Source organism: Dipodomys spectabilis, unplaced genomic scaffold, assembly GCF_019054845.1.
Source record: "Dipodomys spectabilis isolate Male_0828 unplaced genomic scaffold, ASM1905484v1 ptg000210l, whole genome shotgun sequence".
Taxonomy (NCBI): domain Eukaryota; kingdom Metazoa; phylum Chordata; class Mammalia; order Rodentia; family Heteromyidae; genus Dipodomys; species Dipodomys spectabilis.
In genome coordinates this window covers 3,796,008-3,938,453 of record NW_024870887.1, presented here as the reverse complement: position 1 = coordinate 3,938,453, position 142,446 = coordinate 3,796,008, and the positions used below count along the sequence as shown (strand labels likewise).

Here is a 142,446-nt window from a genome sequence, read left to right as displayed (position 1 = left end):
CACAAATGTTTCTGGCTAATGTAAAGCATCCCCAAGTCTTGGGCTAGGAAAGACATTGGGGGTAAACTGAATCTGCATGCTGTCCCTGTCTCCTTCAGAATCCTGGGATTTGATTCTTTCTCTTCTGCTTTGGAACATTTCTCTCAGCCCCATGTTGGATTTGGCTGCATGGTGGTGGGTCTTTACTGCCCTCATGTGGCCACTCCTGGCAAGGCTACATGCACTTCTGAAGGAGTGTGCGTGACCAAGGCAGACCTGAGGCAGCCAGGGCCTCAAGATCAGGATTTTCCACAGCTAGCAGATCTGAAATCCAAATTAAAGCCAGCTGCCAGAATCCAGAGCTCCTTGATGGAAGGGGTGGGAAAGTATCACTGTGGTGGGGATTACTGACAATCTCTCACATGTATGGGCAGGGATAAATGGAAAAATCTCTAAACCTTCTGCCCAGTTTTGCTATGAAAACTACTGTAAAAAAATATTTAACTACTCAAAAAGGAAAACCACTGTATGATCTCCCAATGAAAGAACAATTTTATTAACTCCAATTTGAAGAAGGCAGTATCAATTAGCAATCTTCTGCTAATAAATAAACCTCTAGGTTCTCATCCCTTTTTATCTACAGGGATGGTTCCAGGACCCTTTACAGATAACCAAATCTAGAAATGTCTAAGTCCCTTATACAGAATAATACAGCATTTACATATAATTTCTCTACAGAAATAAGGTCTATTAAAAAAGTTTGGGACTGCCTAATAAACATGAATAAGGAAGATCATAAGGATTCTATTAGCAACACATCTCAGGAAAGACATTACATGTTTAGAATAACCAACATATTTTGTTGTTATTGTTGGTTGTGGGGCTTGAACTTGGCCTGGGCACTGTCCCTGAGCTTCTTTGTCCTCAAGGCTAGTACTTTACCACTTGATCTACAGTGCCGCTTCCAGCTTCTAAGTTAATTGGGGATAAGAGTCTCACAGGGACTTTTCTGGGCTGGCTTTGAACCACAATCCTCAGGCATGAGCCACAAGTGTCCAGTTTTGTTTTTGTTTTTCCCAGTTGAGGAGCTTGATCTCTGGGCCTGGGCACTGTCCCTGAGCTCTTCAGCTCAAGGCAAGTGCTCTACCACTTGAGCCACAGCACCTCTTCCGGTTTTCTGGTGGTTAATTGGAGAGTCTCATGGTCTTTCCGGGCTGGAGAGTCTTCCCTGGCTGGCTTTGAACTGGATCCTCAGATCTCAGCCTCCTGAGTAGCTAGGATTACAGGAAAGAATCTCCAGTGCCCAGTTTGTTTGTTTGTTTTAGATAGATATTTCAGTTAATCTTCACAGCAATACCACTTGGTAAGTGTTAAATACTTAACAGTCAAGAAAGCTGGGTCAAGGCTTACAGAGCAAAGCTGGATAGGAATATAGGTAGAACCATGGGCATGATGACACATTTGTATTCCCAGTACTTGGAAGGCAGAGGCAGGAGGATCATGAGTTTGAGGCCAGCCTGGGCTACAAAGTGAGATCCAGGAGGAGAAGGAAGAGGAAGAGGAGTAAAAGGAGGAGTAAGAGAAAAAGAAAGAAGAGAAAAAGCAGGAAGAGGAGGACTGGGAAGGTGGCTCAGTGGTAGAGTGCTTGCCTTGCACGCATGAGGCCCTGGGTTCAATTCCTCAGCACCACATAAGCAGAAAAAGCTGGAAGTGGTGCTGTGGCTTAAGTGGTAGAGCACTAGCCTTGAGCTGAAGAGCTGAGGGACAGAGTCCAGGCCCAGAGTTCAGGCCCCATGACTGACCCCCCTTATCCCCCCCCAAAAAAAAGGAGGAAGAGGAGCCAGGCACCGGCGGCTCAACCTATAATCCTAGCTACCCAGGAGGCTGAGATCTGAGGAGAGTGGTTCAAAGCTAGTTCAGGCAGCAAAATCTGTGACTTTTATCTCCAATAAACCACTCAGGATACCAGAAGTGATGTTGTGGCTCAAGCGGTAGAGCGCGCTAGCCTTGAGCTGAAGAGCGCAGGGACAGCGCCAGGCCGAGTTCAAGCCCCACGACTGACAAATAAAAAAAAAAAAAGGAAGAAAGCATAGGCAGAATGAAAAGCAAAAGGTGTGTTTAGAGCAAGCTGTTAGGTACACCTCATCGGGTAGCATAAAGGAGATTTCAGAGCAAGATGTCCTTGCTGTTCAGGGATATATTGGAAACCTGTGGAGGAAAGCTGATAAGGAAGAAACAAGGAAGAGAGACCCATGGAGAGTTATTAGATGAGGGATGTTTGGGTTAGGAAAGTGGCCGATGGAGAGGGATAAATTCTAAAACCTCTCTGTTGAGAAATTAAGATAGACTAGCTGGGTGTCGTGGCTCACACCTATAATCCTAGCTACTCAAGAGGCTGAGATCTAAGGATTATGGTTCAAAGCCAACTCAGGCATGAAAGTCCATGAGACTCTTAGCTCCAATTAACCACCAGAAAACCAGAACTGGAGCTGTAGCTCAAAGTGGTAGAGCATTCACCTTGAGCTGAAGAGCTCAGGGACAGCACCCAGGCCCAGAGTTCAAGCCCCATGACTGACAAAAAAAAAGTTAGGTAGAGCTACCCTTATGAGAAGCACTGCTGTCTCCTCCATCCCCAGCTGAGTCTCAGACCTTCCTTCCTTATTCTAGGTACTACGAGGGAGAAACTCCCATGTAATATAATTCTCAGTTCCACTCTGGATTATAGTTTGCCAAATCTCTAAATCCAAACCAAGGCAAGGTCTGCTCAGAGACCAGAGAAGTCTTGAAAATTGTTCTCAGTGCCCCTATCAAGTGAAGGATTCTTAAATTCAAAATGGCCAGTTATAAAAAGAGACCAGATCTGTGACCCCTGCCTAAAAGGACAAAGTGTTTTATGTCATTTCCCAGCAGTCCAGCATCTGGTTGGACCAAATCCTGTATGGGAACTCAGCCCCTTCCCCCCAGCCAAGGCTCTGATTCCTGCCTTTGATTGCCACAGTGTTGGCAGGATTCCCTCTGGCTCCCACTTTCTCCGGAAGCCATCCACAGCTGCTGGTTACTTGTCACACCCTATCCGGGAGGTGGCAGTATTTCAGTGGTAAAGCAACAGACTTTCAGGCTGTGGCTAAGGGCTTCAGTTAGTCAGGAATTGTGTCCTATTTCCAAATGGAGGTAACTCCTTCCAGTTCAGTGAAGATACAGTATAAAGGAAAGGCTTGGACTTCCAAAGCTGGGTTTTGTATTTCCTATGCTGGTTTGGGACAATTCCAGAGAAAATATTTATAGCAAGCAGTCAACAAATAGTAATTATGTCCTAAACATTGTGCATAGCAAGAATAGTCTCTAGTCTCAGGGACTTTTGATTCTAGGAAGAGAAACAAGAGTCTTTTCTCTGTGTTTTCCTCCTCAAAGTTTTGGCAATGCCCACCTGTTTCATTAATTGGTTGTTTTTTGCTATTGGCTACTACTGCCCTGAAGTCATTCAACCACTCCACCTGATGAGAATGTCTGTGTCCAAGAAAAAACAAAACGTAGGCATAAACTTTTTTTTGCCCAAAGTACATAATAGTATTGCTTTTTAGGAAATAGATATTTGAATATACTCCCAAAAGAATGACATGGAAGAATACATCTTCTATCCTGAAGAAACTTTGAAAGTCTGATCAGGAGTCATTCCATGCGGTAGAAATCTAGTACCAATTATGGTACTTGGAGCATTTTTTTAATATAGCATTTGATCCTCTCCAGTATCCTTGGGGATAAGTACAGCACTTTATTTTATTTATTTTTCCAGCTGTTTCCAGTTGAGGAAAAGATGACAGTGTACCAGCACTAACTGTGCTAAGTTTTCAAAGACAGGAGGTAGTGACTGCAATTGTAAGTGAGCCACAAAGCCTTAGTGTCTTCACCTGCAAAGCCAGAGGATTTGCCGGAGAGATCCTGAAGATCTCCTCCTTGGTGGCAAGCTGTTAGCATGCCCTGCTCATAACTACTACAAGACTCCAGTGGCCAAACCATACAGAGCAGGCATCTGACTTAGAGAGGATGTTCTTTCCTCTCAAAGTGTGGTGCTTATAAAGGATATCAGATATGAGTGATACATTTCCAAAATGAAGTCCTATACTCAACTAAAATAAACAGGATTTCTGGTTTATTTTCTGAGACAGGGTCTTGCTATGTAGCCTATATGTATATAGGCTATATGTGGATATAGCCTATATGTATGTAGCAATTATGTTGCTATATATAAGGTGGTGGTGAGCTCATCATCTTCCTACCTCAGTCTCTCAAATGCAAGGATTACCTGCATTTGAACTACTATATTCAGTAGACCAGGTCTTCACAGTGGTCATGTTGTAGTGATGCTAAGATCTTTATGGTTTAGTTGTTCCTTACTCATGCTTTATTTATTCCCTTTTCAGTAAATATCTTTAAAATACTATAGTTCTAATACTTAATAGGCAAAACTATGAAAGCAATAAACAGAACCTTGTTTGCAGGGTCTGGAGGAGAAAGATGAGTAGGTCGAACACACAGGATTGTTAGGCAATGAAACTATCCTTCATGGTATTATAGTGGTGGGTACATATCACTATACATTTGCCAAAACTCATCAAGAGGGACTTCTAATGTCTACTAGGAAGTCTGACAATATGTCAGCATAGGTGTGAATGTAGCAGACAGACCACTCTAGTGTGGGAGGGTCAGTGGGATGTTGGGGATGGGGGAGCAGGAGGTGTATGGGAGCACTGTACTTTCTGCTTACCTAAAACTGCTCTAAAAGTCTTCTGAAGCTAGCTGTGGTGATGCTCACACCTGTAATCTCAGTAACTTGGGAGGTGAAGGCAGGAGAATGAGGAATTCAAGGCCATCCTGGGTCAAATAAAAAATTCTAGGCCAGCCTGATCTACATAGCAAGACTCCCTCAAAACAAACAAAATGTCACTCAGGCTAACTTGAGTCTGGGTTCCCCAGTCAGTCACTTCATAGTTGGGTCAGAGTAAACTCTTTTCCTATTTCTTAAAGCAGGTTTGGTATTTTACATGGACAGTGACAAGAGATGTAAATTGAATAATAAAATATTTAGGTAAATATTTCTCAAGAAATGTGAGATTATTTAACAATAAGAGGCTGTTTAGTATAAAATATTTTTGATGTTTATCACTCAGGTTATAAAACTTTCAATTTGAGAAATAAACACAGAAGATGAAAATAAAGTATATTAAAGATACTGTAGTCAGTGCTGGTGGTTCAAGTTTACAATCCTAGCTGCTCTGGAGTCTGAGATCTGAGAATCATGGTTCAAGGCCAGCCCAGGCAGACAAATCTGGAGACTCTAACCTCCAGTTAACCAGCATAGCCAGGTAGCATAGCAAGGTAGACTGCCAGCTTGTAGCAATAAAGCCAAGTGAGAATTCCTGAGTTCAAGCCTCAGTATAGTATATACTTGCACACACTCACACCACACACACACACACACACACACACACACACAAAGGGATTGGATTGGTGGGTTCAAATTCTTACCACTGGAATTTTAATAAAAGATAAGAGTTTTGGTTTTACTACTGAAGTTTTAATCTCCTAATGTGGCAAGGAGACTTGTTTTAATATTAGCGTATACTGGTAAGTTTTCTCTCCTGGGATATCCTTCAGTAAATTGAGTACTTACAATCAGAAAAAGTTTGTTCCCTATACTAAAGGAAGGGAGAGCCATACAAGACAGTACGTTGTGCAATTCCTGTCTGTTGCCTGGTATTTATTTATTTTTAATTCTTTTGCCAGTCCTGGGGTTTGAACTGAGGGCCTGGGCACTGTACCTAAGCTTCTTTTGCTCAAGGTTACTATTTGAGCCACAGCACCACTTCCTGCTTTTTCTGCTTATGTGCTATTGAGGAACCGAACCCAGGGCTTCATGCATGCTAGGTAAGCACTCTCCCACTAAGCCACCTTCCCAGCCCTCACTTGGTATTTAAGTGGTACTACCTCCCCACCTGACTCTGAGGTTCATTTGGTAGATGATTGCAATTGTTTTCCAGCTCTTTCTGAGATCCAGGCCTACATATTTGGCTTTACTCTTGACATCTTTCCTTAGGCAAGTAAAAGGACATCAAATTTAATTTGTTCAAAGTTAGGACTAAGCGTGTGGATCAAGTAGCAAGGCACATGCCATTCAAATGTGAAGTCCTGAATTCAATCCCCAGTACCACCAAAGTTGAACTTACAACTCTCTATTTCTAGCCCATTCCTACTCTAATTTCCCTGACTTGAGGAAAGAATAGAAACTCTTTAAGTATCCATGAAACTAGGATAACTAGGATATCTTTTTTGTTTTTGTTTTGCTTTTGTATTTTGTCAGTCATGGGGCTTGAACTCTGGGCCTGGGTACTGTCCCTCAGCTTTTCAGCACAAGGCTAATACTCTACCACTTGAGCCACAGGGCTACTTCCGGTTTTCTGGAGATAAGAATCTCATGGACTTTCCTTCCTGGGCTGGCTTTGAACCTCGATCCTCAGATCTAAGTCTCCTGAGTAGCTAGGATTACAGGCATGAGCCCCAGGTGCCCAGCAAACTAAGAAATCTATTGTCTAGAACAGAGGTTGGCCAACTACAACCTGACTCTTTGTTTTTTGTTTTTTTTGTTGATCATGGGGCTTGAACTCTGAGCCTAGGTGCTGTCCCTGAGCTCTTCAGCTCAAGAAGAGGCCTATTGAGCCATAGTGCCACTTCTGGTTTTCTAGTGATTAATTGAAGATAAGAGTCTCACAGACTTTCCTGCCTGGACTGGGTTTGAAGCTCAATCCTCAGATCTCAGCCTCCTGAGTAGCTAGGATTATGGGTGTAAGGCACCAGCGCTTGGCTGCCATTTGTTTTTATAAAAACAAAAAACTGCCTGGTGCAGGTGGCTCATGCCTGTAATCCTAGTTATTCGGAGGCTGAGATCTGAGGATCATGGTTCAAAGCCAGCATGGGCTAGAAAGTCCATGAGACTCTTTTCTCCAATAAACCACCAGAAAACTGGAAGTGGTGCTGTGTGGCTCAAGTGGTAGGTAGAGTGTTCACCTTGAACTGAAGAGCTGAGGGACAGCGCCCATGCCCAGAATTCAAGCCCCACGACTACAAAAACAAACAAACCAACAAAAACTCATTAGAACAAAGTACATCCATTTGTTAACTGTTAATGCCATTTGCACAACAGCAGAGCTGAGTAGTTGGGACTGATGGTATGACTTGCAAAGCCGAAACATCTGGTTCCTACCAGAAAAGGTTGGCAGAAGAAAAGTGTACAGATTCCTACCCTGGGCAGTACGTCAGAGCCGGGGGTGTGCAGGAGGGGGTCACCCCAGGCATTCTGCTTATGTTAGTCTGGAATGGAATCCTAATTTCTTCAGATGCGCGGGGGGGGGGGGGGGGGGGGGGGGGGGGGGGGGGTAAAGCTCAGTGTACAGCATTTGTCCACTATGTATGAGGCTTTGGGTTTGATCCCCAGCTGTAGAGGTGGGGAAAAGGGTGGAGAGGAGAGTTAAATTTCACAGCTGAAAAGGAAAGGAGTTAATTCATAGTTTGAAATTACTGATCTACTCCAGTTTCCATTTTTACAGAAAATTAAGTCATGTTGGGTTCTGTTCCTTTTTTTTTTTCTGAATTGTGGGGCTCGAACTCTGGGTCTGGGCGCTGTCCCCGAGCTCTTCAGCTCGAGGTTAGTGTCCTACCACTTGAGCCAAGCGCCACTTCCAGTTTTCTGGTGGTTTACAGGGGATAAGAGTCTCACGGACTTCCTTGCCTGGGCTGGCTTTGAACCATGATCCTCAGATCTCAGCCTCTTGAGTAACTAGGATGACAGGTGTGAGCCACCAGCTCCTGGCTCTGTTCCCTTTTTTTGCAATAACAACAATTACTATCTCTAACTCCACCTCCACTGTCTCATTTGATCCTTAGAATACCTGAGGTCAAATACCTGCTGCCTCTACTTTAGAGGAAAGAACTGAGACTCAGAATTTAGTCCTTTCTCCTACTTCGTAGAAAGAGCTAAGATTTTTGGGTCTTTTAATTCAAGTCCATTGGCTGACTTATGTTAACTGTAAAAACTAAAAGACTCAGATTTTACTTTGGGGTATGGAATCCTGTATGCTTTCAGTGTCTCTAGATATGTGACTAGACCTACTGTCCCTAGGGAAGATGCGGCAATGCGGCTGTGCTCTGGGAGGGCATATCCCTCCGGGTCATTGTAAGAGCAGAGTGAGGACAAAGCCTGTAAGCTATCTCTAACCCCTGTGCCTTCACTTCGTCCACAGTAAGTGTACGTTTACCTGTCCAAATATGAGGATGACACATGCAACTGTAAAAGTTTCATCTTGAAAGACCACTGACCTAGCTCAGACATTTGCCCATTGTATTGATCCAAGATGTCATTGTCACCCCACCCCCAAATTCCTTTCATTTCTTATGCTATCTGCCAGTTCTTCCCTACTGGCTTAAATGAACTTCAAAATAATCTCTTAGAGCATCCTTTTTGAGAAATGAAAGAATTACTTTTAGCAAGCCAGAATTCCTACATCAGCCAGAGTCAATGAGTTGCTCATGACCACCTCCTATCTGCCTTGTGCATGCTGCATAAGCCATTCCAGGAAAGCAACAGTCTTGTCCACTCTCTAGCTGAGACACAGCACTTCTCCCACTGAGGATGTCTGCCTTTAGCCCAACTCAAATGCTCTTAATCTTTCTGTGCTCTTACACTTGCCTCTGGACAGAAGTGAAGCATTAGTAATGGGCAAGGGAGGTCAGAGAATACAACACTGTTGCATTTCTTCCTTCTTTCAGAGATGAATGAACTTTAATTCCTCTCTCCTGTCAGAACATACTCAGCTTTTCATTCCATGATCTTATCTGCACCTTTTACAAGAAGAGGAATGGCCAACTGACTAGTGAGGGTGCAGAACATTCAACAGATTAAGCCCAAGCAGAAGAGGTGGTACTGTAGTTAATAATGTCTTCCCTAGTAAGTCAGGGTCTGTTCCCAAAGCTAGCAGGAAACTGCAAGTGAAGGCAGCAGGAAGACTCCACTGTGAGTCTGTTTTCAGTTCCAAGAATGACAGGGACACAGAGTCACACCCATGGCATGTCAACACAATTCAACAGTTATTTGTGGTAGCAATAGTGACTCCCATAGCCTAACCACCAGAAGTGGCCCAGTGCTTCAGAAAAGCAGTCCCCCAACTGCTATTGTTTTTTTAAGGGGTAGCCAAGCACTCTGCCACTGAGCTACATCCCCAACCCAGTTTCTAAATCTTAACCTAAGAGGCTATGACTTTAAATCAACATTAGAGATATTTTCATTTTCTGATTTTATCGCATATCACATAGCACACTTTACTAATTTTCAAAGCATCTGATTCTCTTTTTACATATATATATTCACAAAAGCTTTTAAACATAAATATCAAGTTGGGAAAATCAGATAAGCAGATAAACGTAGGAAGCCAAGAACACAGATGAAAAGTCCAGTCGCCAGAATTTACAAATGATCATCTGGACTCCGTCTGCCCTTCAACTGGACATACCATCCCCAACAGCCTGCATCACATGGGCCGTAGTTCTTCCTTCAAGTTCTGGGGCAATCAATAGCCATACTTATCATTAAGATGGGTTCTGCCATCTCCACTTTGACCTAGATCACAGTATTTAAAAAGAAAGATAGTTACTCTCTCAAAGTCTAGAGGGAATAGATATCTACACATCAGTAAGCCAAAGTAAAACAAGTAAGGAAGTTTCTTCCTGTGACAGAATTTTTACTTTTCGTGTATACTTTCAGAACCTAGTTCATGTCACATCAACACTAACATTTATGAGCAGATTATAGAGGGGCTGGGAAAGAGAAACAGGCTCTGTGGGGTGGTAGGTTCTAGAGGGAGGGGGCTAGCAAGGAGGATGGAAGAGGATGAAGATGGTGAAAGTAGATGGTTTGCATCTATGAAAACAGAACAAGGAAGTCCATTTTGGGGGGAGGAATAAAGCAACATGTGAAGAACATGGAGATAACAAGTATCTTGTGCACGGACATTAAATGTGTCTGTATGCCCAGCTCATACTTAGCTACTGAGGAGGCTAAGATCAGAGGATCTAGGTTCAAAGCCAGCATAGGTAAAAAAGTCTGTGGGCATAAAGTGGGGCTGGAGGTGGAGCTGAGCAACCAAAGCCAAGCAAGCACAAGGCCATGAGTTCAAGCCCCTACCAGCAAAAAAACAAAAAAAACAGGGTATGTATGAACACAAAACCTGTGCAATCTTTATAGAAAGCAATTTAGACTATCTTAAAATGATCATAGATTTGATCTAGCATATTAACTTCTATTAGTTCTTTTCTACAGATGCACCTCAATGCTTCATACATACATACATACATATAACTATATATATTACTATACATAGTACACACATTTATAGTATATAGTATAGATATATTATATATTACAGCATATAATATATCCACATATATATGTATACTTTCTCTATATATAGTATAAAATTAAGGTTAAGAGGTTGTTTATTATAATATTGTTTGCAATGACAAAAGACTGGGAACCAACCAGGCACTGGTGGCTCAAGCCTGTAATCCTACCTACTCAGAGAACTGAGATCTGAGGATCACAGTTCAAAGCCAGACCAGACAGTAAAAGTCAAGTCTGTGAGATTCTTATCTCCAATTAACTACTAAATAACTAGAAAAGGAGCTGTAGCTTAAAGTGGTAGCCTTGAGCAAAAAACTGCTCAGGGATAGTACGTAGGTTCTGAATTCAAGCCCCACAACTGACAAAAAAGCAAAGAAAGAAAAGAAAACACAGGCTGGGAATGTGGCTTAGTGGTAGAGTGCTTGCCTAGCATTCATGAAGCTCTGAGTTCAGTTTCCCAATACCACATTCACAGAAAAAACCAGAAATGGTGCTGAGGTAGACCTTGAGCATAAAAAGCTCAGGGACAGTTCCCAGGCTCTGAGTTCAAGCCTCAGGACTGGCAAAAAGAAAAGGAAAGAAAAGAAAACACAGCTGTCTAAATCTATTTAGGTAGCTAAAGTGTATACCATGAAAAAAGCCTATACTGCCACTTTGTTGAGCATGATGGTATACCCCTTATTATCCCAGCACTTTGTTGGGTATGATGGTATATCCTTTATAATACCAGCACTTAGGACCTGAGGCAGAGTATTATGATTTTTTTTTTAATTGTGAAAATACTGTACAGAGGGGTTACAATTACATGGGCAAGTTAATGAGTACATTTCTTATCAAGCATTGTAGCCTCCTCCTTTGTTTCCCCATCCCATCCTCCCTCGGCCTTCCCCCCCCCCACCCCCCACCCCCCCCCCGTACCAAAGTTGTAAAGTTCGTTTTCAACATAACAACTTGTACATCTCATTGCAATGGGTATCCCTATTTAAACGATTTGTTTTTCCCCTTCCCCTCCACAAATTATACCGACATCAAATACAGTTAAAGCAGGGGTTATACCATGGGGGAGGGACATACAAAGCAACAAAGAAATAATCTTTTTTTTTTTTTTTTTTTTGGGGGGGGGTCTGGTTGTGGGGCCTGAACTCTGGGCCTGGGTGCTGTCCCTCAGCTCTTCACCTCAAGGCTAGCGCTCTACCACTTGAGCCACAGCACCACTTCCGGCTTTTTTCTTTTCGAACCCAGGGCCTCATGCATTGCAAGGCAAGCCCTCTCCAACTGAGCCACCTTCCCAGCCCCAAGAAATAATCTTATAAATGTGTTAGAAATAATCGCATGAAAGGAAAAAGAAAATTTGAATACATATCTTAGGGTTCATTTCTCTAACTTCAACTTATCTGACCTTTTCTGCTTGACTCAGACATATACTAGATATCGCAAATAAGGGAAACCATGGGACCTATGTTTCTTTGGGCCTGGCTTACTTCACTTAATATAATTTTTTCCAAGTCTTTCCATTTCCTAACAAATGGGGCAATGTCATTCTTTCTAATGGAGGCATAGAATTCCATTGTGTATATATACCACATTTTCTTGATCCATTCATCTACTGAAGGGCATCTGGGTTGGTTCCATATCTTAGCTATGGTAAATAATGCTGCAATAAACATAGTTGTGCTGGTAGCTTTAGTATGGTCTTGTTTGTGAACACTTGGGTAAATGCCCAAAAGTGGGATTGCTGGGTCATAAGGGAGCTCTATGTGGAGTCTTTTTGAGGAACCTCCATACTGCTTTCCAAAGTGGTTGAACGAGTTTACACTCCCACCAACAATGCAGTAAGGTTCCCTTCTGTCCACATCCCCTCCAGCATCTGTTGTTATTAGAGTTCTTGATTATAGCCATTCTAACTGGGGTGAGGTGGTATCTCAATGTTGTTTTGATTTGTATTTCTTTTATGGCTAGAGAGGTTGAGCAAAAAAACTGGGCACTAGTGGCTCACACCTGTAATCCCTGTAATCCTAGCTACTCAGGAGGCTGAGATCTGAGGATTACGGTTCAAAGCCAGGCCAGGAAGGAAAGTCTGTAAGACTCTTATCTCCAATTAACCACTAGAAAACTAGAGGTGACTCAGTGGCTTGAATTGCTACCCTTGAGCAATAAGAGGACTCAAGGACAGTGCCCAGTCTCTTGAGTTTAAGCTTCATTACAGAAAAAAAACAAAAAAATAAAATAAAGAAAGAAAACAACATTTGGTTATCTGTAGAGAAAAGATTAGCAGAGGCATAGCTGAAGAGTTTTTCCTTCTGTTAAAGAAAATATAAAATCCATGGAAAAATGGAAAAATATATTGGACCCTCATCCAGCTTTAATAACCAGCCATATATCACCAACCCTGTGGCAACTATTTCCTGCACCCTAGCCTCTCTTATCCTCTACTACTGGATTACTTCAAGGTAATCTAATAAGCCATTCTATCTGCATCCATAAAGACTTTATTTGCTACATATTCTTGTAACATTTTTGTTGCTGTTTTTTTGTTGGTCATGGGGCTTGAACTTAGGGCCTGGGCACTGTCCCTGAGCTCTTCTGCTCAAGGCTAGCACTCTACCATTTTCAGCCACAGTGCCACTTCTGGTTCTCAAGTAGTTAGTTGGAGATAAGAGTCTCACAGGGACTTTTCTGCCTGGGCTGGCTTCAAACTGCCATTCTCAGAGCTCAGCTTCCTGAGCAAATAGGATTACAGGCAGGAGCCACCAGTGTCTGGCTTTGTTTTGTTTTTTGAAACAGGGTCTCCTTTATAGTCAAGCCTATCCTTGAACTCTCAATCCAAAGTAAGATGCTGCCTCAGCCTTCCAAGTGCTGGAATTATAGCACTGGGCCCAGCTTCTCTTGTAACTTTCTTAATTTGAACATTAATATTTATTACTTATTCCAAAATATAAAGAAATCTTAGAGGAAAAGAAAAGTCAAAACAATATATACATACCTTCTGGTGGCATCCACACACAGTAGTCTGGATCATCTTCAGGATATTTGGAAGAAAGTACAGGCGGAAACTGCAAAGAAGAGATGGATTATTTCTCTCTCTCTCTCTACATATATGTAATAAATATAATATATAATTATATAACCATATGTCTATATATATCTGTCATATAATCATATGTCTATTACATAGATATATTTACATATAACCATATACATCTATTATATGTATGGTTACTGCTATCCTGATAATGGTAGCTCAGTGTGTCTCTACTGCACCAACAAGGCAGTTTATTTTGAATAGCTGGTTTTTGGAATATGGAATTTGTGTACATGTATGGAATGCTTATCTGATCGACCCTCAGTAAAATTCTTTGGCACTGAGACTCTTAATGAGCTGCTCCAGGCAGCAACACTTCATACTTGTCATGGAACTTAAGCATATCCTGTGTGTCTCAAATGCAAAAGGATCTTTCAAGTTTGCAACTAGTTTTCACTAAATTGTGCCCCAGGGGCCTCTTCTGGTTGTGCCTGGTATCCTTTTGCTGTAGTGAATCACAGCCATAGTTCAATCCTGAGTACTGTGAGTTCTCCTCTGAATTACCTCGTGATGGTCTTGGGGGCCTCCTGACACACCCGAGCACTCCCACTTCTGGGAACTTGCCATATCCACACAAAATCATGTACACATAAGTTTTCATTACAGCACTGATCTAATGAACGACTAGAAGCAATCCAAGTGTCTAGCTATACATATGTGGTTAAACAGGGTATATCTGTGCAATAAAGAGCACCTTATAGATTGATATAAAATGGTTTCCATGCAAGGGTAAAAAAATAGGATGCACGATGGAGTACATTAATTATACCTTTTGTGTAACAAGAGAAGGAAAATAAGAATAAAATGTTAAAATTTATTTTTATAATATACTAGATAGAAAAAATTGCATATTAAGAGGTTTTTGTAGCCAGGCACTGGTGGCTTATACCTGTAATTCTAGCTACTCAGGAGGCTGAGTTCTGAGAATCATGGTTTGAAGGCATTCCAGGCAGGAAAGTCTGTGAGACTATTATCAGTATTAAACAACCAGAAAAGCCAGAAATGGAGCTGTGACTCAAGTAGAGTGCTAGCCTTAAGCAAAAGATGATCAGGGATAGTGCTTGGGCTCTCAGTTCAAGACACACACACACACACGAGCAACTATAAGGAATAGGGTGAATGGGATAATAGAAATTTTAAAAATAAAAATCAGAGTGCAGATTTCTAGAAGATTAGGCTAAAGTTGCTGAGAACTCTAAGTCTCCAAAGACTCATTCTTCAGGATATGGTTTATAATAAGTGGATTCATTTTTACTTTCCGAGAAGTGAAGTACTTACTTTGTATGAACCTGGCACTTTCTTTTTCTTCAATTCATCTCTGCTTTTCTCATATTCTTTTTCTGATGCTAATTTAAGAAGAAGAAAAAAAGGAATGAAGATAGCTATTTTCAGAAAAAGTAATATGAAAGGAAAAAGTTCCCCTTAAAGTGGACTTCTGTGCCCAGGCTGGCTTTGAATGGTGATCCTTAGATCTCAGCCTCCTGAGTAGCTAAGATTAGTCATGAGCCACCAGCATCCAGCTTTCAATCAATTTATTTTAATAGGTTTAGGATAACTTCCATGGTAGGACACAATGCTTTCTGGGAGATAGAGAATTAAGGAAGGTTTTGTATGACCAGAGGCACATTAGGACATTAAGTGCTTTGTAGAGCAGAGAGAAGGAACTCTAGAAGGTAGAAAAGTATAAGAAAGGCAAACAGTGGCACCAAATACAAACTTCTTATACTTCCCAAATTGACTCTATTGACTGCTCTATTGACTGCTTCTACCTGGTGTCCGCATGGCCCTTTGTTGTACTCCCTTATGGGACAGAAGCCAACGACTCCATATGAAACCAAGTGGCACCCACATGAAGAGCAGCAGCACAGTCTGCTCCCCAGCTTACCAGAGGGTTCCTCATGTGATGAAGTTATTTCACTAGTCTCTTGATCATTTTCATTCTGTTCCACTTGGCTGAATTGAGAGCTGTGCTCTATAAAAAGCAGCACCAAAGCATGTTGTTACTTATTTCATGATAGAATCCATGAATACAAAAACAGAAGAGAAGCTATGTACATATATAATCATCAGTTTCAGCTAATCTTCAACTAATCTTAGTAGGTTTCCAATAAATGTGCCTTAATAAAAGTCTCTTAGAGAGCCACTTAAAAATTTTCTGAACTTACTGAAAGCCTTAAAAGTATACATACTTCTTGGTGTAAAAATTCTTTTTCCAGGAATATATTTTTAAATACTCAGACCTAAGCACTGAGATTTATTATTTACACAATGTGTTTTCACAATATGCTTTCATAATAGCAATGTGTTTTCACAATACCAAAAATTATCTAACTTACATGATTAGTTTCACAATACCAAAAATTATTTAACTTACATGGTTAGCAAATGAAAGCTAAATAATGGCACATGCATGCAATGGCTCACTATATTCCTTAGTTAAAAATTTTCCTTTTTAATGTAAGACAACAAAAGCTAAAAAACGGCCTGTGTAATATAATCCTCATGCTGTTAAAAAGAAAAGGAAGGAGGGGGGCAAGTTCAGAATTCCTTATCAGCTTAAGATTATTTTTTGGTAGTTCTAGGACTTGAACTCAGAGCCTGTGCTTGTTAGGCAGGTCCCCACTTCAGCTATAGACTGATTATTTAATCTTATAAGCCAAGTTTTAAAACCTCTGTTATTTTTGCACACATATATTTTGTTCCCTAAACATATAAACAAATACAATACTTATTGCCCCCCTTCTGCTGATTATAACCAAAAACCAGATCAGAAAAAAAAGTATGAATAAAATACCTTTGTGAAAGGCATTTTGCCAGTAAGTAAACAAAAAAACAAAATGGCAAATACGAAAGGTGGACCTCTCGTAGATGTGGGAAAAGTTAACTTCTCTGTTCCTGTGAGACCTGAAGGTGATTCAAGAGAAAGTTATAGCCCAGGCTCATTTTTAAATAGACAATCCTGCAAGACACCAGTGACTCACACCTGTAATCCTAGCTACTCAGGAGGCTGAGATGTGAGAACTGCAGTTCAAAGCCAGCTTGGGCAGGAAAGTCCATAAGACTAAACCAAAAAAAAAACTACAAAAAGGGCTAAGAAGGTGGCTCAGTGGTAGAGTGCTTGCCTTGCGTGCCTAAGGCCCTGGGTTTGATTCCTCAGTACCACATAAGCAAAAAGAAAAAAGCCGGAAGTGGCACTGGGGCTCAAGTGGTAGAGCGCTAGCCTTGAACTGAAGAGCTGAGGGACAGCGCCTAGGTCCAGAGTTCAGGCCCCACGACCAGACCAAAAAAAAAAAAGCCAGAAGTAGAGCTGTGGCTCAAGGGGTAGAGAACTAGCCTTGCGCACAAAACCTCACAGATAGCACCCAAGCCCAGAGTTCAAGCTCCAGGGTGGGTAACAAACAAACAAACAAATAAATAATAGGCAAGCCTGATTTGTTTGGAATCAGATATGGATTCATTCCTATACACACTGAATGCAGTTTTAATTTTTTCCTAATACTTCCTATTTTTTGTAAAATCTTAAATTTGCTAAGCAGTTCAGCAAGCTGCAGAAAAATAACTTCTGACGTTGACAAAGGAGAAGAGGGTATTAAAAGGTAAAGCTGGGTATTGATGGCTTACATCTGTAATCCTAGCTACTTAGGAGGCTGAGAACTGAGGATCACAGTTCAAAGCCAACCTAGGCAGGAAAGTCTGTGAGATTCTTATTTCCAATTAACCACCAAAAACTGGAAGTGGTGCTGTGGCTTGAAGTGGTAGAGTGCTAGACTTGAGTAAAAGGAGCTCAAGGACAGCACACAGGCCCTAAGTTTAAGCCCATGACCACCACCACCACTAACAACAAAAAGATAATTTCTAGGGATGAGATTCTGAGAGTTTTCTCTTTTATTCTTTGGACTTTTATGCATGGTCTAAAATTTCTAAAATGAATATATATGTATTCCTTTCTCAATCAGAAAAAAATAAAATAAAATCAGTCAATCCTCTCTTTCAGCATTTTTCATCAAATCTTTTCAGAGGTAGCTATATGCTAGGCTCTCTGCTAGGTACTATAGACAAAACAAGGAATGATCTTTCTTAAGAACATCAGTTCAAGAAAACCATCTCTGCTTTAAGGATAGGGAGTAAAGTAAGGGGAGGCTCATACTGAGACCATCGATCAAGCCCCACCATCCACATTACTCCATTGTCTTCCAATTTATTCACACAGTGACAGCAGCAGGATTATAACTCAGCAGCTATGGCTTCAGATTCCACAGATTTCAATCTTAATTTGCAATGGCATAAATAATGGCAAAGAAGATCAAGAAAATATGTCTCTTTACTATACAGCATACCGTATATATACAGGGTTAAAATACACAGGCAAAATTGCTTTTGCCTTTTTTTGTTGTTGGTCATGGGGCTTGAACTCAGGGCCTGGACACTGACCCTAAGCTCTTTTTGCTCTACCACTTTGAGCCACAGTTCTCACTTCTGGGTTTTGAGTGGTTAACTGGAGATAAAAGTCTCACAGAGACCTTTTCTGCCTGGGCTGGCTTCAAACCATGATCCTCAGATCTCAGCCTCCTGAGCAGCAAGGATTACAGGCATAAGCTAGTGGCAACAGATGATTCATAGTTAATGCAAATGTCCCAATGAACAGTAGAGTGAGGGGAAGATAGACATTACCATGGCTTTTTGTTTCCTCAGAACATGGGAGATCTGTGGGAGCACTCATTCCCTGCACTGCTGTTTCTGGTTCTGTCTCCTCAGGCAGCCTACTGCTTCCATCCTCCATTTTCTTTTCATGCTCCTCCTTTTCTTTCTCTTCCTCCTCTTCTTCCTCTTCTTCTTCTACTTCAGGCTCATCCTTGGTTTTCATAAGGGCAGGGGGGAGGTCTGGACGCCTCGGGGGCAGCTTCTATAAAAGAAACAAAACTACAACTAGAGTGTCCACACAATAAAATGTCTAATCTTTTCCAGGGGGTTAAAATGTGTAGAATTTAACCTCTCTAGGTTAATAACCCCTGCAAAAGTTTGTTGCAAGTTGAACTATCACATGGAATTTTGTCCACCTATGGACCTTTAGCAAATGTCCAAGGTATTGAGACTGTTAGGCTGGAGCTGTATCTAAGTTGTAGAACACTTGCCTAGCATGTACAAGGCCCAGAGTCTGACCCCTAGCTTGTAGGGAACTAATTTATTCCATGTAAGTAACAGTAGGAATTGTGTCCTGTTGTATCTCTTGATACTAATGGACCTTATCTAAGAAGTAACATATATATTCCCCAAAAAGAAATCATTCATATTGTGTTCTCTTTTTCTGTGTGTGGGTGAGGCTTGAACTTTAGGCCTGGGCACTATCCCTCAGTTCTTCAGTTCAAGATGAGTGCTCTACCACTTGAGCCACAGGGCCACTTCCCATTTTCTGGTGGTTAATTGGAAATAAGAGTCTCACAGACTTTTCCTGCCTGGGCTGGCTTTGAACTTCAATCCTCAGATCTCAGCCTCCTGAGTAGCTAGGATTACAGGTGTGAGCCACTGGTGCCCGCGAATTTCTACGTTTTAAGCCACCCAATCTGTGGTACTTTGTTAAAGTAACTCAGGCAAACATATACAGGGTTCAGTTCTTTGGAGTGACAAAAATCTGTACAAAAAACAAAAACACGAATCAGTGGGGCATTATAGAAAAGTAGAAAAATCATGAAACTCAGGAGACCAAAGACCCACATCTGATTGTCATCTTAAATGCATGACTGTACAAGCTGGTATTTTCCTAACTAGCTTCTCATTTGTAAGGCATAGTATTTCCCACACATGAAAGATATTGGACAGGCTAAACCAAGTATGGAAAAAATATATATATGGCAGAGGCGAATGCATTAGCTATAGTACTCCATTCCTAAATTCAACATTCATTAAAAATTAATAAAAAGATTTTCCAATTTACAAATCAATTACTTGTAAATTTTCATGAATCACTCTGTCAATTCTTGATAACTCTAAACTGAAAAAAAAAAATCTAATAGCCCAATTCTGGGGAAGATATGATATGACCATACCAAGCTCACAAGAACCTTTCATATCACTATGGAATGAGTCATTTGTACTTTTTTTTTTTTTTTTTTGGGTCCAGTCATGGGGCCTGAACTGGGCCTGGGCACTGTCCCTCAGCTCTTCAGCTCAAGGCTAGCGCTCTACCACTTGAGCCACAGCACCACTTCTGGCTTTTTTTTTCTTTTTGCATATGTGGTGCTGAAGAATCGAGCCCAGGGCCTCATGCATGCAAGGAAAGAGCTCTACCACTGAGCCACCTTCCCAGCCCCACATTTGTACTTTTTAAAAAAATATTACCCCATCACTGAGGAAAAAAAAAAGGAAGGAAGGGGAAAGAGGGAGTAAGAATGACTAGCTCGGGGACAACTCAGCATCTTGATTCACAACTTACCCCTACTGTTCCAGTTTTTAATTTGAATTTGCTTCCTCCTTTCATAGCACCAAAGAGAGGCAATGTAAGCTTCTTAGCTTTGTTTTCCAAACCTGAATTATGTGGTTCAGTCCTAGAATGAAAGAACAATTATACTCATCTCTTCCAGTGAGTCTAAGGTTTTCCCTAAAAATACCAAAAGTAACTTTTGACAAAACCAAAACAAAATACCACAAATTAAGCACCAATGCTTCACCCCAGTAATCTTAGCTACTCAGGATGCTAAGATCTGAAGATTCTGGTTCAAAGCCAGCCAGGGCAGGAAAACTTTGTGAGACTCTTATTTCTAATTAACTACAAAAAAAAAAAAAAATAGAAATGGAGCTGTGGCTCAAATGATAGAATGCTGGCCTTGAACAAGAAAGCTCAGGTACAGCACAGGCCCTGAGTTTAAGCCCAAGGATTTGCAGTTCAGTTGACAAGATGCAACTTTTTAGATTAGGCTAAAGTGACAACTACAAGTAGGTAGTGGTGACAATGAAACAGAGCCATGCTGAGACAGAGGAAAGCTTAGAAGATTCAGAACGGGGGCTGGGAATGTGACCTAGTGGTAGAGTGCTTGCCTAGCATGCATGAAGCCCCGGGTTTGATTCCTTAGTACCACATACACAGAAAAAGCTAGAAGTGGCACTGTGGCTCAAGTGTTAGAGCATTAGCCTTGAGCTGAAGAGCTCACGGACAGTACCCAGGCCCCGAGTTCAAACCCTATGACCCACAAACAAACAAAAAAGATTAGGAATGGTCTGGGGGGTGGGGAGAACCCTATGCTTCCTCCACATGGACAGACTGACCATTCCAACTCATAGTGACCTGTATCAGATACTGACCACCAAGCCAGGGGCTGAGTGGCTCATGACTCTAATTCTGGTTCCTCAGGAGGCTGGGGTCTGAGATTTGTAGTTCAAAGCCAGCCCACGCAGGAAAAGTCTATGAGACCTTTATCTCTACTTAACCACACAAAAGGCTGTAAGCAGAACTATGGTTCAAGTAGTAGAGCACTAGCCTTGAGTGAAAAAGCTCAGGGACAGAACCCAGGTCCTGAATTGAAGCCTCAGAACTGTCATATTTTAAAAAGGAAGAAAGAAAAGAAGGAAAGAAGGGAAGAAGGGAAGGAGGGAGGGAGGAAAGTGACTTTCTTGGTCCACCCTGAAGCCACCTTTTACCCAAGTTTATCCTTGATGGTGTTCTAGGGCCCCACCTCCCTGCCTTTTCTCCTGTCAGAAACCACTACTTTGTTGTTGTTGTTGTTTTGCCAGTCGTGAAGCTTGAACTCTGGGCTTGGATGCTGTCCCTCAGCTCTTCAGCTCAAGGTGAGTGCTCTACTGCTTGAGCCATAGCGCCTCTTCCGGTTTTCTAGTGGTTCTCACGGATTTTCTTGCCCAGGCTTTGATCTCAGATCTCAACCTCCTGAGGAACTAGGATTACAGGCGTGAGCCACCGGCACCTGGCAGAAACTTTGTTAAGGCTACCAAAATACCCTCCTCTAAATCATGAACCTTCACACCAATCCTCAGGCCTCAGGAAGGCTTTGGCACCACCACAGATGTTTTTCAGCTGTACTAAATTCTGATATTTAACAGCAACATTAAACAGATGGGGGTGGCCTAGAGGATATGCAAAAATTTGCCCAAAGGAGGTGACGATTCTTAACAAGAAAAGAAAAAACCATGTGTTGAGGGTACCATAATCCATGATAAGAATCAATCCTGTTCATAAATTGTGAAGAAAGCAAAATTTATACTAGTTTTATGATTGTACTTCAAACTGCAAATGCTATAGCTACAGTGCATATAAAACCTATGGCACAGGTTTTATATACGGCATATAAAAGCTGTGGCATAGATTTTATAGACAGGATGCAGGGCAAATACATGCTTGCTGACAATCTAGAGGGCAGCCTAACCAAATTTTCTGCAACAATGGAGATTCTTTTTAAAATTTTCTACGTTGCACTATCCAATGTAATAGACACCAGCCCCATGCGGCTGTTGAGCACTTGAAATGTGGCTATTGCAACTAAAGATGCAAATTTTTAATTTCACTGAAAGAAGCTTTCATTGTAATAGCACATAGATACTGAGTGCAGTATATACTAGGCAGTGCAGACCAAAAGAGAACAAGAAACATCCTGCAGCTAACCACCTTTGTAAGTGAATAAATCCATTTTTCTCTTGGTTCTATTAGTCTTTATATATTGGAAAAATTGGGCTTGGTACAGTTACTCTTTTTTTGTTGTGTTTTTTTGTTTTGTTTTGCTCAAGGATAGCACTCTACCACTTGAGCCACAGTGCCACTTCTGGCTTTTTCTGAGGAATGAAATCCAGGGCTTCATGCATCCTAGGCAAGCACTCTACCACTAAGCCACATTCCCAGCCCCACATTTGCTTTTCAAGAAGTTTATTATACACTAAAAGATTAAGTTAAAAGAAAAAGTCATAGTCTTGCAATGCACCATAGCTTCCTCTAAAAACACTCCAGGCAATTTACATTCACAAATGAAAGCAGTTTTCAGTGTTTCTATGAAAGTGGCTTCTGTGCTTTTAAGAATTTCTGTGCTGGGGAAGGAAATGGCTCAGTGATAAAGTGCTGGACTATTATGTCTGAGGCCCTGGGTTTGATCCCTATTACTGCAAAAAAACAAAACAAAACAAAAAAATACCTGTTGTTTATATTTCTATTTTATAATTGTTATCCAAGTAGATTAAAGGATAAGTCAAAGTATTACATCTGTTATTATGCTTATTTTAAATTACAAATTAACTACTTACTTCTTTAGCTCTGGAATCTCTGCTGGCTTTACAATTTTTATTAATCCTTTAAGTCTCTGTTGTTCTTTTCTTAGTTCAAAAGTTCTCAGGTGAAGTTTCTTCCGGGACACACCATCTAACGCACTACCTGATTTCATTTCTGACATGAATGCATCTAAAGAATCTTGAGATGGTGACTCTGACAAAGCTGTTGAAGGAAAGGAAAACAAGACTTGTTTAAAAAGATGGCCCCAGGGTTGGGACTATGGCTTAGTGGTAAGAGTGCTTGCCTAGCATGCATGAAGCCTTGGGTTCGGTTCCTCAGTACCACATAAACAGGAAATGGCGCTGTGGCTCAAGTGGTAGAGCACTATCCTTGAGCAAAAGAAACTCAGAGACAGTGCCCAGGCCCTGAGTTCAAGACCCAAAGCTGGCAAATAAATAAATAAAATGTTGAAATTTCAGCCAAAGTTTCCACAGAGAAGTCACTAACAGAAAGCTGGATATCTCTGGTATTGAGCGTAAAAAAACAAAACAAAACAAAACAAAAAGAAAACCATCATGTTATAGTCGTGAAACCTGGAGAAGGATTTTGTCTGACTGGGTTCATTCCCTTCAACTATTATGGGATGAGGTTAAACCATATGATATAGAATGTTCTTTCTAGCTCTAAAATTCAACAGCAAATGTAGCCCCAGGACTAAGCACATTATCATTACAAGAGTTCAAGAAATATTTTATGACAGCCTTACCTTTGCTTGAGGCCTTGAGTCTCTCAGAAATTTCAGAGAGCTCCTTTTCAGCATCATTTAACTTTGCAACCTATAAAAGCAAAATTGACAATGTTAGTTTTTCTTCTTCCAAATTATGTTTATCATCTTCCTATTTTTATTTATTATTGTGAATTTTGAGAGAATTGAAAAATCCAGCTAAATCTGATCATTATGTAGTTAATAAATATTTATGTTTATTCCAGCTGAATTTCTAAATTACAGAACTGAGATTAAACAGAATAAGTAACTCAACATTTTACTCAAAAGAAGGTGTTCAAGATATTTTTTTCATTGACGATAAATAAATGAATACTGTATAATGGTTTAATCTCTCAACATGATTAGTGTTAAATGCATGCAATCTTAGGATAATTCTAGGAAGGCTATACCATTGCAGATTAATATCAAACTATTCTAAAATTCCTTTGATTCCTCTTGACTGTCAAAGTCCTAAACTCAATTTCACCTGTGATGCCCTAACTCGGAGCCTTTTCTTTTCCTTTTTAGGAGTATGTTTATTTATTTATTTTAATTTTTTTGTCGGCTGTGAGGCTTGAACTATGGGCTTGGGTGCTGTCCCTGTGCTCTTCGGCTCAAGGCGAGTGCTCTACCACTAGAGCCACAGAACCATTTCCGGTTTTCTAGTGGTTTATTGGAGATAAGAGTCTCTCACCTACTTTCCTGCCTGGGCTGGCTTTGAACTGTGAGCCTCAGATCTCAGCCTCCTTAGTAGCTGGGATTACAAGCATGAGCCACCAGCGCCTGGCAAGAGTATGTTTATTAATGAGTCAATACCAACCTGGAGGAACATTTCTAGCAGAAAGACAATTTTTTTCCCCAATAACTTGGATAAAACTGGTTGTTCGTTAGCGTTACATTTACACTTCACAAAAATTATATGTCAGGACCAGATTTCCATCCTTTAAAAACTGGAACTATCAGCCGGGCACCAAGGACTCATACTTGTAATCCTAGCTACTCAGAAGGCCGAGATCTGAAGATCTGGGTTTGAAACAAGCCCAGGCTGAAAAATCTGTGGACTCTTATCTCCAAATAACTAACACAAAGCCAAGAGTCTAGGCTTGGCTCAAGTAACAGAGTGCTAGACATAAATGAAAAACCAAGCAAGAGCACAAGGCCCAGAGTTCAACTCCCAGTTAATGGCATCAAAAACAAGTTAACTATCATAAAATACAGTTAAATAATAAACTGTGGTGTTTTTTTTTTTTAATAAACGACCACAAGTACTTCTATAAACTTGCCAGTGATTCGAAGGTCTCTGGCTTCTCATCGATCTTCCCAGCCTTCTTCATTCGGTTCAGACGCTTCTTCTCCACCAGGCCAGTTCTATCAAGGAATGTGTCATCATCACTATCATAAAAATCTTCATCTTCCCAGTTCTTGGCTTTCCTTTTCCGAGATACTAGATATAAGGCAGATTGATAATTAGACTTTTTTAAAAGTGAAAAGAAGGAAGGAAATTAAGCAAGCAGCTTAATAAGGTATTCCACAAGCTGCCAACCCACATATGAAAACAAAGTAATCCCAGCACTCAGGAAAATGAGGCAGGAAGACCCAAAGTTCAAGGCCAGCCTGGGCTATATAACAAGATTCTGGCTCAAATAAATAAAACAAAACCCAGACAGCTAAACCTTGAAAGCATTATACAAAGTGAAGAAAAGTCAGACATAAAAGGATATGTATCTCATTATTCTATTTATATGAAGCATCTAGTCAAATTTGTAGATAGAAAAGTAGAATGGCAGTTGGTTCAGCTGCAGTATGGAATAATGGATAGTTCTGAGATGGACAGTGATGATGGCTGTACAGCAATGTGAATATACGCAATAAACACTTCAAATGGTACAACAAAAAAATGAATAGTTAAGTGAGCAAAAGGCTCTTAAAAACCAATGAGTAGGGCTGGAATGTGGCTTAGTGGTAGAGTGCTTGCCTAGCATACATGAAGCCCTGGGTTCAATTCCTTAGTATCACATAATCAGAAAAGGTCACAAGTGGCACTGTGGCTCAAGTGGTAGAGTGTTATCCTTGAGCAAAAGCTCAGGGACAGTACCTAGGCCCTGAGTTCAAGCCCCAGGATTGGCAGAAAAAAAAAAATCAATGAGTGGCTGGGTGTCAGTAGCTCATGCTTGTACTCCTCCTCAGAAGGCTGAGATCTAAGGATCATGGTTCAAAGCTAGTCAGAGCAGAAAAGTTCAGAAGACTCTTTTGTTGTTGTTGCTGTTGGTGGTGGTGGTAGTGATGGTGGTGAGAGGGCTGGAACTCAGGGGCTTGACTTTGTCCCTGAGCATTTAGTTCAAAGCTAGTGCTCTACCACTCAGAGACACAGCATCACTTCCCATTTTCTGTGGTTAATTGGAGATAAGAGTCTCACATACTTTCCTGCCCAGACTGGCTTTGAACTGTGATTCTCAGCTCTCAGTCTCTTGATTAGCTAGGATTACAGGTGTGAACCACTAGCACCTAGCCCATGAGACTCTTATCTCCAATTAAGCATTAAAAAAATCCAAAAACCAAAAGTGGTGCTGTGGCTCGTGTGGTAGAGCATTAGCCTTGAACAAAGCTCAGGACCCAGGCTCTGAGTTCAAGCCCTAGGACCATCACAAAGACAAAATAAAACTAAAATTATAATAGTAAATAGCTCAAGCTGGCTTCAAACTTGCAATCTTTCTGCCTCAACCTCTTAAGTTCTGGGATTGCTAAGTGTATGCTACCACACCTAGCTAGAATTTATAATTTTATAAGATTCATATTGTTCAAAAAAATGGACAAGGGGCTGGGAAGGTGGCTCAGTGGTAGAGCGCTTGCCTTGCACGCATGAGGCCCTGGGTTCGATTCCTCAGTACCACATAAGCAAAAAGAAAAAAAAAAAAAACGGAAGTGGCGCTGTGGCTCAAGTGGTAGAGTGCTAGCCTTGAGCTGAAGAGTTCAGGCCCCACGACCGGACCCAAAAAAAAAAAGGACAAATCTTAGTAGTAGTTAGCAGCATTAAGTAAAAGGAATATGGTATAAGCCTGTGATCTCAGCAACAATGGGAAGCCTAAAAATAGGCTGATCATAGCTAAGGCACATGCATGGGCAAGATGAGTGATTCTATCTTTAACTAGCGTGAAACAGGTCCTAGATGCAAAGCTTAGTAGTAATGTCCAGGCCTAGCAAGCATAGGGTCCAGAGTACTCTCAGTACTGGGGGGGGTGGGGGGAAGGGAATCACTAGATTCGAAATAAACTAAGATTTATAATTTAAAAGCCCATACAAACATAAGCATATCATATAATAATATATACTAATAGCGTTAATGGGTGTATAAAACAAGACCCTGAGTCAAATCTCAGTACCACAAGTTGGACCCAGTGGTTCACTCATGTAATCCTAGTACTTGGAAAATGTGGCAGGAGGACCACAAGCTCAAGGTCAGCATTGATTATATACTGAGTTTCAGGCCAGCCTGAGCTCATAGCAAGACCTCTCTAAAAGGAGAGGAAGAGGGGAGGGAAGGGAAGGAATGGTTGGCCTAGGAGTATAGCTCAAGTGGTAGAGTATTTATGTAGCATACACAAATTCAATCATCAGTACTGACAAAAATAAAAAAGACTCACAAAAAAGCCTAAGTAGGGGCTGGGAAGGTGGCTCAGTGGTAGAGCGCTTGCCTTGCATGCTCGAGGCCCTGGGTTCGATTCCTCAGCACCACATAAGCAAAAAGAAAAAATCCAGAAGTGGCACTGTGGCTCAAGTGGTAGAGTGCTAGCCTTGAGCTGAAGAGCTGAGGGACAGCGCCCAGGCCCAGAGTTCAGGCCCCACGACTGGACCCAAAAAAAAAAAAAAAAGCCTAAGTAATATGACTGCATTTGTGTATCTTTTAAAATATATAGATAGATAGATAGATATACAGATATCTATATGTAGATATCTATATATATATCTTTTTTTTTTTCAGTACTAGGAATTGAACTCAGGGCTTCAGGCATGCTACGTAAGTACTTTATCACTAAGTTACACCTCCTGATCCTTAGAATCTGGTTCTAAACACACATACATACATATATAGAGAGAGAGCAAGGCACTAGTGGCTCATGCCTATAATCTAACTACTCAGGAGGCTGAGATTTGAGGATTTAAAGCCAGCCTGAGCAAGAAAGTCCATGACCTTTACCTCCAATAAACTACCAAAAAAGCCAGAAGTGGAGCTGTGGTTAGACTTGTGGAAGAGTAGTAGAGTGGTGAGTGCTAGCCTTGAACAAAAGCAGCTTAGCAGAGGCAGTATCCAAGCCCTGAGTTCAACACACACACACACACACACACACCATATATATTATATATATATAATATATATACACATATGTATATCATACACAAATACACACACACATATGTATATTTATGCAGGTGTGTGTGTGTGTATAGAGAATGTTTGGGAAAATATAAACAGCAGCTACTTTGGGTTTTGAAATAGAGAACTTTGATTTTCACTTTAAAAAATTCTATAGCAGGGCTGGGAAGGTGGCTCAGTGGTAGAGCGCTTGCCTTGCATGCCTGAGGCCCTGGGTTCGACTCCTCAGCACCACATAAGCAAAAAGAAAAAAGCCGGAAGTGGCGCTGTGGCTCAAGTGGTAGAGCACTAGCCTTGAGCTGAAGAGCTGAGGGACAGCGCCCAGGCCCAGAGTTCAGGCCCCACAACCGGACCCAAAAAATAAAAAATTCTATAAAGCTCATATAATCCCCCCTGTAAAGATACTATATTACTACTTCTTTTTTTCCCCCCCCAGTCCTGGGGATTGAACTCTGGGCCTGGGCACTGTCTCTGAGCTTCTTTTGCTCAAGACAAGCACTCTACCATTAAGCCACATTCCCAGTCATTTTATTACTTCCTGTATTGTTTTCCTTCCTTCTTGACTCTCATACACAGACCTGCTTCCTGCCGCAGCAATCCCAGAGTATCGAGGATCCGACAAGCCTCCAGTGAGCACTGGATCATCGCTTCTTTTTTCTTTCCTGAGTGAATGGCCTCAGCCACCAGCTGCTTCCCCGTTGAATCATCCACAGGTAATCTGCATAGTTAGAAGGAATTATAGCACAGCAGTAAGTTCCAACTAATATGCTGTGATGAAGTTCATGGTTTCCTAGATGGCTTTTCAATCTCTCAATTTACTCAATTCTATCTTACCAAGGCTGTTCTTCATTTCCTTTCACCTCGAACACTGTGTTATTAAACCATCAAGGTCCAAGTCTAGGAACAGCCTAAAACTAAGACTAAAGTTACTCTGTAGACTGTTGTCTTCAACCATAAGTTAATCTGAAATTGGTCACTTTGCTGATAAGAACATTAATAAGAAAAGCACATACCTCACTCTACAGAGCCAAGTACTATGTCCCTGTTCATCAAATTCATATTCTAATTCTTCTCCTGTGGGAAGAAGACAAAAAACAGTTTTAATAGGATCTGAAAATTATTAATTGGTTACGTGAGAAAAGAGCAAAAGTTCAATAAGGACATCACATTTCCATACCACAATAAATACTAAATTCCAATATAAATACTGCATTTCACTTACTCCTAGGGATTATCATCTGAAATAAGAGTAGGGGGCTGGGAAGGTGGCTCAGTGGTAGAGCACTTGCCTTGCATGCTCGAGGCCCTGGGCTTGATTCCTCAGCACCACATAAGCAAAAAAGGAAAAACCGGAAGTGGCGCTGTGGCTCAGGTGGTAGTGTGCTAGCCTTGAGCTGAAGTGCTGAGGGACAGTGCCCAGGCCCAGAGTTCAGGCCCCACCACCGGAGCAAAAAAAAAAAAAAAAGAGTAGGATGGGGCTGGGAAGGTGGCTCAGTGGTAGAGTGCTTGCCCTCATGCCTGAGGCCCTGGGTTTGATTCCTCAGCATCACATAAACAAAAAGAAAAAAGCCGGAAGTGGCGCTGTGACTCAAGTGGTAGAGCACTAGCCTTGAGCTGAAGAGCTGAGGGACAGCGCCCAGGCCCAGAGTTCAGGCCCCACAACCGGACACCCCCCCCAAAAAAAAAAAGTAGGAGACTTTGACACAAAGAAAATCTCAGATCATGAGCAGGGCGCCGGTGCCTCATGCCTGTAATCCTAGCTACTGAGGAGGCTGAGATCTGAGGATCACGGTTCAAAGCCAGCCCAGGCAAGGAAACTCTGTGAGACTCTTATCTCCAATAAACCACTAGAAAACCAGAAGTGGTACTGTGGCTCAAGAGGTAGAGCACTCGCCTTGAGCTGAAGAGTGCAGGGACAGCGCCCAAGCCCAGAGTTCAAGCCCCATAACTGACAAAAAAAAAAAGAAAAAAGAAAAAGAAAATCTCAGATCAAAGCAACCAACTTCTGAGGGAAGAGTGCAGCTCAGAGGGAGAAGGCATACTTAGCACACATAAGGCCTTTGATGTGGCTTAGCACTGCAAAAACTAAAAGCAACAAACCACATGGGCAAAAACTGAGCAAGGAAGATAGAAGATACAATACGGTATTTCTCAGCATGAAGCTTAACCTAAAGCTCTATAAACAACTCCACTATGGGTACATTTTACCATAAGATTGGAAACTTACATACCTTCCCGATCAAAGAAACCTTGGAGAGCCTTCTTTGGATCTTTTATATAGAAAGCCTCCCTTTCCTGCTGAAACTCTAAGACAATCGGGTTCTCTTCAGCCTCATCCTCTACAGCATCTTCTCCTGCAGGATATAAGAAAGGATGAAGAGGACATCTGAATGATACCATCTTTTAGGTTGCGTATAGACATCCGAGCTATACACAGTAGTGCTGCATCCCTGTAATCCTTGAACTACAGAGGTAGAGGCAGTAGGATTGTGAGTTAAAGGTCAGTTTGGGCTACATAGATAGATGCTGTCTCAAAAATAGACAAATAAATAAAGCCAGGTACCAGTGGTTCACACCTGTAATCCTAGCTGCTAAGGAGATGGAGATCTGAGGATCACAGTTCAAAGCTAGCCTGGGTAGAAAAGTCTGTGAAATGCTTACCTTCAATTGATCACCAGAAAACTAAAAGTGATGCTGTGGCTCAAAGTGGTAGAGTGCTAGCTTTGACCTAAAAAGCTCAGGGACAGTGCCCGGAACTTGAGTTCAAGCTTCACAACTGATAAAAAAAAATGGGAATATATGATATATAAATTGTTTTTTGGTTTTTTTTTTGCCGGTCATGGGGCCTGAACTCTGGGCCTGGGCGCTGTCCCTCAGCTCTTCAGCTCAAGGCTAGCGTTCTACCACTGGAGCCGCAGCGCCACTTCTGGCTTTTTCTGTTTATGTGGTGCTGAGGAATTGAACCCAGGGCCTCATGCTTGCAAGGCATGCACTCTACCGCTGAGCTACCTTCCCAGCCCTATAAATTGTTATTATATAGATATAATAGTGAGAAAAAAATTCCTTTTTGTGCCAGTCCTGGGGCCTGAACTCAGAGCCTGAGTACTATGCCTGACCTTTTTTGCTCAAGGCTACCATTCTACCACTTCTGGCTTTTCCTGATGTTTAATTTGAGATAAGAGTCTCATAGACTTTTCTGTCATAGCTGGCTTTGAACTGCAACCCTCAAATCTCAGCCTTCTGAGTAGCTAAGATTATAGGCATGAGCCACCAGCGCCATTCCCTGAGTACATATTTTTAAGGGATATAGTTTTATGTGATGAAAAGGAAGATAGTTGGGGGTAGAGGATGAAACAGCCATAAAACCACCACTATGAGCACCTTCAAGTTTTATACATTATATACAAATCAAAACCAGTTTCCATGGCTTGCTCTCTCTCTCTCTCACTCTCTGTCTCTCATCATTTTAAGGCTTGAACTCAGGGCCAATCTGCAGCATGCCATCCCTGAGCTCTTTTGCTCAAGGTTAGTGCTCTACCACTTTGAGCCACAGCTCTACTTCTGCTTTTGAGTGGTTAATTGGAGATAATAGTCTCTAGGGTACTTTTCTGCCTTGGCTGGCTTTGAACTTCAATCCTCAGATCTCAGCGTCCTGAGTAGCTAGGATTACAGGTGTGAGGACTGGCAATAGACTCCATGGCATTCTTTTCTCATAACTTATTCCAAAGGCAGAATTCACCTAGTACATTCTGAAAAAAGAAAAAAGAAATCAGCTCTTCTACCTGGAGTTCTCTCTCTCTCTCTCTCTGTCAGTCATGGGGCTTAAACTTTAAACTCTGGGCCTAGGCGCTGTCCCTCAGCTTTTCAGCTCAGGCTAGCGCTCTACCACTTAAGCCACAGTGCCACTTCCGGTTTTCTGGTGGTGTATTGGAGATGAGTCTCACAGACTTTCTTGCCCAAATTGGTTTTGAACAACTATCCTCAGATCTCAGCCTCTTGAGTAGTTAGGATTACAGGTGTGAGCCACCAGTGCCAGCAGGATTCTCTCTTACACTCAAACTCACCTCTAATACCTTTTCATCAATATAATATCCTAGAACTGCTCCTAACTGCCAAACAGAATGGTAAACTCATTACTACCTTAAAACCATCAGTCCCTACCCAGAACACCAATTCCAATATGCAGCTTTATCAGGGCTACTTTTCTTTTCCTTCAAGTTCCAGTTCAAAATTCTTCTGCTTATAAACTTATAAAGTGTCCCAAAGATCTAAGCCAGTGCTTTCCAAGAGAAATATAATGAAGGCCATACATAGGACTGGAGGTGTGGCTCAAATGGTAGAACACCTGCCTAGAAAGCATGAGATCCAGAGTTTAAACTCCAGTATAGAAAGAAAGAAGGGGAGAGGAGGGGAGAAAAGGGAGGAAGAAAGGGAGGAGGGAAGGAGGAAAGAGGGGGGAGGGGAGTAAAGGAGAAGGCAGGGGAGGGGCGGGGAGAAAGGAAGGGCAAACATTCAAGCTTAACTTTTTTTTTTTTGTCAGTTGTGGGGCCTGAACTCTGGGCCTCATGCATGCAAGGCAAGCACTCCACCACTGAACCATCTTTCCAGCCCACCAAGCTTAAATTTCTATAAGTTACATTAAAAAAAGTTAAAAAAACAAGTGAAATTATTGTCATTTAAACTTAAGTGTAACCAATACAAAGAATATAAGAGAATACCCTGGATTGAATAACATTTCATTTTACTTGACTGAATGTCATTTCATTCCCTTTAATGATAATTATAAAGCATGAGATTGGTACTTAATAAATATTAGTTAAATCGTAAAAACTAAATAAACTGTATTCTTAAGAAAAGACTTAAATAATAAACTGTATTCAAAATGTATTTAAAATACCCATCATAAGGGCTGGGAAGGTGGCTCAGTGGTAGAGCGCTTGCCTTGCATGCATGAAGCCCTAGGTTCGATTCCTCAGCACCACATAAGCAAAAAAAGCTGGAAGTGGGGCTATGGCTCAAGTGTTAGAGCACTAGCCTTGAGCTGAAGAGCTGAGGGACAGCACCCAGACCCAGAGTTCACACCCGACAACCACCAAAAATAAAAGAAATTTAAGCTTGAATGTTTGCCCTTCCTTTCTCCCCTCCCCTCCCCTACCTACTCCACTCCTCCCTTCCTTTCTTCTCTCCCTCCCTCCCTCCTCCCTTTCTCTCTTTTCTCAGCACCCAGGCCCAGAGTTCAGACCCCATGACGACAAAAAAAAAAAAAAAAAGGGCTGGGAAAGTGGCTCAGTGGTAGAGCGTTTGCCTTGCATGCATGAGGCCCTGGGTTCAATTCCTCAGCACCACATAAGCAAAAAGAAAAAAAGCCGGAAGTGGTGCTGTGGCTCAAATGGTAGAGCGTTAGCCTTGAGCTGAAGAGCTGAGGGACAGTGGCCAGGCCCAGAGTTCAGGCCCCACGACCGGACCCAAAAAAAATAATAGAACACTTGTCTACCAAGTACAAAGCTCTGAGTTCAAACCCCAGTATTGCAAAAAAAAAAAAAAGGAAAATTACCCGTAGTATCTATAATTTAATCCTTTTTCATTGATAAAGTTAATGACTTGGTTTTAGATACATTTATACAAATTGAATTTACCCTATCTACCCCAAAGGTTCATGGAATGGTTTTTTTAATATGTTTTTTAAGAATCACTAGTACAGGGTACCATGTATGATTTTTTTTAATGCTAGAAAAGGCTACCACTAGTAATAACCTCAAAATAGTACTTCTGGCAGCATTTAAAATTCCTGAACTCAAGGCCTCATCATCTTGCCTGGGTTTTTTGCTCAAGGCTGGCACTCTACCATTTGAGCCACACCTCCATTTCCAGCTTTTTGCAGGTTAATTGGAGATAACAATCTCATGGAGTTTCCAGCCCTGACTGGACTGCTACAACTCTCAGATTTCAGCCTCCTCAGTAGCTAGGACTACAGGCATGAGCCACCAGCTCACCAGCTTACCCATTCCCCAGGTGCAACCCATCTCATCTTCTTGGCCACCAGCATTTCTCTTCTTTTCCTCAGTATCTATTTCCTCCTCTTCATCTGAATCTTCTCCTAGCATCTTCTTCTCCAACAACTTTTGTTGCTGCTTTCGAAGTTCCTTCAACTGTGTTACTGTTAACTCAGATTCTGCCTCTCGGTCTTCCTCTGGTCCCTGATGAAATAGCCCAAATGGACAAACTAGAGTTCAGGAATGTGCAAAATTACTTTCAGAACTATAGCAATGTAAACAGAGGTCTAGAGATTAAAATGCAGGCACTTTTCTGACTAGGACAATCTCTTTCCTCACCGAAAAGCTTAAGAAGCTCAGAATCCCGGCAGGATGAAGTCCTAAGGTATTTACTTACTTACTTACTCGCTTACTTATACTTACCTGCAGGATGAAGAGTCGAGTGCTGCCTCCAAAGCGAAAAACGTGTCCGACGTGGACTCTGCAATAGGTGCGGGGTGGAATACGAGTTTTGTTGAGGAAGGTGCCATGGGTACTGCCCAGATCATGCAGGTAAAAGCCCGGCTCCTGGCCGTCACAATCTGCGTCCGGGCCTGGAGCTCTGTGCTGGAGCACGGCGTGGTACCGAGACACGGAAGGATGCTCCAGACATACGTCACAGCTCGGCAGCCTCCCGAAAAGACAGCAACTCGTTCCTTTCAAGCTACGGGTGCCCACGATGGTGCCACTCTTCAGGATCTCTAGGCTGTAGGGAGCAGTGGCTGGGCTGCCCCAGGGAGGTTCTTGATACGGGGGAGCCCGGGAAGGGCCTCCAGGACCGGCGACAAGCGTGGGGAGCCGCGGCTGCTCCTGGGGGAGACTCGAACTCGGGGCCTCCTCATTGACTGGCCGAGGCACAGGAGCCTCGGGGTCCCCGGGGCCGGGCTCCAGCAGCGACGGAGGACATTCCTTCTTCAGATCTCCATGATCTGTAGGACTAGCGGCCGGAACCTTACTCCTCCCAGCCGGCGGCACTGGCAGAGCAGGTTTCTTGAAGTCGCCACTGAGTTCTGGCGATGCAAGTGGCTCCGACTGAGGGAGAGGATCAGCCATCATCAACCGGTGCGACGGCGGAACGCGTTCCGGGGAAACCTCGCCCTTCGCGCCCCACGTTCCCCTCCGCCACTCCCTCTTCCCGCCTCCCAAAAGCTTCCTGAGCGGTAGCGAAAAGGTTAATTCCTTCCAAACCAGGGCGTCTTAAAACATCCGTGACACTGGAAGGTAATCATTACAAGAAACGGCTGCCGCGGTGCTGAGCAAATCGGGGACATGTTTAGGTGTTGCAACAAGATTGTAATGACTTCCGGTGGCAAAGCTTGATTGACAAGAAGCGCTTCCGGCAGCCTTGGCTCAGCCTTGTAGGCCTAACCAGGCCCTCGCCTCAGGCCTCCTGGGGTCCCGGCCTCAGACCTCCTGGATCCCCGCCTTTTCCTGGGACGCGGCCGCGAGTGCTCGAGGCGCTTTATTGGGTTCGGGCCCTGGACTCCCCGTCTTCCTGCAGGCGACCCCAGGATCCTGTGATTGGCGCCTGCTGACTGTGACCGAGAAGCCCCCCGGAGGAACTTGGGCTTTTCCTTGGGTCAGTACCAGCTCTTCCTGCTTCCTTCAGTGATACTAGGCAAGAGACCAGGGTTTTGTTAGTTTGTTCATTCATTACTTATGAAATGAAGCATGGCTTAGTGTGTGACACTGGGCCTCAGCTTTCACATCTGAAAAGTGGGGTCTCAGTGACATCTATTTCATAGGGTTATTTGGTAGTGGTTTTGGGTTTGTTGTTGCGTTATGTGTTCTGGTGCTGGTACTGGGACTTGAACTCGAGACTGGGGTGCTGGCCTTGAGCTTTTTCTCCTCTTCAAAGCTAGCACTCTACCACTTGATCGTTAATTGGAGGTAGTAGAGCCTTAGCTCCATTTCTCCTTTTTGATCGTCAATTGGAGGTAGGAGTCTCATGCACCTTCCTGCCACCTTTGGCTTCAAACTGTAATTCTCAGTTCTCAACTTCCTTACTAACTAGGATTACAGACTTGAGTGACCAGCGACTGACATATTTAACAGGTTTGGGTAAAGAATCGAACTAAAAAATAAAATAAAACTTCCAACATAGTCAGCACTTGATAAATGCCAGGCACTGTACCAAGATCATAGCCATCACAGTTAGGTGGGAGAATAAAGTTGGTTGTGATAATCCCAGGTTAAACTCCAGGGATAAATCCCAAGACACAAGACATGTGAAGTGATCTGAGATTATAAAAGGGAATATTCATTTGGGAAGTGGTAGAAGGTGATGACTTAAGCTAGCCATAAGAAAAAATACCAGATGGCAGGGCACTAGTGGCTCACACATGTAATCCTAGCTACTCAGGAAGCTGAGATCTGAGGATCACTGTTCAAAGCCAGCCCAGACAGCTCATCTCCAATTAACCACCAAAAACACAGGAATGGTGCTGTGGCTCAAGTGGTATAGCTCTGGTCTTGAGCTGAAGAGCTGACAGACAGTGCCCAGGCCCGAGCCCCACCGAAAAAAAAAAAATTAGCTGACAGCGATGTAGAGGATGGTGGGGCAGAGATCACAGTTTAAAGAATCAATTGTGAACCCGGTGCTAGTTGTTCACACCTGTAATCCTAAGGACTGGAGGCTGAAATTTGAGGATCAAGTTCAAAGCCAGCCTGGGCAGACAAATCTCTTTTCTCCATCCTTGAGCAAAAAAGCATATGAGAATGTGAGGCTCGGAGTTTAAGCCCCAGTGGGTCACACATGTATTCTTGTGCACACATATGCACGCACATACAAAAGAGAGTCAATTGTGGGAATGCCTGGCATTCTCAAGAAACTGAGTGCCCATGGTTCCCATCAATAATCCTAGCTACTCAGGAGGATGAGATCTGAAGATAGGGGCTCAAAGCCAGTCTGGGCAGAAAAGTAAATGAGACATCTCTAACCAGCAAAAAGGGAATTGGAGATGTGGTTCAAGTGTTAGAGTTGAGGTCCTCAGTTCAATCCCCAATACTCCCAAAGGAAGAAAGAGAGGAGATTGGGCAATGATATTGTTAGAACTAAGGTGGTCATTTAGTCCAGAAAAATGTGTGCTTCTACCATACCATTGTACCAAGTCTATGCCTTAAAACAGCACTTCCCTTATCCTTTCATATTAAAGTATTTCTCTTTCACTTTCTTTTTTTCAGGTCTAAGAGCTTGAACTGTCGGTCTTCATCTCCTTATATAATGTCTGGCATTTAATTAATGTTTGTTGAACTTGAAAAGACATGGGCAATGAATCTAGAAAGGTGAGTTGAAGCCAGACTGAGTTTTGTTGACTAATAAGGCAAGGAATTCTGACTTTTTCCTACAGCAAAGGAAAGCCATTAGATTTGAATTTTAAGAAGATTTACGTAACCTACATGTGATTGGCCACACCTCTAATTCTAGTACTCAAGTGGCTGAGTCTGGACTACATAGCAAAATATTGTCTCCCAAAAAGTCAGGTGCTGGTAACTCATGCCTGTAATTCTAGTTACTCAGGAGGCTGAGATCTGAGGATCTTGGTTCAAAGCCATCCTGGGAAGAAAAGTCCATGAGACTTTTACCTCCACTTAACCATCAGAAAGCCAGAAATGAATGTGTGGCTTAAGTGGTAGAGTAACAGCCCTAAACAGAAATAGCTAATCAACAGCATGAGGCCCTGAGTTCAAGCCCCAGAACAGGCACATGGGAGAGAGTAAGGGAGAGTGGGGGCAGGAAAAGGTACCAGTTAAAAGACAACAGAAATCTGCTTCTTCTGTATATATGTAAGAAGTGAAAGCACTGGACTAGATTAGAGGGTCATAAATTTTTCCACCAAGATCAGTTAAAATGTTCCTGTGCCAACACACAGAGAATAAGAACCATCTATTAGTATTTTTAGTGCTATTGTCTTTCTCAGTTATGTTAAGATACCTGAGAAATACTCTAGGCTTCATATTTAAGTATTGTACCTTGCTAATTGTTTAGGTTTACATGTGGTGGTAATGAATTAGTGAAGTGAAATAGAAAATGTGGATGCTAGAGCCCAGAAACCTTTGCAGCTGTCCATCTACTAATGACTTAGATTGTACGTTATGGTTCAGTCAAGGGGAATTGTCATTGTGTAAAAGCAATTGCATCTTTGCAGGAAAATGGATGGAGCTAGAAGGAATCATGTTGAGCGAGGTAAGCCAAGAGCAAAGAGACAAACGGTACATGGTCTCCCTGAAAAGTGGATGCTAAATCCAAAATGTTAGTGATGCGACAAAACTAACAGGACTTAAGAAACAAAGAACTCCCACTCATCTGGTTGAACCACTACTAAATATCCCCATGCTGCTGATCACATGTATGGTGTATATGTGTACACCGTTATATGTTATAGACTGTGATAGACAATTTGCTCCAGGAAAGTTAGAATGAACTTGTGACTTTAAATGAGCATCATTATTCCACAATACTGTGAAATTTGGGAAATTATGTAATCACTTAATCACAATTTAAAAAAAAAAAGAACCTCGGGGAAGGTAGGGAGGGAAGGGATGGTAGGGGAAAACAATGGAGGGGGTAAGAATGCTCAATAGGAAGTGTACTCATTAACTTGCTCATGTAACTGTAACCCTCTGTATAGTATTTTTACAATAAAAAATTTTTTAAAAAAAGGCAATTGCATCTAACACTTGTATTTTTCTTATTTTTTTTTTTTTTTCAGGGAGAGTATCTTTGGCCCTACAGTTTGCTGATACTGACATTGTTCAGAGTGGTCTTAAAATAACTGCCTAGACATCACATTTTTCACTACAGAAACCTATATTCTACAGTTGCCAGAGATTTAAGATATCTTTTAAGATATCATCTCCATTAAAACTGAGACTTGTTCCCTTCTTATTTCAAAATGTTGAGATACTGGGGAGAAATACCAATATCCTCAAGCCAGACCAATAGAAGTTCCTTTGATCTGCTCCCACGGGAGTTCCGTCTGGTGGAAGTCCATGACCCACCACTGCATCAGCCCTCAGCCAACAAGCCAAAGCCCCCCACTGTGCTGGACATCCCCTCGGAGCCCTGCAGCCTCACTGTCCATACCATACAGTTGATCCAGCACAACCGCCGTCTTCGCAGCCTTATTGCTGCAGCTCAGGCTCAGAATCAACAACAGACAGAAGGTATAAAGACTGAAGAGAGTGAACCTCTTCCTCCCTGCCCTGGCTCACCTCCTCTCCCTGATGACCTCCTACCTTTAGATTGTAAGAATCTCAATGCACCCTTCCAGATGCGGCACAGTGACCCAGAGAGTGACTTTTATCGGTAAGGGAAAGCTTTGCTCTCTTACTTTCCTCAAAAAAATGAAGTTTCTCATTCTTTGTTGAGTCTGTATTTTTTTAGGTTTTCTGATGCATTAGTTTTTTATTGAGTGCCTAGTATTAGGAATCTACAAGTGTATACAAGAACCTTTTTTTTTCCAGTTCTAGGGATTGAATCCAAGGTCTTGTACAAGATAGGTAAGCACTATACCACTGAGCTACATCTCTAGCTCAAGAAATTTTAGATTGTGCATTTTCATTTTGATAACATTATTTAAAAAATAATAATGCAAAAATGTTCTTGATCGGGCTGGGAAGGTGACTCAGTGGTAGAGCGCTTGCCTTGCATGCCTGAGGCCCTGGGTTTGATTCCTCAGCACCACATAAGCAAAAAGAAAAAAGCCGGAAGTGGCACTGTGCTCAAGTGGTAGAGCGCTAGCCTTGAGCTGAAGAGCTGAGGGACAGCCCCCAGGCCCAGAGTTCAGGCCCCATGACCGGACCCCAAAAAAAAAAAGTTCTTGATCCTTGTTACTCAAAAATCTGATCCAATACCAGCAGCATCAGCATACCTGGTTAGTAGTTAGAAATGCAGAACTCTACCATGCACCAGTGGCTCATGCCTGTAATCCTAGCTACTCAGGAGACAGAGATCTGAAGATCATGATTCGAAGCCTGCCCAGGCAAAAAAGTTCATGAGACACTTATCTACTGTTAACCACCAGAAAGCTGGAAGTGGAGCTGTGACCCAAGTTATAGCATGCTAGCCTTGAGCAGAAAGCTCAAAGGGACAGCACCAAGGCCCTGAGTTCAAGCCCCAGGACCAGCACCAAACAATAAAAAATAAAATAAAATTCCTTTGTCAGAGGCAGGCAGATACCAGATAGTAAATTTCTAGAGGCAGCTACCTAATTTTTAAAACATGAAAAAAAAATTGTTCAAAATTATTTTTAGTAGAGCAGACAGAAAGCTGTTTTTAGAAAGCCTAAAATTTCTTCAGTATTATGAAAAAATATGGGATCTGGAGTCCAAAGACCCATTACTTACTAATAGCAAAACAACATTTGGCAAGTCAGTTCCTCTGAACCTTAGTTTCCTTTCCTGGTGATTAGGAATTATAATAATATTGGGCTATCTCCTACTTTACAGCAAAGGGTAGGATGTAAATGCTTTGTAAGTTGCATGTTTTAGTTGCTTCTACAAAACTGAGTTTCCTTCTCAGTAAAAAAAAATGGCCTCTGAGCCAGGCACCAGTGGCTCATGCCTATAATCCTACTCAGAAGGCTGAGATTTGGGACTGCAGTTTGAAGCCAGACTGAGCAGGAAAGCTTGTGAGATTTCTTATCTCCAATTAACTACTAAAAAAACTGCAAGTGGAGCTGTGGTGCAAGTGATAGAGTGTTTGCCTTGAGCACAAAGCTCAGGGACAGCACCAGGCCCTGAGTTCAAAATCCAGGACCTGTGCCAAAAACAAAGGTCTCTGTAGTTGTAAAAGAATTACCCTAGCAAAACTAGAAGTGTGGCTAAGTGGCCCTGAGTTAAACCAGTACTGAAAAAAACAAACAACAAAAACATCATGTGTGTTAACTATTGAGAAATAGCACCTCATTGAACAGGATATGAGCTACTCTGTTATGCTTCATTCTACAAGTGATCAATATTGAGCTGTCAGGAGAAGGAAGCTTCCTTTCCTCCAGATAACCTTCCTACTGCTTATTGTAGATATGTGGCGTCTACTCAGTATGTAAGTGGAAGAGCTCAGAGATGCAATCATAGGCTGTGAGACACGGCCTGAAAGCCATGGAATGAAACAGCTGCTTTTCCCTGGAAAGCTTGGCATGTGATTTGACTAAAATGGTTAAACTTCTCGAGAGACAGGTCGCTCTTTGGCAAGAGCAGTATTAACAGTACCATGTCTCCGCTTTCAGTGGGAAAGGGGAACCTGTGACTGAACTCACCTGGCACTCCTGTCGACAGCTTCTCTACCAGGCAGTGGCCACAATCCTGGCCCATGCAGGCTTTGAGTGTGCTAATGAAAGTGTCCTGGAGACCTTAACCGATGTGGCACATGAGTATTGCCTTAAGTTCACCAAGTTGCTGCGCTTTGCTGTGGACCGGGAGGCCCTGATGGGACAGACCCCTTTCCCTGATGTTATGGAGCAGGTGTTCCACGAAGTGGGGATTGGCAGTGTGCTTTCCCTCCAGAAGTTCTGGCAGCACCGCATCAAGGACTATCACAGCTACATGCTCCAGGTGAGGTGACCCTGGGAGAGGGAGCAATTCAGCAGGATCCAACACTGTTGCTCTAGACCAGAGAACGCCGGTTTATGGAACAAAATGAATTTAACTTACTTTTCTCATTCCTTAGCTGTGTTCCATTGGCCTTTATCCATTGCAAGCCTTCCCCGCCCCCCAAAATCAGTGATACTTCTAGAAGAAATACAAAGATGTATGAAGTCCAAGGCTGTGGTTAGCATCTTTCATTCAACCAATATTTATCGATGGCTTATTGTGCATCAGGTGATGTGGGATATCACTGTTAGGAAGACAAATTCTTTTGAGCTTTCTTTCAGTCTTGTTGAAGGGAAACAAAACCAGTAAACAAATCATGACCACAGCAATTTCAGATGACAGAATAACGAACACATAGCAGAATACAGTGATGTTGCCTGGAAGATGGGAATACCAGTTTTAGTTAGACTGCAGACATCTCATTTCCCTAATCCTCGAGATCTTAAGTCACTTATTTATTCACTGTTTTCCCCAAATCTAAGATGGTAATTTTTAACATCCAACCAAAAAAAAAAAAAGCGAGAGAGAGAGAGACTTTGCTAAGTGATACAGATTTCCCAGCAGTTTAGTATTTGCCTAGGGTATATAGGTCCAAGTTAGGAGGGTTTTTTTTGTTTTGTTTTGTTTTTTGTCTAGTCGTGGGGCCTGAACTCTGGGCCTGGGCGCTGTCCCTCAGCTCTTCAGCTCAAGGCTAGTGCTCTACCACTTGAGCCACAGCGCCACTTCTGGCTTTTTTCCTTTTGCTTATGTGGTGCTGAGGAATCGAACTCAGGGCCTCATGCATGCAAGGCAAGCACTCTAACACTGAGCCACCTTCCCAGCCCCAAGTTAGGGGGCTTTGTTTGGTTTTGGTTTTAGTTTTTGAGTCAGGTTTCACTATGTAGCCCAGGCTAGCCGCAAACTCTTAATCCTCCTTCCCCATCCTTCCATCCCTTCTTCCCTAGTACTAGGACTGTAAGTACATACCACTATGCCTGCCCAAATGTTAGTTTTTTGGTAGGGATTTTTGTTTTGCCAGTGCCAGGGTTTGAACTCACTGTCTTGAGCTGGCTCAGCTTCCTTGCTGGCACCCAACCACTTGAGCCATGCTTCTAGACTGGCTTTATTGCTAGTTATTTTGGAGATGAAATCTCAGATTTTTCTGCAAACTGCAACCCATTGGATCTGTTTCTTCGCAGCTGTTTTGTTTGCAGGTGTGAGCCACGGGCACCCAGCTCAAGAGTTCATTTTTATGGACAAAAATGTAATCTTTCATTCCATTCTGTTTTTTTTACTTTTATGTAAATTTTTTTGTTTTAGTGCTTATACCAAGACTGAACTCAGTGCCTTGTTCTTACTAAATTTTCTTGCTCATGGCTGGCACTCTGCCATTTGAACTATGCCTCAAGCCCAGCTCTTTGCTGGTTATTTTGCAGATGGGAATCTCAGGGACTTGTATTCCTGAGCTGGCCTTAAAATACTATCTTCTAAAGTCTCAGCCTCCTAAGTAGCTAACATTACAGGCATGAATGGTGAAGCATTTTCTGATAATTTTCTTCATGTGTCTATCATATGTAAATGCAAAGTCAACACCTTACACCAAAACCTTCCACTGGCAGTGGAAATTGCTTCATTGTTTTGTGTTGCTTGGCATAGGACTCATGACTAATCAATCACATGCTGAACTAAACAAATGCTGTACCACCCAACCCTGGTAGGGGCTTTAAAACTCCTGTGTTCTTCCTATTCTGTTGGCTTCTCCATGGACTGCCACAAGCTAACTATTCAACTTTCTTCTAACATGTGCTTGGGAAATTAACTCCTGCTTGTCAACAGATCAGTAAGCAACTCTCCGAAGAATATGAAAGGATTGTCAATCCTGAGAAGGCCACAGAAGACACCAAACCTGTGAAGATCAAGGAGGAACCTGTGAGCGACATTGCCTTTCCCGTCAGCGAGGAACCGGAGGCTGACCTTGCCTCTGGAGATCAGTCCCTGCCCATGGGAGTCCTCGGGGCTCAGAGTGAGCGCTTCCCGTCTAACTTGGAGGTGGAAGCTTCACCACAGGCTTCAAGTAAGAGAGATCTATGTACTTATTTAGTTTGAGGAGATCCGTCAGTCAGCACTTAGTGCATTTTGGAGTCAAGCTCTAGAGGTGGGAGAACAAAAGTAGGAGTGGGCAGAGTGGAAAGTTCTAAAACTGACAAGCTTCAGTGATCTAGAGAGATGAGCTCTTTCCTGCCTAATGGTGGAGAGAGGCCTGGCACATTATACGCATTCCTTCAAATAATCTCCAGTTAGGTCCTGAGTGCAGTGTGTATTATCCTCTTGATTACTGCAGCTGATCCAGCTGGTTGGGCAAATCTCCTGTCCTGCCTTTGGTAGTCTGTGCTAGTTCTTCCTGTGCCTTTAATTGATATGTGAGGGAGTGTTAATTGCTCAAGCTCTGGGGGACTTCCAACAGGTTATAGGTGAAAGAGATTGAAATACTGGCACATTGTTGGAGATAGGTGGTCTCTTGCTGGTAGACACTGGGATAAGTTTAGAAACCAGGACAGCAGATGTGTTACTTTCTTACTACAATATTGTGTATTTATTTTATCTCAAGCTTGATCTCAGTCTTGAGATTCTCCTACCTCAGCCTCTTAAATGCTGAGATAACAGGCATGAGCCACTAGACTCAGCCTGATGCAATACTTGAGTCACTTAAACTGCAAATACATCAGGGCACTTATTTGTTTACAGATATAAAGTATCACTTCATCAGTACACAATAATTCAAATAGCAAATCCCCAAATGTGACTCAAGTGGAATTAAGCTGGTGTTGGGAAGAATGACTTTACCAGGGAAGAAACAGGAATTACAGCAGGACAACCTTAGCTGGTCACCAGTGGCTCACAGCTGTAATGCTAGCTACTCAGGAGGCTGAGATCCGAGAATCAAGATTCAAAGCCAGCAGGGGCAAGAAAGTCTATGAGACTCTTATCTCCAAATAGCTACCAGAAAAGCCAAAAGTAGACCCGTGGCTCAAATGATAGTGCTAGCCTTGAGCACAAAAGCTCAGGGACGACACCCAGGCCCTGAGTTCAAGGCCCAAGCTTGGCACTATAAAAAACAAAACCCCAGCAGGACAACCTTGCTAGAATACATTGAGAGTGACAGGAGGTAAAGGTGTAAGGAATACGACTCGTCAGTGAAGACAAGTAGGGAATTGCTATCAGCATTATGTAGTAATCATTATGTTTTCATCGTGTGAGAGGACCAGAGTGAAAAGGCAGGAAAACAAGTCAGCCCATAAAAGAAAGAAAGACAGGCAACCTAAACAACTGATTAAGTTGTGGTTTTCTGTGAGCTGTGCAGTCTTTGCACCTGTAGTTTTATTTTTTGGTTTAGGGGAACATGGGACTAAGAGAGGCAAAGCAAGGACAGGTGAAAGTAGTTAAAAAAAAAAGGTGTGCAGAACAGATTGGGATTGGGATTACACAGTTACACAATTTTTGAAGCACAGATTAACAGCCATGTGCTCCAGCCAAGTACAGAATCAAGGTCAAACCTGAACTCCTAGGACATTAGTCATTGTGGGATATTACCGTTAGGTTTACCAGGCTGTTCCCTGTGTCTCTAGGTGCAGAGGTAAATGCTTCTCCTCTTTGGAACCTGGCCCATGTGAAAATGGAGCCTCAGGAGAGTGAAGAAGGCAACGTGTCCGGGCACGGTGTGCTGGGTGGTGATGTCTTCGAGGAGCCCATGTCAGGCATGAGTGAAGCTGGGATCCCACAGAGCCCTGACGACTCAGACAGCAGCTATGGTTCCCACTCCACTGACAGCCTCATGGGATCCTCCCCTGTTTTCAACCAGCGCTGCAAGAAGAGACTGAGGAAGATATAACAGCAAATGTGTTAGCATTTGTTTTCATAACTGATTTGATTCCTATTCTTAGATACAATGGGCCTAACCAAGCAAGGTTACATTTTACTGTGGCGTTGTTTTTATAGTTTTCTACAACAACCAAGCCACTGTTGGTGAATTGATCACAATGCTGGCATAGTAATCAGAAGACCAAAGCACTTTCCCTAGCCATTGTTTTATTGGCTGATGACACACATTCCTTAGCTTCTCTGCCGCCATTTGTCTTGCACAACTGAGAAGAAGCAGAGTGATCTACCTTGCACACAAAGGAGGACTGAGATATTGGCTAAACTTCAAAACTTTGTTTGAACAGACTCATGCCAGTATCACATACCATTTTTTGTTTAACTTAGTTTTGGTTCAAGTCATTGAGAATCCATTACTAATATGTAACAAGAAATAGCTAAACACAACAAAGCTTTTGTCATTGTTTTTCTGAGCTGGCACTGAGTTCAGGCTAGGGCTTGAACTCAGAGCCTTAAGCTTTCACTTGATGATACTTTATCACTTGAGTAATGCCTGCACTTCCAGCTTTTTGTTGGCTAACTGAAAATAAGAATCTCAGATTTGTCTGCATAGGCTGGCTTCAAACTGTGATCCTCAGATCTCAGCCTCTTGAGTAGTTATGATTCTAGGGGTAAGCCACCAGTGCCCACTTAACAGTCTTATTTTTTTATCAGTCTTATTTTTTAGGCTGTTTTTGCTCCCTATGAAGTCTCAAGAAATTAGAGATCTGTGGTGACATAGCCATTTTATTTAGATAGCCTCTTTGGTTTTTATTTTAAAGGAAAAGAAGCTTATTGGTTCTACTGTATTTTGTGATGCCTGTGGCTTGAAAGTCACAGAGATGAAAAATAATTCACATATTTGATAGAATTAAAGTGTTTTGTCACCTTATATCACATTACTTGCATTGAGCCTCTATTAATTATTGCTTTAAATTCTTCTGTGTTAAATCTTAACAAGAAATCTTGAAATGTTGTTCTAATACCCATTTTACAGAGGCAGAAAACAAGCTGAGGGGCAAAGTGACTTTCCCAAGCCCACTAGGCTAACTAGTACTGAACACTACCACCACCTCACAGTTAAAATGTGAGCTTCTCAAAGAGAACCTCTGGCACCAAGAACAGTACCTGCCATCATGATAAAGAATCCACCAGACCAACTGACTTCAAAGTCTTTGCCCTTTCTGTTAAATCACCTGCTACTCCGTGAATTGGCCTTTTAAAATATTAGAGCGCTGGGCACCAGTGGCTCATGCCTATAATCCTATCTGCTTGGGAGGCTGAGATTTGAGGATTATGGTTCAAAGCCACCCAGGCAGGAAAGTCCTGAGAGCACCAATTAACCACTAGAAAACCAGAAGTGGTGCTGTGGCTCAGTAGTAGAGTGCTAGCCTTGAGTGAAAAGTTCAAGGAAAGTGTCCAGGCCCTTAGTTCAAGCCCCACAATTAAAAAAAAAAAAAAATTAGAGTAGTACATCACTTTACTACTATGAGGAACTGAGGTCCAGAGAGATGAAGTTAATTTGCTTAGAGCTAACAAAGGTCTGTGAACCAAGGTCTGGATACACAATACAAGCTGTGTGACCTACTTCCTTTTACCAGGAGAGCTAGAGACTGGCGAGAAAGTTGAATTCAAGAGTTTCCCACCTGGCAGCCAAACCCAACCTGAGGTTGGAGAAATGTTAAGTCCCCCATGAAAAGGTAGAAAATTAAGGGTTAGCCAGGCACTGGTGCTCAAGCCTGTAATCCTAGTTACTCAGGTGGCTCAGATCTGAAGATCACAGTTCAAAAGGAAAGTCCATTAAGACTCTTATCTCCAGTTAACCACACATGAAAAAATGGAAGTGGCAGTGTGGTCAAGTGGTAGAGCACTTGCCTTGAGCTGAAGAGCTCAGGGACAGCGCCCATGCCCAGAGTTCAAGCCCCATGACTGACCAGAAAAAAATAAAATTAAAGGTTACTGGTTTTTGTGTTTGTGTGCCTGACCTGGGGCTTGAATTCAGGGCTCTTGCATAGCTTCTTCACTCAGACTGGAGCTCTATCACTTAAGCCAAACCTCCACTTTTTTCTTTAGCTTCTTTGCTACTACATTGGAGATGTCTCATAATCTTGCCAGTTGCTGGTGGCTCACACCTGTAATTCTAGCTACTTAGGAGACTGAGATCTAAGGATAATGGTTCAAAGCCAGACCAGACAAAGCATGACTCATTTCCAATTAACCACCAAAAATCAAAAAGTGGAGCTGTGACTCAAAGCTCAGGAATAGCACCTAGTACCTGAGGTCAAGCATCAGGACTTGTCCTCCCTCCCCGCCCCCCCAAAAAAAAGTCTTTTCTGGTCAGCAGTATTTTCCCTTTTCTCTGGACAAAAGCAGTCCTCAGGCAATGTAAAGGAAATAGCCATTTAGCATTTAAGTACTTAATTCATTTGTTCAAACATGTAAAGTGCTAGTTCCTGTGCTAGCAATATAAGTATGAAGGCTTACTACCATCCTTTTAATAGGCCTAATAGCACAAGGTAAATTATATTTTAAGGAAAAGAATGTGAGCAGACACTGCAGAGAAAAATAAAGCATGTTCAGTTTTCTTTTTCTTTTTTTTTGAGGGGGGTCCGGCCGTGGGGCCTGAACTCTGGGCCTGGGCGCTATCCCTCAGCTCTTCAGCTCAAGGCTAGCACTCTACCACTTGAGCCACAGCGCCACTTCCGGCTTTTTTCTTTTTGCTTATGTGGTGCTGAGGAATCAAACCCAGGGCCTCATGCATGCAAGGCAAGCGCTCTATCACTGAGCCACCTTCCCAGCCCGCATGTTCAGTTTTCTTTGTAAAGTTTCCCCATAAAGAACAGGTCAAGCTGGGGATAGTGGTACATACCTACAATCCCAACACTCAAGGTGATGGTTCAAAGCCAGACCAGGCTATGCAGCAAGTTTAAAGCCAGAACTGCTCCACAGTAGGAATGTCATTTTTGGAACAGTGTCTCCTGATAGGTATGGCATACTGCAATTGGTATTTCATAGTAAGATATGTGCATTGCTTTGGAAGGCTTGTGTTGGAGAACAGGCATCATAGGATGGAGATCAGGGTACTTGATATATCAAGTCATAGGATCATTGGCACCTGTTCCACCTGGCTTGCAATTACATTATAGGCTTCCAAAAGTTTCAAACTGCTGTGCACAACTCCCTAGCTTAGTGCCCTACACTGTTGCCTGAGAGACACTGACCATTTATTTAGAGTAGCCAGGAAAAACCCTTCTAGTCAGTGATGGATGATTGTACACCTAACTGAAAGCCATGGCCTTGAACACATCACCAAAGATACTCTGCAACAAATACAGTACAAACAGGCCTGGCTCAGTACCTGATCAGGTGGCAGTAATGGGGAATATCACTTCACTTCCCTACTGAGACAAGTTTGGACATCTTGCTTTAAGGCTCACTGCTGAGCAGCAGTGAATCTATTTGTGATTATACCATTTTCTAATTTGAATTTTTTGTTGTTTTGTTGGTCATGGGACTTGAACTCTGGACCTGGGTGTTGTCCCTGAGCTCTTCAGCTAAAGGCTAGCACTCTACCACTTGAGCCATAGCGCCACTTCAGTCTTTTGGTGGTTAACTGGAGTTAAGAGTCTCACGGACTTTCTTGCCCAGGCTGGCTTTCCACCAGAATCCTCAAATCTCAGCCTCCTGAATAGCTAGGATTACAGGCATGACCCACTGGCGCCTGGCTCAATCTTCTAATTTGAAATAAAAGAGAGGCTTCTGACAGAGTTAGAAAAAACTTTATCCAAGTCACAATCTAAGTAAAACTCTTATTACTCAGAAATCATGTTTACCCACTTTCTTTAACAAAGCTGGGTCTTATAATGAGATAATATGCCTAGTGTGAGGCATGCTTCATGCCAGCATTGACTGGCTGCCAAGGGCACCCCACTGCCACTCCAGAGGAGCTCATACTGCCCCTCCCTTCCTGCTAAAAGAACAATTGGTGCAGTCAAGGGTCCAGTGCTGCACAAGTAGAGGCTGTGGATCCAGTGAGACTTGAAGTGGTTATCAGGATGGTGAGTCCTTTGCATTCCATTCACAGAAAAGTGTCTGAGGTCAAATGCCAAAACGCAAGTTTAGAATAAGGGGTATCAGTCTCCAAGAATGGTACAGGCTTCCTTGCGTAAGTACAAGGAAAAGGCCAGCTCCACCATGTCTTCTATCCTTCACAACATTTCCCTTAAAAGAGAAATTCTGTAATTCCAAGGAAAACTATTTATTGTAGCTGCAAATCACAGGTAAAAACAGCTTCTTCACATGAAGTTCCAGGGCCTTGCACTTGTAGAAACAAATGAGATCTCCTAAGTCTCCTTTGTGTTATTTCTCTTCCAGTAGTGTGCCTTTGTTTCTTGCATAAAATTCTGAAATGCTGGTTCTTCATGGCTTTCTTCTGTAACTGCAGGGAAACAAAAAGGAGGTATTTTTTAAACATTTGAAACAAGCCAGGCATCAGGGACTCATGCCTATAATCCTACTTGGAAGGCTGCAATAGTAGCCTGGGGAGAAAAGTTCTGAGACTTCAAACCCCACCCGGGTACAGTGTTATGTGCCAGTCAGTCATCCCAGATCATGGTATCAGGCCACCTGGACACAAAATCCATGAGAATCTGTCTCTACAAGAAAATGGAAGGTGCCGGGCGCTGGTGGCTCACGCCTGTAATCCTAGCTACTTAGGAGGCTGAGATCTGAGGATCGCGGTTCAAAGCCAGCCCGGGCAAGAAAGACCATGAGACTCCTATCTCCAATAAACCACCAGAAAACCGGAAGTGGTGCTGTAGCTCAAGTGGTAGAGCACTCGCCTTGAGCTGAAGAGCTGAGGGACAGCGCCCAGGCCCAGAGTTCAAGCCCCACGACCGACAAAAAAAAAAAAGAAAATGGAGGGCTGGGAAGGTGGTTCAGTGGTTGAGCACTTGCCTTGCATGCATGAGGCCCCGGGTTCGATTCCTCAGCACCATATAAGCAGGAAAAAAAAAGCCAGAAGTGGCGCTGTGGCTCAAGTGTAGAGCGCTAGCCTTGAGCTGAAGAGCTGAGGGAGAGCACCCAGGCCCAGAGTTCAGGCCCATGACCGGACTCCCCCCCCCGCAAAAAAAAATGGAGGGCTAAGAAGGTGGCTCGGTGGTAGAGTACTTGCCTTGCATGTATGAGGCCCTGGGTTCAATTCCTCAGCACCACATAAACAGAAAAAGCCAGAAGTGGTGCTATGGCTCAAGTGGTAGAGCACTCACCTTGAGCTGAAGAGCTCAGGTACAGTGCCCAGGCCAAGTTCAGGCCCCACGACTGACAAAACAAAGGAAGATGGACACGTTGGCATGTGCCTTTGAACCCATCAATGACAGGACACCTAAAAGTTGGCAGTTTTAGCTGGGCATAGGTGGCTCATATCTGTAATCCTAGCTACTCAAGAGGGTGAGATCAGAGGATCGCAGTTCAAAGCCAGCCCAGGCAGGAAAGTCCCTGAGACTCTTATCTCCAATAAACCACCAGAAAACCAGAAGTGGCATCGTGGCTCAAGTGGTACAGCACTAGCCTTGAGCTGAAGAGCTGAGGGACATTGCCCAGGCCCAGAGTTCAAGCCCCACGACCAACCAAAAAAAAAAAAAAAGAATGTTGGCAGATCTCAGGTCAGGTGGTTGCCTGGGTGGGAAGCAAGACCCTATCTCAAAACAACCTGTGAAAATCAGAACTGGATACATGTCTCAGTGGTAGGTATCACACCAGCCTTGCAAGCTAGAGTTACTAAGTCCAAACACCCCAGTATAGCACTCTGCCCCCCATTAATTAAATTAAAAAAACAAACTCTTGCATTAGACATCTGGTATCTTGTCACCATCTATCGGAAATAGTACTTTGTGTGTATGTGCTGGTATCAGGACTTGAACTCTGGGTCTCAAGCTCCCCTTTTGCAGGTCCAGCCTTTTCTGGCTAATTGGAGATAAGAATTTCTCAGATTTGTCTGCCTGAGCTGACTCTGAACTGTGATCCTCATATCTCAGCCTCTTAAGTAGCTAGGATTATAGCCACTAAAGCCCAGCAAATTTGTTTTTGTTTTTTGAGACAAGAACTCACTGTGGAGCTCCAGATGGCTGCATGCTTGCCTTGGCCCCCACATGCCTTGGCATGCAATGCACCACAATTTCCCAGAAGTCTGTTGAATTTATCAAACTGCCAAAATATGTACCTTCCTTCTATGCGGGGCAACTATCTCCCTCATAAAGCAGTCATTGAAATGAGATACAGGTATTTTTAGTCAAGAGAAATGAAAACATGCCCATGTTAATACCTATTCACAGATATCTATAGCAGCTTTACCAATTGTAGCTTAAATCAACCAAAATGTCAATCAGTTGAGGAAAGGCTAAATCCAAGTGATAGGTTATTACTAAGTAATAAAAAAAAAAGGAGTACACTACTCTGGACATATACAACATGGAAAGACTATAAAATCATGATGCTTGGGCTGGGAAGGTGGCTCAGTGGTAGAGCGCTGGTCTTGCATGCCTGAGGCCTTGGGTTCGATTCCTCAGCACCACATAAGCAAAAAGAAAAAAAAAAACAAAAGTGACACTGTGGCTCAAAGTGGTAGAGCACTAGCCTTGAGCTGAAGAGCTGAGGGACAGCGCCCAGGCCCAGAGTTCAGGCCCTACGACTGAACCAAAAAAAAAAAAAAAAAAAAATCATGATGCTAAGTTTAAAAGAAAAGTCAGAAGATTAAATACTATCATCCTAATTGTAGGACATTCTGGAAAAGGAAAGATTGAAGGCACACTGCCAGTGTAGTGGCACACTCTTGTAATCCCTGTACTCAGGAAGCTAAGCTAAGAGGATCGTAAGTTCAAGGCCAGCCTGGGCTACACAGCAAGATCCTGTGTCAAAAACAGAGTGAAGCAACAAGAATATCAAAACATTGTGGAACAGCAGGCAGCCATGGGTGCTAGAAACAAGGTATTGAGGAAGAAACTGAATGTAAGGGGCACTAGACAACTTTTTGGCATGATATATCTTGACTGTGACAGTAGTTGTGAATGTTTGCTAAAACTCATTAAATGACATACTTAAATGGGGTTAGTTTTACTATTTATAATTTACTTCTCAATAAATCTTATAAAGTAGTTTGCATAATAGGTCCATTTGAGAATAAAGAGAGGGCCAGGACCTACACCCTAGAGCTGCTGCAAGAAATAGATCTGAGGGCTGGGAAGGTGGCTCAGTGGTAGAGCGCTTGCCTTGCATGCATGAGGCCCTGGGTTCGATTCCTTAGCACCACATAAGCAAAAAGAAAAAAGCCGGAAGTGGTGAGTGTGGCTCAAGTGGTAGAGTGCTAGCCTTGAGCTGAAGAGCTGAGGGACAGCGCCCAGGCCCAGAGTTCAAGCCCCCACCACCGGACCCAAAAAAAAAAAAAAAGAAATAGATCTGAAATCCAGAAAGCAATACTGAGTAGAAATAGTTTTCTACGTTTTTCTGTCTTACTGTTGTATTTGGTTAGGTCTTTACTTATGATCTCCTTATGTATTTTTTTTTAAATAGGGTCTCCTATTAAAAGTTAGAGGCTGGCCTCCAACTTACAGTCCTCCTGACTTACATACCCAAGTGCTGAAATAAGAAGAGGGCATAACCACATCTGGTTCTGTCGTGGGGCTTGAACTCTGGGCTTGGGCGCTGTCCTTGTGCTCTTCAGCTCAAGTTGAGCGCTCTACCGCTTGAGCAACAGCATCACTTTCAGTTTTCTAGTGGTTTTTATTGGAGATAAGAGTCTCACAGACTTTCCTGCCTGGGCTGGCTTTGAGCTGCGATCCTCAGATGTCAGCCTCTTGAGTAGCTAGGATTACAGGCGTGAGCCACCGGCACTCAGATTCTTAGATATTCTTAAACATTGGATGCAGGGCTGGGAAAGTGGCTCAGTTAGGTAGTGTGCTTGCCTCGAATGCATGAGGCCCTGGGTTCGATTCCTCAGCACCACATAAGCAGAAAAAGCCGGAAGTGGCACTGTGGCTCAAATGGTAGAGCGCTAGCCTTGAGCTGAAGCACTCAAGCACAATGCCTAGAGATCAGGTCCCATGGCAGGCAAAAAAAACCACCAGTTGCTAGGGAAGATGCTCAGGTAAGAGTGCATGCTTAGCAAACACGAGGCCTTAACATGACAGGTAAAAACCACAAACCAAATAACACACATAAACCTGGTTTCTTCAAATTGAGTTTAAACTTCAAGATGAGAAGACTTAAGTCCAATAAAAGGCCTGCAATCAGCTCAGCAGTAACCAATCCACAGAAGGACAGGAATGTTCTAGTGTCGTGCTCTTTACCACCTACCCTTCTGCTTATTACTACAGCATGGCTGAGGTCTTGCCTAAAGCCCCTTATCCTAAAGCCCCTCTGTGTTCAGGAGCCACTTCGGCCACATCTCACCCCTGTGGTCAATGTCATCAGTATCGCTGTCTGCTTCTTCATCCTCTTCATCCAAGGTTCCTCGAGTCAGGATCAGGTCAGAAGGGCCCAGCACAGGAGACATACTGTCTAGAGTGAAAACCTGTATTAGTACAAGTGTGCCTCTAGGAAAGTGACTCTTTAAGTAACTATGATTATCGACCAGCAGCATGAGATTGCTCACAAGGCCTTACTACTTCTAAATGTTTTACTAAGGCTACTTATTATTTCCTAGTAATTCAGTTCACAATGTTCTTTTGCAAGCCAAACAGTGCAAGAAATCCCACTGAAGAGAGTACAAGCTGGGTGCCAGTGGCTCACGCCTGTCATCCTAGCTACTCAGGAGGCTGAGATCTGAGGATTGCAGTTCAAAACCAGCCCAAGCAGGAAAGTCCATGAGACTCATCTCCAGTAAACCACTTAGAAAAAGATGGAAATGGTGCTGTGGCTCAAGTGCTAGAGTGCTGGCCTTGAGCTGAAGAGCTCAGGGACAACGCCTAGAGCTCAAGCCCCACAACCAACAAAAAAAAAAAAAGAGAGAGAGAGAGAACACGAACACTTGTCTTAGGAATACTGGTGTTGTTTCATCAGCTTACAGCCTGCAAGAGGCTGTGCTTTCTAATTATGAAAGCTAAAGACAGAACAGATTCAGTGAGCTGCTGAGGCAGCTTCCCGGTTGGATTAAAAGTTCAAAAATACAGAATGGGTTGAGCAACTAGCATGTCATTCAAGAAACAGGAAATACACATGGAAATATTCAAAGTAAAGGAGTGTATATTTGTAATTTAGGTTTGTTGGGGGTTTTTTTTATTTTTGTTGGGCGTGGGGCTTGAACTCTGGGCGTGGGCACTGTCCCTAAGCTCTTCAGCTCAAGGCGAGCACTCTACCACTTGAGCCACAGCACCACTTCCAGTTTTCTAGTGGCTTATTGAAGATAAGAGTCTCAGGGACTTTCTGCCCGGGCTGGCTTCCTGAGTAGCTAGGATTACAGGTGTGAGCCACAGGCGCCTGGCTTGTAATTTAATTTTAAATAATTGAATAATGATATATATTTAAATGATATATAAAGTCATGTGGTATATAAGAAGATTGAGAAAGACAAAAATGAGGGAAGGGACAAAGAGGGAGAAAAGGAAAAGAACATTTTGGAATTATCAAAAGTTATGACAATTCTTTGTATTAACCTCTGACACTAAGTCTTCAGTAAATCTAAACTTCAGTCATAAGACTGTAAACTTTTTTTTGGGGGGTCCAGTTGTGGGGCCTGAACTCTGGGCCTGGCTGCTGTCCCTCAGCTCTTTAGTTCAAAGCTAGCGCTCTACCACTGAGCCACCTTCCCAGCCCAAGACTGTAAACTTTTTTTAAAAAAATAAAAATGGATGGGATAGAGAAGGGAGAAGAGGAAAAAAATAGAGGATGAATAATATATGTATGTATGTATGTATGTATGTATATATACACATATATATGTATATATACATACATACATATACACATATATATACATATGTGTATGTATATGTATATATATATATATATATATAAATAATTTTTTCTTGTCCTGGGGCTTGAACTCAGGGTCTGGACACTGACCCTGAGCCTCTTTTTGTTCAAGGCTAGCCCTCTACCACTTGAGCCACTGTGCCATTTCCATCTTTTTCTGAGTGGTTTACTGAAGATAAGAGTCTCATGGACTTTCCTACCTGGGCTGGCTACAAACCATAATCCTCAAATCTGTCTCCTGAGCAGCTAGGATTACAGGTGTGAGCCACTGATGCCTGACTTGAAATATATCTTGAAAGCGAATGAATATAGTTGTGGAAGGGAGAATGAGAGAGAGGGTGAAACTGGTTGGAATATACTGTAACTGTGTAGATATGTAACAATGAACTCCTCCTCCACATAACTTATATAAGCCAATTTTTTTTAAAGGCTGAAAAAAAACTGTTGTAAGAGATTAAAACTGTCACCAAAAAAAAAAAAAAGCCAGAGCAGACATCAAGTATCCTGTCAAACACATATGCATATACACACTCGTCCTGATCCATTTCTGTCTTGTGATATACAGAAATACTCCTGTTAAGTGGAGTAAGCACTCCCTCCATATGTCTCACACCAAGCTTCCTCCCCCAACCCCAACCACTACCAATACCTTTTCCAGTCCCTGAGTCCAAGGCTACGGAGCCCAGATCCTTCCGCAGGCGCTCCAGCTGTTCTTTCTGCTGTTCACTCTGGGCACTTGCCTGTAAGTACAGAGGAAATGTCCATGAACTTAAAAAAGGAGCCGAGTGTGTTCTTAACCTGTAAAAAGCCCTGGGCTCAACCCCCAGCACAAAGAAACGAAATACACCGAAATAATAAAGGAGCACAAATTAAAGACCAGCCTTCTGAGATGAGTGGAAGAATACACATACTAGAGAATGAGAAGGAATGGCTGATATCAGGACAGGAAATAGTGAGCAGTATGGGCCAAGACTAGGGAAATCTGCAGGCTGATTTAGAAATCAGACCCAAAAACACATCCAAAGAGCTTCAAATAGACCTAAACAAGAAGATCCAACATAGGCTAAGGGCAGCATACTTAATCGGTTGAGAAATGTTGTGAGCCACCATTTTTTTGTGTGTTTGTATGTGTGTGTGAAGTACTGGGGACTAAACCCAGGACCTCACACTTGCTAGCAAGCACTCTATCATGGAGGCCACACCCTCAGTCCTTTTGTATAAATAATGAGTGGAAAAAATATTTATGTCAGCAAGCTTGAGGAAATTGCCTTTTGTTTTAAAAGACAGGCTAGCGACATTGCTCAGGTTGGCCTCCAACTGCTGGGGTCAAGATTTTCTCTCCTATCAGCCTCCAAATGGCTGGCCTGTGCCAGCTCTGGGTGTAGGTTGCTTTTTTGATGGCCCTACCATATACATACAGCCTCTTTTCTTACCAGCGATTTCTTCAGACGTTCATATTCAGGACGATACTCTCTGGAAAAAGAAACACTTTCTAAATTCATTTCCAGAATAATCCACCATGACTACTCAGATCACTATCATATCTGATGGAACACATTCTAGTCAAAGCCACAGTGCCTCCCTAAACCAACGAGAAAAAAAAACAACTCCTGACTGCAGGGCTGGAAGGGAAGCCACCAGGACTGAGCAGCTCATCGTTCACGTGAGGGGAATACATAAGAAGATAAGCCCCTGGAGCTCAGGAAGCCCAATAATAAGTGATGATTACCAAGTAAGGATCCAGAAAACAGTCCTTTCTGAACCTTGGTGACATACACAAAAACCCTTGCCAAGTGAGTCAACATGAAAACAATATGTCTAAAAACCATGATGGAGCTGGGCACCAGTAGCTCAAGCCTGTAATCCTAGCTACTCAGGAGGCTGACATCTGAGGATCACGGTTCAAAGCCAGCCCGGGCAGGAAAGTCTGTGATTCTTATCTCCAATAAACCACTAGAAAACTGGAAGTGGCGCAGTGGCTCAAGCGGTAGAGCACTCGCCTTGAGCTGAAGAGAGCAGGGACAGCGCCCAAGTCCAGAGTTCAAGCCCTGGGTTCGGTTCCTCAGTACCACATAAACAGGAAAAGCCAGAAGTGGCGCTGTAGCTCAAGTGGCAGAGTGCTATATTTGAGCAAAAACAGACACTCAGGAACAGTGCCCAGGCCTGGCCCTGAGCTCAAACCCCAAGACTGGTAAAAAACAAAAACAAAACAAAACAAAAAACCAGGATGTGGTTGTTAGGGTCCCTCAAAGTATGAAGCCAAAGCAGCATACTGGTCAGGAGCCACTCAGACTATGGCTGAAGTCCATGCCAGGTGAACAGGATTCTAATATTAGCAATGACACAGGTCTAAGGGCCATTTCTCAGGAAATGTATTACTTCATGTCAGTAAGTGGGCTAAGGACTTTACATGTATTTTCTCAAATAACCCTCACACTGAACTTAATGTCAAATCCAGCAAATGTCAAATTTGCTAATACTTTGTATGAATACAACATGACCCTCTGTCTAGATAGTCTCTAGGTGCTTTTGTCCTACAATGGCAGAAATGAGCAGTTGCCCACAAAGCCCAAAACATTTAGAGTAGTTCATTACAGAATAGATTTGATAATCCCTGCCTCCTACACTTAATGAAGATCTTACACTTTAAAAAAAAATGTGAATTAAAACTTGTTACACTTAAGTGTGATCAGGTCTAGTACCTAAGGACAAGGTAGACAGACTACATACACAATGGTAACCTAATGCTTTGCCTAGCCAAACAGCTACCATTATCAGAATTGTGTCTTCCTGAGAATGTCATCCATAGACTTTTCTTTCACCTCACCTTTCATATTCTTCTGCAGCACTGGTGACTTGCACACACAGCTCATCCAAGCCGGTACCCAGAACGGCAGAGACACCGACCACCCTGAGGGAGCTGTAAAATTCATCTAACACTAGACTCATTGAACGAGTCAGGTTACTAACATATGTGGTCTCTTGATTCAAGGCATCTTGGAAAGCTTCAAAGTCCTGCATCCATTCCACTGCAAAGCTGTGATCAATGATGTCGGTCTATACCAGGGAAAAGGCAACTATTTTAGCAACTAGAAACTATATCATAGACCAAACAATGGCTAAGTCATTTTTAAGTTAAATGATGGCAACAGAGAGCATATCAGCCACACGCTTTCTTCCTGTCTCCCCTACTGCATCAAACAATAAAGAAGTTGAATTTTTCTTTTCTTTTCTTTTTTTTTTGGGGGGGGTCCAGTCATGGGGCCTGAACTTTGGGCCTGGGAGCTGTCCCTCAGCTCTTCAGCTCAAGGCTAGCGCTCTACCACTTGAGCCACAGCACCACTTCCGGCATTTTTCTTTTTGCTTATGTGGTGCTGAGGAATCAAACCCAGGGACTCAGGCATGCAAGGCAAGTGCTATACCACTGAGCCACCTTCCCAGCCCCAAGAAGTTGAATTTTTCTGTTTAATCCATACTCCCACTATATTTATTTTCCTTCCCTATTCATACAATTCTAACCCTTCTTTTCCCCCTCTAGTGCTGGTACTAGGGCTGAAACTGAGGGTCTTGCACTCTTGCTCAGGTTTTCCCATCTTGGCTGGTGCTCTACCACTGGAGCCATGCCTCCAGCCCCACAGTCCTGATTCTGAGGGATAAAATAACTCTAGGTAAGAGTCAGTGCAAAGTATTCATTCCAATTCATTGAATCCAGTTCTCTGATGTGCCAACTACTTGATTCAGCAAAACCAGAATCTGCTCTCCAGGACCTAGAGTAGTAATAGTAACTCTTCGCACCCCTTCGGCCCCCACAACATCACACAAGGCCCTGCTGTAAAAAGAACGTTGAAATCACAACAGGTGGTATCCACTTACTTTGTTCATGACTACAATGAAAGGCAGCTTGGTTTTGTACAAGATGCTGAAAATAAAACATGGAGACGGTATTAATAAAATCAAGTAAGCTCTTATTTGCCAGGTGTCAATCTCTTGGGACTAAGTAAAGACAGAAGAAACAGCTTTCTGCAAATTCCAAAGTAGTTACCTGTTTTTGTTGTTGTTGTTGTTGTTTTTTGTTTGTTTGCTTTTGGGTCCGGTCGTGGGGCCTGAACTCTGGGCCTGGGCACTGTCCCTCAGCTCTTCAGCTCAAGGCTAGCGCTCTACCACTTGAGCCACAGCGCCACTTCTGGCTTTTTTCTTTTTGCTTATGTGGTACTGAGGAATTGAACCCAGGGCCTCATGCATGCAAGGCAAGCACTCTACCACTGAGCCACCTTCCCAGGCCCGTAGTTACCTGTTTTGACATGGCCTTGTCTCCTCTCTCAAGAGGAAAAAAACCAACAAGTGTCTGCCACCAGGCCTACCTTAGATAAAACATTTTGTTCCTCATATTAAAATTTCCCTCTAATTATCGTAAGACATGAAATCACTATTCAGACACTCTTCTGTTAAGATTTGGTTTTCTCTCACCAGGAAGCAATTATCAAAATGTCTGTATGCATCTATGCCCTATTTTAGTGACAAGCAAGAGAAGGTCAGAAGAAAAGTGCTGAGAGTGAATGGCAACTATGTGTCTCGTTTCTTCTCTGGCATTGTCCCCCCCCCCCCCCACCAAAAAAAAAAAAGAATAAAGAAAATAACAAAAAAGAAGGAAGCCTCCTACCTTGATAGAACATCATGCACCCCAAAAGTCAGTTACCTGCAGGCATACAACATATTGGACATAAAGGTCACTGGGTTGGTGCTTCGTGATGTGTCCATTACATAGATGACCACTGTTGCAAATGAAGAAGCCTAAAACCACAAAATAACAAAAGCCTTAGTGCCCCAAACACTTTCCCCACCTTCCTCAACAGGAGAGAGAAAACCACTGTAGACAGGGTGTATAGAGCTTCTCCTCCTCCTTCTCATGTAGAAACACACACAATTAACCAGATGCTCACCCAGTATCATCCTCTAGCTACTTTAAGGGACAAGACCTAGAACACTCACCAGGGCTTCAGTGATGATTGTCCCAGAGGCTGACCAGGTGAAGACCTCAATCTGTCCAGGTGTATCAATCAAGACATACCTGAGTCAAGGAAGACCATGAAAGAAGTGTTCCACTTACACAACACTGAAAGACATTTCATCCATATAACTAAATATTTCCAGGCACTGGTGGCTCATGGCTGTAATCACAGCTACTCAAGAGACTGAGATCTGAAGATCACGATTCAAAGCCAGCCTGGGCAGGAATGTTTGTGATACTCTACTTTCCAGTTAACCACCAGAAAGCCAGATGTGAATCTATGGTTTAAATGGTAGAGTACTAGCCCTGAGCAAAAAAAAGCTCAGGGACAGCACCCAGGCTCTGAGTTCATGCTCCAGGACTGGCATAAAAAAGAAAAACAAAATCCTAAATAATTGCTAACCCAAGACTCTGTACACTGTCAAGTCTAATTTCCTGCTATAGTTCTTAAATTTTCTAACATTCTTTCAAATGCTTCATATCCAGTATTCATGCTAATAGGCAGGAACAGAAAGTGGAGGCTGGCCGCAAATGATCACAGGGGAAATTACAATCATTACTGAAAGGCATTGTTTTGAAAATGAGAAATAGATTCTTCAGAAACCATCAGGTTTCTCAGGGACAAAGAAATGGAAGGGAGGGCTGGGAAGGTGGCTCAGTGGTAGAGCGCTTGCCTTGCATGCTCGAGGCCCTGGGTTCGATTCCTCAGCATCACATAAGCAAAAAGAAGAAAGCCGGAAGTGGCGCTGTGGCTCAAGTGGTAGAGAGCTAGCCTTAAGCTGAAGAGCTAAGGGACAGCGCCCAGGCCTAGAGTTCAGGCCCCAGGACTGGACCCAAAAAAAAAAAAGAAATGGAAGGGAGAAGGAAAGAGAGAAGGATAGAGGAGTGTGACTTATAGAACACCCAGTACCTTTCTGAAGTGATGAGAATGTTCTAAAATTGACTACAGTGGAAACCAGGCATGGTGACACATGCCTGTAATTCCAGCCATGACAGAGGTGGAGGTAGGAGGACCGTAATCTGAGGCCTGCCCTAGGCAAAGCACAAGTTCCTACCTGAAATAAACTAAAGCAAGAAGGGCTAAAGGGCAAGGCTCAATAGTAGAATGTCTACCTAGCAAATAAAATGGCCTGAGTTCAAACCCCAGAACTACCAAAAGAAAGGGGGGTGGGGGGAGAGGGATTGACTAAGGTGACAGTAGTCCATTTTGTGAATGTATTAAAAGCCACTGAAGCTGGGTGCCAGAGACTCACACTTACATTCCTAGCTACTCAGGGGCTGAGATCCAGAGGATCACAGTTCAAAGCCAGTCTGGGTAGAAAAGTCCAAGAAACTTTCTCTTCAATTAATCAACAAAACCAGGCTACAGGTATGATTCAAGAGGCAGAGTGCAAGATGAGCAAGCAAGTCAGCTAAGCAAGCATAAGACCTACATTCAAATCTTAGTAGGAGTCAGGCACTGCTACTAGCTCACATCTATAAGCTTACCTACTCAGAGGCTGAATACTGAGAATGAAGTTCAAAGCCAGCCTAGGCAGACAAATCTTCAAGATACTTATCTACTGCTGGCACCAGTGGCTCATGCCTATGGTCTTATCTACTCAGGAGGCTGAGATCTGAGGATTGTGGTTGGAAGCCAGCCTGGCAAGAAAGTCCATGAGACTCATCTCCAATAATGTATTCAGAAAAAGCCAGAAGTGGGGCTGTGGCTCAAGTGGTAGAGCACTAGCCTTGAACAAAATAAGCTGAGGGGCAGAGCTCAGGCTCAGAATTCAAGCCCCAGGATGAGGGGAAGAGGGGAATGTTTATCCACTTAACCAGTAGAAAACACTAGAACTGGAGGCATGGCTTAGCTACACACAATAAAACTGAGCTTCAAGAAAGTTCAAGGTCCTAAATTCAAACCCTTTATTGGCACACAAAAAAGCCACTGAAGTGTACTCTTGAAATTGGTGAACAGGATCTCAATAAAGATAATTTTTTAAACAAGTAAACTTAAAGAGATGTAGGTCAATGGTAGAATAAGTACTTTGCATGAGCTGGGTGCTGGTGGCTCAGGCCTGTAATCCTAGCGACTCAGGAGGCTGAGATCTGAGGATCAAGGTTCAAAGCCAGCCTGGGCAGGAAAGCCCATGAGACTCTAATCTCCACCAGAAAACCAGAAGTGGTGCTGTGGCTCAGTTGGTTGAAGCATAGCATCCAGGTCCAGATTTCAAACCCCACGACCAATGGGGGTGGGGGGGAAAATGGGGGGGTTGGGGGGTGGGGACTGTGCATGGGCTCATAGCATGTGATGCCCTGTGTTCAATCCCCAGCACTACAAAAATAAATGAATGGGCAAACAACAATTAATAGAAATGGGTGAAACTTTTAATAGACATTTCTCCAAATATACACCAATGTCTAATAAGTACATTAAAAAAAAAAAATTCTATCTTGGAAGTGGTGTGGCTCTAAGTGGTAGAGTGCTAGTCTTAAGCAAAAAAAAAAGGTCAGGGACAACATCCAGGTCCTCAGTTCAAGCCCTATGACCAACAAAAACAAAAACAAAAAGCTATCTCATCAGTGATGAAGGACATACAAACCAAAACCACATTGGCTTCATACCCAATAGGATGTCTATGAGGAAAAGAGAAGAAAAGTTTGTCAAAACTGTACAGTAACTGGTGGTGAAGAAATCATATTGCTGGTGAGAACCCAAAATGGGACACAGATCTTGGAAGAACTGGAGGAAGGGAAAAGAAATAACTGCTAATGAGTATAGAGGCTTTGGGTGGTACATGAAGAAAATGGTCTGAAATTGGATGACTGTGATAGATGCCCAACAACTATATAAATATATCAAAGTATTAAGTTATAGACTTTAAAGAATGAGTTTTATAGTATGTGAATCATATCTCAATAAAGCTCTTTAGAAACAAATAAAAACCTAATATAATCTCATGTTTGTAACAATTCTTCTAGTCTTCCATCTAGCTATGGATATATGCACAGAAACGTGGAATGCCAGTTATGGAATAATTAAAATAATGCATCATTTGATTGCTTTATATTGAATATAGAGCCTTTTAAAAAAGCAGAAAATTATTTTTCTCTCTTAGAAAAAGGATACTTATCAAAAATTTAACAATTGTTAAATCTAGGTACTAAAAATGGTATTTTATGTTTTGTTACTTCTTACATCAGAAAATTTTTTTTCTGAATCTTGCACATTATGCTCCTTACAACAATGGTTAAAAAAATATTTAAAGCCAGGCACCAGTGCTCACGCCTGTAATCATAGCTACTCAGGAGGCTGGGATCTGAGGACTGTGATTCAAAGCCAGCCCAGGCAGCAGCAATGTTCATGGAACTGGGAGTGGGATAATGGTAAATTTAGCTTTATACACATACCATCTCAGTGATGTTATTCTCCCCTTTTTACTTCTAATACCTTCATTTAAATTAACTCCCTTTCAGATCCTACCCAACAATACCACCCAAATCCTTTCAAAAGTCAACAGATGTATTGACTAAGGAGTAACAAAACACTTACTTAGATGTGTTCTGGGCTTTCTCAATAAATTTCATCACCTAAAAGAAAAGATGCCAATTACCATAGTATCTGCTTTGGACACAAAACCACAGGGCCCCCCAGGGGACATGTCTCACAATTGCCATTATGAACAGAATTGATGTTCTTAATCTTAGGACACCAAGTAATGAACTCATCCAAGGAGAGCTGCTCCATAGCAGCACTACAACATCCTGGGGCATAATACAAAACCAAACCTTGACCTATCACAAAGAAATCATATCTCTTAGCACTTTTAGCCAGTATCTTTTGTTTGTCAATTTTCTTAAAGAGCCAGTCCGGTTGTTCCTGAACTACTTGCTTCAATCAATTCTACAGCTTCAGCCTTCTGAGCATCTAGAAGTGCTGGTACGCTACTTTGAGCAGCTCTGATCTCATGTTAACAGCCTATCTCATGAAGTATAAAAGAACAATGTTTCCAAAACAGGGAAACAGGTAACCTGACAACCTAAGAAATGAGAGCCATTTGTTACAAAGTAAAAGCATCAATTCTTACAATTTCTTGCCTGGTAGTGCATCCCTGACTCTTGTTCCCACCTTACCATCCTCCGTGTAAGTCAGTAATAAATCAGAGAAAGAACCCAGGTCTCTTTTTTGTTTTACTGGCTATCACAAACATTAAGTGTGAAGCATCTCATATTGATTATCCTCTCACAGCCTACTTCTTTGTGTACCAAAATGTCCACTTATTTTCTATATTGCTCTTCAGGTAGGCCGTTCTTCTTTACCATTGTGATCAAGCTAAGGCATGTTAAGAGCCAGGTTTCTACAATCATGTCTATGAATATAAAAAGAGCCATACCTGATCAAATCTGGTAGCAAAGAGATTGAGTGAGGTCACGATGCCACCATTTGGCCCAAGTCCATATCTGGATACTCAATTCAGGATTTAAATTGCACACATTAGATTAAAAAAGGAAAGAAAAGTGACCCAAATTTAATAGGCAGATATATCAGGCACTGACAGAATGCTAGCACTGACTATGAAGATCTATATAACACTTAGCTCTGATCTGTCTTAATCAAGCAACTAGTTGACTAGAATTAATCTTCCTTTCTACATATACACTACAAGGAGTCTACATATGTCCTATAGCAATGTACTGAACATACTCTCTTGAGTTTCCCAGTCTGAAGATACAGTCAACAAAAAATGTCTCCTCCAAGCAAATACCACCTTGCCAGACCTAGCGAGCTACCAGCCTCTCATTTTCTCCACTCTCAAATTACAACTCCCTATAGTCTAGAGGCAAAAATGGTATTACTGATAATCTATAATACCCAGCCTGCATTCTTCTATTCTCAATAAAACCATTTTAAAGCAAATAATTCTTTTATTTGGATACTGGACAAGAATTAGTAAAAATCAGTCTCTCAAAATCACAAAATATACACAGAAGCTGTGTATACTCCTTTCTAGGAGTCAATACCAAAGATGGGAAAAAGGATACTGTTTCATGACTTCTTTATACTTCACAGTGTCACGAATATCTAAGAGAGAGAAAAAAATACTGGAATTTACATATAAGACAATATTATGAGAATTTCTACCTTTAAGTTATACCAATAGGTCTCTGTCATTTATCCTTCTCCAAGATAAAAAAAATAATGTTTCTCTCTTGGAATATGAATCATATTCTTCATTTGGGGGTGGAGGGAAGAGTTATTTTTGTGCTGGTATGGGGGTTTGAACTCAGAACCTCAAGATCTCACTGGGCTTTCTGCTCACCTCTGGTGAGCTATGCTCCTACTTACAGCTTTTTCCTAGTTATTTTGAGATAAGACAGCCTGGGCTATGGGGCTGGGAAGGTGACTCAATGGTAGAGTACTTGCCTTGCATGCATGAGGCCCTGGGTTCGATTCCTCAGCACCACATAAACAGAAAAACCCAAAAGTGGCTCTGTGGCTCAAGTGGTAGGGTGCTACCTTTGAGCTGAAGAGCTGAGGGACAATGCCCAGGCCCAAAGTTCAAGCCCCATGGCCAACCAAAAAAAAAGAAAAAAGACAGCCTAGGTTGGTATGGAACAATGATCATCAGATCTCAGCCTCCTGAATATCTAGGATTACAGAGGTGAGCCATTCATGCCCAACCTATATTTTCTAAATTTTTAAGGCTAAGACCATTGAAATTCAATTGGAAAAGAAGTAAAACATGAAGAAAAAGACTAATTTTTTTTCTTTTTTTTTTTTGTTGGTCATGGGGCTTGAACTCTGGGCCTGTGCGCTGTCCCTCAGCTCTTCAGCTCAAGGCAAGCACTCTACCTCTTGAGCCACAGCGCTACTTCCAGTTTTCTAGTGGTTTATTGGCGATAACATACTTTCCTGCCTGGCCTGGCTTTGAACCACGATCCTCAGATCTCAGTCTCCTGAGTAGCTAGGACTACAGGCCTGAGCCACTGGCGCCGGCTAATTTTTTTTCTTAAAGGAAATTTTTTTCCCCAAATTCTTCCTAAAAGGATCTCTGACTAACTCCTCAAACAAAGCCCTCTTCCTTTTATCAGTATGTTTGGGTAAAAGCTGAATAAAATTAACAAGTCAAGTCTGGTGCTGGTGGCTCTCACCTGTAATCCTCGATACTCAGGAGGCTGAAATCTGAGGATCACAGTTCAAAGCCTGCTCCGTGAGACTTCTCTCCAAATAAACCACCAGAAACCAGAAGTGGCACTGTGGCTCAAGTGGTAGAGCGCTAGCCTTGAGCTGAAGAGCTGAGGGACAACGCCCAGACCCAGAGCTCAAGCCCCACAACAAAAAAAAAAAAAGGAAAAAAGGGAAAGGACTAACACACAGTGAGAGCCTGGGAATCAGAAAGCCTGAACCCTAGCAGGAATCCTAACAAAGCAACACACCCCCATTCTTTTTGACAGTCAATCTCCTCTAAGTCTTGTGAAAATTGAGAACCTCTCCTCCAAACAATGCATGGGTCCATATTATAAACATTTGCCCATGGAACCTGACAAGTGGAAGTAAACTTCTTACAGATCAATGGGTGAACTATAGCAGAAAAGTCTTTAATTTTTTTTTTATTTTTATTTTTGCTGGTCCTGGGGCTTGAACTCAGAGCCTGAGCACTGTCCTAGAGCTTTTGTGCTCAAGGCTAGCACTCTACCACTTACGTCACAGGGCCACTTCCTGCTTTGTTTATGCAGTTCTGAGGATTCAACCCCAGGGCTTCATTCATGCTAGGCAAGCACTCTACCACTAAGCCACATTCCCAGACCTCTTTAAACTCTATGAAAAAAACTAAATGAAAAAGTCTAAAACCCTTCAGAGGTGGCTGAAGGGCTTATGGCCTGGGTGATTGTATACTGACTTTCCAACTATTCCAAGTTTCCCAATTATATTCTCTCACACATTAGTGTCAGAAAGAGGAGAGATATAAATGCAAATGGGAAAGATACAGTGAATTTAGGAAACGAGGAATATAGCTCATGTTAGAGTACTCAGTGCTAGCTTGGTCTAGGTCTTGTGTATGATCCTCAGCACTGCACAAAAAAATACATACATACATCATAAGTAAATAAATAAAAGGAGGAAAGAGAGAGAAAATATGAATAAGAAAAAGCCTGTTCAGGGGCTCACAGAAATCCAAAGGAAGTAAAAGTAGGTTAGAAAACACACACACACACACACACACACACTCTGAAGGCACCAAAGACTGGTAATCGGGAGGCTTTCTATTCTCTATTAGGCACATTACAAGTTCTGGGATAGTTAACTCACCAATATTAGCAGGAAAGGGGACTTCATGCACAGCTGGGTCCAGGTTGATGACATAAGGTGTAGAGCCTTGGCTATGCAAGTGTCCTGTAAGCCTCTGTAGAAATATGGGGAGAGAGTTGGAGAGTTGGCAAGAGAGTACTTCTAATCCTTTACTGACCATGCCTGAAGGTTCAGCACCACATCCTTCTACGCCTAGGCCCAACACTAGCCTCTCAGCTCACATGCTACCTTGGCTCATCACCCCTCTAACAGTCTCCCCATCTTTGACATTTGCATTGTGTTTTCGTAGTACTCGACTGTTACACATCAACTCCGTGAAAACCACAATCTTGTCAGTTTCGTTTTCCTGTTTTTCGGGTGCTTAGAACACGGTTGGGGCGCAAGAGATACTTCCTTGGTCCCTCGATCTTCAGCGAAAAGCTGTGTTCCACTCCGCAGCCCGGGTGAGGGGAAGCTGGCAACTTCATCAGCAAGACGCGGTGAAGTAGATCTCGCAGGCAGGCGCCGAGGGAGTGCGGAGGGCAGCCTTCCCGGCCGGGGCGGGGTCTCGGGTTTCCCGAGGAAGGAACCCGAGCTGATGGCAAGACCAGAAAGCCCCGAGCCTGGACCCCAACTCTGCACACGCCTCCCTCCATGACCCCGGGCCCTCCGCCCGGCGCGGGCAACCTGTCACGCGTCCCCATCACGCCTTCGCCTCACCTGTACAAAGGTGGTTTTCCCAGATCCCGCCATTCCCAACACCAACAGACAAATAGGGGTCGGAAGACCCCCGGAAGCCTGCGGCTCCGCCGGAGTCGCGGGCGCCGCCATCTTCCCACCAGCCCGGCCCACAGAACCACAGAGGTGCCCGCCGCGCGCCTAGAGAGACGTCCCCGCGTTCGGGGCTGTGATTGGCCCTAAATCAGAAATCGCCACCAAGGAACTCTCGCGAGAGCGGCCCCTAAAAAGCATTGTTAGCCGAGCACTGTAGGCAGCCGGGTGTATAATGAACTTTCCGCTTTCTTCGCTATCCTCTTTCCGCCACATCCCCGTGTCCTATTTGTACTGGCGTGTGAGTAGCACATTCACACACTGAAACAACATTCGTACCAAATGAACTTTGCGTCCCACACATCCCAGGAGGTGCAAACCCTTAGGGATAAAGCCCTTTCAGGGGATGAGCAATGTCAGGGAGAAAAAGTTAAGATGCTATGTTAATTTCTGGTGAGGAATAATGGAGAAGGATTAGTAACAATAAAATGACCCTAGATTAGAATGATATATCCAGTTATTTTTAGGCTGTGACCTCTTACTTAATTCTTTTCTGACACTGTAGAGGGTTAAAAATGGTTGAAGATAGTTGTGAATTTGAAATAAGTCCCAAATACAGTTGTCTTAATAGTTTTCAATTTATTTATTTATTTATTTAATGAGACAGGGTCCTGCTATGTAACCCAGGCTGGATTTGACTTCATGATCCTCCTGCCTCAGCTAGGATTATAGGCATGTTCTAAAGAAGCACTACAACCCAGTGGTTCTTTAGTCTTGAAACCTGCTAGGTAGTATGAATAATTTGAAGATTTGAGGAAATGCTATAGGAACTCTGTCCTGTCCCTTGTACAACATTCTTCATTTTCCTAAGGCCAGAGATCAGCAGGATTCAATATAGACTGTGCTAATCACACTTTTCAGGTTTTAAGCCTTTATATAACTCACTAGAATAACATAAACTAAGTTTGACCATATTAGTGCCTGCAGGGTTGTTAAATAATTGAATCTTCATGTATTGGTTTTAGTGTAAATTGATACTGTTTTGAAAATGATTTGGCAATATATAATAAACATAAAAATATACCTAAAGACAACTGGGCACTGGTGGCTCACGCCTGTAATCCTAGCTACTGAGGAGGCTGAGATCTGAGGATCATGGTTCAAAGTCAGCCTGGGCAGGAAAGTCTGTGAGACTCTCATCTCTAATTAACCACCAGAAAACCAGAAGTGGCATGGTAGTTCAAGTGGTAGAGTACTTGCCTTGAGGTGAAGAGCTTAGGGACAGTGCCCAGGCCTAGAGTTCAAGCCCCACAAAGGAGACTGAGCAGCCCCATCCATAAAGTAGGTGCTGAGAGAGATATATAAGAATGACTGGGGGGCTGGGAAGGTGGCTCAGCGGTAGAGTGCTTGCCTTGCATGCATGAGGCCCTGGGTTCGTTCCTCAGCACCACATAAGCAAAAAGAAAAAAGCTGGAAGTGGGGCTGTGGCTCAAGTGGTAGAGTGCTAGCCTTGAACTGAAGAGCTGAGGGACAGCACCCAGGCCCAGAGTTCAGGCCCCACGACCCGGACCCAAAAAAAAAAAAAAAGAATGACTGTTGCAGCCAGGCACAAGTGGCTTATGCCTATAATCCTAGCTACTCAGGAGGCTGAGATCTGAGGATCACAGTTCAAAGCCAGCCCAAGTAGGAAAGAGTGTGAGACTCTTATCTCCAATTAACCACCAGAAAACTGGATGTGGTGCTGTGGTTCAAAGTGGTAGAGTGCTCGCCTTAAGCTGAAGAACTCAGGGACAGTGCCCAAGCCCTGAGTTCAAGCTACACGATCAAAAAAAGAAAAGATTGACTACTGCAATATAGTTTGCAGTAGAGAAACACTGTATGTTATCAGTAGTACCTGTCCATCAAAATATTCTATCATCTTCCTAAATTCTAGACTTGTAGGACAAATAGCTAGACTCTGTTTCCTACTTTTTGCTTCCTCTATGTTGTGAAAAGGTGTCCAGGTAACTTGTCTCTCATAGAATGCAAATAGAAATGATGTGCCACTTCCACGCTAGCATTTTAAGACATTGAGTGTAGCCTATGCTTTCTTTACCCTTCTATCAGCTAGATGCAGATGGTGATAGGGGCCTACAGGATGGGAAAGAACAAAATGGAAGATAGTTGGCTCCCTGAATTATCCCACAAACGTCAGATACTTACTGACCTGGGACCTGGGACTGAGGAATTGTCTTTTTGTGTACCCTGGTCCTGGAGCTTGAATGTGGGGCCTGGATGATATTGATGTACTTTTTTGTTCAAGGCTAGTGCTCTACCACTTGAATCACATGTGGCTCCACTTCCAGCTTGGATTTTTTTTTTTTTTTGTAGTTTATTGGAGATAAAAGTTTCATGGAGGGCTGGGAAGTTGGTTCAGTGGTAGAGCGCTTGCCTTGCATGCCTGAGGCCCTGGGTTCGATTCCTCAGCACCACATAAGCAAAAAGAAAAAAAGCTGGAAGTGGTGCTGTGGCTCAAGTGGTAGAGCGCTAGCTTTGAGCTGAAGAGCTGAGGGACAGCGCCCAGGCCCAGAGTTCAGGCCCCACAACTGGACCCCCCCCCAAAAAAAAAAGTTTCATGGACTTTCTTGCCTGAGCTGGTTTTGAACCATAATCTCAGATATCATCCTCCTGAGTAGCTAGGATTACAGGTGTGAGCTGGTGGTGCCTTTCTTTTTTTCTTTCTTTCTTTCTTCCTTCCTTCCTTCCTTTCTTCCTTTCTTCCTTCCTTCCTTTCTTTTTTCTTTTCTTCCTTCCTTCCTTCCATCCTTTCTTTCCTTCCTTTCTTTTCTTTCTCTTTTTCACTTTCTCTTCCTTCCTTCCTTTATTTCTTTCTTCCTTTCTTTTGGTTGTTGTTGCCAGTACTTTGGCTTGAACTCTGGGCTCATGCTCTCATTTGACATTTTCACTCATACTGGCACTCTACACTTGAGCAACACCTCCTCTTCTGGATTTTTGCTGTTTAATTGGAGATAAAGAGTCTCAGATTTGTCCTCTCAGACTAGTCCTAAACCGTGATTCTCAGATCTCAGCCTCCTGAATAACTAGGATTATAGGCATGAGCCACCAGTACCTGGCTGAAAAATGTCTATTTTTGAGATATTATACATCCATGGTTTTTTAAAAGCCTATTCTAATATATAATCCTATCCATCCAGAAAGAATGGAATACTGTACCAGCTTTAAACTTAATGAGGGCTTTGCAATATCATTATGAATAAATCTCAAAGATATTACTTGAGAAAGCAAGTTACAGAGTATACCAAATATACCACTTATATAAGGTGTACAAATCATGCTTTATAGTGTTTATAAAATATGTATATATATGTGTGTATACATATATACATAAAAATGCTATTCAGTCACAGGAATAATAAACACATTATTCTGAATTTAGTTAATGTTTTGGGGTCCAGGGGACTATTCTTTTTGCATTCCTGTTGTAATTACACCAAAACAATAAGATATCCTTATTGCCTTCACCCTCCCCCACCACACTTCATCTTTTTTTTTTCCATTTTAAGTGTGGAACCCAGGTCCTTGTTCATGAGAGGCAAGCACTTTACCACTGAACAGATTCCTAACCCTTCTTAAAAATAACATTTTAGAAATTTACTCCTTGTTTACCTATACCTTTGATTTTACCTCATCATCTAGTAATTTCTTCCCCACTGAAGCCAGTGGCACAACTATGCATTCAGATGTTGGGGCCAACAACATAATTTTTATCTCTATGGCAACTCTTACTTTATTACTGGCTTTACCTATTACCCCTCTAAGAATATCCTGTGATAATTCCTAGGTTGTACTTAGCCCACATGTGTTTTTATGTTCTTTGAGCATACCAAGCTTAACTCCTTTTTTTTAATGCCAGTCCTGGGGCTTGAACTCAGGGCCTGGTCATTGTCACTGAGCTTTTGTGCTCAAGGCTAGCATTCTACTACTAGACAAACAGCTCCATTTCCACTTTTTTGGTTAAGTGACGATAAGAGTCTCACATATTTGCCTGCTGGGCCTGCTTTTGAACTTTGATACTCAGATCTCAGCATCCTAAGTAGCTAGGAATTACAGGCATGAGCTACCAGTGCTCAACAAGTTCAGTTCCATTTTAGGGACTTGGAGAATCAGTATTGCCTCTCTCTTGGAACAGTTCCTTTCCCAGTTGTTTGTACCATCTGCTTTATTATTCAGGCCTAGTATAATGTTGAAGGCACTCATTTTTGGTAACATCATCACTCTTCTTGAGTTCCTTCAGAAATTAATGTACTCATTATACAGTACTTGTCATTTGGCATTTATGACAGCCCACGGCTTGAGCAGTGATTTACTGGAATGTGAACCCTAAATGTAGGAATATGATCCCATGATTTCTTTTTCCCATTGTTTCAATGCTTCCTTATGAGAAAATATAACCAACTTTCTGTGTTTCAGAAATTTCTCATGATGGAAAACTTCAATATGCTATTTTCTGGTTAGCAAACTGCAATCCAAAAAAGAAAAGTTCCTAATGGGTATATGAAGTATTTAAGCATATTTGTTTAAGTTGTCCATTTCTCTATCATTGTAAGGATTTCTTTGAATATAATATGTATTTGTCATCAAGGGGATGACTTAGGACAGATTTTGGTGCACCTGTTCTTTGGGGCATCCACTGTGATTAAAATAATACTTATGCCGTGCCTGCAGTCGCTGCCAACCTCTAGTTAAACCTTCTTGATACCATCTTTCCTCCTTCCGATGCTGCCTCTGCCTGTTTAACTGTCTTCTGGTATCCTCTAACTGCTTAAATTCCTGACATAGCTGATATAATCTCTCCAACTGCTGCTGGTTTTCTTTTCTGAAGCCAAGACTGACATCACGATGACCCTGCTGAACTATCAACTCCCAAGCCTTGGCCTTCCTCTTAAGCTCCCTTGTTTTGGTCTCTCCCTTCTGCAACTTGTCCAGGTCACTTAGTTGTTTCTCCAGCAATGTTTTTTGCTTCAGGAACTGGAAATGTGCTTCTTGGTCCTTGATAGTTGTCTCTGATTCAACTTTCTTTATCTTTTTCTGTAATTCCAGTAGTGTCATTTCCTGTGTCTTCTTTAATTGGGAGATGTCCCTCATTGCCAGCAACTGCTGCTTTAAATCATACAGGATTTTTTTCCTTTGGAAGAGCTGTGCTTGAAGGTCTGCAGTTTGTGTGGCAAACCTGGATGCTAATTCTTGTCTCCTTTGTCCTATCGCCTCCAGTTGTTGGACATAATCCTCCCACAGTTCCTCATGTTTCCTTCTAAAATGGCCATTTGTTTTGTTCAGATATGTCAGAAGGCATTTGCTTTCTCTTTCCTCCTGAAATGGTTCCTCCTGTAATAGCCTGCTCTCCTGTACCAGCTTCTTGCGCCGGATCCTAGCTTCCTGGATATAAATGTTCAGCACCTTCAGGGCTGTCACTGTCCTTGTTTTGACCCTGTTCTCTAACATAGTTAGTGTCGTGGTATTGAAATATTCATTAAGAACAGTAAGATAAGGTGACTCTGAAGGGGAACTGCTGGACTTCTGAGCAAACCTAAAAGAAGAACAAAAGGGCGACAATTTAGGAAAGAATCACCAAAAAGTCTAACTCAGACAGTTATCCCTCTTTCTTTCTTTCTTTCTTTCTTTCTTTTTTTGTCAGTCGTGGGCCTGAACTCTGGGCCTGGGCGCTGTCCCTCAGCTCTTCAGCTCAAGGCTAGCGCTCTACCACTTGAGCCACAGCACCACTCCCAGCTTTTTCTGCTTATGTGGTGCTGAGGAATTGAACCCAGGGCCTCATGCATGCAAGGCAAGCACTCTACCACTGGAGCCACCTTCCCAGCCAAGTTATCCCTATTTCTACTATATATATATATTTTTTTTTTTTTTTTGAGAAACCATTATGCTCCATGTCCTATGCAAGTCATGGGGAACACAGCAAGGTATGAAGATGAACAGTGTAGCTTTAAATTTAGAATATGAATTCATTCACCACAACCCAATCAGATAGCAACTCAATTTGAAAACATGAGAAAGATAAGCTGGGTGCCAGTGGCTCAGATCTGTAATCCTAAACTACTTAGGAGGCTGAGATCTGAGGATCATGGTTTGAAGCCACCTAGGGCAGGAAAGTTCCGTAAGAGATTTCTAATCAACCAGTAAGAAGCTAGAAGTGGAGGTATAGCTCAAGTGGTAGAGTGCTAGCCTTGAGCAAAAAAAAAGCCAACAAGATTGTGAGGCCCTGAGTTCAAATCCTAGTACTGGTATGTGTGTGACCCCCCCCCCCCAAGGTGGGGAAGGGAGAGAGGAAGGAGAGAGAGAGAGAGAGGGAGGGAGGGAGGGAGGGAGGGAGGGAGGGAGGGAGGGAGCGCGCAGGTTCCAAGAACTGAAGTGAGGCCCATGACTTAACAGCATTAGCAAGTGGCAGAGCCTGGGTTTGAAACGCAGACCTTAAGATTTCATAGCTACAATAAGCCACACAAACAGACTGGACCGTGGGGACTAGGGATGATTTTCTCCTCCTCTTCATCCTCTCTGCTGCGTTTCCAGCGCACTTCACTGTGATACCTACTTGCAGGCATCCGGACCTTTAGGACAGCGCTGGGGCTCATTGCGGTTCTTCGCCTGCAAAGGCCCTCTGGAGTCAGCGGCCCCCGGGTGGCAACTTCTCCCCCAGCTCTCCATTCTGCACTCAGCGCCACTTGACTTCTGCCCAGTTGGTCCTGAGGTGGCTCAATGCCCTAGATTTGGTTGATGCAACCTTGGACTATTTAACCTCCTCAGCTGCCAAACAAGACCTCTCAGTTGATCCTCCAGAGGTTCGGGGCCCCATAGGTCTGGGGGTGCACAGTGGGGTGCATGCTCCTGGGTGTGGAGCACAGAGTCCTCAAAGAAGTAAGTGCCTCCTGTGCCCCTTTCAGACCCTCCTGTGAGGGTCAGCGTCCCGGCTACACAGTGGTCTTCTCGCTTGCTCGGCAGCTCTCATAGGCTCTCCTCAGCCAGGTCAGGACCACCGAAGACGTCCTGCACCCACTAGGTGCCCTCTTCCTCAAGCAAGGGCCCCAGGACGAATGGATTCTCGGCACAATGGTCGCGCGGAACGTTGTGCCAGTCTCTTTAGCCACGTGGGTTCTAGGGTGGGGTGGGCCAGAAAGGGGACGGTGCCCATAACTTCCCGAGGTTCTAGGGCTTCTAGGATCCTCGGCTGTCTGTGTGCCTGCTGTGGTTTGCAATGGCGGGACCAGGGAAGGCCCCTCTGTAGGGGTTATATAAGAAGATGGGCCCCTGAGGTGTTGGAGGGTAGTAGCGCCCCATGGCTTCGGGGACTTTGACATCAACTCCAGTTCCTTCTTAGCACATTGTATTGCAATCGTCTTGCTGAGGAAATGGTCAACTTCGCCAAGCCCAAGTGTGTGAATCACTCCAGAGTGAAACACATGGCAAGCACAAGAGTTTCTGGTGGAAATATTGTCAAACTTTTTTTTTATTGTGAAAATATATCCTTTTTCTTTTTTTTGTACTTTTTTATTGTAAGAATACTGTACTGAGGAGTTACAGTTACATGAGCAAGGTAATGAGTACATTTCAAACATTTTTTTTAATGGCCTAAGAATTGGGGATAATGCCGGGCGCTGGTGGCTCACGCCTGTGATCCTAGCTACTCAGGAGGCTGAGATCTGAGGATCGCAGTTCAAAGCCAGCCCGGGCAGGAAAGACCGTGAGACTCGTATCTCCAATAAACCACCAGAAAACCGGAAGTGGCGCTGTAGCTCAAGTGGTAGAGCGCTAGCCTTGAGCTGAAGAGCTGAGGGACAGCGCCCAGGTCCAGAGTTCAAGCCCCACGACCGACAAAAAAAAAAAAGAATTGGGGATAAAACAGATAGTAGGGGTTCTCTTCTCCCTGGGACACTGGAACAAGAGATAAGCTTTGTTAGAACATGATCAAATGCTGTGAAAGAATTTAACAGATAAGATCTTGTTGCAAGCACCCCTTTGGCAATTTATTTTCCCTGAAATATGCTAAGATGTTGGGGTTTGGAGAGAACTAACTCCTTAATTGACAGCTCTGAGTCTCTTCTTCAGGCCAGCTGCTTTGAATATAGAACTAGCAGCTAGACAGCCAATTGCCCTCATGCCAGCTCCAGCTATTTTGAAACCAAAGCAAGGCTCTTGCTCCTGAAAGTACTGTCCCAGCAAACACCTTGAACTTAACTGGGATTTTTACCACCACAAGCCTCTATAACTCTAAAGGACCCTGAAGTCATTTCAACCAGTGTCTATTCTGGTGTATTTTCTGGTGACCTTTTCTCGTGAAGATATGTGACTGGTGCAAAATGTTGTGATTGGCGACAAGGACGGTATCATGATTGATGCAAACACAATTGTTTATTTGCATGTGGGGTCTGATGCGATTGGTGGAGATATCCTTATCACACCTCTTTCTAACTATATAAGTAGTCTGCTCATTCATTTGTTGTCCAGCTGGGAGACATCTTCCTATGTTGCTCTTGGTGTGGCAATAGCAGATCCAATAAAAATTCTCTAGAGTGATCATCTTTGCCTACTTTTGATTTGTGTCATTAGTAGAGTTGGTAACATGAAGAGAACTGGCTGCAGAGTTGACAGTGACTGATCAGAACTGATAGCAAAAGCAACAGTTTAACAGGTGCAGCATTAGAGAATGAGGGCTGAAGAAGGCCTTCTGTAAGGACAGGAATATTATTAACTGATTGGAACACCCCTCCAGCACCCAAGAAGCAGAAGCAGGGCTTGTTTGACAATGACTGGGGCATGGAAATGGAAGTGGCAGTGGGGAAGCTGAAGCCCAGAAAGGGAAAAAATCATTTTTATCCTAAGGAGCAAACAACTGTGAAAGTGACATCTGTACAGTACAAAGGCTAAGACTATCTCTGCTACAGCTGACAACGTACCTTGGGAACCAATATCGAAAAGGAGTATAGGGAATTGAGACCCTTATCTCCATCCTAACTGCAGAAGAACGTTTTCCCCATTTAGTACAATGTTGTTAATAGGTTTATCATACCTTGAGGTACATTCCTTTTTTTTTTTTTTTTTTTTTTTTGAGGTCTTTTGCTTAAGGCTCTCGCTCTACTACTTTGAGCCTCAGCTCCACTTCTGGTTTTCTGGTGGTTAATTGGAGATAAGTGTCACACAGTTTGTCCTAGCTGGCTTTGAACTCTGATTCTCAGATCTCTGGATTACAGGTCTGAGCCAGCAGTGAATGGCCGTTGCTTTTCCTTCTCTTCCTACTTCACTCCTACTTTCTTCAGAGATTTTATTAGGAAGGAGTATTGACTTTTTTTTTTTTTTTTGTGCCAGTGCTGGGGCTTAAACTCAGGGCCTGGGCACTATCCCTGAGGTTTTATGCTCAAGGATAGCATACTATTACTTGAGCCTTCCAGCTTTTTTGTTGTTGTTGGTGGTGGTGGTAGTCATGGGATTTGAACTCAGGGCCTGGGGCGCTATCCCTAAGCCTTTCTGCTCAAGGCTACTGCTCTACCACTTTGAGCCACAGCTCCACGTCGTTTTTGAATGGTTAATTGTAGATAAAAGTGTCTTGGGGACTTTTCTGCCCAGGCTGGCTTTGAACTGCAATGCTCAGATCTCAGCCTTCTGAGTAGCTAGAATTATAGGAATGAGCCACCAGCACATAGGCATTTCCGGCTTTTTTTTGGTAGTTAACTGGAGCCATTTGAGATTTCCTGCCCAGACTGGCTTTGAACCTCAATCCTCAGATCTCAGCCTCCTGGATATCTAGGAATACTGACTGTTCTGTGTATTGTTGTTGTTGGTCTGGGGCTTATCAGGGCCTGTGCACTGTTTCTAAGCTCTTTTGCTCAAGACTAGCACTCTACCACTTTTGAACCACTTCCAATTTCCTGATAGTTAATTGGAGGAAAGAGTCTCACATATTTTCCTGCCCAGGCTAGCTTTGAACTGCAATCCTCAGATCTCAGCCTCTTGAGTAGCTAGGATGACAAGTGTGAGTCACTGGTGCCCGGTGGGAGTATTGACTTTCATCAAACTCTTATCAATTGAGATAACTATGCAATTTTTGTTCTTGGTATTACAGTATTACATTATTGATTTATGTATGTTGAATCAACCTTGCACCCTTGCAATGAAACCACTTTGGTCACATATTTGATGTTGTTTTTGTTTTTTGGTTTTTTGTTGGCTGTGGGGCTTGACCTCAGGGCCTGGGCACTGTCCCTGAGCTTTTTGTGCTCAAGGCTAATGCTCTACTTCTTTGAGCCACAGCTCCACTTCTGGTTTTCTGTTGGTTAATTGGAGATAAGAGTCTAACAGACTTTCCTGCTTGGGTTGTCTTTGAACCGTGATTCTCAGATCTCAATCTCTTGAGTAGCTAGGATTACAGGTGTAAGCCACCAGCACCCAGCATATGTATGATCTTTTGTTGTTGTTGTTGTTGGTTGTGGGACTTGAACTCTGGGCCTGGGCGCTGTCCCTTAGCTCTTCTGCTCAAGGAGAGCGCTCTAACCTGAGCACGGCACCACTTCCGGTTTTCTGAGTAGTTTATTGGAGGTAAGAGTCCCACAGGCTTTCCTACCCCGGCTGGCTTTGAACCATGATCCTCAGATCTCAGCCTCCTGAGTAGTTAGGATTACAGGCATGAGCCACCAGTGCCTCGCTGTGAATGATCTTTTTAAAAAATTGAAATCACAAGTAAAATAGTACTTCTGATCATCTGTAGTATGTCACCTACATTCTTCTTACAACATCTGAATACAATTAACTGAAAACATTCAATTCTTTTGCTTCTATGTTTAATAAAGATAAATAAAACCACTCTCTCAGAACCATAAAATATACACTGCAGCTAGACAGAAAGAAATTAGCTCTTCCAAGTATAGGTAGAATAGGATACTGTCTAATGATACTTCACAGTATCATGAATATTTAAAAGGCTAGTGGGATAAAAGGACTGGAATTTAATGCATGAGAAACAATATAATTTAAAACTGCCCACTTTCAATGCATGAAACCTACAGACGTTACAAATTATTTTGACTTTTTCTATGGAAAAAAATTCTCTCTTGATATCTTAGTGAGCTTCCACCTCTGTACTGCAATTTTTTATTTTTATTTTTTCAGTCATGGGGCTTGAACTCTGGGCCTGGGCACTGTCCCTCAGCTCTTCATGCTCAAGGCTAGCACTCCTACCACTTGAGTCACAGTGCCACTTCTAGTTTTCTGGTGGTTCATTGGAGGTAAGAGTCTCATGGCTTTTCTTGCCTGGCTGGCTTTGAACTGTGATCCTCTGATCTCAGCCTCCTGAGTAGTTAGGATTACAGTCATAAGCCACTGGCACTCGGCTTGTATTGCAAATTTTAAGCTAAGATTATTGAAGTGAATGGAAAAAGAAGTATGACTAGGAGAAAAAAAATAGAAATGCAAAAGATATTCTCTAAGCACCTTCCTTCCAATAGATGATTACCAAGCAACCCATAAAAATGTTAGGCTAGGAACTCTCAAGTAATGGTAGAGATAGCCTGAAATAAGATGAATAGTCCTACAAATTCAGTATCAGTGGCTACATGCGCTTAAAAAAGGAGGTCAAATCAAGAAGAAAAAAAAACCTCTTGCCAGTTGTCTACCGGTGACAACAGCGGTGCAGATAGGATTTAGGATTTATCTGTCTAATAATATCTACAAGTCTATAGGTACCCCCACTCTTATTAACTATTAAGCCTATCATTCAAGTGAGAACATGGGTATCCAGCCCCCAACTCTTCCCAGAATAATTTTTGCTTCTTAAAACAAACTCTACTTTTCTTAGTATGTTTGGAGTACAAGACACTTAAGAGATTAACAAGTGAGGAGAGAAAGAACTAGTACATAGTAATGGCCTAAAAGTCAGTCTGAACCCCACCAGAAATTCTGACACTGCATCATACTTATTTGTAATTTTTTGTCAGTCCTGGGACTTGAGCTCAGGGACTGGCACTGGTCCCTCAGCTCTCAGCCTCCTGAGTAGTTAGGACTACAGGTGTGAGCCACTGGTACCTAGCACTTTCTTACTATTTTGATGGTCTCAAGTTTCTTTTAAAGTTTGATGAAAATTGGAATTCTCTCCTCAGAACAATGCACAAAAGCATATACACACATTTCGCTATGTACCTCTGGGAAATCAAGCAAGTCTGTGAATAAAGTGTAGAAGAACCCTTAAACTGAGTAAACTGAAAAAAAAATTAAGAGGAAAGTGAAGGAAGAGGTGACACTGTCTCCCCCAAAACGTACTCATTACCTGCTTTATGAAATGGTAACACCTCTGTGCAATGTAATAATTTTTATATATATATATATACTTGTTGTTGTTGGTCATGGGGCTTGAACTCTGGGCCTGTCCCTCAGCTCAAGACTAGTGCTCTACCACTTGAGCCATAGCGCCACTTCGGGCTTTTTCTGCTTATGTGGTGCTGAGGGATTGAACCCAAAGCAGATCAGAAAGACCTGAAAAACTTGCAGCTTGGCTAGAAAAGCATGTATAAAGTTGGGGCAAAGAAAGACGTGGTTTCTAAAGAAACCAAAACTTCAGGACATCATTACCAGCCCCTACCCACCAGAAGCTCTATGGCATGTAAAAGGTGGGTACTTAGAATTTTCCCTCACAAGAAAATGCCTCCCAGGCCCCTGCTTCCACAGTGCCACCTTAAGAAGTAGTTTCCTTGAGATTCATTTTACCTTGCATAGCTGCACACACACTCAAGAGGTTAAAGCAGCTATCCGATGAGGCCAAAGCTATTGTTCTTGCTGGCAGCAGAGAAGCCTGCAAGAGACAGAGCAGGTTTCCTCTTCTAATTCCCTTTAGTCTCAAATTACTCATTTTAACCAGCAGGTATAAGGAGACAACTGCAGTTGCCATTTATTTTTAAATCTATTCTTATGTTTAGCCATCTTCTTATTCTCATACAGTGACAACGAATAATTGAGAAGCAGATCACAAAGAATAACTGGAGGTCTGGCATGGTGGCCAGCCAGCAATTCAGGACTGCCAGGCACAAAGATGGACCTGGGCAACAACACAAGACGGTATCTAAAAAAGCAACTAAAGCAAAAAAGGGCTTGGAGTGCAGCTCCAGTGGTAGAATGTCTATCCCAGTAAGAGTGAAAGTGCTATACTCCAAACCAGTACTGCAAAAAAAGAAAGAACTGGAAACATCATTTTAAGTGAGTCTTTTTATTGTGTTTGTCATTGCCAAACATTCTCAGAGGCAATTTCACCAATTAAATTAAATTAAAAAAAAAATAACTAAATTCCAGGTACTGTCACCAGAAATTAACAAAGCTTCTTCATTTCTCCTCCCCAATAGCCCTCGTCTTTTGCACGGGCTTTAAGGGTGCAACCAGGAATGAAAACATAGTGTGGATATGCCACTTCCTTCATAACTCAGTCTGGTGATATCCAATTCAGGTTTCAATGCACCTTTTTTGAAAGTGATCTTCACAAAAACACACATGATAAAGCTATTTAGAGAAGCACAGAGAACAGATTTCAAGGGTGGCAACAGCCTTTCAGACTTTTAGAAGGTAGTATTTGTCCATATCAAGGTGAAAGTTTTTTAACCTTGTGCCATATGCCACACAATAGGCAAGAATATAGAAGAACAATATCTACACAAAAGGGGGAAGAGAATCCAAAAACACGACAACAATGCTGCTCTAACAAATGTTCCAGAGAAAAGTACCCTCAAAGGGAAAGAGGCCATTAAACATTAACAGGTAGGCATGAGGTACAGAAAATGTTTTTCCTCTCACCTTTAGAGAAAGAACTACACTGGTGTCAGAATCTCACAATATAAAGTTAATAGAAGTCCATATATAAAACAGTATAGTAGGACAATATTCTCAGAACACTGAAAGAGACAGAGGTGGGCTCACGGCACAGAGGAGGACTCAGCAGAGTGTGGACTAACAAGTGAGGTAAGGTCCACGGGACAAGGAATGCACCTTGGTTTCCGATCTTAGTGGCATTTTTAAGAGCACTAGGTACTGTGGCAACACACAGGGGATGATGTGACATCTGTCAATTCTTAAAACCAATGGAGCAATGCCAGCTTTAGGAGGGCACTGGTTCTAGCAACAGGTGAGGCTTCAGGGCCCAGGAAAGTTGGGGCAGTATTTATTGCTCCTTCAGCCTTTTTTTTCCCTACTCATTAATGTCTGGGACACATTACTCCTAAGGCTGTTTTTCACACCTGTGGGTCTAGTTATTCACTGCCACTTGGTCCAGTCAAATATATCTCCTAGTATAGTCAATGTAGGGAGTTTCTAGCTTTTTCATCCTACTTCCTTTTCTTTCTTCCTATATGAAAACCATATTGTGGACAAAGAGCCTCCATAAATTTACTTTCCAAAGATTCAGGGCCATGCAATTATGAAAGTATCAACAATTCTAGGTTTTAAGTTTGTTACAAATACAAAATGATAAACCTGTTACTAAAAAAAATTAGTTTGGAATTGTTCTAAAATCTAGATGATGGAGTGACACTAGATCAAAGGAGATTCCAAGACATTCACATCCAGAATGGAAGAACCAAATTCATTTCTTAGTCTTCAAGAGGGGAACAAGGATTTATAGGTTGCCTCAAGGCGGGGCTCTTTGGGCAAAGAAGAGAAAATCAAGAGGACTCAAAGGAAGAATACTAGGAAAACCTAGGAAAAGGAAGGGAAGGGATGAAAGTGAATGTGAGGAGAAGACTGTGAAATTTACACAGGAAGGAGCCGAGGAAGTCACAGCCTTACACCAACAGCATGTTCACTCAGCCCTGTGACTCAGGCGTCCACACACAGTCCTGCGATAAAAGCAGTGCATCCTCTCTCCTAGATCAGGTGTGCCTTCACTGCCCGCCTATTTCCTTCCTCGTTTCTGAGTGGTCTTCGGGGCCTTTTCTTTCTGGGGCGGGGCTGGCACTGGTTCCTGCTCTGATTCCTTACAGGAGGTCGACATGACCAGTTCCTCATCACTCTTCCTCTGATCCTTCCCTCCTCTAAGACTCAGCGGGGTCTCTGGAGGCTCTATGCTGGGCTGCTGCCGTCTTCTTAAAGATCTTCTGCTTCTGTGCTGCTGCCTCCGCTTTTCTTCTTCTTGCTGCTGCTGCTTTATCTTCATCAGCTTTTCAAAGCTTTTGGTTGTTGTTGGGTTTACAACAAACCAATCCTAGACAGGCAAAACAGAAATACCAATCATTCATAAACAAGGAGAAAAAGATAAAGTGGGATGTACAAAGAATGAAGAAAAAGCATGATTAAGGCAGAACAGGGGAAGGCAGGAATATGTATGGGCCTGTATCTTAGAATTCTGTATACAATTGGAAAAATCTAATATGACAACATCTTAGAACCAAGTTCTTTGTAATGTATGACTCTAGGTATTAGTGAGCTACAAAGTCTGTTTACTAACCTATATCTCTTACTGAATCTGAATAAACCTCACTTGAATCTACTTTGCAATTTGATCAATCTTTCAGACCTAACTTGACTTAAGAAGGCTAGGTGTGCTATCTTACTCCTATAATCCCAGCTACTTGAAAAGCAGAGATTAAAAAAAAAGATACCAATTTGAGGCCAGCCTAGACCAAAAAGAGCAAAACTCCATCTCAACCAATAGCTAAGCATGACAGTATGCATCTGTCATCCCAGCAACACAGGAAGAATGAACAGGAGGATAACAGTCTAGGCTAGCCTAGGCAAAAAATAAAACTCTTCTTAAAAAAAAAAAAAAAAAAAAAAAAGAGCAAAAAGGGTGGAAACATGGCTTCTACAGTAAAGCACCTGCCTAGTTAACTATTAACTTTTGTATATTGGGAGTTCAATTCAACTCCCAATATACAAAAAGAAAACTGCTCTTATTTTGATCTAAGACCAGAATTTGAACTCAGTATCAATGCTATTGTTCATTAGCTAGCACTCTACCACCTGAGCCATGCCTTCAACCCCCAAAAGAAGCTTCTTAATGTTCATGGAACAAGGAAACAAGACACTGGCAACAGGCACCTATGAGCTCTAAATGTGGTTCATCCAATTTGAGATACACTGTCAGTAAAAAATGCTAACTAAATTGTAAGTTCAGTATTAAAAAATGTGAAATGTCCCTGCTAAACTCCCAAGTACTAGGATTAAAGGCACGTTCACTAAACCTAACTCATGATACTTAGAAAAAATATTACATACAATAGCTACCATTGCATTTCTAATTGACAGCTACGGTCCAGATTAAAATGCAGAATTATAGCATATGGACATTTTTAGATCCTTAATTGAGTAAAACAATTCTGGGGGAAAAAAGTGTAAACAATCATGGGATTTTTTTTTTTTTTTGGTCGGCCGTGGGGCTTGAACTCTGGGCCTGGGCACTTTCCCTGTGTTCTTCAGCTCAAGGAGAGCACTCTACCGCTTCAGCCACAGCACCACTTCTGGTTCTAGTGGTTTATTGGAGATAAGAGTCTCACGGAGTTTCCTGCTCGGGCTGGCTTTGAACAGAGATCCTTAGATCTCAGCCTCCTGAATAGCTAGGATCACAGGCATGAGCCACCAGCACCCAGCTGGAAATTTTTATTTTATTTATTTATTTTGTTGGTTGTGGGGCTTTAACTCTGGGCTTGTGCTCTATCCCTCAGCTCTTCAGCTCAAGGCTAGCACATTCTACCACTTGAGCCACAGCACCACAGCGCCACTTCCGGCTTTTCTGTTTATGTGGTGCTGAGGAATTGAACCCAGGGCCTCATGCATGCGAGGCAAGCACTCTAACACTAAGCTATCTTCCCAGCCCAATCATTTAAATGATATCTATGGATATATGGTAAAAAATCTTTTATTTAAAGATACATGTTAGAAGAAATACTTATACCTGAACTGCTATAGAATTTGATTTAAAATAAATACTACATAATTCCTTTATGCAGTAATTTACATAGCATTAGAAATGCCTGTTAGAGACATTAGAACAAGAATGCACAGCAGAGATTACTATGCAACAAGGTCAAACATTTAAATCCAACTTGGACTCTGCAAGCCACATTTAATCACTGTTAAGAATTAAAAGAAGCCAGGCGCCAGTGGCTCATGCCTGTAATCCTAGCTACTCAGGAGAATGGGATCTGAGGATTGTGGTTCAAAGCCAGCCCAGACAGGAAGTCCATGTGACTCTTATCTCTAATTAACCACCAGAAAACCGGAAGTGGTCCTGTGGCTCAAGTGGTAGAGCACTAGCCTTGAGCTAAAGAGCTGAGGGACAGTGCCCAGGCCCAGAGTTCAAGTCCCATAACCGACAAAACAATAAAAAACAATTTAAAAAAAAATTAAAAGAGCTTGAGGATCTTCAGTCACAGTAATTTCAAGTATTTTAAGAGAAAAATACAATTAACATAATTTTAGAAAATTTAGTTCCGTGTCTGTAAGTACTATAGTTAGTTTTCTTAATGAAAGAGACAAAATGCATCTTTCTACAGTTAATGTGTCAGGTCCATAAAATTACAAAAGCAGTACAGAAAAGCAGAGACTTACCTCAGCGTGGACAGAGTTGATGTGATATTTGACACCACTCTCTGACACAAATTCTTTCTGACAGAGAAGACACTTGTACTTTCCAGCGACAAAGTTTCCCTATTTCCAGGACAGAAAGAAAAGAGAATTACTGGGTTAATTCAGGGACACAAACCTGGGTCGTGTGCAGGGACTGGTAGGGATGAAAAGAGGAGGTGCTACTTAAGCAAAAATAAGAAGAAAAGGAATCCAAAGCAGCTTAGACAATATCATCAGCACCATTGCCCACCCACCTTCAGTACAACCTGACATCCTCCTACTTTCATTATGTATCATGCCACATTCTTCTACTTTCCTAGGTTCCTTTCACCTTACTTTCAGGTTGTCTTGGTGCCTTCCCCCAAATGACCAATTCCCCAAATTACCAGAGGGACCACAGTGCAATTCTTTCAAATGTTATGCACTATGGCAAAAAAAAAAAAAAAAAAAGTGCCTCAGAAATCCAGAATTAGAAGAATACCATCCATAATACCTAGTTCAAGGACTCAGAAACTAGAATCAAGATGACAAACTCCTAAGCATTCCTGCACAGATCTGGTTGGGATGCCTACAACTCCCTTGTTGCCTTGAACTGAGACTTCTCTCCCCTCCTGACGCTTCAGGTTTCCATGGTGCTCATTTTCTGTGAGGAGATACTTCTGAATGGGATTGGAAAGTGGCAGCATTTCTCATGGCTCGTGGGTTGTATGACACCTGGGTCAACATGGAAAAGATTCAGTGAGGTGAGTGGCTGTTAGCCTGACACCCTGTCCCATCTGCCATCCCCTGAAGCCAATACAGTGCAGACTGTGTTTGGGGATCTTCACCAGTCCAGGAAAAAGCATGTAACTTCTCCTCAGGAAGTTTAAAGCATGATAAAACAGTAAAGGCCCAGTGTGGGAGAGGCTCAGACAGAAGAAGCTAAATCTCTGGTTGGGACTCAAAGCTCATGTTTGTCTCCAATTTCCTTTAATTAGCTTGATTTAAAGCGATGTTAGCTTTTATTATATCTTGGATGTACCTAGTATCCCACCCAATATGAGACCAAAAACCCCTGACACAGGACTAAAACAGCCTCTGAATACCGCAGTGAACTTGCTGATCATCTTTTTTTTTTTTTTTTGTCGGTCGTGGGGCTTGAACTCTGGGCCTGGGCGCTGTCCTTCAGCTCTTCAGCTCAAGGCGAGCACTCTACCACTTGAGCTACAGCACCACTTCCGGTTTTCTGGTGGTTTATTGGAGATAGGAGTCTCACAGTCTTTCCTACCCGGGCTGGCTTTGAACCGTGATCTTCAGCTCTCAGCCTCCTGAGTAGCTAGGATTACAGGCGTGAGCCACCAGCACCCGGCTTTGCTGATCATCTTAAACCGAGTTCTCTTCCTTTTCATTCTACTTGGGAAAACATATTAAGATATTAAATTTTAAAAAGTTACAAACCAATGTACAAGAACCCAGGTGAGCTTTAAGGCCAGATACACTACAGTAGACAGCTTCACAACCCTGAAAAAGAGAAGCAATGAGGTGAATACAGTGACAAGCAGCATCCTTTCTCTTGTCAATTTGATCGTTTACATTGAACAATTCACGTTTGCAGTAGGAACAACCAATAAATAGTGCCAAAATCAAATACTAAAAGCCATATGTAGCCCAGGTACCAGCAGTTCACACTCGTAATCCTAGCTACTCCGGAGGCTGAGATCTGAGGATCATGGGTCAAAGCCAGCCTAGGTAGGAAAGTCTGCGTGACTCTTATCTCTAATTAACCACCAGAAAACAGGAAGTAGTGCTGTGGCTCAAGTGACAGAACACTAGTCTTGAGCTGAAGAGCTCAGGGACAGCACCCAGGCCCAGAGTTCAAACCCCACGACAGACAGACAGACGGACGGACAGACAGACAGACACAGACAGACACACACACATAAAACAGAAAAAGAAAAGAGAGTGAACAAGAACAAGGTGTTCTGGTAAATTTAAGCTATAAGCTGTTTTGTTTCAGGGTACTTTTTCTGTCATTTAACAGAAATATATTAGAAATTTTAAAAAATCAGTTTTATGTAGTAGGACAAGTGAGTCAACAGTCATCTCTCTACAGATCACTTATTGCAGCTTAACTGTAGAGTTATTTTTTAAAAAAACAAACAAACAAAGTGATCCCTTACCTATTGCAGGAGTTATGTTCCAGTGAACCCTGTGATAGGTGAGGGATCACTGTACTTGTTTTACATTCATTCCTCCAACAAGTGGTGCTATACACCTGTGAAGCAACTTTGAAGATGGCCATAAATTCTTTCTTTTGCCATCAAGTAGTTGGTTCCATTCACCCCTTCTAAGTCTGTGATGTCTTGAATACTAGAATGCCCTGGAAATGATGCTGTACAAATTCAGAAGGAAGGCCTTAAGAGACCTGCAGCTCTGTCCACATGTTTTTATAACTGTCTTGAGAAGTCAGGCACCATGCTCCTTGCTGGTAGTGCAGGCAGAGACAGGCCATATAGGGCACTCAGCTCTCAGCTGAGTTCAACTAAACAGGTGTGGGGCATTCAGTCCTGCCTGAGGCCCAGCTCAGTGCACTCCCATGAGTGTTCCACCAGATGTCACAGATGGCAGGAATGCCATCTTGCTGACAAAACTATAGATCTACACACTGAATTGTGACAAATAAAATAATTACTGGTTAAAGCCATTATGGTTCAAGAACTTTGTCATGAAGGAATAAAGAAAACAAGAGCAGATGCTTGAGAACCACCGACTAAGATAATAAAAGAGTAAGAACCTCACCTGGTTAGGACACTGGATCCGGTGATACTTTTTGATATCTGTCTTCCATTTGTGCAATACTTCTTGGCTGAAGGTAGGTAGCCCAGGGCGAGTATATTTTAACTACAAGGCAGGAAAAATTTGATTGCAGGAATACAATTCTGAACCCAAATGTTGTAGAAGTACCAGACACACCTCTTCAGGTTATGTACTTCAGGAGTCCACAAGTATAGATTCATATACAAAAAACAAGTAATAGAGGCCAGGGATATTATATATAATACTTCTATGCTAAAAAGAAGGAAAGAAAACTAGAGTATGACAAATCAACTGTTTAAAAAAAATGTTTTTGCTGGTCCTGGGGTGAGCTTTTGTGCTTAATGCTCTACCACTTGAGCCCCATCTCCACTTCCAGATTTTTTTTTTTTTTTTGGTAATTTAATGTAGGTAAGAGTCTTATAGACTTTCCTGCCCCAGCTGGCTTTGAATCAAGATCGTTAGAGCTCAGTCTCTTGAGTAGCTAGGACTATAGGCATGAATCACCAGTGCCTGGGAGTGAATAATATGTCATTTATAGGCAAATGGATGAACTTAAGCCAGACTAAAAGACAAATGGTGCATGTTTTCCTTCATGTGTGGCAGCTTGATCTAAAACACAACTATTCATGATAACATATACAGGGCCCAATGCATTTACACACAAAATACTTAGAGGAGGAATTCAAAGGTGTAACTTCTCTATCAACTCAAGTATTGTTTATCAAAATGATTACCAGGAAGTGGAAACCTGCTTGAGAGGATGGGCAAGGGCGGGGGGGGGGCACAGGAATGGAGGGAGGAAGGGTAAGCAAATGTGGTCATTATATTCAATGTATATTATGTAACAAGTGAACTATGTAAATTTGAGTGTAAGGACTACAGGGAAAAAGGAAGAAGAAAAAAGAAAGAGGTGACATTGGCCAAGAAGCATTTTACTCATAACCTGACATGTATTGAACTGTGACCTCTTTGTACAACTACTTAATAATAACAATAATTAAAAAAAAACTTTACAGTGAAGTCATTCATGGAGGTGCATAAGGAAAGGGGAAAGGAAAGGAAAGAAAAAGATATCAATACACATTCAACGATCAACGTATGTATATTTAGATACTTAAAAGGTGACTATAAGCCCAAGATGTAGCTGAGTAATAATTTATTCTTTGAATGGTAGGATTGTGAATGATTAATGATTTTTCCCTGTTTCTTTCTTTCTTTCTTTCCTTTCTTCCATTTTTGTGGTGGTACTGGCGATTAAACTTTGGACACCACCACAGTCTATTTTTTGTTTATATTTAAAATTTTTTTTAAACAAAATCAGTATTCATTCTAACACAAAGAAGTGAGAGAAATCAAGGACTGGAACATGTAATATTTGCTTATTGATGTAAAAATGGAGGCATTCCTAGCAACGTATTTCAGATTCTTTGACACAAGCTACATGGACAACTGCAACTGGAGGTGCCAGAGAGGAAACAGCATCTGTGGACCCATTCTGAATCGCCCACCATGGGTGGTCACAGCCGTCCTGCTTCAACAATGGAAGTGTCGCCAAGGAGTTGGTTCTGAGGCAGAAATGCAAACTAAAGCCCACAGAAGTAGCAGGGGAAAGGAAGGGAGCCTAAAGTGCTAGCCCACAGAGCTAGCCCCATTTGGAAGCATTTAATGTTCTTCGCAGCTTGTAAAGTCCACTGATACAAGGCAGTGTTCATACGAAGTATTAACAGAACAAACCATTATTTATATAAATCATGTAGTTTGCAGCTATAACAAAAAGAATAAAGATGATCTTTATAAAGACATACGGAGCTAAGTGGCATACACCTATTCTAGCTACTCAGGAGGCTGAGATTAGAGGATTGTGATTTAAAGGTAGCTCAGGTAGAAAAGTCTGAAACATCCCATGTCCAATTACCAGGGATAGAAAGTGTGGCTCAAGTAGGAAAAAAACAGGGATAAAAGTGTGGCACAAGTGGTAAAGTGGCATATGAGCAACAAAGCCCAATGAGTTAAGAGGCCCTGAGTTCAAACCCTAGTAACTGTGATGAAAAATAATTTGAAACACTTATATAAACTCAATAAAAACTACTAATTCTGAACAAAATGGTAACACTGGACAAAGATTAGTAACTTGAGAATTTGGGTTCCCTCAGGAAGTAATGCACAATTAAGAAGACTCCTTAAGGAACTTCTGACACAGACAGTCATGCTATAAATTACAGGAATGTGAATATGTACTCCACGTCCAAGGACAAAGATGCAAAATATCACATTTACTTTTCTCCATATAGGAAAAATATCAGATATAAAGATTCAACAACTGGGAAGTGGCACTGTGGCTCAAGTGGCAGAACACTTACCTGGAGCTGAAGAGCTCAGGGACAGTTCCCAGGCCGAGTTCAAGCCCCACCACCACCAAAAAACAAACAAAAAAAAGATTCAACAACTGATAGAAGTTTCTACCTTGGGCTGGGAAGGTGGCTCAGTGGTAGAGCGCTTGCCTTGCATGCATGAGGCCCTGGGTTCGATTCCTCAGCACCACATAAGCAAAAAGAAAAAAGCCGGAAGTGGCGCTGTGGCTCAAGTGGTAGAGCACTGGCCTTGAGCTGAAGAGTTGAGGGACAGCGCCCAGGCCCAGAGTTCAGGCCCACGACCGGACCCCCCCCCCCCAAAAAAAAAAATGAAGTTTCTACCTTACCTTCCGATCATCAGGTACTAGGTCCTGAAGCACCTTTCTCTTAGGCCATTCCTTGGTAAGTTCTGCAGAGGCCAGCTCCTGCAGGTGATATACAGCTATCTTGGCAGACCGCCTCTGAACTCGGCCTCCACTCTTTGACTCCAGGCTTACCTCCTTTAAGCACTCTGGCTGTGCTGTCTCTGGAAAGAAGGTAATCTGCGAGAATGAAACACAGCAAAACGTGGGCCTGATAAGTGACTTCCATCACAACTAATTATTAAAGTACATCCTTCTTGTGACAGCTAAATATTACAGGAACTATTTATTAGCTATTAGGAACTAACATCGAGCTTCAAGACTAATCTTACTTTACTGGTAAAATATTTTCTCAGAGGAATAAAAATTCTTTTCTGGGTCTGGGAAGGTAGCTCAGTGGTAGAGTGCTTGCCTTGCATGCATGAGGCCCTGGGTTCAATTCCTCAGCACCACATAAGCAGAAGAGGCTGGAAGTAGTACTATGGTTCAAGTGGTAGAGTCCTTGCTTTGAGCTGAAGAGCTCAAGGACAGTGCCCAGACCCAGAGTTCAGGCCCCACGACTGACAATAAAATAAATAAATAAATATTTTCTGCTGTGCTATGTGTAAGTGGCCAAAAATTCCGACACATTACATAAAAAGAATTGAACCTAGCTAGGCACAGTGGTTCATGCCTGTAATCTTAGCTACTCAGGAAGCTGAGATCTAGAGAATCAAAGTTCAAAGCCAGCCCATGCAGAAAAGTCTGAGAGATTCCATCTCCAATTAACCAGCAAAATGCCAGACTAGAGATGTGGCTTAAGTGATAGGAAGAACAAGAGCAAGAAAGCTGAGGAAACGCACAAGGCTCTGAGTTTAAACTTTGGTACCAGCACAGACAAACAAGAAGGCATCCTCAAACCATTCATCACACTATATATAAAAATTAAAACAGAGCTGGGAATGTGGCTTAGTAGCATGCTTGAAGTCCTGGATTTGATTCCTCAGTATTATATAGAATAGAAAAGGCTGGAAATGGTGCTGTGCCTCAAGTGGTAGAGTGCTAGCCTTGAACAAAAGAAGCATAGGGATAGTGCCCAAACCCTGAGTTCAAGCCCCACGACTGGCCAAAAAAAACCACCCCAAAACAAAAAAAAAAACAAAACCAACCAACCAAGCAAACAAAAAAACAGACCATAATCCTAAATGTAAAGGATAAAACTATGAAACACCAAGAAGGCCAACATTTAATTTTTTTTTTTTTGTGATCCCAAAGTACCAACCTGGCTAGGCTACTGCTATCAGTCAGTCAACATGAATCTACGTGTTTATGCCAAAGCATTTTTTTGTGGTTGATTTTTGAAACAGTCTCAAACTGCTTTGAATTTGTGATTTTTCTGCTTACTCTCTGAAATGCTAGAATTATTGGCCTGTCTACTATGCCTGGACCACTCAAGTATTTTGTAGCTGTAATTAAAGTACCCAGTTGCTTGACATTAAGTAAAATGGATGTGGCAGGGAAGATTCATGGCATGTGAGACACAAACTCTTGTCACTGAATGAAGTGGAGGGAACTATGAGCTAGGACAGGCATATGGTCTTTTTTGGTCGGTCGTGGGGCCTGAACTCTGGACCTGGGCACTGTCCCTTAGCTCTTCAGCTCAAGGCTGGTGCTCTACCACTGGAGCCACAGAACCACTTCCGGCTTTTTCTGCTTATGTGGTGCTGAGGAATTGAACCCAGGGCCTCATGCATGCAAGGTAAGCACTCTACCACTCAGACCTTCCCAGCCCCAGGTATGTGGTCTTGAGACACTGAAAACAATTCCCAGCCTACCAGTGAAAGGAACTCCTGTAGCCTCATGGACTTGAATCTTTTAATAATCTGAATGAGTCTAGAAAGTGTCTTAAGAAAGGCATAGCCTCTCCAACACTAAAGGCCAGCCTGGTGAGACTACACAGAAGCCAGCTGAGACATACTGACCTCAAAAACTGTGACATAAGAAACGTGTTCGTTTGAAATTAATTAGGTTTGTGGTGATGTGCAGCAGCATAGAAAAATCATACATTGGAAGCCAGGTACCAGTGGCTCATGCTGCTAGCTACTTGGGGAGTGGAGATTGGGAAGATCATGGTTGGAGGTCAGCCCAAGAAGCAAAGCTTACTAAACTCCATCTTAATGGAGATGGACATGGTGGCATGGGCCTGTCATCCTAGCAATGATATTAAGCCAAAAACAAGTGAATCAATGGTTTAGACATATGCCAAGGCAGAAAGCAAACTCTATCTTAAAAATAACCAGTGAGGGTTTGGGAAGGTGGCTCAGTGGTAGAGTGCTTGCCTTGCATTCATGAGGACTTGGGTTCAATTCCTTAGTATCACATAAGCAGAAAAAGCCAGAAGTGGTGCTGTGGCTCAAGTGGTAGAGTGCTAGCCTTGAGCTGAAGAGCTGAGGGACAGCGCCCAGGCCCAGAGTTCAGGTACCACAACCAACAAAAAACAAAAAACAACCCAGTGAAAAACAGGCCTAGAGGAAACTGGAGTGGGAGAACACCTTTCTAAAAGGTACAATACCACCTGGGCGCAGGTGGCTCATGCCTGTAATCCTAGCTACTCAGGAGGCTGAGATCTGAGGATCACGGTTCAAAACCAGCCCGAGCAGGAAAGTCTGTGAGACTCTTATCTCCAATAAACCACTTAGAAAACCAGAAGTGGCTCAAGTGGTAGAGTGCTGGCCTTGAGCTGAAGGGTTGAGGGACAGCGTTCAGGCCCAGAGTTCAAGCCCCAAGACCGACCAAAAAAAAAAAAAAAGGCACAAAACCAGCTGGCTATTGGTAACATGCTTGTATTCCAACTACTCAGGAGGCTGAAATCTGAAGATTGCAGTTCAAAGCCAGCCAGGATGGTAAAGTCCATGAACTCTTATCTCCAATAAACTACTCAGAAAAAAGCCTGAAGTGGTTCTGTGGCCCAACTGGTAGAGTGCTATCCTTGAGCAAAAAGAAGCTCAGCTACAGCATGCAGGCCCTGAGTTTAAGACCCAGGACTGGCACACACATACATACACACACACAAAGAACCTTAAGTTCAAACCCCAATTACTGCCACACTAAAGTAAATTGCACTTAGCCAAAATTTTCTTTGAAAAACACAGTGAAAAATCGATATGCCTGTTGAAGAACTTAAATCTGAATACATGAAACCCTCAGAATATATACACAACTTAATAAAACAGCAAAAATCTTCCAAAGCCTACCAAAAATGATTAAAGCATCTGAACAGTTATTTCCCTGAAGACATTCGAAATTGCGAACTAGCACTCAAAAATATGATTAATAACCCAACAGAGAAATTTCCATTATGTACTAGAGAATGTAAACTCTCACTAAGACATTACTAACGTGTATATTAGAATGTATGAAAAGTTAAATTAAAAAATACCAAGTGTTGAGAAAGGAAAAGCATTGGAATTCTCATACTTTGTTGGTGAGAATGCAAAATGGCAGTTACTTTGCAAAACTGACATTATCTTCTGTAGTCCAACATATATTTATCCTATGTCCTAGCAATTTGGTTCTTATGTGTCACCCCTAAACAAGTGAAAACTGAATGGAGAACATAGTAGAACACTTCTATAACCCTAGCACTCATGAGGCTGAGGCAGGAGGATCATGCATTTGAACCCAGCCTGATCTACATAGTAAGAGCTTGTCTTAAAATAACAACAACAACAAAACACCTCCAAAACCAAAAAAATATCCAGGCACTGGTGGCTCACATCTGTAATCCTAGCTATTCAACTCAGGAGGTTGAGATCTGAGATCATGATTTGAAGTCAGCCCAGGGAATAAAGTCCAGGAGACTCTTATGAAGTACCAAAAAAACCAGAAATGAAACTTTAGCTCAGGTGGTAGAGCTCTAGCCCTCAGAGACAGCACACAGACCCCGAGTTCAAGTCCTAAGATGAGCACAATAAACAAACAAACAAATCAATAGAGCAAGCCTATGTCAGGGATGTTTGAAAATGTAATCAGGACAAAAACAAAGTCAAGAAAAAAGAACAAAAAAAACAAACCAGGATAGAGCCAAGCATGGTGGCTAAGCCTTAAGAGGTAGAAATTAAAAATTGGAGGACTGCATTTCAAGGTCCACCTCCCATAAAAGTTCAAAAGAATCCATCTCAATGAATGGTTAGGCAGCTAGCCAGTACATACCTATCATCCCTAATGACAAGGGGAAGAAAAAGTAGAAGGACCTCAGCCCAGGAGAAGTTGAAGGGCTCAGGCATAAAATAAGGCCCTACCTCAAAAATAACATAAAATAGGGATTCAACATTAAATAGGATTAGGGGAATGGCTCGAATAGTAGACTGCCTGCCTAACAACTATAAGGCCCTGAGTTCAATCCCGAGTAACACCAAAATGGGCACAAGGCACTCACAATCTGTAATCCTAGCTACTCAAGAGGCTAAGATCTGACAATTGTGGTTTGAAGCAAGCCTGGACAGAAAATTCTGAGACTCTACTTCTAATTAACCAGCAAAAAAGCCAGATGAGAGACGTGGCTCAAGTGGTAGAGAACCAACCATGAACAAACAAAAACAAAAACAAAACCGAGGAAAAGCATGAAACCTGAGTTCAAGCACTGATAATAGCGCAAACAATAGAGAATTAAGAAGCTAGCTGGACAGATGTGCCTAAAATCCTTAAAAGAGGAATGTTTGAGTTTCAGTGACATCATAATAGGCATGATATGGTAGTTCAGCTACTCAGGAGGCAGAAAACAGGAGAATCCCAGTTCAAAGCAAGCCCAGGCAAAAAGTTCATGAGACTAATAAGATGTACACACCTGTCATCCCAGCTATGCAGGAAGTTAAATAGAAGGATCATAATCCAAGTTGACCTAGGCATGAGACCTCATTTTAAAAATAAAACAAAAAGGGCTGTAGGCTTGGCTCAGGAGGTAGAATACCTGCCTAACAAGCATAAAGTCTTGAGTATCTAAAAAAAAAAAAGTGAATGTATGTCACATACATATATAAATGAGTTTGCATCTATATGTGTGTGTACACATATATATACAAGGTCAACAAGGATGACAATAACAAATCCATACATATAGATGGCAAAAGTAAAAAGAAAGAATGAAGAGGAGAACAAACCATTCAACAAGTAAAATGTGACACAAATAATGCAGCCATGACACATAGGATATGGGTGATAAGCACTCAGCATAACATATATCCCCACACAGGGTCTAGAGAGAAATCAGTACTCACAGGCCCGTGCTCTGACCTCAGGTGATATGCAAGTCCAGCCTTTGATCTATATGGTTTTCCACAATGGTGACACTTCAGAGCCAACTTCTCCAGCTCTGCAGCCCCTTTGCCACATTTTCTAACATGGTACAGATATCCCATAATGCTGGTAAAGGTATTGGAGCAACTCTAAATACAGGAAAGAGGTCTACATTAGAATCTTACATCTTCTGATATACTCCTAAATTTCTAAGGAGCCATAAGCACTCACCACTATAAACTGCAAAAAAGACTATGATATTCAGAACCCTTACCCATTTCCCATTGGAATAATTCTTCCTTATCCCTCTCTGTCTTATCTATGAGCCATAGAGTCAATTGGTTCACATTTGAGGAACTAAAGCCATGGTCATCTACTTATTGTAATAAAGCATCCTCCTTGGTCTGTGATCCAACCCCACTCCAGTATCAAATTGCTAGCAACATCAAAGTTCATCACTAAAGTTATGAGGATCCTTTTCAAACACTGGGATGGCAAACAAAGAGAAACATGGGGAGTAAACTTGGAGATGAGAAAGAAAACAAAGAATTATTAATGACTGAAAGATCTGGAAAAGCTGAAGCCACACTATGCCATAAGATGGCATGGAACTAGGATGTCAATATGGAAAGAAAAGGAGAAATAGAAAAGAACAAGAAAAAGACACTGAGACTCCAAGGAAAAGATATGCTGTCTTCAGGCTCTTACCTCACGCGTGCATCTGAGCTTTCCCAGTCTTTTTAAAACAGTTCGGAGTCTCTCTCTCTCACTTGGTTCATCTGCTTCATCTCCAGTCTTCAAAATGGGCTGGAAACCAAAATAAAGATACACAATGTACAGATGTGAAAATGGAACCAGGAGGAAGGGAGGGGTGAGACTGGGAGGAATGGGGAGAATGATGAAATGTGTGACATTGATTAAGATGCAATGTACTCATAAACTGACATGTTGAACTGAAACCCCTTAAAACTACTTCAAAAGGTATTTTTTTTGAGCTGGTCCTAGGGCTTAAAATCAGGGCCTGGATGCTATCCCTGAGCTTTTTTGCTCAAGGCTACTTCGCAAGCCATAGCTCCACTTGCAGCTTTTTGGGTGACTAACTGGACATTAGAGTCTCATGGGCTTCCTTTGAACTGCAATCTTCAGATCCCAGCCTCCTGAGTGGCTAGGATTATAAGCATGAGGGGCCTGGCTACTTAAAGACAATTAAAAAAATGGGACAGTACATATTAAAAACAAATTGTAGATTTGTTATTGTAGATAACCAAGAACTGGACTGGTAGCTAAGCTGATGTCATGAAATTCAAGTTCGGGCTTTCTCCTGACTTTATTCTCCATCGCCTGAACTGGCAAAGGAAGTGAAAACAAAGGAAAAAAAAATCTGAGTTTCGGGCTAAGCGATAATTGCTCTTGCCAGCCTAGGACCATCAAGAAGAGTTCTGAGTCTACTTTAGGACTAAACACAAAAATATCTATAGTTTACCTCAAAGGTTTCTATGTAACTGCTATTATGAAAGAGTGTTCTTACTAATTCCCCTATGATAACTGAGAGCTCGAGCCATCTGCAATACAATATCTACACTCACCTATGTATGCTCAAAACCAAGAAACTTACTAAACTATTATGATTCGCCATGACGTGATACTTCATCCCTGCCAGCGAACGAAGTTGTTTCCCACAATGATGACAAGTAAACATTTCCTAAAAGAAAAAATAGTGCTCAGTGCCAGGCTAGTCAACAAAGAGAATGCCTTAATTGTCATGTACTTGGATAGGCAAATGTACTGAGATAGGCAAATAGCATGCATTACTTCTCTCTTACAGATAAGGAGACTGAGGCTTACCCCACCCACCCCACCCCCAAAAAAGCTAAATGCCATAACTGTACACATAACTGTAAGTAAACATCTGAACCCAAGTCTGTCACATGCAAAACCTATTTTTCTGTACCACACACTACCCCAAATCCTCTATAATCTGCAGATCCCATATAATACCACTGGTCTAAAGTTTGGGTTAAAAAATCCCAATAGTGAATTATGTAATGTCATAAAATATTGAACCTGTTTGCAGTTTTCCATGTGTTTCTTTAAACCCTCTATGGTCTTCCTCCCCACTGCCTGGCAGGTAGGACAGGAAACACTGCCTTTATCCACGATTTCTAAGTACCATTGTTCCTCCAAACTGCCTACAACAGAGAGGAACACTTTGTAATCTGCGGTATTTTTTAGAAACAAAGAATATACTCCCATAATTTAGGAAAAGTATCATAAAATAGTTTTTCCCTTTCCTTTTTTTTTTTTTTTTTGGTGCCAGACCTTGGGCTTGAGCCCAAGTGCTGTCTATGTCTATGTCTAACAAGCTCAAGGCTTGTTAGTGCTCTACCACTTGAGTCACAGCTCCACTTTTGGCTTTTTGGTGGTTAATTTGGAGATAAGAATCTCACAGAATTTCCTGCCTGGGTTAGCTCTGAACCATGATCATCAGATCTCAGCCTCCTCGGTAGGTAGCATTATAAGTGTGAAAAACTGGCATCCAGCTTCTTTTTTGTGTGTAGGAACTGGGGCTTGAACTCAGGGCCTGGGCAGTATCCCTGGGCTTTTTTTGCTCAAGCTGGCACTTTATCACTTGATCTACAGCTCTACTTCTAGCTTTTTTTTTTTTTTTTGTGATTAATTGGAGGTAATAGTCTCATAGGTTTTCCTGACCAGGCTGGCTTCAAACCTACGATCTCAACCTCCTGAGTATTAAGGTGTGAGTAACCAGAACCTGGCTAAGTTTTTCTCTTTATTGGTAAAACCATAATGAACAGGTTCTTACTGTATATAACAACTAGTAGTAGTTTTTACATAGAATGCAGAGATTTCTAAAATTCCCAATCTTTTCCCCATGGTAAGAACCATCTGAGAAGCACTCTAAGGCCCAGTAGCATAGGGAGCTGGGCATCATTATTCTTAGCAAGATCTATGAATGGGATCCTGGATATGTAGGGCCTGTTTCCTGAGGGGTTTTTCCTATGTGCCTGAGACCATGCTAAATGTTTTCATGTCACTTAAGTCATACAATATTTCTGGCTTTGTTATCACTATTTATACACAGGAAATTGAAACTTGTAGAAGCCAAATGAATTGAGGCAGATTAGAAAGCTTGCAGTGCTAAAACTTGAAGTCTATTGACTTCCCAACCCAACTCATTTATATAACTTCCTTGCTCACACAAGCTTCAGAACATCATTCCTCACAGACAACAGCAATACCAACCCTAAGTGTGATAATCATGTCCCACAAAGCTTCAAAAAGAAAGCATACCTGCTTCATAAACTGGTGGTTCCTTTCGAATGCGACGAGTTTGAGATTTGGGATTAGGCTGAGTTTTTGGCCGCTGCTTCCTCCCTGAGATAAGACAGAAACCTGAAGCCTAATCTATCACCTTTACAACACCTCCTTCCCTCCTCATCAACATCTGGGCCCCAGTCCTAAGTCATGGCCAAATAAAAGGGTGCAAGAAGAAAGGATGGAGCCATTATTCCCCTAAATTCAAAAGGCTCAAAAGCCAGGCAAGGGTCCACACCAAAGTCTCTCTCTCTCTCTCTCTCTCTCTCTCTTTTTTAACCTCAAATTAAAAAGCCCAGAGAGGAAAAAGAAATAGTAAAGTGTTCCCTTACCATAAAGTTTATGCTTCTTCTGAGGAAATTCTCGATAGTCTTCATCTTCTTCTTGCCTGGGTTTCCTTTTTCCTTTGGTTGATACGCCACCTGATCCTGACATAACATACAAAATACAAACTCAGTATACATTACAAGTGAACATCTGGTCCTGCATTCAAAACACTACCCACAAGATCATTAAATGAAAAGATTTCTCTCTAGTGAACTCAGCCTTGCACAATTGTTTATGACAACTCAAGGAACATTGGTGTGACTTCTCATTCACTACTGGAACTTTCCTCCTCCTTCTGGACTGTGCTCCCTTGAAAGCCATCAGGTCTTCCCTGTGACTAACAGTTCTTCAGAAAATGTGTTCTGCTTGATGCTAGTTTTCATTTATTTATGTACTTATTTATTATATGTGTGTGTGTGTGTGTATATACATGTATATGTATTTGTAGTATCGAGGATTGAACCCAGGACCTCTCACTTGCTAGATAAGCATTCTACCACTTAAGTTTTATTCCTATCCCTGCTTAATCTTGATGTGACTGCCACTTACCCTTAAGATATGACCCTGTAGAATATACTACTCCAGGGGCTGGGAAGTTGGCTCAATGGTAGAGTGCTTACTTACATGCATGAGGCCCTGGGTTTGATTCCTTAGCACCACATAAGCAGAAAAAAGCCAGAAGTGGCTCTGTGGCTCAAGTGGTAGAGCGCTAGCCTTGAGCTTTAGAGCTGAGGGACAGTGTCCAGGCCCCATGACCGACCTCCCCGCCTCCCTCCAAAAAAGAATACACTACTCCATAACTCCTATATCCTCAAAACTAGAAGAATAGAGGGAAGTAGTTCTAATTCTATGAAGATAGGCACTTGTTTTTGGACCCTCAGCTTTTTTGCTGAAGGCAATCTTTTTGTTTTTTGTTTTCCAGAGCTGAGGACCGAACCCAGGGCCTTGCGCTCACCAGGCGAGCACTCTTCCACTGAGCTAAACCCTCAGCCCCCTGTTTGTTTGTTTGTTTTTTTACTTCTGGGCCTAGGAGCTGTCCCTGAGCTCTTCAGCTCAAGGCCAGTGTTCTATCACTTGAGCCACAGGGCCATTTCTGGTTTTATGGTGGTTAATTGGAAATAGCCTGCACGGGCTGGCTTTGAACTGTGATCCTCAGATCTCAGCCTCCTGAGTAGCTAGGATTACAGGCATGAGCCATCGGCACCAGGCTTGAAGGCCAGCATGTTACTACTTAGCCACAGATTCACTTTTGGCTTTTTGGTGTCTAACTGGAGACAAGAGTCTCATGTATATTGCTGCCTGGGCTTGATTTGAACCATGATCCTTAGATTATCAGCCTCCTGAGTAGCCAGAAGTACAGGTGTAAGACAAGGGCACCCAGAGAAGATGGATCAACAGAATTCCACTCTATTAAATGGACAGTTCATGAAAATAATGTAGTAGCCTATCACCTAAAAAAAATTTTTTTTTTGTTTCTTGGTTGGTTGTGGGGCTTGAACTCAGGGCCTGAATGCTATCCCTGAGCTCTTTTGCTCAAGACTAGTGGTTCTACCATTTTGAGTCACAGGACTAATTCTGGTTTTCTGGTAATTAGAGATAGGAGGAGTCCCACCAAGCGCTGGTGGCTCAGGCCTGTAATCCTAGTTACTAAGGAGGCTGAAATCTGAGAATCATAGTTCAAAGCCAGTCCAGGCAGGAAAATCCGTGAGACTCTTATCTCTAATAAACCACTAGAAAACTGGAAGTGGCAGAGCATTAGCCTTGAGCTGGAGAGCTGAGGGACAGTGTCCAGGCTCAGAGTGCAAGCCCCATGACCAACCAAAAAAAAAAGTCTCATGGACTTTCTTGCCAGGGCCGACTTGAACGGTGACTTCAGATCTCAGCATCCTATGTAGCTCAGATTACAAGCATGAGTCACCAGTGCCTGGCTTCACCCTAAAATTTAATCAAAGCTGGGTGTGGTGCACACCTGAAATACCTGTACTCAGGAGACTGAGGCAGGAGGATCATAAGTTCAAGATTAGCCTGGCCTACAAGTAAGTTTCAGGCTTGCCTACACTTCAGAGTGAGACTCTATCTCAAACAAATGAACAACATTGTCTTCAAACACAAATGACAAACATAAGTAGCATTTAACCCTGTTAAGAGTCACTTATAGGGGCTGGGAAGGTGGCTCAGTGGTAGAGCACTTGCCTTGTATGCATGAGGACCTGGGTTTGATTCCTCAGCACCACATAAGCAAAAAGAAAAAAATCAGAAGTGGCGCTGTGGCTCAAGTGGTAGAGCGCTAGCCTTGAGCTGAAGAGCTGAGGGACAGCGCCCAGGCCCAGAGTTCAGGCCCCACGACCGGACCCCCCACCCCCGCAAAAAAAAAAAGAGTCACTTATAGCAGTTACCTCAAAATAAAAACTTCAGAGTGTTCTGTCTTGGAAAAACACAGATCAAATACCTTCAATATGAGAAGTGGCAGCTGGCTTGGTTCTTCTCATCTTCATCCAGTAGGTAGATTTTTGGAAGGATGCTGGAAAATCATTCACTGGTTCACAGGAGGAGGCAGACGATGAGCCACTTAAGGAGTCATCATGAGGGATCGTATACTGGAAACTATTGTCCTTTATTGCACACTGGGTCCTGCTACTGACACAACACAAAGATATATACCACAAAGGAGGTCTATATATATTCTTTTTACATTTTTTTTGGGGGGGTCCAGTCGTGGGGCCTGAACTCTGGGCCTGGGCGCTGTCCCTCAGCTCTTCAGCTCAAGGCTAGCACTCTACCACTTGAGCCACAGCACCACTTCCGGCTTTTTTCTTTTTGCTTATGTGGTGCTGAGGAATCGAACCCAGGGCCTCAGGCATTCAAAACAAGCGATCTACCACTGAGCCACCTTCCCAGCCCTTTTTTTTACATTTTTATTTAGTTTTTAACCTTTTTTTTTTTTTTTTTGGTTGGTCCTGGGGCTTGAACTCTGGGCCTGGCGTTATCCCTCAGCTCTTCAGCTCAAGGCAAGCACTCTACTGCTTGATACAGCACCACTTTCAGTTTTCTGGCAGTTTACTGGAAATAAGAGTCTCATGGACTTTTCCTGCCTGGGGCTGGCTTTGAACCATGATCCTCAGGTCTCAGCCTCCTGAGTAGCTAGGATTATAGGCGTGAGCCACCCATGCCTGGCTGTTTTTAACTTTTATATATATTCTTTCTTTTGTCAGTCATGGGGCTTGAACTTTGGGTCTGGGCGCTGTCCCTCAGCCCTTCAGTTCAAGGCTAGCGCTCTACCACTTGAGCCACAGTGCCACTTCTGGTTTTCTGGTGGTTTATTTGGAGAGAAGTCTCACGGACTTTCCTGCCCTGGCAGGCTTTGAACTGCAATCCTCAGGTCTCAGCCTTCTAAGTAGCTAGGATTACAGGCATGAGCCATTGGTGCCCGGCCTTTCTTATGTCGTAAGAATATAATCAAGTTGTTTCCTGTGGGAAAAAAAAGCCTGTTTGTTTGTTTTTTTAAGTACATTATGCCAAGTGCCAGTGGCTCACACCTGTAATCCTAACTACTCGGGAGGCTGAGACCTGAGGATCTTAAAGCCAGCTATGGCAGCAAAGTCCATGAGAGTCCTGTCTCCAATTAGGCATCAATAAACCAGAAGTGGAACTATGGCACAAGTGGAAGAGCACTAGAGTACTAGCCTTGAGGGAGGAAAAGAAAAGCTTAAGGACAGCTCCCAGGCCCTAAATTCAAGCCCCAAGACTGGCACATACATACAACACACACATACAACACACACACACACAAACACACACTGTCCTAAAAATTACAATAATCAATTTAACACATTATGTGCAATTATTATACTTCACTGTAGTGTGAAAGAGTATACAGTCCATATAAATGATCCTTGCGTAGCAAAAGCATTCTTTCCTAACTTACTTAGCTTCCCTAGGTAAAAAAAAAAAAAAAAACACAAAAAACGAAGACTATCTTGTCTGAATTACACTGGTTAATAGCTGTTAAATAGCTGTATGTAGAGTACTAAATCAAAGAGTGGCTTATAAGAATTAAGAAGGATTATTGAGTAACTACAAACCATTATTCTTCTAGGTGGCTTAAGATAAGGTATAGCAGCAGCAGTTCTTCAAGGTCCTTGCTGTTCCAGTAAACATCTATGTGAGGCTTGCTTCATACTGAGTATTTAAAGGCTGCCTTAACCAGAAAATGGCCCAAAAGGCAAAAATTAAAGAGTAAAGTAAGCTTGCTTCAGTAGTATGGATAAACTAGACATGGTGGCACAGGCCTCAGGATGCTCCTGAGTTTGAGGCCAGTCTGAGCTACACAGCCACACTCTGTCTCAAATAAACAGACTCATTAAAAAAAGCAATTACACATACAGGTTTGAGTAGAAGTAACACAGGTGATTATCTTTAGGAAAGTACAGAAATAAAATGTGATGATGCTTACTATGGAACACTATGTAGTCAGATGCCATAAACTAATCATAACTTCCCTGTATTCACCTTTACAATAATTTTTTTTTTGTCAGTTGTGGGGCCTGAACTCTGAGCCTGGGCGCTGTCCCTCAGCTTTCAACTCAAGGATAGCACTCTACCACTTGAGCCACAGGGCCACTTCCAGCTTTTTCTGCTTATGTGGTGCTGAGGAATCAAACCTAGGACCTCATGCACACAAGGCAAGCATTCTACCACTGAGCCACCTTCCCAACCCCTACAATAAGTTTTTAAAAAAATAAACTAAGCATTGAGAATGAACTCAATTAAAAGGCAAACTGTTCCCTGAAAAAAAGCAGAACAAGAACTCCAGTACAATGTCATCTCAATAAATGAAATACAAATACATACAATAAACCAATCTACTATTTTCAAAGGATTCATAAATATTTAAAGACAAACATCACACTCATAAAGATGGTTTCCTCTGGGAAGAAGGGACTAGAAATGGGTACTGAGTAAATATAACACTATGTCATATGCTAAAATGGGAAGCATGATTTTCAGCCTTCTTAATATGGGGACATATATTAGAAATTTAATACAAAGATGTGATGGAACACTACAATCCCTTCCTCCTGTTGAGCAAGAAGATAAACTCTGGATCTTACATTAAACAAAAGCAGATGGATTCAGGTACCATTGGCTCATGCCTGTAATTCTAAATATTCAAGAGGCGATTTGAAGCCAGCCGGGGCTAGAAAGTTTGTGAGACTCTTATCTCCAATTAACTACCAAAAAGGTGATAGTAGAGCTATGTGGCTCAAGTGGTAATAGTGCTAGCCTTGCTCAAAAAAGCTCAGGGACAGCACCCAGGTCCTAAGTTCAAGTCTCAAGACTGGCACCCAAAACAACGACAACAACAACAAAGAGGATTGATTACATAGGAAAATAAAGATGGGTCAAGTGATTGACATAGTATGAGTTTCTTATTTGTGGATTTTTTTTTTGGGGGGGGGGGATGATCTTAGGGCTTGAGCTCAGGGCCTTATGTGCTGTCCCTTATCTTCTTTAGCTCAAGAATGTCAGTGCTGTACCACTTGAGCCACAGCTCCACCTCTAGTTCTTCTCATAGTTTATTGGATGTAAGAGTCTCACAGACTTTCCTGCCTGGGCTGGTTTTGAACAGTGATTCTCAGATCTCAGCCTCCTGAGTAGCTAGAATTACTAAGTCACTGGTACTTGGCTTAATTTTATTTAATGGCTTTGCCACTAGGTTGCCTAACTTGCAGAGCAGCATGTGCAGCTTCAATTACATCTTCCTACGCAAAGAAAGATGAGCACGGTATATGAGAATCCTAGGGAGAAAAGGAAAGTGATTGTGCAAGTTATAGGAGCTACACGTAACAGCAAATTCCAATCTGCCTTGGAAGACTTTGGAACTAGAAGATCTGAAACACCTGAAGAAATCTCATAGACCTACTATTCATAACCCATAGGTGATCCATAAATGGAACAAGCCAAATCATAGCAAAAATGGAAAGAATGCAAGTGAGATTTAACCAATGCCCTCAGAGGTGAGACAAACTTATAGTCTAATCCTAAGTGGAGCGGCTACTAAGAAAGAACCAGTAATAACTCTAGAAGATTAAGACAGGACCCCAAACCCACAATATATTCATAATTTATTGAAATAATGCAACACATACAAAAAACATAACACAATAAAGTCTCAGAGGATCAGATGTTATCCTCAAGGTGATCCAGATATTAGATGTGCCAAACATTTTTTCCAATGGCTATTACAACTGCTTATAAACTAAGTCATACTCTTGAGAGCTTAGGGGAAAAAAAGAACAATACACATGAAATGAAGGAAAAACTAGGAATTATCAGCCAGCAGAAAGCATAAAAAGGAACCAAATGAAATTTTAGTACTGTAAAATGTAGTATCTAAAATAAAGCCCAGGGGCTGGGAAGGTGGCTCAGTGGTAGAGTGCTTGCCTTGCATGCGTGAGGCCCTGGGTTCGATTCCTCAGCACCACATAAGCAAAAAGAAAAAAGCCAGAAGTGGCGCTGTGGCTCAAGTGGTAGAGCACTAGCCTTGAGCTGAAAAGCTGAGGGACAGCGCCCAGGCCCAGAGTTCAGGCCCCACAACCATACCCCAAAATAAATAAATAAATAAAATAAAGCCCACTACGTAGGGTCTTCAGTAAAATGAAAATGGCAAAGGAAAGTCCATGAACTTAAAGATAGAGTGAAAGAAAAAAAAAAGAAAAAGAAAAACAACGGCTAGAAAGCAGCCAGTATAATCCAACAACCTGTAATTCAATTGCAAGGTTCTGACTTCAATGTAGTTCTGTAATTTCAGAGGAAAGAAGATACTGAAGTAGCACTGTTGAAAGAAATAATGGGAGAAAAATCTCCTAAATTTGGTGACAAATATTAATTGAACCATTCAAGAAGCTCAACAATCACTGAATAAGATTAAAGAAAAACACAACTACACACATCTTAATGAAACTCTTACACTAAAGGTTTATTAAAATCTAGATGGTAGCTTCAGAAAGAACATTTACATTTACAGTAATCCAAGCAGTCATAGATTCCCCCAGAGAAACAGGAAGGCTAGAAGACAATACAACACAATCTTTACAATCCTGAGAGAAAAGGTTTGTCAATTCAGCACTCTTTCTTCAACGAAAATATCCTACCAGAATATTTCTTCAGATAAAGAAAAACAGAGAATTTGTTGTCAGAAAACCTGCTGAATAAGAAATGTGAAATCTAGTTGTCCCAGCTGAAGCAAGCGATACTGGAATGAAAAGAACAAAACAATGGTAAATGGCTAAGGTAAACATGTTACTTAAAGCAAAAATTTAATATTATTTAGTAGGGTTTCCAATAGACTTTACATACAACACATATGGCAATACAAGATAATGGTAGGTAGACAGGAGGTTAAAGAAATCTACATGGAGGAGGAGGAGGTGACAATGCTCGATGGGAAATGTACTCATTACTTATGTATCTATAACCCTTCTGTACAATATTTTTACAATAAAAGTATATATTAAAAAGAAAAAAGAAATCTACATGGTAGTGAGGTTTTTAAGTTTAAGCAAAGTGGCAGAATATTAAGACTATGAAAGAATATATATATATATATATATATATATATATACATTATAATTCCTAAAACATCAGTAAAAAAAAAAAAGAACCATAGGCAAAAACTCAATAGCACATTTAAAATGTAACACTAAATATTCAAATAATCTGAAGAAGAATAAAGGAGCGAACAATAGGGCAGATGGAGGTCAAATAATAAAAGGACAGATCTAAATCGAGCCCTATCAATATCGATTCAAATGTTTCTGGTCTAAGTACTACAGTTTAGTCAGCAAATGACAAATAAAAAGGCAATACCTTACAAGCACCTACAAGAGGGAGCCTATAAATATAGAGATATACAGACTGAAAATAAACCAAAAAATTGAAAAAGTATACAATCACAGTAAACATAAGAAGCTAGAGTAGCTATTATGAGTAGTCATAAATAAAGAGACACTTCCTAATAATAAAAGTGTCAAATTATCAGGAAGACATAATTGTCCTTGTATGTGCCTAATAACAGACCCTCAAAGTACTCAAAGCAAAATACTGAGAGGATTAGAGAAAAAACAGACAATTCCACAATCAGAAAAATTTGGATGTCTCTCTTTCAGTATTTGATAGAATTACTAGTTAAAAATTCAGGCCAGGTGCTAGTGGCTCATTCCTGTAACTGTAGCTATTTAGGAGGCTAAGATTTGAGGATCATGGTTTGAAGCTTATCTCCAATTAACCACCAAGAATCCAGAAGCAGAGCTGTAACTCAATTGGTAGAGAGCTAGCCTTGAGCAAAAAGCTAAGGGACAGGGCTGGGAAGGTGGCTCAGTGATAGAGCGCTTGCCTTGCATACTCGAGGCCCTGGGTTCGATTCCTCAGCACCACATAAGCAAAAAATAAAAAGCCGGAAGTGGCGCTGTGGCTCAAGTGGTAGAGCGCCAGCCTTGAGCTGAAAAGCTGAGTGAGGGACAGTACCCAGGCCCAGAGTTCAGGCCCCACGACTGGACCAAAAAAAAAAAAAAAAAAAAGCTAAGGGACAGCATTCAGACCTTAGAACTATGTGGGTGGGTGTGTGCGCGTGCGCGCGCCCACACATATACATAATTCAATGAAGACATAAATGATCTGAACTACATTATTAGCCACATTGTCTAGTCATTAACACTTATAGAATATTGTATTCAGGATTCTTTTCAAGTGTACATTATGTGTTCACTAAGTCAGAGAACCTTTTGGACCATAAACTTGTATCAAATGACAAAATTAACAGTATCTTTGTCCACAGAACCAAATTAGAAACTAAAAGCAGTAAGATATTGAAAAACAAAACACACACATACACATAAACACACACAAATCCAAATATCTAGAAGCTAAATAATCTACTTCTTAATAACTCATAGGTCAATTCAAAGTGAAATCTGAAAATATTTTGTCGCGAATAACAACAAAAATACCTTCATTCTAATATATGGATACAACTAATGAAACATTTGGAAACATAAAGCTGTAATTGCTAATATTAGAAGTGAAGATTTTAAATCAGTGACTTAAGATTTCATTATAAGATACCCTTAAAAAGAAGAGCAAAGTTAGGCAAAGATGAAAAATGAATTAATAAACTAGGGAACAGACAATAGAGAAAATCTAGTTCTTTGGAATCAACAGTAAGTAAGAATGTTAAATTGATCAAGAAATAAGACACCACAAATATCACATAAAATATCACAGATCATATAGGCATTAAAATAATAATTAGGAGCTTGGAGTCGTGACCTCTAATACCAGCTATATGGGACACAGAGATGGTGAGGATGGCATTTTAGGACAGCATGGGTACATAGTGAATTACAGGCTACCCTGAACTACAAGGTGAGACCCAGTCTCAAACCAAACCAAACTGATCAAACACTATCCTGGTGGCTCATGCCTGTAATCCTAGCTACTCAGGAGGCTGAGATTTTTTTTTTTTTTTTTTTTTTGGGTCCGGTCGTGGGGCCTGAACTCTGGGCCTGGGTGCTGTCCCTCAGCTCTTCAGCCCAAGCCTAGCACTCTACCACTTGAGCCACAGTGCCACTTCCGACTTTTTTCTTATGTGGTGCTGAGGAATCGAACCCAGGGCCTCGAGCATGCAAGGCAAGTGCTCTACCACTGAGCTACTTCCCAGCCTCAGGAGGCTGAGATCTAAGGATCGTAATTCAAAGAGCCTGAGCAGAAAAGTCCATGAGGCTCTTTTCTCTATCAAAAAGCTGGAAGTGGAGATGTTGTTCAAGAGGCAGAGCATCAGACTTGAGCAAAAAAAGCCAAATAAGATCTCAAGGCCCTGAGTTCATGCGCAGTGCCAACACACACAAAAAATCAGACTTATCTTTTTTTTTGTCGGTCATGGGGCTTGACCTCTGGGCCTGGGCACCGTCCCTCAACTCTTCAGCTCAAGGCTAGTGCTCTACCCTTGAGCCACAGTGCCACTTCTGGCTTTTTCTGTTTATGTGGTACTGAGGAATTGAACCCAGGGCCTCATGCATGTGAGGCAAGCATTCTACCACTGAGCCACCTTCCCAGCCCAGCCCAGTCCTTTCTTATTATTTCAATTTTAGTTTGAGACAGGGTCTCACTAAGTTGCCTAGGCTGACCTCCAAATCTTGATCTTCATGCCTCAGCCTCTCAAATAGCCAGAGCTATAGACACATGCCATCATGCCTAGCTTGGTAATTCAGTAAGGCAAGTCTTTGGAATAAGTACTGCATATACAGGGGGAAAATAAGACACAGACTCTCACCACACATAATAGACAAAAATTAACTCCAAATGAGTCAGACCAAAATGTGAAACCTATAAAACTTCTAGACAACAACACTTAGGAGGTGAAGACAAGATTGCAGGGTCAAGGCCGGCCTGAGGTACACAGCAAGGTCCTGCCAGTAGGGAGAAACAAAAACCAAAATAAAACAAAACAAAAAGCTGGATATGGTGGCACACAGAATCCCAGTTACTCTAGAGGCCAGTTTAGAAGAACTGCTGGGTGAAAAGTGTGAGACCCTGATTCAAATGGCAGAGTGCTTGCCTAGCAAGAATAAGGCCCTAAGTTCAAGCTTCAGTACTTCAATAAATGAGTTAAAGACTCAGAACTGCAATAAACAAACAAAAAATACCTCTAGAAGGAGAAATCTTTAAAATTAAGGAAGACAAATGTTCTTAAGTAAAGTTTTAAAAGAAACATAAATGGAACATCTTTAATGATTTAAAATTGTTCTTAAAAATATACCATTGAGAAAATAAAAAGGCGAACCACAGGCAAATCCTATATTCAAATAAAAGAACTATTCAGAATAGATATTCTTCAAAATATTACAACTCAGCTAGATGTTGGTGATTTATACCTGTAAACCTAGCTATTTAGGAGGCTGAAAACATGGGGATCATGGATTGAAGCCAGCCTAGGCAAAAATGATTCTTTCTCAACACACAGCTGGGTGCAGTGGTATGCATCTGAAGTCCCAAGCTATATGAGAGACAGACTTAGAGGACTGTGGTGCCAGGCAATTTCAGGCAGGAAGTTGGAGAAGTAGTGTGTGCCTCGAATGCAGTTTATGTGAGACTCTATCCTAAACCTAGCCAGTGAAAAACAGGGCTGGAGACATGACTCATCAGCATCTTGTCAGTAAGGCCTTGCATTCAAATCCCACTGACAAAAGTTTAAAAATAAAAAGAGAAATACAGGGCTGGGAAGGTGGCTCAGTGGTAGAGTGCTTGCCTTGCAAGCATGAGGCCTGGGTTCGATTCCTCAGCACCACATAAGCAGAAAAGGCCAGAAGTGGAGCTGTGGCTCAAGTGGTAGAGCACTAGCCTTGTTCTGAAGAGCTGAGGGAAAGCGCCCAGGCTCAAAGTTCAGGCCCCATAACGGGTAAGAGAGAGAGAGAGAGAGAGAGAGAGAGAGAGAGAGAGAGAGAGAGAAATACAATTCCATAGTAAGACAACTTTTTTGTAGCTTTTTTCCCCCCAGGGCTGAGGACCAAACTCAGGGCCTTGCGCGGCGGGCGGGCACCCTTCCGCTGGGCTAAACCCCCAGCCCCAGTAAGACAACTTTTTAAAAGTGTTTCTATTAGTCCTAAGGCTTGAACTCAAGGCTTGAACTCAGGGCTTGGGTGCTGTTCTATATAGTGCTCTACTATGTGAGACACAGTTCCACCTGTAGCATTTTTTTAGGGGTGTGTGTGAGGGGGTAGTTAATTGGAGATAAGAGCTTCATGGACTTTCCTGCTCCATCTGGCTTTGAACCACAATCCCCAGATCTCAGCCTCCTGAGTAGCTAGAATTACAGGCATGAGTCACCAACATGTGGCAACCTAAATTTTTTTTTTTAATTTAATGGGTAAGACTAGCTCAGTAGCAGAGCACTTCCCAATCATGTTCAAGGACATGTTTGGATCCCAGGTCAAAATCCTTTGTGTACATGTTTGAAAATGGAATAAAACTTATTGAAATTGGTTTGGAAAGGGGACAGGGAGTGTGTCTGATAGAGGTACACTGTATGTACATATGGACGTGTCAAAATGAAACCTCCTTGTACAATTAATTGATGCTAATAAAAACATTTTTTAAAAAAGTGATGGCACCAAAAAAAGGAGACTGGAAGAAAAGGATGTAGATATACAGATATACAGAAAATGATATACAAGTGGCCAACAGGTCATGAACATATATACTCAACTTTATTTATTTTCTTGTCAGATGTACAGCTTGAACTTGGGATCTATGCACTGTCCCTGAGCTCTTTTGTTCAAGGCTAGTGCTCTACCACTTTGAGCCACAGCTCCATTTCTGGATTTTTTAATGGTTAATTGGAGATAAGAGTCTCACAGAGTTTACTGCCTAAGCTGGCTTTTGAACCTAGATCCTCTGATCTCAGCCTCCTGAATAGCTAGGATTACAGATATAAGCCACCAGCACCTAGCTTGAACATTATTTATAAATAAGTTTTTTATAAATAAAAAACACAAATTAAAACTACAGAGACATACTATATACTTATTAAATTAGCTAAGATTAAAGACTGACTCTTAGTGTTGGAGGCGTGGTTCAAGAGGTAGAGCACTCTCTAGCAAGCATAAGGCCCTGAGTTCAAACTCCAGACTGGCCATAAAAGAAGACTGACTCTTATATATTTTACAAATATAATTGGAAAAGTCACTTTCTTAAAAAGTGAACATATTGCCGGGCACTGGTGGCTCACACCTGTAATCCTAGCTACTCAGGAGGCTGAGATGTGAGGATCACGGTTCAAAGCCAGCCCGGGCAGGAAAGACCGTGAGACTCCTATCTCCAATAAACCATTAGAAAACTGGAAGCAGCACTGTAGCTCAAGTGGTAGAGCGCTGGCCTTGATCAGAAGAGCTGAGGGACAGCGCCCAGGCCCAGAGTTCAAGTCCATGACTGACAAAAAAAAAAAAAAAACTTAAAAAAAAAAAAAGTGAACATATTCCTGTCTTATGACCCTATCAATATAGATGGAAAATACTTTAGGTGCTTAACAAGCAAAATAAAAACATTTCTCCACACAAAAGTTGTACATGAATCTCATACAGTAGCTTTATTATAATAATCCAAACTGAAATAACCCAACTATCCACCAATCAAGATGTATGGCTGGGCTGGGAAGGTGGCTCAGTGGTAGAGTGCTTGTCTTGCATGCATTAGGCCTTGGGTTCGATTCTTCAGCACCACATAAACAGAAAAAGCCAGAAGTGGCGCTGTGGCTCAAGTGGTAGAGGGCTAACCTTGAGCTGAAGAGCTGAGGGACAGTGCCCAGGCCCAGAGTTCAGGCCCACAACCGACAAAAAAAAAAAAGATAGATGGCTAAACAAATCGTGGTATATCCATAATTAAATTCTACTCAGCAATAAAAACTTTTCATGTCAAAATTGCTATTCTGAGTACTTCCTTTTTAAAAAAGGAAGTACTATTTATATAACCACTTTGGAAAGCAATCTGGAGGGTCCTTAGAAAGCTAAAGATTGACCTCCCTTACGACCCAGTCATACCACTTCTAGGCATCTACCCTGAACAACAGGAACCAATATACAAGGACACGTGTACCTCCATGTTTATTGCAGCACTGTTCACAATAGCTAGGATATGGAAACAACCCAGATGCCCCACCACAGATGAATGGATCCAAAAATTGTGGTATCTTTACACAATGGAATATTATGCAGCCATTAGAAATGACAAAATAATGGCATTTGCAGGGAAATGGATGGAGCTAGAAGGAATCATGTTGAGCGAGGTAAGCCAAGAGCAAAGAGACAAACGGTACATGGTCTCCCTGAAAAGTGGATGCTAAATCCAAAATGTTAGGTGATGCGACAAAACTAACAGGACTTAAGAAACAAAGAACTCCCACTCATCTGGTCGAACCACTACTAAATATCCCCATGTTGCTGATCACATGTATGGTGTATAACATGTGAACACTGTTATATGTTATAGACTGTGATAGACAATTTGCTCCAGGAAAGTTAGAATGAACTTGTGACTTTAAATGAACATCATTATTCCACAATACTGTGAAATTCGGGAAATTATGTAATCACTTAATCACAATCAAAAAAAAAAAAAAGGAACCTCGGGGAAGGTAGGGAGGGAAAGGATGGTAGGGGGAAAACAATGGAGGGGGTAACAATGTTCAAGAGGAAGTGTACTCATTACCTCACTCATGTAACTGTCACCCTCTGCATAGTATCTTTACAATAAAAAAAATTTTTTTAAAAAGTACTGTGACTTAATTTATATAGAATCCTACAACATGGAAACCACTGTACAGTGAGAAAAAAAAACAGGTTAGACAGGAGTGAGAGGATTGGACTGCAGAAGGACACAAAAAACATTTGGAAAAAATGAAAATGTCACTTTGCTTGTGTGATGGTTTTACAGATGCATATGCATCTGTGATCATAGCATATATACTTTATATAAGTGCAGTCTATTGTCCTTCATTTGTATCTCAATAAAGCTATAAAACTTGTTAATGGGAACTAATATCCAAAACCCACCATTCCCAAAAGGAAAGAACTGCTACTAAAAATAGACTTCACAGTACCAATAGGCCATTAAAGAGCCAAGTCCCACATGCTCCACTTAGGAAACTCTCTAATGAGAATTTCATTATCAGAGTACAATTCAGAAATACTGATATTCCCATTAATAAATAAGCATGAACACGGTATAAAAAAAGCTATAGTTTATACGATCAGCAATATTTTAATATAATTTTATTATTATTGAGGTGTTATACACAGAGGGATTACCATTTAATAAGCCAGGTAATGAATACAACTCTTTTTGGAAAATGTTACCCCTTCCTTTGATTGGGCAACTATATATATATGGGGGGGGGGGAGACTCGGTAGTGGAGCCTGAACTCTGGGCCTGGGCGCTGCCCCTCAGCTCTTCAGCTCAAGGCTAACGTTCTACCACTGGAGCTATAGCACCACTTCTAGCTTTTTCTGCTTATGTGGTGCTGAGGAATCAAACCCAGGGCCTCATGCATGCAAGGCAAGCACTCTACCACCTTCCCAGCCTGTTAATATCTTTTTTTAAAGGACACAGAAAAAAAAAAGTTTTCAAGTATGTTGTACTACCTACCCATCAACTCAAAGCGTTTCATTATTTGTTAAAAACAAGGTTAATCTCAAACTTCCATAAAATGATAATGAATGTGAAAAGGCATGATAGAATGACTACCATAATTCCAGTGATTTGACAATTTATCATTATCATGTAGCATGTCGTAGGTCCTGGCCACACATATGAAAACATTTAAGCCTATTTTCAACTCTTTTCTGACCTACAAGCATTAAAAAAAAATCTTTATTGAAAAGGTGATGAGTAGGTGGGTTACAGATACATAAGGTAATGAGTACATTTGGTTTTAAACATTATTACCCCATCACTCATTTTCTCCTGCTTACCCTTCAAGTTGTAAGGCTCATATCCAACATTGTGTCAAGTGAGTATCAATGTTGCTTTAGTTCGTCCTTAGTCCTTCTGTTTCTGTGATTCCCTTTCCCTTCCACAAATCAAACTTATAGATAAGACACCAGGTATAGAAAACTAAGAGAAACAAACAAAAATATCTCCATATAGGACATAATAAGAACCTCTTGTTTCCATATCTTGGAGTTCATGTTGGTATGCTTCATCATATATGCACTAAGCAATTGGGTTATTGAGATCTCCTGTTAAGAATATTATAGACATATTCTAGTTCTTACAAATGAGGGAAACCATGCAAGCTACTTTTCTTTGAGTCTGGCTTACTTCATTTAGTATAATTTTTTCCAGGTCCATACAAATGGGGCAATGTTATTCTTTCTAATGGAAACAAAGAAATCAATTGTTCTATAAGAATTAAGAAGTAGGTTGAGTATGTTTCTTAGAAAAGGATTTTAATTCGTCTCCATATCCTTTGTTGTTTTAATTCTGCCAATCTTAAATGACTGGGGTTCTCCATGGTTTCATTCTTTTTTTTTTCTAATCTCATTTCTCATCATTGGTTCTCAAACTTCAGTCTCCTAGGAAATTAGTTAAAAATAAATATTCCTGCCGGGCGCCGGTGGCTCACGCCTGTAATCCTAGATACTCAAGAGGCTGAGATCTGAGGATTGAGGTTCAAAGGCAGCCTGGGCAGGAAAGGCCATGAGCCAAACCTCCAATTAACCAGTAGAAAACCAGAAATGGCGCTGTGGCCCATGTAGTAGAGCATTCACCTTGATCTGAAGAGCTCAGGGATAAAGCCCAGGCCCTGAGTTCAAGCACCACCACCGACAAAAAAAAAGTATTCCTTTGGCTATGTGCTGGTGGCTCATGCCTATAATCCTAGCTACTCAAGAGGCTGAGATCTAAGGATCAAGGTTTGAAGCTAGCCTGTGCAGGAGAGTCTGTGAGATTCTTATCTCCAATAAACTACTCAGAAAAGCTAGCAGTAGCATTATAGCTCAAGTGGTCGAGTGATAGCCTTGAGCAAAAAGCAGCTCAGAGACAGCACCAGGACCAAACACACACACACACACACACACACACACACACACACACACACACACACACACACACACACACACACACACACACACACACACACACACACACACACACACACGAATTCCCAACAGTTCAGATTCTGATTGATGAGAGCACATTCATCTTCATATTTTTTAACAATTATCTCCAAGGGAACCAATACACATCTGAGAAACATTGCTTTAACCACTTCCCTAGAGCTTATAAATATTCCCATTTGTGGAGAACAATATCTGCAATTGCATTTTATAATTGATGATTCTCTATTCAATATTTCAAAACAACTCTTCATTTAAGGTCCAAACCCATTTATATTTGTTCCAAATGTTACTCTTCATTCAGAACTTCTCAATTCAGTGAATGCTTTCAACAACATCTGGTTGCCAAAGCCAGAAACTTAAGATATTCTTGTTTCTCCTTGCCTCTCATCTCTAATCATCATGCATATTCCCTACATATTATTACTATAAACCTACAATATATTGCTACTGTTCCAGGCCACACATTCTCCATTTCTTTCTTCAGTTACTATACCAGCTTTGGAACCAGTTTCCCAGCATCCTTCCAACTCATCCATTACAAGGCTATGGTTTCCTTCCAGTATAAAATTCCAACATGTTGGCATGCCATAAAAGGCTCTTTGTGACTGGCTCTTGACAATCTTTCTAAAAGATGTCTCTGCAAACCTTCCATCCTTTGTGCCAGTAATATGGAACTATTTGTTATCAACTTCTTTGCCAGTTCAAAATGTGGTTCTCTCTTGTGAAAAATTTTCCCCAGACTTAACTGCTTCATTTCTTGATTTTCAAATCTGTGCTTAGGAGTCACCTTCTCTGTTAACCATTCTCTTTCAAACGATCACTTCCCTTCCTCAAAGACAAGTATTAAATTCCCACTCAAAAATATTTACTAAGCCAGGTATAATGATGAATGCCTACATCCCAACACTCAAGAAAGATGAGAGAAGGAAGAGAACTTCCAGGCCAGCCTAGGTTACAGTGAGATTCCCCCCGCCCAGATAGGAGGAAAAAGATTACACGATAGTGTGTTGATGTACTTGAAAATTTAGCATTTAGATTGCTAGTTCTGTTTTTCACATCTGTACACCCAACCCACTAGACAATGGGCACAAAGAAAACATTTAGTTAAGTGTCATCTGAATGAATGCATTCATGTACTGAGCGCTTCTAATGAGAATTTCTTTTGTATCAACCATGGAAAAATTTTCAATACACAGAATAAACTGTCATTGCAGCCAAGTAGTTTGATGTATTTTTAAAAATTATCTTTATTTCTGGTTCCATTAAATGTATAATGTGTGAAAAAATGCAGGTCTAAAACTCATACGCTCTATTTGTATGAGACATAAATATGTATATATATGTGTGTGTGTGTATATATATATATATATATACACACACATATACATATATATGGCAAGCTAGGTTTCCCTTCTCCGCCATAGGTTTAGACCTGCACTGTCCAATCCAGTAGCCACTATCTACAGGTGGCTATCTATTTAAGTCAATTAAAATTAAATAAAAATTTAAAATTCGGTTCCTCAGTGACACTAGCCACATCTCAAGGGTCCCAAAGCCACGGGTGGCTGGCTGGTGGCTATGATATTGGACGGTGCAGATTTTTTTTTTTTTCCGACAGCGCTGGCGACAGCAATTATAAAAGGACCTCGGAAACCCTCACTTACTTCTTAGCTCCCACGATCCTGGTGCTCCTCTGCAGCTTAAGGGAGGTGGGTCCCGGGGTCTAGCAAAATCACAAGCACACGAGTGAGGGCGGGGGGGCCTCCTGAAGCCCGACCACAAAGAGAAGAATCCCCCGGGTGCCTCCAAGGGACGCTCTCGCGGGACAACTACCTCAGGCGAAGCAAGCAACGCTTTTTAGGAAAAGTATGTCGTCCTAGTTGCCTACAACGGGAAGGCAGGTGGCAAGACCAGAGCCTTCATCTTTCCCCATTCTCAAAGCGCTGCTGTCCCAGACGGAGGCTCGAAAAGGGAAAGAAAGAGGAAGGGGGAAAAAAACCAAGGGCTCTGGGAGGCGCCGAGGATACAAAGGAAATAGAAGCTAATGGAGGCCAGGAGGTAGGAAACAGGAAGGGGAAAAAAAAGTGGGGAAAGAATGGGGGGCTGGTGGATCTGCTCTCAAAGGGTGGGGCCTACGGTGGGCTCGGATAAAACCAACTCTCGAGCGCGGGACAAAGCGCGCAGCCGCGCAGCCGCGGCCGGGGGGGGGGGGGGGGCTCGCGCTCTCGGTTTTGTTTTTTGTTTTGTTGTTGTTTTCTCTCTCTCGCTAAATCGTTAACGGTCACACCAAGAAACTCACGGCGGGGACAGCATCGAGCCGGGAAGACATCACTCCCTCTCCACGCCTAACAATTTCACCCGAGGGCTCCGGCCGCACCGACGCCACTTCCGCTCTCTCCGCCTTTCCCGGATGTGGACTCCGCGCCGCCTGGTCCCCCGGCTCAACACACTCACTTCCGCCTCGCCGCTTCCGAGCGGGGCTGCGGCTGTCGGGGTCACGTGACGACCCCCTCCTCGGCCCTCTTCCCCCTCCCGCCGGCTCCGAGTCCTGTGAGACCCCGCCCCCCTCCGACGCGGCCGCCGACCCGCGAGACAAGTCTGGGGGGGAGCTGGGAGCCCAGGGGCGGCCTCAACGCTCCTTCCCTGGGGTTCCCCCCGCCCCTTGGCAGGACACCTTGTCTCCCTCCCTGGCCCACCCTCACCCCACCCCACGAATGGGCGTGTGGATGCACATGGAGTTCAATTATTGCCTCTTTATTCATCTTAGTGAAACCGCAGACCCATTCATTCTCAGTCCCCTTCCCTCCAAGTGGAAAGAAACGGAAGCCCTTCCATTGTTGAGGGTGCAGAATTGGAGGCAATAGCTGGGAAAGGAAAGGAGCCAGCGGGTGACGAGGTTAGGTGAAGACTTGGGGGAGACAGTCTCGAATCGGAGCAGATCGCTCCTCACCTGCTAGCTCCGGGCCTCCACATTTGCCACGCTCTGGGATGTTTCGGTGTGTCCCTCGGAGATAGGTTTGGGTAACTATGTGTGGACCTCTCCTTAGGGGAGCCGTGCTTGAGTCTCTCTCTCGGGGGACTGGAATGGGTCCTCTCAGCATGGCGGTGTTGGCTTCTCTCTGGTTGACTGGGTGGACTGCTCTCAGAGTGGCTGTGGCGGCTTCTCCTGGAGGGACTAGGAGTCCTCCTCTCAGCCCGACTGCGGTGGCTTCTGGGCGAGGGCCTCGGCTCCGAGAGACGGGGATGGGATCTCCCGGAGGAGCTGTGTCCTCCTCTCTCAGAGAGGCTGCCATGGCTCTTGTCGGAAGGACTTGGCCATCTCCTCTCAGAGGGACTGAGGTGGCTCCTTTCTGAGACTCTGTGACGTCTCCTCTCTGGGGGATTGGAGTGGCTCTTCGAAGACCTGGAGTGACCTCGCTCCGAGCGTCTCCATTGCCTCTTCCCTGAGGAACTTCGATGTCTTCTCTCACAGGGACTGGCCTGGCTCCGCTGAGAAGACCTGTGGCGTCTCCTCTCGGAGGAACTTCGCTGTCTTCTCTCAGAGAGATTGCGGAGGGTTCTCTCAGAGGGGCTGAGGTGGTTTCTGCCGGAGGGAACGCCGTGGCCCCTCTGAGAGAGATGGCGAAGAGTTCTCTCAGAGGGGCTGAGCTGGTTCCTCTGAGAGGCATCCCATGGCGTTCTCTCCTGGGTGTCTTTCTCTACAAGGTAACTTTTCAAGGTTCTCTTGGAAAGGGAACGGGTTACAATTGTCCCTTGGGCTTGAAATCTGGCTGCTGCTCTGGGAAAGTTCTTAGACTCTTGGCTGGAGACTTCGTCTTTGTCACGGTTTCTCTTTGCTCTCCTGCTACTGTCATTTTGCACTGTGCCCAAAAGCTGTATGTTCGAGGTGGTTTGGAAAGTGGTATCTGTTTGGAGGACAGCGGGCTCAAGATGTTGGAGAGATCTAAGTGTCTGGCAGGAGTTGACTCTTTCTAGCTGTTGAGCTGATCTGCATTCATCTGTCCCTCCTGAAGGCACTATGTCCTCCTGCTTAGTGGTTGGAGTGGTTGGTCTTTGCTTATCAACCCGCCTCCTGGTTCTTCTGCTATCTCTTGCTAAGTAATACTCCCTGGATCTTTGTTTTGCATGGTACTTTTTGCCTGAATGCAAATTATCTGGCTTTGCCCTGTCCTCAGATTTCTGTCCAACCAAGGCTATGATTCTATGTGCTGTTTGAAATGCCTGCCTTACACCCTGAAAAATCAGTTGCAGGAACTTAGGCTGGGAAGATGAACTAGGTTGTCTTTTTAAAGAAGCAGAACTTGTCTGAGCTGCTCCCATCTTCCTCCTCGAATGGGCTGGTAATTCTCTTGAGGGACTCTTGGTGTAGAACTTTGTGTCTCTCTTTAATGTATGTTTTGAATCAGGGGTCTTTGTGGTTCTTACTCTATTCCATTTTTTAATCTGGTTACTCTCAGAGTCAGTCTCAAGTAGGGTGTGAACTGGAGGGAATTCACTCTTCCTACGCACTCTTGACTCTCCAGCTAAGTTGGGCATGCCCCGTTGCCTTTGCCTGACATGGACTTGTACAGGAGGAGGAGACTGGGAAGATCCAGATCTGAGATCTCTGGTGGGAGTAGGGCTTTTGGAAGCTGGAGTGTAGATTTTACCTTTCCTTTGTGATGGCAATTTAGACTTCCTTGGTACGACCGATCTGTCTCTTCCACGATATTTTGACCACTTAGGTCTTTTCCCAGTTCGCAACCTAAAGCCAAGATGCAACCGAATCTCACCACGGCCCTCAGGCGTGCTCACAAGGTGGAGCTGAGGATAGATAAGCAAATAAGGCCCCAAAGCAGCCTGAAATTTATGACAGCAATTAAATCCTGAACACCGTCCACACTGTAGGCAAATGGGGTACTTTAAGACAAGACCTGAAGCTAGAGGTGGAGGCACGTTGGGAGGGATTTGACTCCTTAAGAGTTTTGCTGCAATTTTTAGCTGCAGCTCTTGTAGCAAATTGAACTGTTCAGAGATGTCCAGCTTGGTCTGGGAAAAATAACTTGTCTTGAGGGAAAGTTGGGACTCAAAAATCCTTGCCTGTGAGTTTTCACTCTTAACTATGGGAGCAGGATCTTCCCCATGATAAAATATCCCAAATGAAGATTCTGACTTCACTAGGACAGGAAGCTTACTCCTTGCACATGAGAGAGGTATGTGCTGAGTGAACTCCTGTGATATGTCACTGAGCTTTGACTTTGTTTTCTTTATTCCCAGTCTACTCCCTGAGTATTGCCGTATTATGGAAGATATAGAGCCACGTGTCCACATCCTTAAAGCCATTCTTTTCTCAGGATGATGGCATAGTGTATGTCTCTGAATATAGTTTTTGACTACCGAAGGCTGTGAAGTAATTCTTGGACCCTTTTCTAGCCATCTCCTGGAAAATTCCATCAGTTCAGCTGGAACACCAAATAAATTTTGAATAGATGTACAGATATTCGTTGTTGCTCTTTCTCCTAAAGATGTTTGAGAACAAAGCTTCCTCTCCATAGTTGTCCCCAAGACATTGCCGAGCATTAACATACCGGAGAGATATTTCCTAGGTAATCGTTGTCTACAGGCATGACTCTCCCAGACATTCTTTTGTCTGCCCAAGAAAGAATGGAGAGAACCTCTCTGAGTCCGCGATCCTACTTGAAAGGTCTCAGCAGATGATCTCCGGCTTTGTGGTGGATATTGAAAATGGCTGTGAAGCAAGTGCTCTAACTTATTCATATGCTTACTCTTAGTTCTCTTAGATGTTACATCTTCTTTCCAGATCTCAAGATGAAGAGTTTCCATGGTGTTTGCTGTTTTGTCAAAGGGCTGATTATGAAGGGCCAAAGGAAGGGCTGAAGACTTTGTTGTAATATCTATCCCAAGGTTTTTCATATCCAAATCTCTGGATACTTCTGGTATCCCCAAGTCCCGAAGGCTTCCTAATTCAGAGATTTGGACAGAACTTGAAGTGAGTGAAATTGAAGGGCTGTGTAGAATCCTAGAGAAAGAATTCCCTTCTTGTAACTCTTCTGATGTTAACTCCTCTGAGTTATTCTGGCATACCTGTCCTGGGTTCAGGTCCTCGGGGTCTATTATGTTAGGAGGCTCTGTTTTTGTCCCTGTGGATTTTACAACCTGAAGCCTTTGCTCCTGAATAAATACTATAGGTTCTTTATATGATGTTTGCTGTGAGGTTATTTCTGCAGATTTCACTTGGGTATTTGGCCTTGGAGTTAATTCCATAGGTTTTCCCAGTTCTTGAAGGTGTGGCTTTGGGAGTCCACTTAAACAATCCATTACTTCAATCCCGGATCCTGTGGCAGCTCCTGTTGTTTCTACTACCTGAGGAATTGGTCTTGGCGCTAATTCCTCTGATTTTACAATCTGAGGCAGTGGTCCTGGGATTAACACAGTCTTTATTATTTGACATCCTGTCAGTGCCATCGCTTCCAAAATTTGGTGTGTTGGCTCCGTGATGAATTCCTTCGATTTCACATTTTGTAACCTAAGACCTGAAGCAAACTCTGAAGGTGTCACCTCTTGTGGTTTTGGAGTGAACTTAACATATTCTGCCTTCTGCAGGGTTGGCCTTGGTAGTGTCACAGACTTCACAACTTGAAGTCGTGGCCCAGGAATGACTTTCACAGAAGGAGCTACTGGGGTGACCTCTACTGAGCAACCTACTTGAAGCTGGGCCCTTGCTGTGACTTGATCTAGTGGCTTTGAATTGATTCTCATACATTTCATCACTTGACCCAGTGATCCTGCTAGGGCTGTTTCAGAATTTTTCATACTTTGATTCTGTGGTGGTTTTAGTCTAACTGATACATTCTCTTGCTGCCATGTCTCAGAGCTGAGTTCTACAGATTCTCCATGTCCTACAGTTTGATTTGTTTGCTTTGAGTGCAACTTGAAAGATTCCTCTGTTTGCAGCTTAGAGGTCACACTTAAAGATTCCAGGCATTGATGTCTTAACCCTAATGCTACTCCTGAAGATCCCACATGATGCTGTGACTTAGAGGTTAATTTCATAGGTTTCTCACAAGTCAATAGAGGTTCAGAAACTTGATGTCCTAACCTTGATGTCATGACAATAAATTCTGGTACTTGAACATCTAGTTTCAGAGATATTCCTGAAGATTCTGTGCCTTTACATGTTGTCAATGGGGTCAACCCCGCAGTTTTCTTCAGTGTTTCTGGGACTTTATGTGCCAATGTTTGTGTCATATCTGGGGCTTGATAAATTGGTATTGAATTCAAACTACTATACTGAGGGACTTGGTACCTGGGCTTTGGGATTGTCTCTGTGTGTCCTACAAATAGAGGCCATGATCTAGGGATTTCAGAGGATTCTGTGGTTTGATCACTTGCTTTTGGAGTTCTGGCCCCAGATTTCATTTTTTGAGGCAGTAACTTTGGTGGTAACGTCATAGACTTCACAGTTTGTTGCAAAGACACTGAAGACAATTTCACGTGTTTTACACCTTGCAACTTTGGCTGTGAAGTAAACGTGAAAGGTTTCAAACCTTGTGGCTGTGACTCTGGAGACATATTTGAAAATTTGACACTGGTCAGTTTGGGTCCTTGTAAGAACATCCTAGTTGACGTTGGTCCTAATGTCATTGGTTTCACATCTTGCCATCCTGAAGTGAACTCCTGGCAATTCGTGCCTTGCTGTTGGGACCCTAGCTTCAGCTCCTCGGGTTTTACATCCTGAAAACATGACTTTGGTGCAAAGACCATAGATTTGACACATTGTGATCTGAAGTATGGTGTCAACCTTAAAGAACTCATACTTTGAGGTGGCCCAGGTTTCAACTCCGAAGTTTTCGCATCCTGCAAACATGACTCTGGTACAAAAACCACATTTTGTCGTGTGAGGTGAGAGGACACCTTCTCAGAATTAATAACTTGTGGATGTGTCTCTGTTTTTAATGCTACAGGTGTCACTTTCTGACAACATGGCTTTAGTGGAAACATCTTATATTTCAAGTCCTGTTGCTCGGAGCCAGACGTCAAATTCATAGCAGTTAATGGCTGTTTGCTCATATCCACAGATGTTTCATCTTTAAGCAGTGGCTCTGGTAAAAATACCACAGATTTCTGATCACTTGACTGAGGCCCCAGAGTGAACATACGTTTTTCAGCTTGCTTCTGTGACCCAAGTTGGTTCTCCAAAAACTGGGCTCCTTGATACTTTGTCCCAGGTGTTAACTCAAATTTTTCAGCTTGCATGTATGGGCCAGAATTGAACAGAACATATTTTGTACTTCGAGATTCTGAACCATAGTTCAAGTGAGAGGGCTTCATGTTTTGTACTTGTGGCCCAGGACTGCACTTTTCAGAATTTATGCGCTGGTATTTTAACTCTGAATTCAACTCAGAAGAATTCATACCTTGAAGCTGTGGACCAAAATTGACCTTGGTTGATATTATACCTTGACACTCTGTCCTTGGAGTCAGTTCATACTGTATGTCTTGTAAATGTTGCACAGAGTGGAACACATTGGATTCTGTATCTTGAACTTCTGGCCTTATGTGAAACTCAGAAAATCTCATACCTTGAAGTTTTTTCCCTGAAGTACCTTCAGAAGCTTTTGTACCTTGCAGGTATGTCCCAAGTTTGCATTCTGTGGAATTTATAAAATGTGATTTTGTCCTTGGATTCAATTTAGAAGAATTCATACACTGTGCTTGTGACCCTGGGTTGCATTCCGTGGGTGCTACACCTAGAAACTTTGATCCTGGAGTCAATTCAGAATTCATATTTTGCAAATGTGATCCAAAATTGACTGTCACACATGTCTCACTTTCGATTTCGGTCTCTAGATTGAACTCAGGTTTTATACATTGAAATTTTGAGATTTCAGGAGATTCAGATAGTTTAACATCTTGCAAATGTAGTCCAGGGTTGCACTGAATAGAGGTTACACATTGAAGCTGTGACCCTGGAATGCATACAGAAGAATATGCACCTTGCAAATGTGACCCAGGGTTGCAACCAGTAGAGTTTACACACTGAGGTTTTGGCTCTGGAATGTATGCAGAATTCACACCTTGCAAATGTGGCTCAGGGTTGCATTCAATAGAGTTTATACACTGAAATTGTTGCCCTGGAATGGATATAGGAAATTTTAATGGACCAGTGTTACAGCCAGTAGGCCCAACACACGGAGACTTTGGTCCTGGAAAGCATGTAGAAGAATCTGCATATTGAAAATGTGGCTTAGGGTCGCACCCCATAGAATTGACACACTGAGATTTGGGCCCTGAAGTGCACGCAGAAGAACTTGCACTTTGCAAAGGTAACCCAGGGTTGCACCCAATAGCATTTACACATTGAGGTTTTGTCCCTGTAAGGCATGCAGGAGAGTTTACACCTTGAAAATGTGGATTATATCCATTCAAATCAATATATGGTGGTATGGGCCCTGAAACGCATGTAGATGAATTCGCACTTTGCAAATGTGGTCCAAAGTAGAACATCTTAGATTTCATATCTTCAAGCTCTGGCCCAGGTTTCAGCTCAGAAGAGTTTATGCCTTGTAATTGTGCTGTCAAGTTTTTATGCTGAACCCGTGGCCCTGGATTAAGTTCAGAGGATTTCCCACTTTGCAATTCAGGCTCATGCTTTAATTTCAGAGGTTGTGCATCTGGAAGCGTGGTCTCTATGCGCAGCTCAAAAGGTTTTATCCCTTGCAGCTGGGGCTCTAATGATTTTGTACCTGGAAACTCCGTTCCCAGGGAAATTTTCACTTCTTGCAACTGTTCTGAATTGAATTTCATAGATTTCACATCTTGAAACTTGGTTCCTGTGCATAATTCTGAAGACTTTATATGCTGCAAATGTGACTCCGGATTAAACACCATGAAGTTTACTCCTTGAAACTGTGGCCATTGACTTGATTTATGAGATTTCTCATCTTGACGCTGATTCCCAGCATTGAATTGAGAAGGTCCCATACTATGAGAGAGTTTTGCAACCTGCAATTTGGTGTCATGGTTGACTCCTGTATTGTTCACCATTTGAAGGCTTATGGACTTAGATTTTACACCTTGCAACTTTTCCTCAGGGTTGAATTCCATGGATTTCATGTCTTGAAGTTGTATCTCTGGAGTCACCATAAATAATTTCCTATTTTGTAGCTGAGGGGCTGAGTTGACCTGAAATGGTCTCCTGGATTGTACCTTACTTAAAGTCAATTGAAAAGACTCCACATCTTGCCACAGTGTCTGAGGCATGAACCCCACAGATTGGTCTTTTTGAAGCTTTGTCCCTGGAATCATGTGAGAAGATTTTACACATTCCAGGTGTGGCTCAGAACTGACCTCCACAGGTTTTACATCTTGAAGCTTTGTCCCCAGGATCAACTTAGAATCTTTTGTACCTTGCAACTGGTTGCCTGAGTTGTACTTCATAGCTTCCTGATCTGGTATTAAGTCAGAGGTCACATTTTGTAACTTTAAACAATCTTTGGACTCTACAGATTTCCCATTTTGAAACTTTGTTCCTTGAATCAACTCAGAAGATTTTTCACCTTGTATCTGTGTGGCAGAATTGAAGTCCACTGAATTCACACCTTGAAATTTTGTTCCTGTGATCATCTCAGAAGATTTCACACTTTTAAAGCATTGTCCAGAACTGAACTCCATTGATTTTGCACCTTGAAATTTTATACTCATGAGCAGCTCAGTAGGGCTTCTGTCTTGTAATTGTAGGCCTAAATTCAGTCCTACAGTTTTCACACCTGAGAACTCCTCTCCCAGGGTTAAATCAGGCTTCTCACCTTGTAACTTTGGACCTGACTTGACGTCTACAGATTGCACATCTTGAAACTTTTCCCATGGAATTGCTTCAGATTTCACACCCGATGACTCAAAGCTGAAATTAATACCTTTTACATCTTGAACTTTTATACCTGGGATCATTGTAGAAGATTTCACATCTTGTAACTGTGGGCCTGATTCTAATTCTACCAAGTTCACATCTTGAAGTTGTGTCTTCAGTATTGACTTGGAAGATTTTATTCCTTGCAACTGTTGCCCAGGTTCGAAGCCTGTAGATTTGCTGTCTTGAATCTTGGTCCCCATTGTCAAATCAGAAAGTTTCTCTTCCTTCATCTGTGACCTAGGGCTTAAGGTAAATTTTATATGTTGGGAATTTGTCTTAGGTGTCAACTGAGAACATTTCATACTTTCATACTCAGCGTTGAGTTCCTCAGATTTCATGCCTTGAAGCTTTTCCTGGCTAGCCAACTCAGACAATTTTATACTTTTCAAATGAAGTAGGGAGTTTAGCGCTACAATTTTATCACTTTGTAATTGTGGTCCTTGGCTTAACATCTTGGATTTCATTTCTGGAAGCTGAGTATCTTGTATAAACGCTGGAGACTCTCCATCTTGAAACTGGGTTCCTATGGATGACTCGAAGGGCTTTACTTTTTGTAGCTGTATTTCTGGGGTCAACTCAGATTTCATATGTTGTAAATGAAGACCAGGTTTGAATGCCACTGGCTTTAAATTACTAAGTTTTGACCTAGAAATTGAGTCACCTGATTTTATGCTCCACCACTGTACCCCAGATTTCGAATCAATAGATATGAACCCTTGCGGCTGATGTTCCTGGAGTAGTGCTGAAGGTTGTATGCCCTGAAGCTTTGGCCTTGGAATCAACTCTGCTGTCTTTTTATCTCTCAACTTTACTGAAGGTTTCAACTCTTGAAACTGTGATCCAAGATTTAGCATAGATTTTGTAACTTGGAATTCAGGTCTTGGCATCTGCTGAATAGATCCCATACTTCCAAGCCATGGCTTTTTGTTTAACTCCACAGTTTCCACACCTCCAAGCTGTGGCTCTGAGGCTGAAGCAGAAACTTTCCTACTTTGTAGCTCTAATCCTACAGGCAATTTGGGGGCTTTCTCACACTGCAACTGTAGCCCAAGACTAAACACAGATTTTTCTCCTTGGGGTTTTGAGCCTAGAGTCAACGGACAGGACTTTGCATCTCCCAAGTGTATGGATGGCTTCAATTCTGAAGGTTTGACACCCTGAGATTGTGACCCAAGATTTAACCCTGCAGATTTTACACCTTGGAATTCAGGACCTGGAATCCACTGAATAGATGTCATACTTCCAAGTTGTGGATCTTTGCTTATTCCCACAGTTTTTATGCCTTGAAGTGGTGGCTTCAAAGTCCATTCCCAGGGTTTCACTTGGTGTAGCTGTGGCCCGGGGGTCACCTTGAATGGGTTTGTATTTTGCCACTGTGGTTCACATTTGAACTCTTCAGCTGTAATACCTTGAGTAACTGGTTTCGGAGCCATTTTAAATGATTGCATATCTTTACACCACTGTACCTTGGAGTTGAGGTCTACAGATTTTATAGCCTTGGATTTAGGCTCTGTAATTACCTTCAAAGATTCAGACCCTCTCTTCAATTGGTCTACATTCACAAACCACTCTGGTGGGTTTGCCGACGATATTGGACCATCCTTTCCAGGCCCAAGAGCTAAATCCACAGGTGTTATTCCCTGGAACTGTTGCTCTGGTGTTAAATCTACAGACTTTATTCCATGAAACCCATTTCTCCTGATTATATTCACAGACTTTAGTACCTGCTTCTTTATCCTTGGGTTAAACTTCACAACTATGAAGCTTTGTAGCTGCTGGTTTTGAATCTTCTCTGCAGATTTTAAAGTTTGCTGCTTAAAACATTTGCTAATCTCTTCAAGTTTTATATCCTGGGTTTGCGGTTCTGAAATCAGTTTGTCAGATGTCGTACTTGGAAGCTGAGCCCCTTGAATTAAGGCTATAGAATTCTGATCTTGCCTGTTTGGCCCAAGTAACAACTTCATAGCTTTCTCACTTTGAACCTGTGGATCTGAGACCAACTCCACAGTTTTCAAATCTTCAAGTCTTGAACCTGGAATCAACTTCACAGAATTCACATCTTCAAGCTTGCGATCATGAGTAAATTCCACAGATTTGAAATCTTTTCTCTCCACAGATTTTACACTCTCCAGCAGTTGAGAAATTGGGTTTGTATCTGTAGATTTCATGCCCTGTAAACATGGTTTTGGAATTAAGATATTAGATTTTATATCTTCCAGCTGTGATCCTGAAGGCAGAAACTCAGACTTTAAACCTTTCAACTCTGAACTCAGGTTCAGTTCCTTAGGGTTCATAGCTTCTGCTTGTAGCCCTGGAGTTAACGCCATAGATTTGACTTCTCTCAGCTCTGGTATGGATTTCAGAACTCCCAAATGTAACAATGAGTTGAACTCTGTATGTTTCAGATCTTCCTCTTGCTGTAGCTCCGAGATCGATTTATATTTTAAATTTTGCAATTCGGAGATTGGTGTCTGCTCCCTAGATTTTATGTCTTCCAACTGTGGTCCTTGGACCAATTCAGAAGACTTTTTACCTTGTGACTGTAGTCTTGTAGTCAGTGCAGAATGGTTTACACTTAGTGACTGTCTCCCAGGAGTTAATGCTATAGATTCTCCATTTAGAATCTGTGTCTCTGAGACTAATTCACAGGAAATTTCACCTTCAGAGCTTGGCATGTGGTTCACTGTTGCATGTTTTACATCTTGAAACAGTGGCTCTGGTACTAACAACCCTGGCTTAACCTCTTGCCTCTCTGATTGTGAGGACAACTCCAATTGTTTTTTGCATTTTAACTGTGGCCTTGAGTTTAACTCTGAAGATTTCACACATTGAGGTTGAGTTCCTGGTGTTAAGTCAAAAAATTTGACATCTCGTAGACATGGTCCTGTGGTAAGCCCCACCTGTTTCATATCTTGAAGCCCTGGAGACATCCTTGCTAATAATTTGGGGTCATGAAGTCTTAACTCTGCAGTCTCCTCTGCAAAATTCCTATCATAAAACATCGATCCTGGGATTTGATCTCCAAATTTGACACCTTGAAGCTTTGGCCCTAAAGTCAACCCAGGAAAATTGACATCTTGTTGCCATAGCCCTAAATTGACTTCCTCAGATTTCAAATCTTCAGATTGTAGTTCTGAGCACAACATAGACTCCAGACTGTGAAACTGGAATCCTTCAGTAGACAGAACAGACTTCATATCTTCAATCTGTGGTCCTTGGCTTAATTGCAAAAATGATTCTGATATACACTCTACAGACTTTATATCCTGAAGTGGGATTCCTTCTCCCAGCTGTATCTGTTGGGAACTTTGATACTTTGGATCTGGGATCAAATCAGAAAATCTGACATTTTGCAAGTGTGGTCTAGTGTTTAGTTCTGCAGTTTTCACTCTTTGAGATTGGGGTTCTGGATTAAACTGAACGGATTTGACAGTTTGATGCTTTTGCCTTGGGATAAAATCTGGCAATTTGATTTCTTGCTCTGGGGAACCTGGCGTCATTTCAACAGATTTCATTCCAAAATGTGGTGGTCCTGAGATTAAATGTGCAAGTTTTTTTCTTTGAAGAAGCGGCTCTTGAGATAACTTTGAAAATCTTACACTTTGCAACTGTGGCCCCGCAACTGATCCGAAAGATTTGACATTTGGCTGTCCTGAACCTAGATTTAAATCCACAGATTTCACATTTTGGAGCTGTGTCCCCTCAGACAATTCCTCTAGTGCCATATCTTGTAGCACTAGGTCAGGTTTTGGCTTCTCAGATTCTACCACTGCTGTAGCTGATGGACGGATTAAATTCACACTTTGCCCATCTTGCAACTGTGACTCTGGATCCATTTGTCTACACTTTGCTCCCTGGAGCTGTGGCCTGAGACTCAAGCCTCTAACGTGTAGTTTTGGTTCAGCAGATAATTTTGTAGAACCTATCACTAATGGAGATGAATCTGTCTTCTCTTCTTGTATCCCAGGTCCTAGAGTCAAATCTAGAGATTTTATTTTTGAATATGGTTCTGGGATAGACTTTTGGATCTTATCATCTTGAGGCAATGTCAACCTCACTGTTTTTGTGTCTTCATATTCGGAATTTAGTGGCATCTTTGACAACTTAGTGACTTCTGAATGTGGCTCTACATTCAGATGAATGGCTTTCCCACCATTGGGCTTTGGATTTGGGGTCAATACTTCTGATTTTACAGTTTTCTTTTCTGATCCACATAGCAAAGATAGAGATTCCATTTGGTGTTGTAATTCTAGGGTCCCTTTTACCTCTCCTACAACATGGATCCTAGATTTAAGAGTGTCATGGAATGGCATTGAGCTCATCTCTATAGATTCTGAAGTTTGGCTCAATGGTCCTGGGGCATTTCCTAAAGATGATGATGTAAACCCAACAGGTTTTTCCACTTGATGACAAATGTCAGAGGTCAACTTTGTTTTTGCTTCTTGATATCCAGTTTTAGTTTCTTGAAACTCTAGGGGTTGTGCCAAAGGAACATATTCTGTACCTTGGAACTGTGAATTGGGGATCAAACCTGTAGATTTCCTACTCTGTGACAGTAATGCTGGCACTAAGTCAGCAGATTTTACACTCTGCCATTGATGTTCTGGGGCTGAGTCTATAGGTTTCATAGCTGGGATTGTCTGTCCATAGTCTACCATTGGAGGGACATCATCTCTGGTCATATCTACAGATTTCATACTTTGTAATCCTGCCCCTAGGATCATGCTCTCGGGCTTTACATTTTGCAACTCTTGGGATACCTTTATGGAATCCATTACTTCTTGCAGACATGGCCCTTGGTTAAGCTTCACCATTACTGAAGATTTTTTGACTCGATGTGGTAGTTTTTGGCTTATTTCAATAGATTCTGTACTTTGGCCTGGTGACCCTGGGAATGTCCCTAAATATTGCATTATTTGAGGAGGTGACTGTACTAATTCAGATTTCTCCATTTGTAGACAAGTGTCAGAGGCCAGTGCCATAGTTTCTGTCACTTTATGGCTTTGTCTTGGGCTCATCACTGAATATTCTACTGTTTGATGCCATGGGGTCAGATTTGAAGGACCCATGACCTGATGAGACAGTCCTGAGGTTAATGATACAGGTTCTGAACCTTGAAATTGTGTAGTCATCCTTACTGAGTCTTGCATTTGAGCATATAATCCAGAAGTCAGTTCTGGAGATTTCTTGATAGGAGATATTGGCTGTGGGGTCAAACCATCAGAGTCTACAACTAGTGACTGTGGTGCTATGATCATTCCTGTGGGCAACTTGAGTACTACTGGGGTTACCTTTAGAGAATGTATAGACTGATGTCGTGTTAGAAACAGTCCTGCTGACTCCTTGATTTTAGGTGATGCCTTTGGAGGCAAACTCACAGATTTTATAATTCCAAGTGAGGTAGAACTAGAAGTAGTCAAATTCTCTGGTAAAGATGGTGGCTTAGGGGTCAGATTTTCAGTTTGAAATTGTGAACCTGAAGTCAAAGCCTCAGATTCTATAACACGTGGCTGTTCTGGTGGAATTATTCCCATGAAATCCATGGCTTGTAATAGTGCCACTGGAGTTATTTTCGTGTGATCCGTGACTTGTGGTGTTGACATCATTTCCAATAATTCTGTGTTTTGACGTATTGGTCTTGAAGTAATCTTTGCTTGTTCCATGGCTTGATTCTGTGGCCCGGGGGTCATACTCTCTGAATGCATGCATTTATGCTGTGGCCCTGGGCTCATACCCACAGTTTCCATAACTGTATGTTGTGGCTTTGGGCTCATCTTTCCTGGTTTTATAGCTTGACAATCCAATATTGTGTCCATCTTCGCTGACTCCATGACTTGATGTTGTGACCTTGGGGTCATTCCTACTGGCTCTATGATATGTTGATGTGATTTGCTCATCATCCCCATAGAATCCATGACTTGAAGCAATGCTACAGGAGTTATCCTCACATTATCTGTGGCTTGATTCAGTCTTGAGGCTGTCATCTTTGATTCTGAAACTTGATGCCGAAGACATGGGGTTAACTTCACTGATTCAGTTACTTGCTCTAGTGGTTTGGGTGTTACACTCACTGTTTCCATACTTTCCACTTGATTTGATGGCTTTGGGAACAAACTCGCAGATTCTATCACTTCTGAATGTGTTTCGGGAATCATTCCCATTGAGTCCATGACCTGAAGCAATTCCAATGGAGTTACCTTTATGCTATCTTGATGAGGTAGTCTTGGAGTCAGCTCCACATTAGTCACTTGTGCCTTATGCTGTTGGATCCTTTTTTCGGGAAAACCAGCCACCCTCTGCCTGATACTAATCTCTAGCACATGTTGTGGGTCTTTCTTTAGTAATGTGGTCTCTTCTCCTAAACTTCTTAGAGGTGGAATGTCCACTGACATAATTAAGGGCTTGCATCCAAGGATTTGGGGGTCATCTCCAGATTGTAACTGCTTACTTGAGATATGTGACTGTGTATTTTTTGTTTCTGCCCTATTTAATTCAGGGTCCACCTCAGTGTTCACATGGAATTGAAATGGTGGAAAGTCTGACGATTTATTGTTGGCAATTTGTTTAGTGCTTTGACCAATTGGCATAGACAATTGGGCTTGAGAGTTCTCTGATTCCGGGACTAAACAATCAGTCGTTGCCCACGATTCCTTCACAGTCAGAGGTACTCTTTGTTTCTGTAAAGTATAAGCCTTCCAAGACACATGTCCTTCTAGCTCCCCTCTGACCAACGAAGAGAGCTGGATTGGAGCCCACTCTGGGAACTGTGGTCTTTTACTTGAAACACAATTTAGCCCATGATCTTTGACCAAACGACGCCTTCTTTTTCTCTTATCTTTTGTCTTCTCTTCTTGTTTGCAGAGATTTAGGGGATTGAGAATAGAGTTAATGAAAGAGTTTTGAGGGTGGAAGGATGAAAGAGCTGCCAAATTCTGAAAAAGTTCTGATTTCTTTGGCTCTTTCCACTGAAAGGGAGACAGGGGTGTGCCTTGGTTCCTGAATGCAGATGGTTGGTTTTGAGGCGAAACAGGTAAATTTTTGCTCGGGAATTGCCAAGTTGTTCCTTCTGAAAAGACAGGAAGACAAGACAGGCTGGAGCTTTTGCTTGATGATCCAGAGGAGAGGCTGTGGCTGGTAGAACATTTGGCCTTCTCACAGTAACAACAAGGTAGAACATCCTCCTGAGCCACAAAAACAGAGGAAGAAGAGGAGGAGGTAGAGGAGGAGGAAGAAATCATATCCTGGAATTCAGGCAAAGGCTGTTCCATAAGACTTGATCTAAGAAATAAAGAAAAAGGCTTTCATTTGGAGTCAGAATGTGTGTGTGTGTGTGTGTGTGTGTGTGTGTGTGTGTGTGTATGTGTGTATGAAAAAAAGTGGCTACTTCAAATTTTTGGGTCCGAGGGAGAGTTGGGAAAGAAAAATGACTTCCCCCAACATCGATTACTTACACAGAAACTTCTCCCAAAGGGAGAAAAATATTCCCATTTTACTCAGAAATGATCCTTTTACCAGTTTCAACCCAGAACTTTATCCACTGCCAAAAATTACCTCTTCCCCTTTGCCTTCCTCCTTTAATCCTCTCTTCCTTCCTCCCTCTTCAGTGTTCTAATCTCCCATCCCATCTCCAGAAATGATGTTTCCTGACCTTGCATTTTCCAGATGTTGGAAGATCTGTCGGAGACTCCTGTCTATTGACCAGAGTATATATTCCTGGGTCCAGCCCACAGGGACTCCTGAAACACTGGATTACAGCAGCAGGTATGTCAGTGTAATTCAAGTGTTTAAGTACCAGCAAACAAAACAATAAAAAGAGAGATTTAAGTTAGAAAAGAGATAAATAGCACAATGAAAACAGTAAGGATCAGCTTTGTTAAGAACTCTTAACTTTTACAAGTAGGATAGTTTAGTAGGGCAGTTTTTAAACAGACTACTCACAAGACTACGTTAGCATCCATGGAATCCATTCTGGGGTTTTCTTCCAACTGTGGAACTGGGAATAGGCATCATGATTAGCATCATGTTAGCATCATGATTATTGACATCATCTAATATAAACCCCTCATTCTGCTGGGTGCTGGCGGCCTGTAATCCTAGCTACTCAGAAGGCTGAGATCGGAGGAGTACAGTTTGAAACCAGTCCAGCAGGAAAGTCTATAAGACTCATCTCCAATTAAACACCAAAAAGCCAGAAGTGGAAGTGTAGCTTAAGTATCACAGTGCTAGCCTTGAACACAAAAGCTCGTGGACAGCACCCAGGCCCTGAGTTCAAGCCCCAGGAGGGCACAAACAACAACGACAACAACCAAACCCTACCCCTTATTCTGCAAACAAGGAAACACACATGAAGTCAAATCCAAGATCATAAAGCTAATGAGGTCTGGTCTCAAGTTGAAAAAAGTGTTTAAAAAATATTATACTATCTTCTTCTATATGGGTCAGACATTGAAAAGAGCAGAAACAATCATGGGAATAGGAGCTTGGAGTAGCGAAAACAGAGTTCCTGGTACACATTTTTCCTTCAAAAAAGTTTATCCAGCATCTATGGTAGGGAAATAATGGTACTGAAACTTCCCTCACTAAACTCTCATTCTCCTGTCCCATCAAGTTTCTTTTCCATCTATTGGGCTTTGCATAAACATAGATTTAAAAAAGAAGCACGAGGAAAGACACCATGATAGAATGATGGAGCTGTTTTCATTTCCCTGGAAGCGAGGTGTTAGAAGGGAAAGGCACACTCTCCAGTAACAGCTCGTTTTCAACCTCTTTCTACCTGCCATTCAAGGCAGAATCTTCTAGAGAGTCCAAGTTAATCTATCATTAGGCTTGAACTGAAGAATAAACAAGAAGATCTTTCTTACCTATGTCTTTCTGGATCTTTCTCTGTTTATGTTGCTTTGAAGTCTAGAGAGACAAAAAGCAAAAAGAAAATCAAGGAGGCTTTTTAAATTTTATTTTTAAGTTAAAAAATCTTTCCAGAGAAAATCAGATTATGTTCTAGGTTAGAGATTTGAACCTGTACTGGAGCTTGAACTCAGGGCCTGAGCGCTGCCCCTGAGCTTTTTTGCTCAAGGCTAGTGCTCTACTACTTAGCCACAGCTCCACTTCTGGCATTTTGGTGCTTAATTGGAGCTTAGATGCTTAATTGGAACTTAGAGTCTCATGGATTTTCATCCTTGGGCTGGCTTTGAACCACAATTCTCAGATCTCAGCCTCCTGAGTAGCTAGAATTACAGGCATGAACCACCAGCGCCAGAGTGCTGCATCTTTTATATCAGAGATTGATACTGCTAGCACTTATAACCATATCATTAATGCTACCTCCCCATTTATTTTCATTAATCACTATCAAGTACTGAATCCTAGGTATTGTGTGGGGTTGCTAAGACTACAAAAATAAATGAATCCTGAATTCTAGGAACTTACACTACTAAGGGAATACAGGGGACAAATGATTATCTTCCTAAGAGTGAAAGGAGAAATTGCTCAAAATAAACTGTCATAAACTGCCATTTGCAGTAGAATTTGAATATTTTTAGGATAAAAAAAGGGCATCGCAGACAAGTGAGATTATCACTGAAGTTAGTGGTGAGTGTCAGGTGTACTTTTGCTGAGTTGTGAGACTTGATGCTGGGAGTGGAAGGGAGATTATGCTTACTGGTGGAATTTTAATTTAACTTTGTAGATCAGGACTTTCCAGCAAATAGCAAACTACTAGGTTTTTCTTTGTTCATTTGTTTAACAAAGGTGCTCCTGGTAATTTTATTTATTTTTTATTTTTTTTTGATCTGATCATGGGGCCTGAACTCAAGGCCTGGGTGCTGTCCCTCAGCTCTTCAGCTCAAGGCTAGCACTCTACCACGAGCCACAGCGCTACTTCCGGATTTTTTCTTTTTTGCTTATGTGGTGCTCAGGAATCGAACCCAGGGCCTCATGCATGCAAGGCAAGCGCTCTACCACTAAGCCACCTTCCCAGCCCCGCTCCAGGTAATTTTAAAGGCAGTAATGGCACTTTTTTTTTTCTTTTGGTCAGTCATGGGACTTGAACTCAGGGCCTGGGTGCTGTCTCTAAACTTTTTTTGCTCAAAGCTAATACTCTACCACATTGAGTCACAGCTCCACTTCTGGTTTTCTCTTGAGAGGAGAATTTCAGACTTTCCTACCTGGGCTGGCTTTGAACAGCAATCCTGAGATCTCAGCCTTCTGAGTAGGTCAGATTATAGGTGTGGCCACCAGCACCAGGTCCAATGGTACTTTTTATTCTTTCACACAAAACAAATACTATTTCTTCTCTTTGAAGCAAGATCTCAGTCTTTGAGAGTATTATCAAAAGAGCTTACATAACAATTAATGAGGGCTTCAAGAATAAATTCATGACTCAGTAACCCAGTTTTCTATTCAGCTAAAATATCCCTTACAGCAATATAGGTTTGATCGTTAGACAATTTTTAATTGATTTTATACTTAGCCATACATTATTTACTGATCTATACCCATGATGGACCAGAAATTAAAATAAGAAGCAAAAATATGTAGTACATAAACACAATGGAATTTTACACAGCCATTAGGAAGAATATTATTATGTCATTTGCAGGAAAATGGATGGACCTAGGACAAATCATGTTAAGTGAGATAAACCAAGCACAGAGGGGAAAATGGCACATGTTTTCTCTTATATGCAGAAGCTTGATCTAAAATACACTGGGACATGATAAGTTATACAGGTCTCTAGACATTCACACAAAATTAGACCAAGGGAGAATATTCTTAGGAGAGGAACACAAAGGCCCTATGCCTATGTGCACCTATTGATACAAAATCATATTTATCAAAATGAACTCCAAAGAAATGGAAATGAGGTTTCTTGTTGCTGTTTTTGTTTCCTTTTATTTTTGTCTTACTTATCTAGAAGAGTAAAGGGACACAGAAATGAAGGGACAAAGGGTAAACAAAGGCAGCAGTGGTACTCATAGACACTATGTTGAAAATGAACTGTATAACTTGCAGGTGAGGATGGGAGGGTAATACTGGGAGTGTGTGAGGGAAGGGGTGACATTGTCCAAAAAGAAAGGTACTCTTTACTTGATTTATATATCTGTAACCCCTCTGTATATAATCTTTATAATAATAGTAATCTGGGGTTGGTGGTGGTCATGGGCTTGAATTCAGGGCCTGGGTGCAGTCCCTGAGCTTTTTTTTTCTTTTTTCTCAAGGCTAGCACTCTATGACCTCGAAACATAGCTCCACTTCTGCTGTTTGAGTGATTGATTGGAAATAAGAGTCTCACGTGGACTTTTTGCTTGGGATGGCTTCAAACTGCGATCTTCAGATCTCAGCCTCCTGAGTAGCTAGGATTACAGGCATGAGCCACTGGCACTGGGCTAATAAAAAAAATTTTTTTACCAGGCACTGGTGGCTCACGCCTGTAATCCTAGCTACTCAGGAGGCTGACATCTGAGGATCACGGTTCAAAGGCAGCCCAGGCAGGAAAGTCCATGAGACTCTTATTTCCAATAAACCACTAGAAAACTGGAAGTGGCACTGTGGCTCAAGTGGTAGGGTGCTCGCCCTGAGCTGAAGAGCACAGGGACAGCGCCCAAGCCCAGAGTTCAAGCCCCATGGAACGACCAAAAAAAAAAAAAAAAAAATTAAAGAAGCAAAAAGAAACTCATTGCTGAAATATAGGTTAATATGTTTATAAATGATCTTTTTATATACTTATCTCAAAATAATCTATACATATAATGGACCTGAATAATCAGAAAACACTTGCATCATGAACTCCTGGAAATTATTAATAAATATAATGCTGTATTTTTTTTGTCAGTCATGGAGCATGAACTCAGGGCCTGGGTTCTATCCCTGAGCTTTTCTGCTCAAGGCTAGATCTCTACCACTTTAAGCCACAACTTCACTTCCAGTTTTCTAAGGGTTCATTGGAGATAAGAGGCCCATGGACTTTCCTGCCCAGGCTGGCTTTGTACTATAATACTCAGACCTCAGTCTCCTGAGTAGCTAGAATTACAGGTGTGAGCCACTGCGCCCAACTTTATAATATTCTTTTAAATATAGAACTTAGCTAGCTCCTATAAAAAAATAAAAGGAAAATCATAATGAAAGCAACATTGAAAGAATTAAAAAAAAAAGGATGCCAGGAGGAAGGAATCAGGACTTATGTCCATTCCAGGCTGCTGCCCCAAGAATGGAAACTTAGGTCACCTTCACCTTTTGACCATAGGCATCTGGAATAAACATGTGGAAAGACCAAGTACACAGAGCTTAGTGAACTCTTGTTTTATGGACATTTTACTAAATATTTTTACTATACTCTTCATTTTTAAAGTTTTTGTGCTGGTTCTTGGGTTTGACTCAGGGCCTTTCAATCTCACTCAACTCTTTCCACTCATGGCTAGTGCTCTATCACTTGAGCCACAGCTCCACTTCCAGCTTTTTGCTGGTTAACTGGAAATAAAAGTCCCTTGGATTTGTCAGCCATGGCTGATTATATCTTCTATGGGATTGTATCTTCTTTTGTAGCTTTTATTTTTGTTTTCCAGAGCTGAGGACCGAACCCAGGGCCTTGCGCATGCCAGGCAGGCACCTTTCCACTGGGCTAAAGCCCCAGCCCTTGGGATTGTATCTTCTATTGGTCACATAGATCCTATTCTTTCTCAGTATTCATAGACGAATCAGCACCACTTGTCATATAAACTCCCAGTGTCTCAACTCTCCTTGGAACATTGATTCAGAGATATGTAAACCAGCATCTCAGGAATTGAAATTCCTACAACCCCAAGTAAGGGTTTTTGTTCTTACTTTTTCAGTTTGAGTTTGAACTGATCAACATGCCTCAAAAGAGAGTAGAGGAATTCCCTAGAGGCTAAAAATAAGGCAAGACTGAAAACATAAAAAAGGAAACAACTAATACTTAATACTTCAATGTTCTAGATTATCTTCAATGTCAACCAGTAAGGGACATGAGTTAGCAACAAAGTTGGGACAAAGACAAAGATCACATGTCTATTTGGAACTTAGACCTCAGTTTTAAAAAGCCAAATTTAGGTACCAATGGTTTATGCGTGTAATCATAGCTGCTCAGGAGGCTGAGCTTGGAGGATTGTAGCTTGAAGCTGTTTGGGCAAAATAGTCCAAATATAATTAACCAGCAAAAAAGTTGGACTGGGGGGTATGGTTCAAGTGGTAGAGCCACAGCCAAGCAAGCAAGCCAAGTAAATTCAAAACCACACATTCAAAACCACGTACCAGACAGACAGAAAGAGATAGAGATAGACGAGAGACAGAAACAGAGAAAGACATAAAGAGGAAGAGTATGAGAGGGAAGGTGTGAGAAAGAAGAAAAGCCAAAAGTCAAAGCACTGCATACTTAGTTGGAAACACAGTATAAAAGTTGTTGAGGGGAGCTGGGAAGGTGGCTCAGTGGTAGAGTGCTTGCCTTGCATGCATGAGGCCCTGGGTTTGATTCCTCAGCACCACATAAACAGAAAAAGCCGGAAGTGGTGCTGTGGCTCAAGTGGTAGAGCACTAGCCTTGAGCTGAATTGCTGAGGGACAGCGCTCAGGCCCAGAGTTCAGGCCCCCACGACAGACAAAAAAAAAAATTGTTGAGGGTTGGGAAGGTGGCTCAGTGGTAGAGTGCTTGCCTCACATGCATGAAGCCCTGGGTTTAATTCCTCAGCACCACGTAAACAGAAAAAGCTGGAAGTGGAGCTGTAGCTCAAGTGGTAGAGCACTAGCCTTGAGCAAAGCAGCTCAGGGACAGTGCCCAGACCCTGAATTCAAGCCCCACAACCAACAAAAAAAAATTGTTGATACCAAGATAAAATTATTCTTGTTAGACAGAGTCTCATAAACATTTGTGTGGGGGGATGGTGGCCTACAAACTGCAACCTTCCTAATTTCTGCTTCCCTGGTAGCGGGGATTACTGCTGTGAGCCACTGTTCTTGTCTGAAAATGGTCTGTTTAAATTTTTTTAAATTACCATACTTGAATTGTATAAGGGTATTTACATTGTGATATTTCTCTATACACATATGCATATGCATATACCATATCCTAACCTCCCTCCATCACTCTTCCTTACCCGCCCACTCCATTTTTAAAGCAATTTCTACAAGCTTTATTATACTGTTTTCATACATGCAAATAAACTACTCTGACCATATGCACCCTCATTCACCCTTCTTGGTTATCTCACCCCCCCCCCACCCCCCCCATACAGTGTGCATTACTGTCCTACTTTTTTTAGTGGACATTAACTTACCAAGGGTTTTTACCATGGCATTTCATATATGTGTATATTGTTTCTCACTCAGAATAACCCTCTTTATTGCTTTTTCTCTCCCTGCCCCATCAAAACCTGTTGATCAACAGCTTTCACTGAGATTCCGTATGTCTTCTTCATACATAGTTGTAAT

General features: G+C 42.2%; 6 protein-coding genes across 13 annotated transcripts; 1 reads left to right on the top strand and 5 right to left on the bottom strand.

The window, feature by feature from the left end:
* Positions 1 to 9,354: 9,354 nt before the first annotated feature.
* Positions 9,355 to 34,992, bottom strand: LOC122122532 (solute carrier family 4 member 1 adaptor protein). Its single transcript, XM_042696779.1, has 14 exons — positions 34,265 to 34,992; positions 33,850 to 34,045; positions 30,080 to 30,202; positions 28,862 to 28,922; positions 28,427 to 28,566; positions 24,760 to 24,920; positions 23,477 to 23,546; positions 22,746 to 22,932; positions 19,939 to 20,050; positions 18,180 to 18,411; positions 15,394 to 15,480; positions 14,787 to 14,854; positions 13,410 to 13,479; positions 9,355 to 9,646 (listed from the first exon to the last, which is right to left on the bottom strand). Exons 1-14 carry the CDS (start codon positions 34,934 to 34,936, stop codon positions 9,597 to 9,599), a joined length of 2,229 nt encoding a protein of 742 aa, XP_042552713.1. The 5' UTR covers positions 34,937 to 34,992; the 3' UTR covers positions 9,355 to 9,596.
* A 173-nt stretch (positions 34,993 to 35,165) lies between these two features.
* Supt7l (SPT7 like, STAGA complex subunit gamma) lies at positions 35,166 to 45,850 on the top strand. 3 transcript variants are annotated; one of them, XM_042696681.1, is made up of 6 exons: positions 35,166 to 35,459; positions 37,064 to 37,165; positions 38,593 to 39,188; positions 41,110 to 41,434; positions 43,289 to 43,526; positions 45,079 to 45,850. In XM_042696681.1, exons 3-6 carry the CDS (start codon positions 38,776 to 38,778, stop codon positions 45,339 to 45,341), a joined length of 1,239 nt encoding a protein of 412 aa, XP_042552615.1. In that variant the 5' UTR covers positions 35,166 to 35,459; positions 37,064 to 37,165; positions 38,593 to 38,775; the 3' UTR covers positions 45,342 to 45,850. The 3 variants fall into 3 exon arrangements, with proteins under 3 accessions (XP_042552615.1, XP_042552617.1, XP_042552616.1); XM_042696683.1 differs by lacking the exon at positions 37,064 to 37,165; XM_042696682.1 differs by lacking the exons at positions 35,166 to 35,459; positions 37,064 to 37,165 and adding an exon at positions 38,027 to 38,066.
* A 3,277-nt stretch (positions 45,851 to 49,127) lies between these two features.
* Gpn1 (GPN-loop GTPase 1) lies at positions 49,128 to 68,483 on the bottom strand. Its single transcript, XM_042696776.1, has 13 exons — positions 68,335 to 68,483; positions 67,636 to 67,729; positions 65,367 to 65,406; positions 64,718 to 64,784; positions 63,877 to 63,914; positions 60,323 to 60,401; positions 60,030 to 60,124; positions 59,207 to 59,252; positions 58,161 to 58,390; positions 56,767 to 56,806; positions 55,983 to 56,073; positions 53,813 to 53,920; positions 49,128 to 49,805 (listed from the first exon to the last, which is right to left on the bottom strand). The coding sequence occupies exons 1-13, from the start codon at positions 68,443 to 68,445 to the stop codon at positions 49,711 to 49,713; spliced, it is 1,134 nt and encodes a 377-aa protein (XP_042552710.1). The 5' UTR covers positions 68,446 to 68,483; the 3' UTR covers positions 49,128 to 49,710.
* A 4,552-nt stretch (positions 68,484 to 73,035) lies between these two features.
* Ccdc121 (coiled-coil domain containing 121) lies at positions 73,036 to 75,102 on the bottom strand. The gene is made up of 2 exons (XM_042696638.1): positions 74,990 to 75,102; positions 73,036 to 73,972 (listed from the first exon to the last, which is right to left on the bottom strand). Exons 1-2 carry the CDS (start codon positions 75,100 to 75,102, stop codon positions 73,036 to 73,038), a joined length of 1,050 nt encoding a protein of 349 aa, XP_042552572.1.
* A 6,519-nt stretch (positions 75,103 to 81,621) lies between these two features.
* Positions 81,622 to 119,513, bottom strand: Znf512 (zinc finger protein 512). Of its 6 annotated transcripts, none has more exons than XM_042696721.1 (14): positions 119,396 to 119,513; positions 118,761 to 118,819; positions 102,876 to 103,063; positions 100,432 to 100,527; positions 100,076 to 100,159; positions 98,831 to 98,955; positions 98,382 to 98,468; positions 97,475 to 97,573; positions 96,748 to 96,915; positions 91,478 to 91,672; positions 88,762 to 88,863; positions 87,421 to 87,483; positions 85,966 to 86,064; positions 81,622 to 83,620 (listed from the first exon to the last, which is right to left on the bottom strand). In XM_042696721.1, exons 1-14 carry the CDS (start codon positions 119,423 to 119,425, stop codon positions 83,312 to 83,314), a joined length of 1,704 nt encoding a protein of 567 aa, XP_042552655.1. In that variant the 5' UTR covers positions 119,426 to 119,513; the 3' UTR covers positions 81,622 to 83,311. The 6 variants fall into 6 exon arrangements, 5 of the variants coding, with proteins under 5 accessions (XP_042552655.1, XP_042552657.1, XP_042552656.1 ...); XM_042696723.1 differs by having other exon boundaries at positions 100,432 to 100,521; XM_042696722.1 differs by having other exon boundaries at positions 102,876 to 103,060.
* Positions 119,514 to 119,858: 345 nt separating this feature from the next.
* CUNH2orf16 (chromosome unknown C2orf16 homolog) lies at positions 119,859 to 124,860 on the bottom strand. Its single transcript, XM_042696637.1, has one exon. It carries the CDS (start codon positions 124,858 to 124,860, stop codon positions 120,043 to 120,045), a length of 4,818 nt encoding a protein of 1,605 aa, XP_042552571.1. The 3' UTR covers positions 119,859 to 120,042.
* Positions 124,861 to 142,446: the final 17,586 nt, after the last annotated feature.

What these genes read in the sequence shown, in the direction of transcription:
- Gpn1 (XM_042696776.1), bottom strand. Translation starts at nt 68,445, where the DNA reads ATGGCGGCGCCCGCGACTCCGGCGGAGCCGCAGGCTTCCGGGGGTCTT. An exon ending in GGAAAACCACCTTTGTACAG is followed by an intron (nt 67,730 to 68,334) that starts GTGAGGCGAAGG and finishes ATATTTCTACAG; the next exon opens with AGGCTTACAGGACACTTGCA. An exon ending in TTGCTACCAGATTTGATCAG is followed by an intron (nt 63,915 to 64,717) that starts GTATGGCTCTTT and finishes CTTTTCTTTTAG; the next exon opens with GTGATGAAATTTATTGAGAA.
- Znf512 (XM_042696721.1), bottom strand. Translation starts at nt 119,425, where the DNA reads ATGTCTTCCCGGCTCGATGCTGTCCCCGCC. An exon ending in ACATGGAAAACTGCAAACAG is followed by an intron (nt 98,469 to 98,830) that starts GTTCAATATTTT and finishes TTTTTCTTTTAG; the next exon opens with GAAATGTTTACTTGTCATCA. An exon ending in AGCTCAGATGCACGCGTGAG is followed by an intron (nt 96,916 to 97,474) that starts GTAAGAGCCTGA and finishes TCCTGTATTTAG; the next exon opens with AGTTGCTCCAATACCTTTAC.
- LOC122122532 (XM_042696779.1), bottom strand. Translation starts at nt 34,936, where the DNA reads ATGATGGCTGATCCTCTCCCTCAGTCGGAGCCACTTGCATCGCCAGAA. An exon ending in TAAAAACTGGAACAGTAGGG is followed by an intron (nt 18,412 to 19,938) that starts GTAAGTTGTGAA and finishes TTTCTTTTATAG; the next exon opens with AAGCTGCCCCCGAGGCGTCC. An exon ending in AAGTGCCAGGTTCATACAAA is followed by an intron (nt 13,480 to 14,786) that starts GTAAGTACTTCA and finishes TCTTCTTTGCAG; the next exon opens with TTTCCGCCTGTACTTTCTTC.
- CUNH2orf16 (XM_042696637.1), bottom strand. Translation starts at nt 124,860, where the DNA reads ATGGTCTTTGCACCAAAGTCATGTTTTCAGGATGTAAAACCCGAGGAG.
- Ccdc121 (XM_042696638.1), bottom strand. Translation starts at nt 75,102, where the DNA reads ATGGAGAGCTGGGGGAGAAGTTGCCACCCGGGGGCCGCTGACTCCAGA. An exon ending in AAAGGTCCGGATGCCTGCAA is followed by an intron (nt 73,973 to 74,989) that starts GTAGGTATCACA and finishes TTCTTCTTTTAG; the next exon opens with GTTTGCTCAGAAGTCCAGCA.
- Supt7l (XM_042696683.1), top strand. Translation starts at nt 38,776, where the DNA reads ATGTTGAGATACTGGGGAGAAATACCAATATCCTCAAGCCAGACCAAT. An exon ending in CCAGAGAGTGACTTTTATCG is followed by an intron (nt 39,189 to 41,109) that starts GTAAGGGAAAGC and finishes CTCCGCTTTCAG; the next exon opens with TGGGAAAGGGGAACCTGTGA. An exon ending in ATCACAGCTACATGCTCCAG is followed by an intron (nt 41,435 to 43,288) that starts GTGAGGTGACCC and finishes GCTTGTCAACAG; the next exon opens with ATCAGTAAGCAACTCTCCGA.